This window comes from Lemur catta, chromosome 22, assembly GCF_020740605.2.
Source record: "Lemur catta isolate mLemCat1 chromosome 22, mLemCat1.pri, whole genome shotgun sequence".
NCBI classification, from domain to species: domain Eukaryota; kingdom Metazoa; phylum Chordata; class Mammalia; order Primates; family Lemuridae; genus Lemur; species Lemur catta.
The window spans coordinates 12,709,080-12,853,258 of NC_059149.1; the positions used below are offsets into that span (position 1 = coordinate 12,709,080).

The 144,179-nt window shown below is 39.0% G+C and overlaps 1 long non-coding RNA gene across 2 annotated transcripts; it reads right to left on the bottom strand.

Annotated features, from left to right (window-relative positions):
• Positions 1-24,003: 24,003 nt before the first annotated feature.
• On the bottom strand, positions 24,004-109,915 carry LOC123626482. Of its 2 annotated transcripts, none has more exons than XR_006730877.1 (5): positions 109,823-109,915; positions 99,739-99,909; positions 54,330-54,358; positions 36,177-36,348; positions 24,004-24,829 (listed from the first exon to the last, which is right to left on the bottom strand). It is a non-coding gene; the product is annotated as an uncharacterized LOC123626482 (long non-coding RNA). The 2 variants fall into 2 exon arrangements; XR_006730878.1 differs by lacking the exon at positions 24,004-24,829 and adding an exon at positions 35,915-36,104.
• Between the last annotated feature and the right edge of the window lie 34,264 nt (positions 109,916-144,179).

Below are 144,179 nucleotides of genomic sequence, written 5' to 3' on the forward strand. Positions count from 1 at the left end.
CCATAGGGCTAGACTTGCTGTTATAATAAAGACATTGGCTTATCCAAAAAAGGTGAATTTAGTCTCCCTCTCTGGTTTAAAGCAGAATTCCTAGTACCTTTTAAGGATTGCAGGAAAAGAGGTATTGCCATTGTTACTCATTCTTCCTGAAGTCATCTCTGAGTTTTTAAATCTCACATCTGTTTTCTCCATGTTTTCTTAACCAAAGTATGTCCTGCTAAGTCTGGGCACCAAGTCTCCTGGGTTAAGATTTTGATTTGTGTTTATCTTTTTCTTTTCTACTATATTTCTCTGATTGCCCCTTATGCAATTCCCATAGCTTCGAATGCCCATATAATGCAAAGAGCTCACCATGTTCCCTGATGGATTCATATCTATTGCATATGGTACATATCAAAACAGTCTTTAATTGCATATAGCTGTTCAGTCAGCTGCTGGTATCTACTGCTTCTAGAAACCTTGCCAGCACCATCTGCAGACCCTTTAATTATACTTTCTGACCAGAGGGCAAGTGGCAGGAATTAAATATGTTATGATTGTATTCGATAAAATTTCAGGATTTCAATGCTTCAGCTCAGAAACAGCACCAGCTGGCTTCAGAGGGGAACAAGACCTCCACTTCAACTGCAGCGACCCCTCTCGCAGTCAGCAAATACTGTTGACATGTAAGAGTAGCAGAACTTAGACCCTACACAGATATCAGTCATGGGCTGGTCAAAGTGACAGGACTGGGTGTGCAAATGACAGGAACAGAACATTTTTCTGGATGCTGGATGTACCATTTTTGGGATCAGGAGGAATTTATTGGGATGGGCTTTGGGTTCATAGCAAATTATAAGGTCAAGCTGACTAACTGCAGCTTTAAGGATTCTCCCCAAGAAGACAAGACTCACTAGGTTGAAGGAAATGAGCTTGTTTAGCTGACACTCTGTGGAGCACGGGACCCGGATGTGACTCAGGGTGGGCAGGACACCTGTGTTGTTGCCACGTAGACCAGGATTGATTCAGCTGATCTGCGAATTGCCCCCTCGTCTCGATCATCCACCCAAAAGAGGCATGGTTTACGTGTGACTCCAGATTAATACTTACATTCTTTCTGCAATTCTCCATTCTTGACCTTCTGAACATTTAGTTATCACACAAAACTACCTCATTTGCCTCCCTTTGTAGCCCTCCCCATAAAGGGCTGTTTTGGGAGGAAGGACACACATACACCACACACACGGTGTTGTTGTAGGAACACCTGGATACTTTGCATTATTCGAAAGGGACCTTCTGCCTGTATTTATCTTTTGAGTACACTGTCAAGTCGAGTAGACGGTGAGGGTACACACAAGAAAAAGGAAAGGAAAACTGAGTTGGGATGGTTCTCTCATTATGTGAGAGTGATGGAGGAATTGGTGTTATTTAGAAAGAAAATGAGTCCAAATTCCAGAGGTTAGCTTGTAAAGACAGAGCATTCTCCCACTCATACTTTTTTTAAAAAACTATTTCAAAATATTACGGGGGTACAAACATTTTGGTTACATAAGTTCCTTTTGTGTTGTTTGAGTCACAGTTACAAGTGTGCCCATCACCCAGATAGTGTGCTTGTTTTAAAATCAACTCTATTGAGGTGCTGTTTGTACAGTGTGCAGCATTCATTGCAAGTGTACAGCTCTGTGTACCCACCTGTGAAAGCTGCCACAGTCAAGATAGAGAATATTTCTGTCACCCTCTGAAATTTCTTCTTGCCTCTTTTCTCTTCTTTTCTCCCTCTGCCCTTGGCCCCAGTCACCTCTGATCTGCTTCGTTGTCATAGCTTTTTTTTTGCATTGTCTAGGATTTTATATAAATAGGGCCATACTCTTGTTTCTGGCTTCTTACACTCAACATGATGATTTTAGCATTAATTCATTTTGTTGTGCATATTGCTAGTTTTTTGATTGTAGAATAATATTCCATTGTATGAATGCACCAATTTTTGTTTATCACCTGTTGGTAAACATCTGGATTGTGTCCAGTTTTTACTTATTGTACAAAAAGCTGCTATACATTGTTTCCAATGTTTGGTTATGGTGCATAAAGCTTCTGTAAATATTTGTGTACAAGTCTTTGTGTGGACATATGTTTTCATTTTTTTATGTGTGAATACTTGGGAGTGGAATGTCTGGGTTGTATGTTTCACTTTTTAAGAAAATTACAAAACAGCTTTTTCAAAGTGATTGTACCATATTAGATTCCTATCAGTGATGTTGCTTGACATCCTGGCTAATATTCGATATCATTCATCTTTTTAGTTATAGTCATTCTAAAGGAGGCATAGTGACATATCATTATAATTTAATTTCCATTTCCCTGAAGAATGTGGTTCACATATTTTAATGCTGTTTTATATATCTTCATTAGTGAAGTATCTGTTCAAATTGTTCATTTTTTATTGAATTGTCTGCTTTTTTATTGAGCTATCTAGTCTAGATACAAGTTTTTTGTTGCTTATATACTTTGCAAACTTTTTCTTCCACTTTGTGGGTTGTCTTTTTATATGCCTAACAATGTCTTTCAAAGAGCAAAATTTTTCAATTTTGGTAAGTTTAATTTATTGATGTTTTGTTTTATAGTTCATGTTTTTTGTGCTATCTAAAACCATGTCTTTATAAAACCCAAGGTCATTTTTTTCCTTTGGGTAGATGCCCAGTAATGGGATTGCTGAATCAAATAGTAGTTCTACTTTTAGCTGTTTGAGGTATCTCAATATTACTTTCCACAGAGGTTGTACTAGTTTACAGTCCCACCAGCAGTGTATGAGTGTTCCTATCTCTCCGCATCCATGCCAACATTTATTGTTCTGGAACTTTTTGATAAAAGCCATTCTCACTAGAGTTAAGTGATATCTCATTGTGGTTTTCATTTGCATTTCCCTGATGATTATAAAAAAGACATCTGCACTGGAATGTTTATAGCAGCACAATTCACAATTGCAAAGATGTGGAACAACCCAAGTGTGCCCATCAATACATGAGTGGATTAATAAAATATGATATATGTATACCATGGAGTACTACTCAGCCACAAAAAACAATGGTGATCTAGCACCTCTTGTGTTATCCGGATAGAGCTGGAGCTCATTCTACTAAGTGAAGTATGACAAGAGTGGAAAAAACAAGTACCACATGTACTCAGCATCAAATTGGTATTAATTGAGCAACACTTATGTGCATATACAGTAGTAACATTCATCGGGTATTGGGCAGGTGGGAGGGAGAGGAGGGGATGGGTATATTCACACCTAATGGATGCAGTGTGCACTGTCGGGGGGATGGACATGCTTGAAGCTCTGGGGTGGGGCAAAGGTAATATATGTAGCCTAAACATTTGTACTCCCATAATATGCTGAAATTAAAAAAAAATCCAAGGTCAATAGAATTTCTCTATTGTTTCCTTATAGGAATTTTATTGCATTGGGCTTTAATTTAGGTCTGTGATAATTTTGAGTTAATGTTTGTATATAGTTTGAGGCTAAGGATTGAGATTCTTTTTTTTTAAATATGGATTTCCGATTGTTCCAGGACCATTGAATCTCCTTGCCACATTTATTAAATGTCACTTGGCCATATAAGAATGGATCCATTTCTGGACTCTCTTCTGTTTCATTGTTTCAGATGTCAAGCTTTATGTCAATACTGAACTACCTGATTACTGTAGATGGAGAAAGTTCTCCATCTTATTCTTTTTCAAAATTGTTTTGGCTATTCTAGATCTATGAAATTTCCACGTAAACTTTAGAATCAGCTTGCCAGCTTCATGGAAAATGCCTACTGAAATTTTGACTGGAATCACTCTGAACCCACAGATCAATTTGGGTAGAACTGATCCCTTAACAATTGCTTCTTCCAATGAACCTGTTAACTTCCAATGAACTGTGAATTGGAATCTTCCAACAAACCTATGAACATTTTATTTTTCCATTTGCGATTCTTCCTTAATTTCTTTCAGCAATGTTCTGTAGTTTTTAATGAGGCATTCTCACATGTCTTTCATTGAATATATTCCTAAGTATTTTTTAACTTCTAGATGCTCTTGCAAATAGAACTTTTAAAATTGTCTAATTGTTTACTGCTAGCGTATAAAATGCAATTAATTTTTTGGTATGAGCTTGTATTCTGCAACCTTGTAAAATTTCATATTAATTCTAGGAGTTACTGCATAGATACCTTGGGATTTTTCTATATAAAGACTCAAGCCATCTGCATATAGAGCCCAATTTTGGACTGATTGTTTTGCAGTCAGTTTTCACTGTTGGCTGCTGATAGGGGAGAACCCAACCCTGTGTTAAAAACCCTGTCGTAGAGGGGAAGGAGACGAGAGGACACAAACATAGCAGATGCACAGGAAGAGGTTGGGGTGACAGGACATTTTGCATAGAGTTGCATTAATATATTAGTTTTTTTGTTTGTTTTAAAATTTCCTAAGAAATTTAGCAGAGATCTCAAACTGTTGATCATTGAAGGGCAGGAAAATGGCTGATTGAATAAAGAAAATAAATAAATCTGCTGTGAAGATACATAGTTAGCTAGAAGCAAGGCTGAGTGTTAGTCTTGGTCTGCTGTTGCCCATGGGGTCGGTCACACTGACCACGAGGTCCTTCTGAGCTATTTGGAAGGAAGGAGAAAATGTGTCAGGGATGTGAAGGAACTGAATTAGCTTGTAGCTGGAAAACGCTTGTAGACTACGGGACTATTAGCAAATTTTCAAGTTGTTAGGTCAACATCAGCTGTAGGCAACACGCCGATCGGAGCCCACTTCTGCCTCCTGTGTGCCCACTGCAGGCTGGAGAAGCCGTCTCGGGCTCCCAGTCCCAGTTTCTGGGCCCTTCTGTCTTCTCCAACAGCATCATCCGCACTTCCCAAAGACGCTTTCCTTCTTCTCCCTAACAAAAACTCTTAAAGATCTGGATCCTTCTGTGTTTAAATTCTACCCTGTTCCCACCCCCTGGTCATTGTCATATTTTAACAAGATGTGTCTGAAGCACGTGCAAGCACAGTGCAGTAGCAGTCCACACGAGGGGAAGGGGCTAGCATTTACTGAGCATGTGCTGTATGAAGGCCAAGGCTTGTTATTAATCAAAATGAGATCCAAAATAGGATTTATATCCTCATTGTAGATGAAACGAATGAGTTCAAGAGGTCAAAATAAACATCTTATTCAAGACCCTATAAAAATGAATTTGAGAGTGAATTTGAACCTCAGTCTGAGATTTAAATAAAGGCTTTTTCCATCGCATTCCTCTGACTCTTCAGTATCACTTAATACTTCTGTTGTGGAATATATTTGCTGACTTGTCACTGACTTTGTAATACTAGATTGTACATTTCTTGTTTTCAGGGGCATGTTCACCATGATATTCCCAGCCCCCAGGATAGGGTGTGTCAAATAGTGTACTCAATGCCAGCTCATCTAGTCTAATTGATTTAAATATCAATAAAACCATGTTTTTTATTTGCTCTGTTTATTCATTCATTAAACAAATACTTTTTTTTTTAGTGGTTGAGCATATACATCTAGGGTGGGAGTCAGAGAGGTAAATAAACAATTCACTGTGCACTGTGATATAAGGTGTGGCAGAGGAAGGAATAAGGTGTTAAGGACACACACAGAAGCGTTACTTAGCCAGGCCCTGGGAGGTCAGTGAAGGCTCCCTGAGGAAGGGATATTTTGACACTAAAATGTGTAGAATGATGTGATGTGAAGAAAGGAGGACATTCCAGCCAGGGGCCAGGCGCATGCAAGATCGGAAGTAAGAGAGGATGACACATCGAAGAAAATATAAATAGCTCAGTATGGTTGGGGCATGGAATGTGAGACGTAGCATGATGAGGACAGAGAATGAAACAGGCACCCTCCATGGGAAGATCATGATGTTCTGTTAAGACTTTATCCTGAAGGAGGCACACAAGGTATATAATCAGCAGGTGGAAGGATCAGAGCTTTAATTCAGAAAGAACTTTCTGACTTTGTGGAAAGCGATTGAAGGCGGGGGGCGGGGAAGACATCATTTGGGACGTAATTGCTGATTCCAGGTGAAAGGATAGCAGTGATCTAATCTAAGGTAAAGAGATGGGATTGGAGACAGTGGGTAAATCTGAAAGATAATGAAATAAAATTAGTGGAATTTGGACATTGATTAATTTGGGGAGTAATGGAGGAAGAACCGATGAGGATGATCTTTGGGTTTGGGAAAAGGGTGGATGGTGGTGTTATTTAATGAGCTCTTGGATGCAGGTGAAGGATTTGTGTTCAGAAGAACTTCTCCAGTGAATATCTTCCCAGATGCTTTACTGAAATGTGAAATCTATCACATTTATTTCACTAAATTATTAGGTACCCCTATCTAATTTGCCACATCTCTTTATAAAACCATCATTTTCTGTGTCAGTAGGGCGACAAGTTCAAGTTCATTATAGGCTCCTTGTCTCCTCATCCTTCCCCCCACTTTCAACTAGTCATCAAGGCCTGTTAATCATTCCCTACTGATGTCTTGAGTTGGGCCACCCTTCCATCCTCACCATCACTTCATGCCTGAAGTATTTCCTAGCTAGTGTAGTTCCCAAACTCGTCTCCTTACCTTCCGTGGCTCCCCAGTGCTCTCCATTTGGCACCCCATGACCAGAGCGGTCTTCTCTAAACACTGCCTTCATCACCTCTCTCTCCAACGCATTCAGTGTACGCTCCTCCAGCCAGAGGAGTTACTCACAGTCGTCCCTGCGTGACTGATGCATTTCCAGCTAGGGAAGCTCTGCTCAGAATGCGGCTTTCTCCTAACATTCTCCTCTGCCTCCCTAAGCAGTCTTCATCCTGCTGGGCTCAGCCCCAGGCTCAGCCTCCATGAGCCTTTTGCAACCATCCACAACAATCTCTCCAGCACCTGAAATCCTCTGGCATATAACACCAATTCAGTCCACCTTCTTGTATAAGTCTTATCTCCCTGAGATTAGGCTCCTCAAAGTTGAGACAATTCACTCCTCTAGCCAGATTCTCATCAGTTCACAGTTGCTGCTATTTCTTGCTGCCAGTTGCCCTTGTAACTGAAGGAAGGTTATGCCATTTTGATAGGTATTTGTCCACTGCATCTGGGATTTCCTCAATGATCTAGGTTCCTGCCCAGTTAGTAGTACGATTTGTGTTAGATGCCAGGATCACAGCTCCTTCTGGTTCACATTCTTATACTCAGCTGCTGTTCCTCAAGCAAGTGGCTGGCTCTGCCCGACTAGATCTGGAGAACCTTGTACGGTGACCAGTCATGGTGCAAAATCAGCTCTGCTATGGAAACTTCCAGGAAGCCCTTATTTCTAGTCTTTGTCACCAGCCCAGGTCCCTTTCTGTCCTCTTAGCTACCTCCCCTTGGGGGAAGCCTTTTTGTAAATTATTATAGTACATTTCTCTTCCAGAAACCACAGTTTCATACCAAGGTTTATTTTAAATTCTGTATATTTCTGTTAGCCTCCCCTCCCCCAGCAAGGAACACCTTCCTACAGCAACACAGTTTTTAGGGCAAGCATGGGTCTCGGAGGGTGGACAGTGGATCACACAAGTGACCCTACCTGAACAGAAGTGATTTCCCTCAAGGTCACCCATGGTTATGACCTTATTCAAAGGTGAGGCTCATTTCCTTTTTAGGAGCCTGTGCCAAACATGATTTTGCTTGCCTCCTCCTCAACCCAAATCCATTCTCCACTCTTCTGTGCCTAAGGAGGCTGTCCTGTACCGACAGCATCCCCAGGGAACCTTCGCCCAGGGCTTCCCATGAGTTTGGGCTGAAGGTGGGGACACCTGCAGGAGCCACATCTGGGAAGAGAGGGAGCCCAAGTGTTTATTCCCCCGCTGCCTTCCTGCCTCACTGCAGCTCTGGCCATGGCTTGATCTCTGATGGCTGAAGGACTCACCAGGTGTTTCTCTGCCATCACTCCAGCTCTCCAGGCTCTGGTAACACCACTGTCTCTCTGTGTCCTTTCAGGCTCAGGGGTGGTGACAGGTTTCTACTGTTGCTAGTGCCTGAGCACCTCAACGACCCTCGATGGTTCTCCTAACCCCTATTTCTTCATTAAATTCCCTTTGGCTAAACTCTTTTCCACGTGTCACCTGCCTGCCGCATAGACCCTTATTCGTGCGATGCCCTCTTGAAGAGCACCCAGACTTCTCTTTGCTATTATAGGGATGGATCTGGGCACATCTGTCTCTCCCATGACACCAAGCATGGTGACTGACCACTACAAGACCACTTATTATCCTAGATTAAGAAAGATATGAATGAGCCGAACTCGGTTTTGCTGTGTGACTGCAGGGTATTGAAAAGCCAAGTTTCCAGACGTGAGCTCTGTTGCCATTGGTATTCTGATTATTACACTGTGGGCTTCATCCTTCACTCTGCAGGGCTCCTAACTAATGAGAGATTGAGACTATGGTATGGTATCCCCTGACAGTAGTGGTGCATTGAATAGACTCAACAGTCTCTCCACAACCCAGCAAAATATCTCCTCCATCTTCCAACTCTAAAATTCAAAGACATTGAGACTGATTATCATTACGAATATGGCAAGTTGGCCACTGTCCTAGAGGATGGCTCTGAAAGGAGTTATTCCAAGAGGGCTGATGCTTCAGTACCACCACCTTCAGGGTAATTTGGAGATGATTTGTTTGCTGTCCTTCTAGCTGTTTAACATGGAAAATGTTCATTCTCAGAACTGGAAGGGCCACTAGTCATCTACTGCCATCAAAGGGACAAACTCTAACCAGATGCCTCAGCAGTTTCCTACTTTGCTGCTTGTCGAAAGCCCCAGTGATTCTTGTTTCAATTATCTGGTCTCCATACAATCATGTTCCTGAAAGAAATTTCTAACAGATTCCCAAGGTATTTTAGCTGAGTACTTTCTCTGCCAATCTTATAAAATCAGCATTTCTACATTAAGAGACGAAGTTCCTACTCTTTGCTTCTTAACACTTCTTCACAGCTAAGTAAAAGGAAGAAGGGATCTCGGGATCCTTTGTCTCAGAATGTAGTGGAACAGTCTCTTGGGGAACGATTTTTTTCATCCAAATGTAAAGTTGGACAGTCCAGAAGGGCCAACACATGCAAATTTGAAGCAACGGTTTCCAAAGCAGAAGTCCAGCACCAGCCCTGTCACACATGCGTAAAACAAATTATCCAATGGGAGAAGCACATAAATCACTCGAGAGAGAGTGCCAAAAATTTCCACTGCATTCCTTCCAAAATGTGAAACCCAAACATGCAAGAGCTCCAAACTCTTACCTAAAAACTCTGAGGGGAAAATGAACTGTGAATAACTATGGAGAAAGCATGAGCAATTCATCCACTTGATGGGACCACCTGCTAATCAGCGTTCACACTGTATTTTGTGTCCAGCCATGAATCAAAATTCTTGAGCTTAAGTTTAAGGCTTAAACAGCCAAAGACTCCTGTCATCATCACCACTGTCATTTACCAGTGACTGGGCCAGAGCCTGTGTGAGTTGCTCTGTTTCTTAAAGGCTGTTGATCTACGTGGGTTATGTCTAATTTGGGGGAGGAACACACGCTGGTTCCAGACATGAAGGTTAATGGGTAAAGTGGTAAGTCAGTCATAGAAAAAGAAGGGCCTTTGAGGGTGAAGGCTTTAGTTTCTTAACCCACTATATGCTTATGGGAGAGAGAACTCTATTTGTGTTAGAAACATCTGAAGAAATGTACTTCCGCATATTCTTCGTAAGTGTGCTCTTGTATGAGACAGTATTTAGTGCAAAACTTTTCTAAAAATTTATTGGGGGTGGACAGGAAATAAAAAATTCATATTTCAAAAAAAATCTGCCCTCCCAGGTGTAGGAAGTGAGGTGAAATATGAGGAGCTCCTAAAAATTGAAGAAAGAGAAATGAATTTCCCTCAGAGTGTTGAGCTACAAAACCAACGCCCTGCAATATATTAGAGGTGCACAGAGCCTTGCACTAAAGCACAAGATTTGATCAATATATTTGTTTTAGTTTGCTAGGGCTGCCATAAAAAAGCACCACAAGCTAGTTGGCTTAAAAACTACAGAGATTTATTGTCTCATGGTTCTGGAGACAAGTATAAAATGAAGGTGATGGCAGTGAGAGAGGGAAGTGACGTCAGCAAGATGGCGGAGCAGGAAATACGGGGCTTCATATGCCCACAAAAAAGCACAACAAATAGGCAGCCATCCGTGAAAAAAATAGCTTTGGGAGGACTCCAGGGTCCAATCAAGAATCTGCAACCACACAGTGGAGCAAAAATTGGATAAGTGCACGGAAAGGATTGCTGGGGAGATCCTGAGATGTCCAGAAACAAGAACATGGAGGCTAACAGGATCAGCCGCACACACAGTAGGTTCCGTGGTGGGTCCCCGGTAGCCTCCTTTGCAGAGAACACTGACATTTTTCACCACTGAGGTTACGGAAGCCATCCCTGCTGTTGACTCCCCAATGAGGGAGATGCTTCTGCACCTCCTCCCCCAACCCCAGGCCACCACGAAGGAGCCACTGTTTTGTTGCCCTGGGATTGGGGCTATCATCTCTCCAAATGCTGATGTACTTCAGACCCCTGGACCTGCGGCCGTTCTGTGTGTGCCAGCACTCCAGACCCCAGCTACATGGCTGCTCTGTGAGTGCTTACGTTCCAGACTCTGGATCTGCAACCACACTGTGTGTACCCACTACTCTCGAACACTGGAGCTGCGACTGCTACAGGCTGTCCCTGTCCTGGGCCTGAGAGCCTCAGTTGCTTTGCGTGCATCTGGACACCAGTGCCACTACGGCTCTGTGAGGGCCTATGCCTCTGACTTCTGAGCCACCACAACAGCGAGCTGGCCCGCTCCTCAGATCCTGGAGACGTTTCAGCTTTCCGTGTGTCGGCATCCAAACCTGGCTACGTGGCTGCACTGCGCACACTGGTACCTCTAACACTAGCGCTGCTGCTGCAATAGAAGGGTCCACACCCTAGGACGTGGAGCTGTGGTACATGGGCATACCTGTACTATAGGCACTGGCTGTGCCGCCACAGCGAGTTAGCATGTGCCCTGGACTCTGGAGATGCCGTACCTCTGTGTGCACCTGCGTTCCACGTTCTACATCCCCAGCTGCTCCACAAACACTCGGACCTCACACACCATTATCAGTGAGGCCCCCAGTGCCATTGCTTCCCCGGACCTTGGAGCTATGGTCCCTCACACGTGCCAGTCATCCAAGCCCTGGCTCTGTGACCTTTCCTTGAGTGTCACGCATCAGACACCAGTGCCACCACAAGCACACCTGGAAGCTAGACCTGGAACCAAGGGGGATCACCTTAACCACAATTTCTATGGTGGAAGAAAAAAATCAGAAAGGGACCCAAGCAGCCTTCACCAACAAAGACCCCAACCACCCTCACGGCCCCGGCAGATGCCCACAGCCTTGGCTTGGGAGGACCACAGGACCACTGCGATCTTTGCCAATGCCAACCTCGGCTAATAGGCCTGCGTGGTGATCAGGCTGCTGCACCTTCACCGGAGCCAGAAGTGTCAAGTGACTTGTTAAAACCAGAAGCCAAGATGAGTCCCCCAGCTTCCCAGCCCTGGTCCCCTGGCTGTCCTGTTGCTTCAAGTGGCCTACGATCCACTTCTGTGGTTTGCTCATTTGGACTCTGCCGCTAAATATATTTGCCAAAGCCTGAGACCTGGGACTTGAGTCACAATGCAACGGTTACATGGTGTTGATGATGATGAGTTAGGAGATAGTTTGGCACAAGGGAGCTGAGAGCACCCACAGCCTCTTAGGAGCCCTTATCATAGTTTGTATAACATCTTTTAAAAATCTTTAGTGCCACTATGCATTTATTATCCATGTATTTATCTAAACCTGTCTCGAACCTGTTTATGCCTTGGCTTTTATAAGTAGTTCAGGTAATAAATTCCATATGTTTATTTCCTTTCTGGACAAGAAGCCCTACCCGTTGATTTAGAGCCTATTTTTATTAAAACTGATGGTGACATAACTGAGAGATGCCCAAGATTGTCCAAGAAAGCTCTTAAAGGAAAGTCTTTGAGTACCTTACGTAGTACATTACTCCAAAGTGGTACGATCGGACAGTGATTTTCTAACAGTGTTTGCCCAACCTTACTTAAAAAGAACTTGCATGGGGTCTTAGATAAAATTGCTACCAGATGCCCTAGTCTACTTATAGTATTTTCTGAAAAATGTAACAACGTACTTGTATCATATACTATCTTGTTTTTTTTTTCTTAATTTGTCTCCCTTCACTAGAATGAAAGCAACTCAAAGGCAAGGGCTTTGTTTATCCCCAGCCTCTAAAATAGTCCCTGATGCACAATGGGCATCCAATAAATATTGCTGAATAAATAAATTAATGTGTGAGGGCCTGAATGAGGCCAGGCCAGGCCTGAGCCAGAGGCTTCCCCCTTCCTGCCCTCAAGTGCTACACTTGAGAATTCTCTGTGGATCTCTTTCTGGTCTGCGGAATTAATTCTGATTGGTGTGGAGCTCTGGTATAAAGCTTATGTGTGTATTACCTCATTGGGGTCCTCTCAACCCCATGAAGTATGCAGGGCACCTATTATCCCAATTTGCAGATGAGCAAATGGAGACTCAGAGAAGATAATGGACTTGCTCATGGTCAAGTTGGTGGAAGACGGCAGGGCTGCAGAGCTGAGATTCAGCTCCAAATGCACTTGCCCCGTAATTTCCAACTGTTTTGCCTGCAACTTAGAGGAGGACGTGCATTTCCAACTATGACCCAGAACCCACACACGTGCATCCATCCACGTGCACAGGGAATGAAAGCAAAGGTTACAAGAGGATCCCCTCACTAATAGAATACACGCTAATATTTTCATGCTATTTAATATTTAAAAATTCTGATTGCAACTACAGATTGGAAAACATGTTCTGTACCATACATACTTTCCTGCATAATTTCCCCTCTCATAATTTTTTTAATTGCCTCATCCTCCTAGAGGGTCTCCCGGTCTCTCCTTGAAGTTGCTCGATCTGGGTGGCAAGCGGGGACAGTCCCTCTCTGCTGGAGTCAGAGAACATGCAACTGCCGGGACACAATCTGGGAGGAAATTGGAAGCTTTTATGAGGGCGAAGGGGGACACAGAAAATCCAATCTGAAAGCCTGGACGTTTCGGGCAGGAAACAGTTAAGAGACCACTAGATGCACCGAGCTGCCAAGACCACCACAACGTTTGTGCAAAGATTAGACGGAGAACAGATGTGAAGTAACCAGAGTCCTTCAGAGTAAGATAGCGACGACATAAATTAACCTTGTCGGGGGTCTGACAAAGCTTAAAAGTGAAGCTAATTTTTTTTTTTTTAATGGGCTCTCCAAGGTTATATACCTTTATCCAACAGAAAAAAAGTTTAATTAGAAGCAGTTGTTTACAGGGAAGGGAAGTGAGCCCAGTGGGGGCTATCAGGGTGACTGCATAGAAAATAAACAATCCCGCCTGCAAAACAGCCGAGCTTTCCTTGGTTTCTCTTCAGCTGATAACATTCCCTTCACCCTTCGAGATTACTTTTGTCTATTTTCCTGAAACTGGAGAAACAAAGAGGTGAAAACATTCCAGGCTCCCGATCCCTCCCCCTTTGGCATGAGTTTGGTCTTGGTCCCCTTCGAAGCTGCCCTTTCTGGGGGTGATGCCACGCCTGGCTGCAAGAGGACGAGCTTCGGTGACCACCTGCCTGTGTGGCGGTGATACGGGAACAACCACGGGGACGTGGGTGAGGTTTGGCTGTGCATATGTAACCCAAGGCTTTGAGGAGGGCCTGGAGCTAGGTCCCAAAAGATAAATTCTCTACTCGGGGGAGGCCCAGCTGGGGCAGGATCTGAGCCAGAGATGGCTTTGCCAGGGCTGTGTCGCCGAGGAAGGGATGCGATTTAGCATCGCGCTGGCCCAGGGGTCTGCGGATCCTAAGGCCTCCTGGGAAGTCCTGAACGAATGTAAGAATCAAAACACAGGGCAGGAGCTGAGCCTGGTGGCTGGGAGAGGAAAAATGCTAGAATCTGCACCGAAGTTTCCTGAACATCTATGGAATGCCTGGTTACCTGGGGGAAGGAACAAAGGAATTCAGCAGGGTGGGTGGAGAAGGATGAAAGGGAGATAGGAGGCTTCCCTGACTGGGGTCGCCAGCCCTCCCTGAGTCCTGGCTGAATGCACTGGGTTCCAGTGTTTGGAAAGACACGAGTACCGAAGCCACCTCTGCCTCCCTTGCTCTTGGGCAGCTCGCTCCAAGATCTCTCTCTAACAACCCTTGTGAGCCCTTCATGGATAGACAGATTAGCCCAGGGTGGCTTAGAGGTCACCATAAACCGGTGGTACAGATTCAAGAAAGAGAACAGCAGCCGCTGTCTCCTCCCTCGGGTAGGAGAGTGAGTTACAAAGCCCTAAGAATGATCGTCCTCTCTCTTTGTCCCCAGCGCCAGCTTCCATGTGGGTGGCAGTAGGCCATGCATACCCCTGTGTTCCTGTTGTAGACTACATGGACCACTGAAACAAGTCCCTACTCTACAGCATGCCCCTCAAACTGCCACAACTGCCACCTAGAAATGGAGCTCAACAGTGCTATTCAAAGAAAAAAAAAAAAGACTAGTTCCCAGGGAGATTTGAGAGAATTTTAATCATTCATACCTCACTAAGAACTACTTTGTTTATTTTTTTCTTAATATCAAGCTGAGGTCCCTGTCGTCAGAGGCATAAAAGACTTTTTTTGGGGGGGGTGGGAAGGGCACAGTTGTGGAGTAAAGTCGATTTCTGAGAAAAGTAATCTAAGGTCTAGTCAGCTGTAGGGTTTTCGAGTGTGGGAGGCACACAGAGTTGTAGGTGAGGCTGTGTGTGTGTGTGTGTGTGTGTGTGTGTGTGTGTGTGTGTGTCTGTCTGTCTGTCTGTCTGTCTGTCTGTCTGTCAGCCGGGCAGGGATGACAAGAAACGGATGGGAGGATAGAAGAGATTTAGGTGAATTCAGCAAAAGCCTGGGGGTCTTGAGCTGCCTTCTGCGTGGGTTGTTCTTCCCCGGGGTAGGAGCAGAATTGTCCCATGAGCGCAGGTGAGACGGTCGCCAGCAGCAGTGAGCAGCTGTCACGGTGAGCCCTTCTGGGCAGGGACCACATCTGATCGCTGTTCATATCACCCTCTCCCCACAGCTTGGGAACAAGGTGCCCCCTCCCTCATGCACTGCACGTCCTGATGTTTGCCCACAGACTGACTCACCCAGTGGATGGTGTGTGCACATTTCATACCTGTGTGTGGTCCAGGGACTTTGTTCCTGCTACTCCTCCTTCGTCCTGCAATGTGCTCCCTTCCCACCCCCGCAGTAGGTGAGTTCCTGGACTTCCAAGACTCAGCTCAAATGCCATGTGCTTCGTGCAGCCTTTCCTTGCTGCCTGCACGGATTTCTCCTTCTGTAAACACTTAGCAATACATGTGTCACAGTGTATTACCGTTGTTGATTTCTCACTTAATCTTACCCACTTGACCTTGACTTTCAGGAGGGTCATTTGTATCATATTGCCAGCACATAGCACGGTGTTTGGCACCTAGCATGTTCCTTGTAACCTTTTGGTGAATTTATTGGACTTTGTAAAGAATTATTTCCAAGGGACCTCGCCTACAGTCCCAGTGGTTTTCCAGCCTGCGTCTCAGCAGCACAGGGGGAAAAAAAATGCACCTGGGTTTGGAATATCAGTGGGTCTGTCTAGTCATTTCAGTTGTTCACAAAGAGCTGGCTACCCCTGCTTACCAAGTCAGATTCCCTTCATTCTGCTTCTAAACACCTTCTGAACTTGGCATCTGAAAATGCAGGTTGCTAATTTGGCATAGGAAAAGCTGACATGCATTTCTGGGCCTGCTGATATGGAGGGATTTTTAAGAAATGAAAAAGTCTGTGTAATGATGCTTGCGAACAGGGCCCATAAAACATGACTCCACCTGCTAGTCTGGGACGCAGCTGGTAGGCGGTCGCGCTGGGTTTGCCTTCCTGGTGGCAGGAAGATCTGCAGAGGACCGAGCATGTGGGGTGTTTCGATTTCACCTGGTAGATTTTCTGCTTTGGAGGTAAATCCAGACTCTTGTTGTTGCTGAACCTCTCAAAAGGGGCTCATTTTCCCAAGAAATGAGGCCACTGGTGGGACAACGTCAGCAAAAGAGCAAGATGCACATTGAAGGTAGGGTCAGAATGTGGGTCCTCGTTTACTGAGACACAGTGCAAGTGCAACGTCCTTTGTCGTAGCATCTTTACGCTTAATGGCAGGGGAAACTATTAATATCAGTATTTCTTTTCTGCAAGACTTGAGGCCTCTTATTTTCCTTTCCCTCCCTCCCTTCCTCTCTCCCTTCCTTCCTTCTCTTTTTCTTTCTTTCGTTTTCTTTTCTCTTTTTCTTATTTCTTTTTTTCTTTCTTTCTCTTTCTCTTTTTGTTTTGCTTTTCCTTTCCTCTTTCTTTCCTTCATTCTTTTCTCTTTCTCTTTCTTTCTTTTTATTATGAACAGTTTCAAGCACACATAAATCAGTTAGCATACTATAATAAAACCTCGATGTTTCTATCACATTCAGTAATTAGCAGCATTTTGTTCAGCCCCTGTATGACCTTGAGACCACAGACTTGATCATTTTTTTTTTAGGTCTCTTCCAGCTCTAAGAATGTAGGAGTGTTTCTTCATTTCGTTTGTTTTTTGCACTATTGTTTCTCTATTATAAACAAGATAACCAGGAAAACATGTGTATTCCAACTGCAGCAGCAAACCTAAAGGGTGTGTGTGTGTGTGTGTGTGTGTGTGTGTGTGTGTGTGTGTGTAAGGGGTGCTTTGGTCTTGCTCAGTTTTTATCAGTGTCCCAAGTCTACCCAAATAAATATGTAATCTGTGGTCATAGTAATGTGCTGGCAAATATAGCTTCAAGAAAAGCCCCTAACTGCCACCGCCAATAGGATTGTTCTACCTAAGTTGCTTCTATATAGAATTGTTGGTGTTGCCACCAATAGTGGACGGTATTAACGTCCATCTTGTGGAAGCCAGATACCACCATCACTACAGCTTCCACAACTAACCTGTTTTCTTCATTTTCCTTCTTATTAGCTGTCCCTTTCATTACCTCGGTGCATAAAGAGGGTCATTTAATCTTTTAAAAATTTTTTTCTTTGTCTTTTCCTTTCCTTTTCCTTTCCCCACCCTCTCATTTCTTTTGGTCAAAGCAACAATTATTGGGCATTTATAACTTTTAAAATGAGACTACACAATTAAAGTTCCCTAATGTATTCATGGTATTCAAAAAATAACTTTGTCTTTGGCCTCTGTTTGTCCAGCCATCTGTATTGTAAAGATGCTTCTGCCTAAGTAAAGCACTTTAATATCCTTTTGATAGCTTGTAGCTTTTGTAAATAATGTCAGTGTCCCTTAGAGAACTGAGCTATAGGGAAGGTGGGTGGGAGGAATATGCCATTTAAGTATTTTTCCATTTGTAACTTTTGATTAGTCCCTGGAAAAGCTCTACGTTAAAATATCACTGCCTGTGGCTCTTGTATGTGTAAAATGTTTTACAGTTACTCGTGAACTCTTTCTCTGATTGAGAATCTAAGCATAGAAGAAAAAAATGGCTTGACTAGCATTGCAACTGTCGAATTTTAAGAATCAAGTTCAGTGAAAACAGGCAGAATACAGGTATCTGATATATATGTGTGTGTGTGTGTGGGTGGGTGTGTGTCCCCAAGTTTTATGTCTCAGAATGAACTCTAATACATGAGGTAGAGATAGTCCCTTCATTCATTGAATTGAATGTTTCCAATTTCAAAATTGCTAGCTTGAGTTTGGAATCTCATTTTTAATATGTTAATGAGTAAACTGAAGTGCGTTTGCATTTCTATAATATATGCTCTACTTTGTCTCAGCTGTGGACTTAACAGAGCTTTGGGTAGTGATGTAACCTCTCTGGAACCTTGTTCTTGTGTGTGGGGGGGGGGAAGAAAGACTAACGTTTCTATAGTCCCTTTCACCTGACATACTATACTTTAAAACCAGGACAATGGGCTGGGCAATTTTTGCCACGTGCTCATAGTTCCTAACAAGGACATGTGCATTCAAATCAAATAATTAAGTTGCCTAGAAGGTAGAAGTGTAAAGAGAACCCCACATAAGAAAGACTCTTATCTTTTCTACTGTGGCTATTAGTTTAACCTCCAGGTATTAGTGTTTACACATTGCACACATAGATTTTGGACGTATGCACCTAATGAGAATTTTGCCTGCTATACAGAATAAAAAAGCAAAAGGACTTGGTATTCAACTATAAAACATGCTGGAACGTTTTTTCCTTCTTCTCCAATTAGTGTTACTCGAGGGAGGTGTATGACATCCCGATTAATATGTGCATAGACTTTTTCAGCAGTTCTGCCTTTCTGTCCCCTCAGAGCTCTGAAGCACAATGTCACGTCTTCTGCAGCTGGGCACTTCCCATAATTTTCCTGTTTATTCCAATGAGTGCTATAAACACTGTTCTTATAGCAAGTGCATAACAATATACCAGATGGCAGCCCCCTGTACCAACCCTGTCACCAACCCCTCCAGGAAATGAGGCACTGTATTGTTCTCAGGACACAAACAGACCACAGTCAGACAGAACTCTTGCTCGCTTCCAAATTTATGACTGCTCAACATCAAAGCATTTCACCAAAAAATTAAGAGGGGAGAGTTGGGGAATATTATTGAGCTTCACATGAGGAACAGAGGCCATCACTGAGTAATTTATTTTGCAAGTATTAACCAAGTCTTTGCTTTGTGCAAAGAACAGTTCTAGGTGAAAGGATGTAAAAGTAAAGAAAAAAACTAAAAAATTACAAAATGGAAAAGAAACAAGTCAAGAAATGATCAAGATACTTTTGATCGGGCTGGGCAAAGAACTGAAGTTAGGTGATGTGGCGGGAGGCTGAATGGCCATTTTAGGGAGTTGGTTGGGAATGACCTCCCGGAAGGAAGTCACACTGAAGTTGAAGATGAACTGCCAAGAAGAAAGTAGACGTGCAAAGATTGGGAGGTGGAGAATTCAAGTGCAGGGCTCAGCAAGTGTACAGTTGCCAAGGCAGGAAGGTACCTTATGTGTTTGAATAGAAGCAGGTCAGTGTGCCCGGAAGGAGTGAACGGAGTGTGTGAGTCAGAAGCCAGGTCATGGTGGTGGAGGGCTTCAGAAAGCCAGGGTGAGAAGTCTGGGTTTCAAAACTGATGGGACATTATGATATGAGTTATTGTTTATGATTACAGTTAGCTACAATGTGGGAAATGGACCATGGAATTGAAAAGTGGAAGTAAGGAGATGTATTAGGCTACTGTAATAAGCAGGCCAGATGGGAGAACAGGGTGAGTTGGGGAAATAAATTTAATAAGAGTTACTGATGGGCGAAATGTGGGTGCTAAAGGAAAGAGAGGAATCAAGGATAACTTCCAGGTTTGAGGCTTGGGCACTCGTTGAAGGAAAAAAATAAATAAAAACTGCAACCGAAACGCCACAACTAATTTGCTGTTGGGTGGGAAGTGGGAGTTTGGTTTTGGGACTGTCTTATGATTGAGTTGCTTTTTTTTAGACAATTAAGCAGAGACAGGAAGGCTGTTTTTGGATGTATAAATCTGAAGAGGCTAGAGATGTAGATCTGGGGTCATAAGCCATGGGTGGAGATGATGTCACCTAAGGTGAGCGCGTAGAAAAAGAAGGTGGCTTAGGATGGAATGCTGGGATGTCCTAACATGTAGAGATCTGCCAGTGGAGAAGGACGTAGCAAAGATTCAGAAACTGAGGTAAGAAGAAAGTCGGGTGCCTGTGGTCTCACCTAAGACAAGAGAAGGACAAAAAGTTTTTTTTAGAAAGGCGTCATTGGAAACTCGGAACATTTTGATGTCACTAGAGATGCCAAATTGCTCCTAAATTTCTTTACCATCTCTGGTTATTTTTCCATTAGCCAAATCTTTGGCTTGCATCTCAAACTGAGGGTAGATTTTTGTCCCTCTCTTGGCTTGTGACCCAGCCCTCAGTGACTGGGTTTTCATTTCTCCATTCTAGAAATGACAGTTCACTGTCTCTAGGCTTAGGGCCCTCTGGCTCTGTATCTGGCCCCCACCCACCCATGTCACAGGTGTGCCTTCTCTGCAGCACTTGGGCTTCCACCCAGGGAGTCTCGATGGCAGCTGAGAGCAAGAGCTCAAGGGACGTCCCAAAAGGAGACAAAGGAAGAACAAGCACACTCAGGGATAGCACCCTACTTTGGAGATGTACCTTTTTCCAAAGATCTATTTGAAGGCTGGAATCCCAAATAAAATTCTCTTTCTATTTCACAGAGACAGGTATTGCAATAACTCTAGTAAGGGCAAAGAGAAACTTACCATTTCTTTGGGAAAAATGAAAATATCCTAAGAAAACTGACTCTTCAATCCATAAGTAAGAAAAAGGAAGGAATCAAAATAATGTGAGCAGGCTAGTGGGCCCTTATGTGTCCCAAAGCCTACAGGAACACATCTACAACCCACCTCCATTGGTTGTCTTTCGCTGTATAACAAATTACCCCAACACTTGTGGCTTAATTCAACAAGTGTTCATTACCTCACAGTTTCTGTGGGTCAGAAATTTTAGGAGCCCCTTAGCTAGGTGATTTATCAGGGTCTCTCATGAGATAGAAAGAAAAGTGTCAGCCAGGAGTGTGGTCATCTGAAGGGTTGACTGGGGCTGGAGGGTGCCCTGCCAAGATGGCTGCCTCCCATGGCTGTTGGCAGGAAGCCTACATTCGTCGCCATGTGGGTCTCTCCATAAGGTTACTTGCATGTTCTCACAACATGGCACTGATTTTCCCCAAACTGGGTAATCCAAGAAAGAGGTCTCCGAAAAGGAGACCATAATGCCTTTTATGACCTAGTCTCGGAATTCTCACACTGTCATTTTTACCACATTCTACTCATTAGAAGTCAGTTCAGTCCACACTACAGGTGAGAGGGAACAGGCTCCACCTTTTGAAGAAAGGAGCATCAAAGTATTTGTGGACATCTTTTTAAACCACCACACTGGCTATAATTAGAAGTTGAAGAAACAGTGTGTTGTAACATCAGTCCAGTGAAAAAGAACTGGGACAGACCAGTTATTTGGAATGAAGTCTCAGGATGGGAAGTTGCTTTTTTTTTTTTTTTTTTTTTTGAGACAGAGTCTCTCTATGTTGCTCGGGCTAGAGTGAGTGCCGTGGCATCAGTCTCACTCACAGCAACCTCAAACTCCTGGGCTTAAGCGATTCTTCTGCCTCAGCCTCCTGAGTAGCTGGGACTACAGGCATGTGCCACCATGCCCGGCTAATTTTTTTCTCTATATGTATATTTTTAGCTGCCCAGATCATTTCTTTCTATTTTTTTTTTTTTTTTTTTTTAAGTAGAGACAGGGGTCTGGTTCTTGCTCGGTCTGGTCTCGAACTCCTGACCTCGAGCAATCCACCTGCCTCGGCCTCCCAGAGTGCTAGGATTACAGGCGTGAGCCACCGTGCCCGGCCAGAATGGGAAGTTTTAAATCCATACATTTTTGAGCAAATACTGAGAACAAGTGTTCGTAACCATCTCTGGAGAGAAACAAGACTAGGAAATGAGACTGAAAAGGGCTATAGTTTTGCAGCAGAGAAGACCAGTCCTCAAACTCTGCTCTGGCAGCAGCAGGAGAATCAAACCTACAAAGGGCCATTACTGACATGAAAAAGAACACTGTGCTTTCTACCAGGTGCTAGCCTATAAGAAAGAAGTCTCTGCCCTAGAGAATGAGCACACAGTGTCAGGCAATATGGGGTTATTAGTGGACTGACAAGCCTAAAATACAGTCAATTGTAATAAAAAGTTTGCCAGAAGAAGCCCAGAATTTGAACTCTGCAGGAAATAGGCGGTTCTAATCCTTCCCTTCCCCCTCTCTTTACGATTTAATACTTGGCAAGAGAAAGGTCACTTGACAATATTTATTAGCTCATTAACTGTAAGTGTCTTTGCTGCCATGGGGGATATTTTTTATCACAATTCTGTTCTACAAGCTACACTGCAGGTGTCTCTCCGTTGTGCAAGTGAAATGGTAAGCATTAGTTTTATTCTGGCATCCAAAATCCATATCAAATGTTACTTTTTTTCCAGTGGATGAAAAGGAACATGATCAGACTTGAGTCAGGCTTGGCGAACTTACATGACGCCAGTGAGGCAAATACCAGCGTTGCCTGCACGTGGGCAGTTCTTCCCAGATGATGAGCTTGGGCTGTCTCTTTCCCCTGCTCAGATGCCCAGCCCCAAGAAAAGCGAAGAAAGGAAAGAGAATTAACATGCACTAAGTGCCAGACTATATTAGCACCCATATAGACACCATTTAATTAAATTTTCCCGACAGCTCTAGTAGATAAAACAGAAAGCTTTGCCACTAGTAAACTAGATGAGAAAACTGACTCTCTGACAAGTTAATGTGCTCAGTCCCACAGCTTTTATATGGGGAACCTGGGGTCCAAACCTAAATTTGTGCTTTTTCAAACATACAATATTTGATGCAAAAAAAAAAAAAAAAACAAAAAACCAGTATTCTCAAACATACAGGTTCTCATTTGCTTTCTAGAAAAATCTGAGCTTGGTTTTAGATAAGTCAGTAGCAACAATAGAATAAAATGCTATGGCACCTCATAGAAAAAATTTATCTTCTTAGAATTAGGAATGCTGATATACAAAACTATTTTTAAATTTAATGTTTTCAACATAAATATGATCATAGTGTACTTATGATTTATGTTTTCTTGGCAGGGGGGTGCAGTCTATACGCCTGCCAGCTCTAGGTGGTAATGAGATGATGTTTCCTGACCAAAAAATACTAGGTAATTTTTCATTCATTCATTCATTCATTCATTTTTTGCATTCACACTCCACCCTTGGCCTTAACTTCTAATCATTCTTAAAAACTCAAGTGCCAACTTTCCTGAGAAAGTTATCTTCTCATTAGCACCATATTCATACAACCTTCTTCGTTTTTTTACTGATCACCGCATACTTTTTCTTTTTGCTAGTTTAACTGCAAAGAGTATCAATTCTTTGAGGGCAGAGATTTTGTCTCACTCACCTCTGTGTGCTCTGTGCCTACCCTGCTGGCCGCCATGTAGTAGATTCTCAAGTTGTTAAAAGAATGAATCAATCATTAGTTAACACGATGAGAGAGTTTTATTAGGTACCTATTGTAGTCTGTAATAATTTACAGCCCATCTAATGTTGAGTGCCACTGCTTTGGTGATATTTGAATCCAGAGCTCATGGCATGATGACACCAGTAGAACACTAGGACATGAACATATCAAAGACCAAATCAAGCTCCCTTTTCCTCCCTCCTTCCCTCTCTCCTCCCTCTCCTCCTTGTCCTCTCCCTTTCTCTCCTTCCCTCCCTCCCTCCCTCTCTCTCTCTCTCTCTCTCTCTCTCTCTCTCTCTCTCTCTCTCTCTCTCTCTCTCTCTCTCTAATACACACACGTCTTTTCTCAGATCAGGAAATCAATAAAACATCCCATTGCCTCGCTCTGGGATGAAGGACTTCTGAAGTTCACTTATGTAGGTCTGATTTGTAATGGACCCTGACTCTGCATGACTCCTACCCATGACTAGGGCCCTGGTAAACTTTTGAAGAAAATGCTGTCTGTCGGAAGAGAGATTTGCCAGCATTTGAGAACATCCCATAGGACACGGAACTGAGAGTTCATCATCTCGTGAGTCCAGCAGAAAGCGTGTGGCGCAAGAATATGATTAGCCATGACAGGCCAACTGGTTAAATTTTTCATCATTTCTCAGCATTAAAGTTAATGCCTATTTAGAATGGATCTAGCCATTCCAGAAGGTAAAGAATACACCGTATTTAAATGGAACCATCACAGAATGTTAAAACAGGAAATCCTTCCAGGGTTTCGAAATAAGTGGATTTTATAAGATAATTAACTGAATTCCCCACTTATCCTATTCCTTTTGATTGGAATGTTGCAGAATCACTTTTTTAAAAAAGAAAGCATTAAGGATTATTTATTTCACTTTTTTCCCCCACCCATGGGGGCTCAGAAAATGACCTTTCTGCTTTGCATTACTCCGTGTTTATGATCAAAGAGGATCTAACGAGCCCAGTTGCAAAGGGCTTGTTACTCCGAATCAGCCCTGAGGTTGGTGGGGACGGCAGAGAAGCGGAGACGAAATGGGGGTGCTAATGATATTAGGGAGAACAGCTCTTCGGGGGAAAGCATTTATTTGACAGGTTTCAGGAGAATTATGGAGATAATTAATATTGGCAGGCACGCACATTTGGTGCAGGGAGGGCTTCAAACTGCAACTGACGAGGTGCCAACAGATGTGAAAGTCATCGTCCTTTGGAGTTAAAATGCCGTCTACATTCGCACGAGGGAGCATCAGTTCTTGCTTGGGGGAGGTTCAGTACCAGCAGGCTATAGTTTTATAAATTACCAGCTGCATCTATATTTTTTTAATCCTTCAGAGAGTGTTCCTTAGGTTGCCTTTCAGAATTTTTCCTCCTTTCTGAAGCAAACGTGCCCCGTAGCCAGAACAACCATATGTCCCAGAATGTGGAGAACGGTTCTGATTTTAAGTAATGTACCCTGTCGCGTACCCCCCCCCCCATGTGTTAGATCGTGTGACCAATGTGGGGTGCACACGGTATGGTCACCACAGGTTCAGCCGTTCCAGATGAAGACGTGCATTCGAGCAGCTCTCAGACGGTTTGATCATCCAGCGCTTGCCGTAGCACCTCCTCCGGCTTGGCCTCCGTGCATGGTTGTTCTGGAGAAAAAGAGAAAGGCATTGCTCTCTTACGATATTTCAGGAAAACTGCTCTGTACAATTTCTAAAATGCAGACAAAACCAGTTTCTTTTTAATTAAGCAATGCATATTGCAGAAAAGTCAGAAAACATACATACCCAAGCAAACAAAAGAAAAACCCCTCGATCCTGCCAGTTACAGATAATTACTATTGACTATGTCAATGCACATATATAAACATAATTTTGATATTCCCTTTTTCCTTAACAAAAAATGTGGTCCTTTAATAGCCACGTACAGGTTTGTCACCATATTTTTCATTTAGCCACAAATCGTGAGCATCTTTCTACATCTTTAAATATTTATTTACCTCATTTTAATTGCTGCCTAGTACTCTGTAGTAAGAATATGTAGTAAGTTACTCAAAGTCCTTGGATGTTGTTGTTTTGATGCCTTATTATACGCCGTGCTGAGAAAAGGCACAGTTTTTTTTTTTTTTTACATAAAGCATGTGGGTGGTGATACAGGACTTTGTCCTGTAGAATTCTGCTGATTTTCCTGAAAGCTGCCAGGAATGATACTTGCTGTAACGTAGGATTGTCTAGTTAGTCCTTAATAGATTCAAACACATCAAGGACACAGTAATGAATCCCACTTTGATGTTTGCAATCATTTGCTATTGTCTTCCCTTTGGTTTCCTAAGGATTCTCTGGTGTCCAAACCAACTTTCTTGATAATCACGTTGCCATGATTATTATTATTATTATTATTTTGTCTGGCCGTGGCAAGCATTGCTCTGAGGTCAGTCTCTGCTTGTGTCTGTCTGGATTACATTTTCGGGTGGCGCATCACACACCATGTCTGCTCCCTGGCTCCGACTAACAAGACTTTAAAGAGATTTTTTTAAAGGCTCAGAAAGTTTCTTGGATATCAAACTGCTCTTATAAAAATAACATTTTTATGACTTAAAATGTAAATGAATCAGAAACATATGGATTAAATTTCCTTTGAAATGCCCAAGGGTTTAAATACTGAGAGAAGAGTCCTTGCAAAAATGAGTTAAACCGCGTTTTGCCAAAAATAAAACACTTGAAAAATTGTTTGGGATGTTTTGCGGATCCCTAGGTGCTCGTGGGTTCTCTAGTCTCTATTTGAAAAGTACTTAGATTTTCAAAATTTAGGTCACTCAATAAAATGCCCTTAGAACTCGTTCAATGGGCATTTGGATCTCTAGTTAAATGATATTAAAAAGTCAAATTTAGATCAAGTGTACTTGAAATACGCCCACTTACTCAGGGCATCATTATTTCCTCCTCTCCGATCATACCTTTCCTGCGTGAACACTGCATCAAGAGAACTCAGGCTATGTTGGGAAAAGATTGATCGCATCTATCAAACAAGTCCAAATTAACACCCCTATTTCACTTTTCCTTTTCTGTCAGTGGCTCCAGTATTTTCTTCTTCTGCTATCTTAGGTTAGTATCCACAGAAGCAAAGCCCAAGACAGATCTTTGCATAAGTGATTTATGGAGAAAATGCTCTCAGGAGAAATCTGGGAGGAAGTAATGGAAACAGATAAGGCAGAAGCTAAGCAAGATGTGCTTTCAGTGGAAGTCAAGCCTCAGCCTGATCCCACAGCACTCGGAAGCATGAATGGCTTCGTAGAGTTGTCTCACGTTGAGGCATGTTCCAAGACTTATCAGTCAGTCATTAGCTGTTAGCTGTTCCTGGAGGCAAGGCATAATTTCTCTGGTAGTGGGGCAGCTCCAGTCTCTCTCTACTGAGGACAATCTTTGAGGACATTTCTCCAGACAAGAGTATAGCTGTGGATCTTAGCAGACAAAACCCATTGCAGTTGGGAGATGATGCAGTGGGGACATAAATGGGATCTGGGCAGGGCACAAAACATCTACTACCTCCCTCCTTCTCACAGCCTTGAAGACATCCTTAACTACTCTCTCTCTCTCTCTCCCCCCCCCTCCCCCTCCCCCCACCCTCTCTCTCCCCCTCCCCCCCACCCTCTCTCTCTCCCCCTCCCCCACCCTCTCTTTCTCTCCCCCTCCCCCCCACCCTCTCTCTCTCCCCCCCCTCCCCCCCACCCTCTCTCTCTCCCCCTCCCCCCACCCTCTCTCTCTCTCTCTCTCTCTCTCTCTCTCTCTCTCTCTCTCTCTCTCATGCTTCCCTCTATTCAATCAGACATCAATTTTTTGCAGTTTTCTTGCATGTATCTTCTTCGCATATTTCCCACTGCACTCATGTGAGTCTACACTTTCTCCTCTAATACCTGGATTCCCCCACCCATTTCCCAGCCGAATTACCACTTTTAGAATATCCTGTAATTCAGGATATTCTACATTGCTATTCTACATTACTATTCTTCTCCAAACACCACTTTCAATTGCTTACGAATTAATTGTAATTCTTAAATATCTATGGGAACATTTCTCAAAATTTTTAAGATGAAGAATCCCTTGGAATCACAGTGTTCTCCTTGGAGCCCCATTAAATGCTAATATAGTAACCTTAGAACAATGACTGCTTTGCTATATCTTACAGTAACATAGATTACAATATGGAAAAGTAAAGCTTAAAAAACCTTGAAAAATATTGAGAATTTATCAATTAAACTAAATTTTAATTTAAATGAGATAATATATAAATATTGGCTACCATTATCATCACTATTGTTGCACAAGTCTCATAATTTGTCTCTCTGGTCAACAATACTGTCATCCTCCAGTAGTAGTTACACACAGAAGCCAGAGTGATCATGTTTAAACCCAATGTCCTGCTTTGCTTGTATCTCTTCCTAATTTATTGATATTTACAATGAAGCCCAGTCTATACCTTGGCCTATAACATAGCACAACCTGGCCCTGTTCACATCTCCAACTTCAGCTCCAGCTGCTGCTCAACACAGGCTCCCAGCTCATGGGCTTCCCTAGTTCCTTGTAGGTCTACCTCTTTCCTGCCTCAGGCCCTTTGCATGTACTGTTTGCTCCACCTGGAAAGGTCTCCTCCTCGTACTCCCCTTGAATGACTCGGCTCCATCTTTAAGTCTCAGCTTACATGTTTACTTCTCAGAAAACCTTTCCTGACTTGACTACCTAATTTATCGATTTAACAAGTATTTACTGAGCACCCACAGTGGTTTCCCTCCCCCCCTTATCTGCAGTTTCACCTTCTGTGATTTCAATTACCTGTAGTTAACTGTGGTCTGAAAAATACCAAATGGAAAATTCTAGAACTAAACAATTTATAATTTTTAAATCACACGTTGTTCTCAGTGGTGGGATGAAATCTCACATTATCCTACTCTATCCCCCCTGGGATGTGCATCATCCCTTTGTCCAGCATATCCGTGTTGCATGTGCTACCTGTACCTGTTTTGGTTATCGGATCAAAAAACTAGTACAGAGATGCTCGTCAACTTACTATAGGAGTATGTTCTGATAAGCCCATCATAAGTTAAAAATATCATAGGTCAAAAATACATTTAATACACCTGAGTTGTTGAACATCATAGGTGACAACAAGCCTACCTCAAACATGCTGAGAACGTTTACATTAGACTACAGTTGGCCAAAATCACCTACCACAAAGCCTATTTTATAATAGTGTTGGGTATCTCCTATATTAATAATTGGTTGAATACTGAAAGTGAAAAACAGTACTCAAGGTGTAGTTTCTACTGAATGCATATTTTACATCATGATAAAATAAAAAAACCCTAAGTCAAGCCATCATAGTCGGGGACTGTCTGAATATAGGGTTTGGTACTATCTGCAATTTTAAGCATCTCCTGGGGATCTTGGAACATATGCCCTGTGAATAAAGGGAGACCACTGTACTCTGTGCCAGATACCATTGTAGTCCCACAAAAAGAGTGAAACTCATTACGATAAAAAAGCAATAACCCCCATCCTTACAGTGCTTACATATAACTAGAGAGAAGAAAAAATAAGCCAATTATATGTGTTTGCACATGGGTACATGTGTAGAAGAGAAAATGAAAGTAAGGAGATAAGGAGTGCTAAAGTAGAATGACGGCAATTTCTAATACAGTGGTCAGAAAAGGCTTAAGAAAGTGATGTTTGAGCAAAGACCTGAAATAGAGCTACAAGTCCCATGTAGATACATACACAGAATCTACAGACATTCTGCATTTCAGGATCTTATATTTTCCCCCTTAAAGATACCTCTTAAAATTGCTAATTATTTAAAATTTTTTTTCTGTTTTCTTGGGGATCTGTTTTCCCCAATAGATTATAAATTTAATGAGGACAGAATCATGTCTCTCTTGTTTACTATTATATTCCCAGCATGTAACATTGTACCTGCTGCATAAAAATCACTCACTATATATTTATTCAGTGAATATTTATAGTTGTTTATTCTACTGAACCAAAAACTAGAAATCAGAAGAACGTTACTCTTGAATGCAACCTATTATATCAGAATGAAATGAAATGCTATTTGTGAAAGTACTTTTTGTGATGACAAAAGCTTAAAAAAGGGCAAATTTAAGTGAAATGGATTCTAATGCTGTCTCAAATACTTTTGAGAAAGACACATGGCATAAAAGGCGAATATCTTGGTGACCATCCTAGCAGTACAGTGTGTCCTATCATATGGCAACAGAGAGAAAAAACAAAGCCATATTCCACCACTGAATGGGTCTCCCTTTGTTCTTTCTCCAAGCATAAGAGAGAAAAGCAGCACCCACCCAATCTTCCAGATCTACCACTTTCCCTGTGAAAGCCTAAGATGCTGCGAAGACTGAATATGCACAGTAATTCATTAAGACTATTTTAAGTGGATGGATGGGAATGAAACCAATTAAATTGCTTGTTAATGGTCAATGGGAAAATTATAGAATTTTCCACTCTTGTGGAAAATTACCTTTAGATCTGGCAAGAAGTATCACTATTCTGAGCCTCGTGTTTCTGAAAAACCCACTCTGCCCTGTAGCAGAGCTCCTGTGACCAGGGCAGAGTCATGGGGCCAGAGACTTGTTCACTCAGAGACCATACCATGCCCTTATAGATCATGTTCTAGGTCCTGGAACCTCAGAATTCTTTGCCCAAACATCCCTGGTTTCACTTCCTGGGCCTATGCAGGCTCTTCACCAGGTCCTGCTTCCAAAGAGCAGAACCCAAAGCTAAAATGCCAAGGTCGGGTAGCCTGAGATGAGCTACTTGTGAGTGAGCACAGAGCCCAGTGGCTGGGGTGTCCACATGCATGTTTGGGAGGCACCTGCAGTACAGGGCAGAGCCCAGGGTGGAAGAGGAGGAAGGGCTGCTGGCTGCAGGGCAGGGCCTCGGTGGAAGGGAACTAGCTCTGTCAATGCCGCCATATTCTGGCTCAGCACTCAAGAAATTCTATGGGAATCTATGGAAATTTCTATAGGAATTCTGTTTGAATCTGTCCTTCTAACCTTGAAAAGGTGATGTACACAGAGGTGGGAGGTCTGCCCAAGTTGTGGGCAGGGGTTGCTTGGCTTGGATTGAGCCACCTCACTGCTCATGGTCTGTGAGCTGTATCCGCCCCATACCCTTGCCTGGGGCCTGTCAATGTCAGGCCCGGGCCTGTTCACTCCCCAATCTCAGACCAAAATTCTAATTCATTCTCCTTTTTCAAACTTGTCACGGAGTAAGAGGAGAAACTGTGCAGACCGGTAATACTTCAACCCAAAAGCGTGGAGTACATTCAAGAATTGGAAATCCAAGAGGTAGCCCTGTCTTTGTATACGTCAGCCCGTAGCTGGAGACTACCGCCCCCTCTAAAGGTCCCTGGGAGTGTGACACCCAGTGCTTGTGAGTTGGGTGCCAGGATGTGCCCATTAAGGTGTCATTTCTTAGAAACACCTACCACCTCTGAGGTTTATGTTGCAAGCCCTCTTCCTAGACTCCATTATTCCATCTAAGAAGAGAGACTTATTCTAAGAAGGCCAAGAAGGGAAATTAGGAAGCTGTAAGCAAGGGACACACAGTGTCTTGTCCATTATTCTGATGGATGTATTCAGAGAGAAGAGTTATGAATTCACTTAGATTATTGAGGAAAAATGACCTAGCAAATTAAATTCTAGGTGAAGTGGGAACTTTAAGTTTGCTCAGTGTTCTGCTAGAGACTTAAGATGTGTGCAATATCATTTCATGCTTCTTTGATAACTAAGGATATTAAACATCTTGTAATTTTTTTTACTGATCATACATATTTTCCCTTTGTAAACTGTCCATAAATTTGCTACTTGTATATTGCAGTTTTAGAGTGTTTCTTGTTCATTTGAATGAGTGTTTTATAATTTTTGTTCATCTTTTATTTTGTCATATACAAATGTTTTACTTTTTGTCAATTTATAATATACATTTTAGAGGATTGTGATCTCTGTTGTATAAAATCTACATAGTAATTAGGACAAAAATAATCCTTAGCAAAATTGTCTTTTACCCATGTGTGTGTGCTATGTAGTTACATTTATTTAGAGATCATTGTAGATGTACATTTAGTTGCAAGAAATTACACAGAAAGATCCTGTGTAACATTTACCCAGTTTTCCCTAATGATAACATCTTGCAAAATTATTGTGCTATAGCACAACCAGGATATTGACATTGATATTGTCAAGATACAGAATGTTTTCATCACAAGAATTTCTCAGGTTGCCTTTCTATATCCACAACTCCTGTCTCCCACTCATACCCCCTCATCCCCAACAAGTACTAATCTGTTCTCCATTTCTATAATTTTGTCAGTTCAAGCATGTGCTATAAATGCAATTACACAGTATGTGAGGTTCTGGGATTGGCTTTTTTTCATGCAGCATAATTCTCTGAATTCAGGTTGTTCTGTATACTATCAATAATAGTCTTTTTTTCTTTTTTTGAAATTTTCTAGGTTGACAAACATGCTTTGTCAACTAAGGACATTGTTACTTCTTTCTTCTATTTCCCTTTATTGCCTAATGGCACTTCATAGCACTTCTCGCACTATGTTGAATAAGTCATGAGAGCTGATGTCTTTGCCTTTCTCTCAAGCTCAGGAAGAAAACATCAAGTCGTTTAGCATTAAGGAAAATGTTAGCTGAAAGTTTTTGTTGGCGCTCTTTATCAAGTTGAGGAAGTTTGCCTCTGTTCCCATTTTTCTGAGTTTTTTTTTCATAAATGAGTGTTGAATTTTGTCAATGCTTTGTACTAATACAATTATATTTCTTCTTTAGCTGTTTATATTATGCAATACATTGACGGATTTTGAATATTGAACCAGTATTCGATCCTTGGAATAACTCTCTTTGGTAATGATGAATAATTCTTCTTATATATTGACTTCTATATGCTAATATATTGTTAAGGATTTTTGTGTCTATATTCATGAGAGATGTTGGTCTGTAGTGTTTTTTGTTATGCTGTTATTAATTCCAAGTATTTTTATAATTTTTATTTTAAAAATTTCTCTAATAAATAGGAGTTTTACATTTTATCAATTTATAATATAAATTTTGGTGTTGGGGTAATACTAACTCCACAAAATGAACTGGCAAATGTTCCTTTCCTATTTTCTCAAAGCAATTGTATAGAACTGCTGTTAAATACGTGTGTTTGCAAGCTATTTAGCCTGGAGGAATTCCTGTTTAGGAATTTTTAAATAATGTGTTCAATATTTCAGTGGTTATAAAACTATTCAAATAACCTATTTTATATTGCGTGAGTTGTAGTAGTTTGTTTTTTAAGGAAGTGGCCCATTTTGTCCAAATTGTCAAATTCATGTGTATCGAGTTCTTATTCATAGTATCTGCTTATTACCCTTTGGATGTCTTGCAGTAGTGATATCCCTGTTTCATTTCTGGGATAGGTGAGTTCTTTTTGCTTTGACAGTCTTGTTTGAGGCTTGTTAATTTTACTGATCTTTTCAAAGAAACCAGCTCTTGGTTTTATTCTCTGATGTTTTTCTGTTTCCAATTTTAGTGATTTCTTTTTATTATTTACTCCTGCTGCCTACTTTGGGTCTATTTTTTCTTCTTTTCTAGGCTCTTGAGTTGGGAATAGATTATTGACTGGAGACTTTTCTTCTACAGCATTTAGTGCTGTATATATATATATTTTTAATCAGCTCTGCTTTAGATGTGTCCCACAAATTTTGATAGGATGTGTTTTTATTTTCATTCAGTGTCCCATATTTTTAAAACTTCTTTTGAGACTTCCTCTGTGACCATGGGTTACATCAATGCTGTTGTTAAGTTTTCAAGTGTTTGGAGATATTCCTTGTTATTACTTTCTAGTTTGGGTCTTTTTGGTTGGAGAGCATACTCTGTTGAATTTAAATTATTTTAAATTTTTTGAGGTTTGTTTTTACGGCTCAGGGTCTATTTCAGTATATGTTCTGTGAGCACTGGAAAAGAACACATAGTCTGTTGTTGTAGAGTAGAATGTTCGAGCAATATCAATTAAATCTTGTTGTCTCATGTTATTGAGTTCTTCCATATTCTTATTGGTTGTTTTTTGTTTTTTTTTTTTTTGGTCCAATTGTTGAGTGAGGGGTGATGAAGTTTCCATCATTTTCACTTATTTTCCAGCTTTGTTGTTTGCTATGTCCCTTGGTGAGTTGACCCTTCTCTCTGTCTCTGGTAATTTTCTTTGTTCTGAAGCTCACTTTGATATTATTGAATAATGTTTGCATGATATATTTTTTCCCTTCCTTTTCCTTTCACCCTGACTATATAATTATCTTTGGAGGTTATTGTAAACAGCATATAGTATAGTGTGCCATGTTTTTAATTCACTATGCCAATCTTTGCCTTTTAAGTGGGTGCTTTATTTATTACATTACATGTACATAATTTATCATACTCTACTGGTGTGTCATTTTACTGGTTATCTCATGTTCCTTTACCCTCCCTCATTTATAACATAATTGTCTTAAATCTTTCCTCTACATATACTTAAAATCATATCAGATAATGTTATGATTGTTGCTTCAAACATTAGTCACAATTTAGAAAATCCAAGAGGAGAAATTAAATCTATTTATCCATATTTTGCTTACCATGTTCTTTCTTTCTTTACTGAAATACCAAGGTTTCTTCTTTTATAATTTTGTGGTTGGAGAACTTTATTTAGTTATTCTTTTAGGGAGGTATGCTGGCAACAAATTTAAACTTTATTTTATCTGTGAATGTCCTGATTTTCCATTAATTCCTAATGGTTATTTTCACTGAGTGTTGCATTTTGTATTAACAATTGATTTACATCAGCACTTAAAAAATATTTGCCACTTCCTGTGATGCTCACGGTGTCTGATGAAAAAATCTGCTGTTCAAATTGTTTTTCCCTTATAGATAAACTGTCATTTTCTTGCTGCTTTCTATATTTTTTTCCTTTAGTGATCAGAAGTTTAATTATTAAATTTCTTGGTGTAAGTTTCTTTGCTGTGTTCTGTTTGGGGTTCTCCAAAGCTTCTCAAATCTGTAGGTTTAAGTCTTTGCAAAATGTGGACAGTTTCAGCCATTATTTCTTCAAGTACTTTTTCATCCCCTGCTTTCTCTTTTCTTCCCAGGACTCCAGTGACACGCATATTGGATCTTTTATATAGTTTCACAAGTACAGGGCTTTGTTCATTTTATCCAGTCTGTTGTTCTGACTGGATAATTTCTATTGTTCTGTCTTCCTGTACGTAAATTCTTTCCTCTATCTTTTCTATTCTGCTGTTGAGCCCATCCACTGGGCTTTGCATTTCTGTTATTGTATTTTTCAGTTCTAAAACTGTAATTTGGTTCCTCTCTTTTTTCTTTTCTGAGATTTGTAGTATTTTTTCATTTGTCTCAAGCATGTCTATAATCAATTCTGGTAGTACTTTTACCAAGGCTGCTTTAAAATCTGTGTCAGACAATTCTAACAACTTTGTCATCTCAGTGTTGATATTTATTGATTGTCTTCATTTAGTTTGAGATCGTCTTTAGTCATTGTATGATAAGTAATTTTGGATTGAATCCTGGATATTTTGTATTGTGGGACTGTAGTTATTTAAACTTTTAGTTGGCTTTTTCTGACATTGCTCAGAAGGGAAAGGTGACACATCACTATTACTGCGGGGCAGGGTTCAAGTCTTTCTCACATGGTTTCCATTGGCACCATGGTGGGGGTGGCCTCACTGCTGAAGGAGAATGCTAAACATTTGGACTCTGCACTAGGCTCCTTCTGACACCAACAAGCAAGGAGGGAAGGAACACCTCATTAATGCCAAGTAGGTGTTGACGTCCAGGCTCTCCGTGGGGTCTCCCCTAACACTCCAGGTAGGGCCTTTGTGCTTGTCTGTGGCAATGAATGTCCCAGCTTCCTCCTTATTCTTCTTTGACACGACCTCTGCAGGGCTCTTGGCGGACCTTGTTGCGACCTCTTCACATGGACATCTAGACTTTCCGCTCTGTTTTTACTGATGTGGACAGGGTGGGTCACTTTTTATTTTTCTTTCTTTGCTTCCTTTTGTGGTAGTGTATGGCTGGAATAGATTGTCTAAAAGTTTTCTCTCTTGCTGGGCTGCCCTATCCTGGCCTTTGGCTAAAGAAAGCAGATTTTATTCGGGTTGGTGGTGTTTCTCCTTTTGTCTGTGCACATTGGCACGTCTACACACACATTTTTTCTAAATTGCCACCATCTTCAGCTTCAAGAGGGGGATAGAAGAGACAAAAACCAACCAAACAAAAAACCACCAATACAACTCACCACATTATTCCTTAGGTTTTAGGGTCCCTCATTCTCTTCATCCTGTTCCTCCTCCTAATTACAACTAAGAAGCCTGGACATTATATACAAAATAAACAGGAGACTCTGAAAGATGAAGTATAGCTACTTCATATTCCCTGAAGTACAAGTCCTTAAATCTTTTATTTCTCCCAGTTGGTTTGTAAGCATCTTATTTTTATTTTGTAGGTGCCACATGGTTCTTCTTATGTTCATTCTTAAGTTTATAAATAGTTATGTATATCGTCACTGTTTTTAAGTCTAGCCTGTGTAGGATCTAGAACACTTGAATCCTCTACCAGTTCTCAATTTCTCTCAAACTGCAGGGAGAGTCCAAAGAAACACATAAATGAAAAACATGCCAGAGAGAATCACATTTTATTTCTAAGTGGGGCTTTGATTCCACAACCTTGTACAACTTGCTGTTCTGGTGATTTGGGCCTGAACATATACGCATCTTAAAAGTAATGGTTGCCTCATTATGGCTTCCTTAAGCGCAGGGTGGAGAACACAGACTCTCGTATCACACAGCCTGGCTTCCACATTCCAGTCCGGGGACCTTGAGGAAGTTACAGAATGTTCTAACATCTCAGTTTATTCACCTATAAAATAGAGATAATAAGATAATTACCTGAAGAAAAATCTGCTGTCATACAAATTGTTTTTCTTCTGTAGGTAGAAAGGTAAGGTCATTTTTTCTGGTTGCTTTCCAGATTTTTTCTTTGTCTTTAGTTTTCAGAAGTTTCATTGTGGTGTGGATTTCTTTGGTTTATCTTCTTTAGGGTTCAGCCGACTTCTTGACCCTGTAGGTTTAAAATGAGGTAAGATTACCTGTGTTATATGCACATAGCATTTATAAGAGCTTTTGCCTCATGTGAACCATGTAAGTGTTACCTATTAGTATTACTAATGCTAATGTTCCTTCCCTCAAGGCAGCATAGAAGGCAGAAAAGCAGTACACTGTGATCCAAACCTACCCCTCCCATGGAAAGCTGCATCTTTTGATCTTTTAAGCCTGAAGATTCTTACTTATTGTCCTTTCTGCTTTGGTATTTGTACATTTTCCTTGAATATATGAGCAGTTCCCTAACACCATGGGTACTGGGATACTTTTCCACTATGTTTTCTAACTGGTTATTACTACTAAAGATCATAACTTCTTTGTGACTGTAGTAAAGTGTATATGTTACTATTCTTACTCATTCTAGGAGCTTTTTAGTTGTTTTTTTTCCTGCATTTTCCAGATAGCCAATTATTTCATAGGCAAACAACAATTCCAGTCACTGTATCTTTTACTTGAGTTACAAGATGTATTATACTACCAAGAACTTTCAAAAACTGCATTTTCTCTGCCCTTTTGATGTCCTATCTAGGTAAAACATCCATTCTCTAATTTCTAGATCAACAACTTCCTTCATAATTATCATCTTTCCTTCCTTTGCTCTGCATTCAGGAAAACATTTCACTAATGATGTTTTTCTTTTTTACTGCCTTCAACATGTTTATTAATAATTTTAGCTGGGCAAACATCTCAAGAATATTTTTAGACATTGAAGCTCCTTTATTGTAGAATTAGGTAGATATTTGGTTCATCTTCTATGATAATCCTATTTGCTTGTGGTGCATCTGCGTTTGGTCTGTGCATAGGTAAAGAAAACTCTAGGGTATTTCTCTGCCCAATTCTTTGGAGCTGCAATCAATAAAATTTCTATTCATTTTTTTCTCTTGTACTTACTTTCCAGTAGAGTTGCAATGTCTTGTTTTTTAATGTATCTTTAGGATCTCTTAAAAGAAATTTAAAGATAGTGTATCAAGTGTAACTGGTGTGCTACCATTTTAACACAGAAATCTTTGGATCAAATGACAGCAAGCCTGTGTTACTCATCATCTGTAGGAACTGGAGTATGCACCTCTCTGCTCTCAGTTTGCTCTTATCTAAACTGAGGAGGATGAGTATGCTAACATTATTTATAATATTTTTGCATTACTAATATAACTTTGGATCATATGCTTGTACTAACAGGGATGTTTAAATTGTGAGCTAGATATAATGCTATTTAATGAAGATTATTAAAAACATATATACAAATATATATGTATCTCAAACTCGGGCAACCCATGGTCTACAAAAAACTCTGCTCAAAAATAAATGGCTGTGTAAGGTGTAACAACTCTGATACCATTATATATCTATACTGGAATTGAAGAATTAAATAAATACATGGTAGGTGGCAAGATCTAGGTTTTCTCTTCCCCATCTTCAGGGCCAGAATTTACAGATAAGCAGGAGAGGAGTCTAGAATGATCCATGTGGCAATGGATTAGAGTTGAAAACATCATTATAAACTCATGTATAGCTTAATATGTAGATGGTTACACATAGAAATATTTATAGAAATGTGTGCTTATACAGTATACACACATTTATTTCCTTGCTCTGTCAACATTTAGGGGCCTGGAAGCAACAGCACCCCAGGAGTAATGGGCACATCTAGCACCCAGATTTGGTTTTTAATATCCTTCTACAGTAAGTAGAAACACAGCTGCTTGGAGAATTAGCTGATTATAAAACTGGGGCAGAAAATACCTATGATAATCCTAGAGCATCTTTTAGTACCAAAGAGTAAGGAAGTGCTCACATTAAAAAAAAAAAAATTCCACAAGGATGGGGGTATATCAGGGGAGCCCCAGAGCCAACTGAAAGCCCTCCCAAATAGCCAAAGCTGGAACAACAAAGTAGTATTGAATTATAACTCACAGTATAAAATAAATATCCATGATTCCATATTGACATAAATAAGTTATTGATATCAGTAACTTAGGGGAGAGTAGATCAATCTCCAATGCAGAAGAAATATAAATAATTTATGTAGGTGCTCTGTCCCCAAATAAGTGGAACATAACTTCTCCACTCCTTAGGTATGTGCTGGGGATAGTGACTTTTCCCCAGGGAGTACAGTAGAGAATGGAGGAAAAAAGAGTAACTTTACAGAGGAGAAATCTGGCAAGCACCACCTCAGCCAGATGATCAAGGTCAACGTGCAGCACGGGCAAGTCCCATTATTGGCACGTACCTTAAAGTGCTGTTCTCATCACAGCATATCACCTCTGTGATCCTCCTCCCCAAAACACATAACCACAGTCTAACTACGAGAAAGACATCAGCCAAATCCTGATAGAGGAAAATTCTACAAAATCCCCGTTCAGTACTCCTCAAAGCTTTCAAGATCATCAAATACAAGGGATATCTGTAAAACTGTCATAGCCCAAAGGACCCTAAGGCGATATTACAATTAAATGTAATGTGGGGTCCTGGAACTGAAAAAGGACATTTGGTAAAGTATGGACATTAGTTAATCATAGTGTATCAATATTAGTTCATTTATAACTAGTGTACCCTACTAATGTAAATTACCAACAATAAGAGAAAACCGGCTGTGGCGTATATGAGAACTCTCTCCCTTATCTTTGCAATCTTTTCCTGTAAATCTAAAACTGTTCTAAAACAAAAATGCCTACAGGATAAATAAACGAATGCAGGAATGACAAAGTGTACAAAACAAGGATTGAGGTTAAAAAAAATTGTGCAATGAAGAGAACTTTGTGGAAAATATTTGGTTAGTTTAAAAATATAGACTAGAATTGTTTGTTCTTTTTCCTTGCAAAAATAGATGCAAATAGTGTCCAATTTTTTTGTCTTCTGTGTAACTCAGCCAGCATGCAGCCAATAGCATTTAATTTCAGCAAATAGCTTATAATCACAATAATCAGGTTGGAGGCAGTGAGCCAAGCTATTGGAACTATTTTTCCAATAAAATAATTGCCTTAATTCGGACCAGGGAAATATTTGGGGGAGGAGGGTTAGAGTGGTAAATAGACCCACTGAAATTATTAATTAGTTTTACACAGCCCTGGCCAAAAACACAGAAGAAACCTGGCTCATATCAGAGAAATAAACAAACCAAAAGAGGATATGAACAATTTTGCACGATGTGTTGGTTTGAGTACTGAAAGCTATCTTTTGAATTCCCATTTGATACAGAATCATCACCAAATAATGCATTTGTCATGTAATTGTTAATTGCTGCTCATAATGTAGATAAATGATACAACAACTTTTTAACATTTGCAAATATTTCCCAGTAATCCGATGATACGCTATTTTTCATTGTGTTTTTTTTAATGTTCCAGGAATTTTTGATGATTCATTTTTGCCAACTGAAATTTGCTTTCTTTCATTACAATATGTTATCAAAATATATGTATATAGAAAAAAGCTACCCATAATCCCATGATAACTTTTAAAAATGTATTTCCTATTGGGCTTCCTTATGTTTTATTTGTGAGCTATAATTGTGCCTATACATATATTCAATGTGTATTCTGCTTTTTCCACAAGTGTTTTCTCATCTGATTTTAATAATCACTAAGTGCTGAAAAATATTCCATCAGTTGTTACATCATGATTTACTAATTAATTAACCTATTGGATATTTAGAGATTGTCCCAGGGATATTTGATTCACCTCTATATGTTCTAATTCCAGAAGAAAAATCGAAACCCACTAATTTTTTTTATCTCTGGGTGATGGGACTGTAGCATTCTTGTATTTGAAACTCACAAAGGAAACAACTGGGGTCCCAGCAGCTAAAATGTCGTTCTAAAATATGAAGGTATTTTTTTAGACTGCCACATTCATTCTGAAGCCCATTCATCTCTAGTGCCCCAAAGATTGAGCCCACATTCTGGTTAGCTGTAAGGTGAAGGGACAAACATTGCATCCTGCAGTAGAGGACAATCGTCCATAAAACTAGGCTTCTGACTTCAGCCTCATTCTCTTATTCTCACCAGGAGACCAGTTGTCTGAGCGACCTCTGAGTTTGTCACTTACTGAGGTGGTTCCGTGACAGCCCCTGGTAGGGGAAGAGCAAACATGGCAACAAACTCCAAGCAGGATCACCAGTTAGTCTCCTAGCAAGCCAGCGAAAAGGCCTTTCAAAGTTGTAGTGACTTCGGGCAGAAATGTCCTAGGACTAAAAATTTTTCTTTTTGGATTTTGCCTTAATTCTCTGGCCCTTAATTTCTCTTATGTTGCCACACAATACTGCGGGGATGTTTTCACATATTCCCATCTGACCTCTTTGCCAGTTAGGCACATACTTGTCAAACAATGTAATAGCAACCTGGGATTGGCTAGAGTAGCCATTTGTTAGGCCACAAAAATGTATGTCCAATACATTGAATTTGAAAAGTCTACAGTTGGTATAAAACACAGGTGATGTATCTCAATAACCAAAGTGACTACATGCATCTCAAATTCACCAAATGACTAGTTTTACCAGTACTGCTATCACCAACCAATACATGTGGAGGTAGAACTTAGGGTTCTCTTTGGGTAGCCATTATGATGTTTCTTCTGCAAGTATGTCTGTTCCTCACATAACTGAGCCCAAGTGCATTTTAAAGAAATAATCTCAGTTTGTGATGAAAATGTGAACACTTACAATGCTTAAAATGTCAAATATAGCAGCCTACAAATGTCTTCAGATGTTTTCATGATAAAGCTTAAAAATAATAAAATTTCTCCAACTCATAAATGGAATATCTAAGAATTATATTCATTAATGTAATATTTATTGAGAACCTATATGCCAGGTGCTATTCTAACTGTTGTGAACACAGCAGATAAAAATTCCTGCATTCATGGAGTGTGTCTTTTTCACAGCCCAACATTGATGAACCGCTGGCTTCAGAAAGAAGTTGGTAATTCCAGGAAGATTGCCGCTGCTCAAAAAGGAATCTTGACCAGACACTGAAAACCCCTTACATTCTATTCTGAGTTCACGTCTGTGTACTCAGAGGGAGAAGATACTGAAATACCAGAAGAGGAAATCAAGAGCTTCTAAAACGATGGAGGAAAGGTATGGAATGGAGGACTGACTCTATGATCAGTGAGCAAGTTCCCAATTTTGTGTATGTTGGGGGTGAGTTCGCTTGTTGACCCGAGGGAGGGATGGAGAGAGGAAAAGAAAGAAATTGGCAACACTGAGTTGGGTATTTTCTATAAAACCCCCTACATCATGTAAAAAAGAGAAAAGTAAGGCTTAATTTACACCAAACTATGGATGCAAGTAGAGTTTCAAATCAGAGCAAGAGCCCAGTAGACGCCAAAATCAGAATGCTGGGTTTTATAGAACCATGAAGGTGCCGAGGATTTTTGAATTTTGTGAGGTGTTTTGGTGGTGGTGGATGGACAGTAAGCAATACTTCAGAAGCTACAAGGGGCTGCTGGGAGGGAGGTAGGTTTGTGGCAAGCTAAAAGTCAATACTGTGGAATTGGATCTTTTAATCCAGCAAGAGCAGTCACTATGTTTCACACTGCACTTCAAGGATTAGAAAGAGACCAGAACCACAGCTTTGGAATTATTCTATATCTTCATTGGATGAGAATAGGAAAAGTCATTTGGGAGCCTGCCAAACATTGCATGGGGAATACAAAAGAGACCCCCGAAGAAAACAGATCAGTGTTGCTCAAGGAAGATAGACAAGAGGAAGAAAAAAAAGAACTAGGATGTATGATAGAGAGAGAACATATTAACTTGTATCCCTTAAAGAGTTAGTCTTCTCATCACAATCCTTAGAGACATTACTTAGACAATTTACCACGCTTGTGTTGAAAGAAGACAGACAAAAGGACAGATTGTAAAAGAGGGCTTGGGAGAAGTTAGAGAAATGTGGACCTTCATATGTTTTCCTGTCATTAAATACTAAAGTTTGGTGGGATGAAGCACAATGAATTGTGAACTTCAAGGGTGGCTTGCTGTTTGGTTGCAAGGTGCCTGGTGGATTTCGGCCAAACCACAAATGTTGCAATAGGAAAATAATGTCCCTGTACCAGAACCTCCATGGATCTTTGTGGAATTCTGCTCACTGTACATGGTTGACTCCCTCCCCCCACCATTTTTTATATTTTAACAAACCAAGAGCTGTTTTGGTCATATATTAAAGGATCTTCCCTCTTACCTGAGGGTAATTCCAATTTCTCTTAAAATTAGAAGTGAAAAACTGTGAGACATGAATTAATAACTTCTTCTGAGTTGTTATCAAGGATCAGGCTTGATCTAAATATGCATCCTGAAAAAAGGTCTACACCTGATAAACAAAAATCTCTGTGATTTCCCCCACAAGTGGGCTAGTTTTTGACGGTGATTTCAGACTGAGAAAGTCAGGAATGGTTGCCTGGATCGTCAGTGTCACAAGGCTCCAAATATTAGCTAGTCATGAAGAGTGATATAGGCACTAGATAAGATCAGAAAGAAGGGTATTAGTCTAGATCCTTAAATTACATGCACACACACACAGTTTCCAATGACATCAGTCAAAACTTCCTGTGAGCAACAGGAAAGGGACTGGGCTCAGAATTCCAAGAAACCTAACCTGAGGTTTTAAACCACGCTCATTTCCCATGATTTGCAATTGATTCAATTTCCAATGAAAATTATCACTGTCCCTGGTTCCAATAGCAAAGTGAAGGGAGAATTGAATTAGGAAGGAGAAACACTTTGTTGGAAAAAATGACTCTGTGGGAATATTTCTGAGGGGCCCCAAAGAGATGGAATCCAAAGGTGCGATTCCCATGATCTGTCAGGTTACCTGGAAACACATGTTCCCCGTAGCTACAGTAGTGGCTGGGAGCAAGCAGGGATGGGAAGATGAGGAAGAAAAAACTTTAACACCTCCTCTTTCTCTCCCTGAAACCAGAGCTCAATTGCTATTTGGCTCAAGGAGAAGAGGAGGACAGAGGAAGTCACAGTGCATTTCCATTTCTTGTGCAGTTTCCAGCCCCATGGCAGTAGAGCTGAACTTCTGATGGGCTTAGCAACATCCCTGAGGAAGCCTGTTTGGCAGAGAGAGAGAAGGAGCTTGTGTTAGAGGACAGCCTGCTGCAGCTCTCAGTCCACGAGCTGTCCATCCCCTGTCAGTACTCCAGTGGTTACGGCAAGGTAAGACTCCCCTTCTCATCAAAAATACAACAATTTTATGTAGAACAGGCACCAGATAGTCCCGCTGTGGCCAAGACGCAGGCTGGCTAGAGGACATTGTCTGCAGCAAAGCAAATAGACCACCCACTGTTGGAGCCACAGGTCAATTAAGTCCACATACATGGCAGCTTCTCCATGACTGACAAATGTCACAGTTAGTGGATTATTGGTGTGATTCTATGAAAATATCCTTTAAAGATAACATGGGTTACAAGTCACCACCACTGACAGACACACCACAATGCTTGTCTTTCCTAGACTTTGGGTTACATTATAATATGAAATAATGATTGCCAACATTAAGCTGCTTTTTGAAAACGGGGTTCTGAATCATAGGGTGCTAAAGAGAACTCCCTGTGGTATAGTCACCTGTTTTTTTTTAAGAGTAGCCAAGCAGAGAATTTAGGTCTCCCGCTGGCTGTTCCAGGCTTCAGGATGCACCTTTGGTGGACAGAGTGCTTGCATTGGATTGCACAGAAGTAAAGCTTTCAAGAGATTGTCCCTAGGCCATCTATGTCCTCACTTAAGAATTCAACTAAATGTCTTTTGCTAAGAAGAGATATATGAAAGGGCAGCAAAGCTCTCAAGAAATCTCTGGATCTACCCAGGCCTGCCACCACATTGCAAACAGTCTTGTCGGAAGGCTCCATTTCTAACGGGGGTAGCCCCAAAAGTCTTATCTGGGACAACACATAAGAAAACTCACCATCTCTGGTGGTTTTCAAAGAATATCCACAGCAGTGTGGATGTTCTACTTCCCATCTCAAATCCTGTGAAACTTCCTGAAGCTGTGAGCCTTATTTTTAAATTTAAAATTATTTTTGGTCGACACATAATAATTGTACATATTTATGAGAATCCAGGGTGATTAATGTATCTATCACCTCAAACATTTATCATTTGTGCTGAGAACATTAAAAGTCCTCTCTTAGAGCTATTGGAAAATATTATTAGCTATAGTCACCCTACAGTGTTATAGAACACAAGCACTCATTCCTCCTATTTAGCTATAATTTTGTATCCTCCACCCAAATGTTTTTTGTTCTCCCCGCCCTCATCCTTCCTAGCTTCTAAGAACCACAATTCTACTGAATTTCTGTGAGCTCAACATTTTTTAGCTCTCACATATGGGTGAGAACACACAATACTTACCTTTGTGTGTTTGACATAAATTCATTTAACATAATATACACCAGGATCATCCATGTTGCCACAAATGACAGGATTTCATTCTTTCTTATATCTGAAATAGTAATGCCATTCTGTATATATACTATCTTTTCTTTATCCATTCATCTATTGATGTATATTTAGGTTGATTCCATATCTTCAATATTATGAATAGTGTTGCAGTAAACATGGGGTGCAAATATCGCTTTAGTATATTGATTTTTTTCCTTTTGGATAAATACCCAATACTAGGATTGCTGGATGATGTGGTAGTTCTATTTTTAGTTCTATGAGGAAACTTCGTACTGTTTTTCCTAATAGCTGTACTTACTAACTTACATTTCCACCAACAATGTATGAGTTCCCTTTCCTCTGCATCCTTACAAACATTTATTTTTATTTTTTTGCCTTTTTTGTAATAGCCACTCTAAGGGGGTGAGATATCATCTCACTGTGGTTTTGATTTTCATTTCTCTGATGATTAGTGCTATTGCGCATTTTTTTCATACACTTGCTGGCCATTGGTACATCTTCTTCAGGAAAAGTTTATTCAGATCTTCTGTCCATTTTTAAGTCATATTATTTGTTTTTTTGCTGTTGAGTTGATGGGTTCCTTCCATTTTCTGGATGTTAGTCCCTTGCTGGATGAACAGTTTGTAAATATTTTCTCCCATTCTACAGTTGTCTCTTTACTCTGTTGATTATTTTCTTTGCTGTGCAAAAGATTTTTAGTTTGCTATGGTTCCAATTGCCCATCCTTCTGAAGTCTTAGACATAAAAATCTTGGCCTAGCCCAATGTCCTGAACCATTTACCCTGTTTTCTTCTAGTAGTTTTATGATTTTGGGTGTTACAATTAAATCTTTAATCTATTTTAAGTTTTTTTTTATATATGGTGAAAGATAGAGGTCAAACTTTCATTCTGCTGCATGTGTAGATCTTATTTTCCCAGCACCATTTAAAAGAGTGTGCTTTCCCCAATGTATGTTCCAAGCACCTGTTTATAAAATCAGTTTTATGTAATTATGTGGATTAATTGCTGGGTTCTCTAATATGTTCCATTGGTCTATATGTCTGTTTTTATATAATACCAATACCATGCTGTTTTGGTTACTATAGCTTTGTAGTGTATTTTGAAGTTAGGTTAGTGTAATGCCTCCAGCTTTATTCTTTTGCTGAGTATTACTATATGGGGTCTTTTATGGTTCCATAAAAATTTTAGGATTGTTTGTTTCTATTTCTGTGAAAAATATTAATGTTTTGATAGGTATTTCATTAAATCTGTACATTTCTATGGGTGGTAGGATCATTTTAACAATATTATTCTAATCCATGAGAACATGGGCTATCTTTACATTTTTTTGTGTGTCCCCTTCAATTGTGGAATTGTCAATGTAGACATCTTTTACCTCTTTGGTTAAATTTACTCCTAGGTAGGTTTTTGTTTGTTTTCCCAGCTACTTTAAATGAGATTGCTTTCTTCCTGTGATATCTTCTTTGTGGTTTTCTATAGTCATGTTTGATTCCTCATTCTCATTTGCGGATCTGCTCTACCAGTGAATTGTATAGTTTTGGTTTCATAATGGTTAATATGGTCCTTTTGCTTCCAGATGTACGACTCCCTTAAGCTTTCTTGTAAGGCTGGTCTATTAGTGATGATTTCCCTCATTTTTTTGCTCACATGGGACAAACTTTATTTCTTATTTATTTCTGAATGATAGCTTTGCTGGTATAGTTTTCTTTCCTTCTTTTAATTTTAGAATATACCGGGAGTGCAAATGCTTTGGTTATATATATTGCCTTTGCACCACCCAAGTCAGAGCTATAAGCATGCCCATCCTCTAGACAGTGTGCACCATACCCGTTAAGTATGAATTTACCCATCCTTTCTTCTCCCCCACCCACCTGCCTGACACCTAATGAATGTTACATCTATATGTACACACATGTGTTAATTGATTAGTACCAATTTGATGTTGAGTACATGTAATGTTTGTTTTTCCATTCTTGTGATACTTCACTTAGAAGAATGGGCTCCAGCTCCATCCAGTATACTACAAGAGGTAGTTTGCCACTTTTTTATGGCTGACCATTACTCCATGGTATGCCTATACCACATTTTATTAATCCACTCATGCATTCATGGGCATTTGGGTTGCTTCCACATCTTTGCAATTGTGCTGCTAAAAATATTCTAGTGCAGATGTTTTTTTACTATAGAATGTCTTTTATTTTCCTTTGGGTAGACTGCTGGATCAAATGGTAGTTCTACTTTTAGTCATTTCCATATTACTTTCCATAGAGGTTGTACTAATTTGCAATCCCATCACCATAGCTAAAGGTTGCTTTAACTTTGCAGGGTCTTCTCTGATTCCCTATGAAGCATAGGATTATTTTTTCTAGATCTGTGAAAAAATGATGTTTTAATAGGGATTGCATGGAATCGACAGATCACTGTGGGTAGAATAGACATTTTAACAATATTGACTCTGCAAATCCGTAAGCATGGTATGGTTTCTGTTTACATCCTCTGCATTTTTTTTTTCAGTGTTCTCCCTATATAGGGCTCTCACTTTAGTTAAATATTTTATTTTATGCTATTGTGAAAGGTATTGTCTTTGATTTGATTCTCAGCTTGAGGGTTATTGGCAGATGTGAAAGCTACTGAAGTGTGTAGAGGAAATAGTCAAATTCCCGGAAACATATAACCTCCCAAGACTCAAACAGCAAGAAATAAAAACCTTGAACAGACCAATAACGAGGAGTGAGATTGAAGCAGCAATAAAAAAAACTCTCTCCTCCCCACAGAAAAGCCCTGGACAAGATAGATTCACAGCCAAATTCTAAAAGAAATACAGAGAAAAACTGGTACTCATTCTACAAAGCCAGTATTGCCTTGATACCAACACTATGAATGGACACAGCCAAAAAACTATAGAGCAACATCCCTCATGAATATAGATGCAAAAATCATCCACAAAATACTAGCAAACTGAATTCAACAGCCAATCAAGAAAATAATTTACCAATCCCAGGGAAGCAAGGATGGTTCAACATATGTAAATCAATAAATGTGATTCGCCATATTAACAGAAGCAAATTAATAGATGCAGAAAGTCCAGCACCCTTTTCTGATTAAAAAAAAAAACAAAACACAACAAACTAGGTACAGGAGGAACATGTAGTAGTTGTGAGAGCATTCTCCCTAAGAACTGGAAAAATCAAGGCTGCCCACTGTCAACACTTCTGTTCAACAGAGCACTGGAAGTCCTAGCCAGAGTAATCAGGCAAGAGAAAGAAGAGACCAAAATATCACTTGTCACCAATGATATGATCTTGTATCTAGAAAAATCCCAAAGACTCCCCTAAAAAAATCCTAGATGTAATAGATAAATTCAGCAAAGTCTCAGATTACAAAATTATTGTACACAAATCAGTAGTACTCTATACACTAACAACCAAAAGCTGAGAGTCAAATCAAAGACTCAACATCATTCATAAGAGCTACAAAAAAAATAAAATACTTACAAATATATTTAACCAAGGAGGTGAGGTATCTGTACAAGGAAAACTATGGAACACTGATGAACAAAACTACAGAGGACACAAATGGAAGAAATCTCATGCTCATGCATTGGTAGAATCAACATTATTAAATTGTATATGCCGTACAAAGCAATTTATAGATATAATGCAATCCCTATCAAAATACCAACATTGTATTCACAGATCTAGAAAAAATAATTCTAGGCTTCATTTGGAGCTAAAACAATATTAAGCAACATAAGCAAATCTGGAGGCATCACAATACCAGACTTCAAATTACACTATATGGCCATAGTAACCAAGGTACTGGTATAAAAGTAGATATGTAGACCAATGGAACAGAACAGAGAACCTGGTTATAAAACCATCTACCTACAACCAACTCATCTTTGACAAAGCAGAAAACAACACACACTGGGAAAAGGCAGCCCTATTCAAAAAATGGTGCTGGGAAAACTGGATAGCCATGCAGAAGAACGAAACGGGACCCCCTAGCTCTTGCTGTACATAAAAATTAATTCAAAATGCACGAAACCATAAAATTTCTAGAAAAAATAGGAAAAATTCTAGATATTGATCTGAGGAAAGAATTTGACTCAGACCTCAAGACAAATACAGCAGGAACAAAAATAAATAAACAAACGAAACTTGATTAAATTAAAAAGCCTCTGCACAGCCAAGTAAATCAATAAACAGAATGGGAGAAAATATTCACAAACTATGCATCCAACCAAGGGCTAATATCCAGAATCTCCAAAGAACTCAAACAAATCAGCAAGAAAAGAACAAACAACCCCATCAAAGAATGCTCAAAAGACATGAACAGAAGTTTTTCAAATGACCAAAAAACATATGAAAAAATCTTCAAAATGACTAATCATCAGTGAAATGCAAATTAAAACCACACTGTGATGTAAGAATGGACAGTATTAAAAAGGCAAAAAAGAATAGATTCTGGCATGGATGTAGAGGGAAAGAAACACTTATACACTCTTGGTGGGACTGCAAACTAGTACCACCTCTGTAGAAAACAGTTGGGCGATTCCTCAAAGAAATAAATGTAGACTTACCATTCAACCTAGCAATCTCACTACTGGGTATCTACCCCAAGGAAAAGAAGTCATTTTATCAAAAAGACATCTGAACTGGAAAATTTATTGCATCACAAAGATATAGGATCAACCTATGTGCTCACCAATTGATGAGTGGATTGAGTCCTATTCACCCATAAAAAGGAGTGAAATAATGAGACCATTATCTTAAGTGAAGTATCTCAAGAATGAAAAACACCACATCTACTCTCTAAAAACTTGGAACTAATTGATGGGCACACATGAGCACACAGAGAAGACAAAAATACCTTATGTACATACCTAAATATTTGTGACTTTCTGAACTCTTCAACTCTCTGTATGGATCTAATTTTCCTGCAGCATGAAGAACTTTACCATTTGTTGTAGTGCAGTATCCTAGGAGAAACTCCTAACAAACTGGGAATAGAAGTAAGCATCCTTGATGGTGAAAAACTGAATGCTTTATCAATAAGGTTGGGTGCAAAATGTTTACTTTTTCCACTGCTGTTCAACATTATACTAGAAGTTCTAACAAACAATTAGGCAAGAAAAAATAAATAAAAATCATTCTGATTGGAAACGAATAAGTAAAACTGTCGTGATTGGCAGACAACATGATTATGTAAAATTGCCTAAGGAAACTACATAAAAGATATAAGAAATGAATTTAGCAACTTTAAAAGGTACCATAGGCATATACAAAATCAACATTATTTCTGGGCTGGGCGCAGTGGCTCACACCTGTAATCCTAGCACTCTGGGAGGCGGAGGTGGGTGGGTCGCTCGAGGTCAGGAGTTCGAGACCAGCCTGAGCAAGAGTGAGACCCCGTCTCTACTAAAAATAGAAACAAATTATCTGGCCAACTAAAAATATATATAGAAAAAATTAGCCGGACATGGTGGCACATGCCTGTAGTCCCAGCTACTCCGGAGGCTGAGGCAGGAGGATCGCTTAAGCCCAGGAGTTTGAGGTTGCTGTGAGCTAGGCAGACGCCATGGCACTCACTCTAGCCCAGGCAACAGAGTGAGACTCTGTCTCAAAAAAAAAAAGTATTTCTGTGTACTAGCAATAAAAAATTAAAACTGTACCATTTATAATAGCCTTAAAAACAGGAAATACTTACAGATAACTATTGAAAGATTTGTATGTTGCAAGTTGGAAAATATTGAAGAAAACAACTAACGACCCAAACATATTGAAAGCTGTACTGGTAGATGGTCAAGGATCACAAATTGCAATATTCTTAAGATGACAATTGTCCCCAAATTCACTTATAGTATTAATTTAATCCCAATCAAAGACAAGGCTTTTTTTCTAGAAACTGACAAGCTGATTTTACAGTTTTTATAAAAATTCAATGATTCAAGGATAAGCAAAATATTTTGCAAGAGAAAAGCATAGTAGAAGAATATTTTCAATTCTAGGAAGATGGACAATACATAATTTTCTTATTTGGTCCAACTTCAAACTCTGCACATTATATATACCATAAATCTCAAAATATTCTAAGAGGTGAAGACAGAAGACTGGCCAGGGATTTTGGGACATGAGGAATGATCAGTAGTATATTCCCGTGGATTTTCTTTTTATTTTACATATTGCACACTTAAAGATTGAAGAAACTGGAAACTCAGAAATGCCAGAGCCACAAGAATAAAACAGTAACAACAAAAGCTAACATACCAGACCAAGGAACAGCTAGCAAGACAGAAACTTTTAGAAACTAACTACTCTATTATAAAACCCTGTGGCCACATCCCACCCATTCCAGCAAAGGCTGAGCAGAAAGCCCCGTGAGGCTTTAGCAAGGTGTGCCATAGGCACTGTGAGAGTAGTATCAGAGACGATCAAGTCGGGATCTGGAACTTTCATGGCTGTTTCAGGCCTAATCCCACGGTGACAGTGGAGACCATGCAAGAGGCCTGGACCTCCACCTCCACCCAGCAGTAATAAAGCACCACTCCCCCTTCCCCCTGGGGTAGTATTTGAGGAGACATTGTAAAGGGTCAGGGCTCTCACCTTTGGCCAACAGCAATGAGTCCACAACCCACAGCATTATCAACGAAGGCCCTGTGGACTTCAGACCTTCCCCTTAGCCCCACAGCAATGAGAAACCCCTTCATCATGAGTGTCAATAGAGTTTGAGTAGGGAACCTGGATTTCTACACCCACCTATGAGTAAGGAGTCAGTGCCTCACCTTTCTCAAATAAGAACCAGAGTCTCATTGCCTAAGACAAAAATGTCCAGGTTTCAATTGAAAATCATTCATCATAAAAGGAATCAGGAAAATTTCAAAGTAAATGAAAGCTGAGTGACAAATGTCAACACCAAAATGTTAGAGATGTTAGAATTATCTGACAGAAACTGTAAGGCAGCCATGATAAAAATGCTTCAGCGAGTAATTATAAGTATGCATGAGACACATGGGAAAAAAATAGAAAATCTCAGTGAAGAAATAGCCTCATCAAAGACATAGAGAATATAGAGAAGAACTGAAGGGAAATTTTAGAACTAAAAACACAATAACTGTGTTTTTAAAAAGGTCTGTGGACTTGCTCAACAGCAGAATGGAGGGAACAGAGAAAAGAGTCAGTGTATTGTCATATGGAACAATAGATATTGCCCAATCTGAGCAACAGAGGGAAACAATAAACAGAGACTCAAAGACATGTGAAACTATAACAAAATACCCACAATTTGTGCCACTAGATTTCCAGAAGGGAGAGGAGAAGGAAGGCAAGGTTGAAAAAAGTACTAATACATGTAATGGCTAAAAACATACCACATTTGGCAAGAGATGTAAACTTAGAGATTCAAGAAGCCAAGCAAATACCAAACAGGGAAAAACAAAAAAAATCTACTTCAAGATAAATAAAAATTAAGCTTCTCAAAAATGAAGATTAAATAAACATTTTGACAGCACTCAGAAAGAAATGGTATCTTATCTACAAGGGGAAAACAATGTGAATGCCAGCAGATTTCTCATTAGTATGGAGGCCAGAGGATGAGGCACAATGTTTTTCAAGTGCTGAAGTAAAACAGTTTCCAACTCAGAACCCTATACCTAGTGAAAATATTCCTCCAGAGTGAAGGGGAAATCAAGACATTCTCCGATGATGGAAAATAAGAGAATTGTTACATTAAGCTATCTAATCAGAAAGGAAAATATAAAAAAAGAAATCTAATGTGTCAGAAAGAAAGGAAGATTATGGTGAGCAATTATGGGTAAATGAGTAGACTCTCCTCTTGAATTTTTTAGCTTTTGATTGTTGAAGCAAAAATTATAAAAATTGTCTGATGTGGTTTTGAAAGTATGTGGAGGACTTATCTAAAATAATTATAAATGGATGAGGATAAAGGGATATAGAAGGAGATGATGTTTCTATACTGCCTGTACTCATAATAATTCTTAGACTGATAAATTATATATATGTAAAGCAACCACTAAACAAACTATACAAAGAAATATACTAAAAAGTCAACTCTTAAGAAAATGTTTAACCCAGAGCAAGTCAGAAAAAAGAAAATGGAGAGAGAAAAGAACAAAAAGTGAGAATAAAATAGCAGATTTCAGTCTTAATATAACAGTAATTAGAGTAAATGTAAATGGTATAAATGTGCCAGTTAAAAAACAGGAATTGGAAAGCAGAGTGAAAAATATGGTCCAACTATATGCTGTTTACAAGAAATGAGTTTCAAAATACAATGATATAGGCAGGTTGAATGTAAAAAGAAGGAAAATATATGTCATGCAAACAATTAAAAGAAACCATGAATGGCCATATTATTATCAGATAGACTTCAGAGCCACAAAAATTACCAGGAACAGAGCCAGACATTATATGATGATAAAAGGATTAATCCACTAAGGAGAGAGCAATTTCAAGTATGTATGCAACATGCAATGGAACTACTAAATATGTGAAGCCAAAAATGATAGATAAATCCACATGTATAGTTGGAGATTCACATACTGCTTTCTCAACAATTGGTAGAACTAGACAGAAAATCATCAATGATATGGAAGAAGGAAACAACACTATCATCCAAGAAATTCTAGTCAGCATTTATAGACCTCTGCACCCAACAAGAGCAGAATAAATGGTCTTTTCAAGTATGCATAGAATATATACTAAGATAGATGTCCTGGGCCACAAAACAAACCTCAAGAAATTTTTAAAAATTGAAATTACATAGAATATGTTCTCAAGTCACAAAATTAGAAATCAATAACAAAAAGGGAAAATCTCCAAACACTTGAAAATTAAATAGACATTTATATAATCCATCAATAGAAGTGTGAATCCAGAAAGACATTAAAAACTACATTGAATTTAATGAAATAAAAATACAAGGTAAAATTTGTGGAACATACCTAACAGAGCTGAGAAATTTGTAGCACCAAATACATGTATTAGAAAAGAGAAAAAAATCTCAAGCTCTCCTTTCAAGAATCTAGGAAAAAAAAAAACAAAACCTCAAACCAGTATAAACAATGAAATGATAGAAGCAGAAATCATTGAAATTAGATAATGAAATAAAGAGCTATTTTCTTGAAAAGGACAATAAAATTGACAAATGTTTATCAATACTAACAGAAAGAGAAGATACAACTTAACAATATCAGAAATAATACAGTAGCTGTCACGATCCGTGGGGATTTTAAGAGCATAATACAAGAAAACAATGAACAATTCTATACACATAAATTTAACAATGTAGATGAAATGCATTACTTCCTTGAAAATCATCAGCTACCCCAACTCACCCAATGTGTATAATAGTTCATCTGAATAGCTATTAAAGAAATTAAGTTTATCACTTAAAAATTATTCCCTTCAACATAAGAAATCATTACACTGTAATGGTTCCAGTGAGAATTCTACCGATATATAAAAATTAACACTAATTCTACACAAACTCTTCCATAAAATAGAAGGGGAAGCACTTACCAATTCCTTGTATGAAGCTAGTCCAAAACCTGAAAAAATACAAAAAAGTACAGACCAATATCACTCATGAATACAGATGAAAAAGTCATTTGTGAAATATTAGCAAATAGAATCAAACATTATATTAAATGGATTATACACCATAACCAAATAGGATTTATTATAGAGATGTATTACTTAATATTTCAAAAAAATCAATGTAACCCACCATATTAACAGGCCAAAAGACAAAAATTATGATATCAATTAAGGCAGAAAAACATTTGACAAAATTTAACACCTTAGCCAGGTGTAGTGGCATATGCCTGTAGTCCCAGTTACTTGGGAGACTAAGGCCACTCAATCAATTAATTTCTGACCAAAATGCCAAGGAAATTTAATGGAGCAAGGGTAGTCTTTTCAACATATGGTTCAGGAAAAATTTATTACCCACATGCAAAAAAAGGAAAAAAAAAGGAATCTTTACCCACACCTTGTGCCATATATAAAGTTGTCTCAAAAGCAATCATAAACCTAAACTTAGAGATTTATAAATGTAAATAACTTGTTTATATTACATCTTGATAATGGTATTTATATGGAACTATAAAGGTCCTAGAATGATTTAAACAATTTTGAAAAAAAACAATATTTGAGGACTCACATTACCATATTTTGTGATTTAATAATAAGCTACTATGACAGTGTGATTCTGGTTTAAGTACACATAAGTAGACCAAAGGAACCTAATAGCAAGTCAAGTATTAATAATATATCCATAAAGCTAAAAATATAAATCAGTATCTGTGGTACATCAAAGTAGGCAGATTAAACACAAGCAATAATATTAATATAAAAAAGTTTTACACAATAACAAAAGATAAGCAACTCATTAAAAATGGGGAAAATAATTATGTAGATCCATCACAAAAAGCATTTACAAATGGTCACTAAACATAACAAATATCATTTGTCATTATGGAAATGCAAATTAAAACCATAGTGAGTTACCACTACCTACCAGTAAGAATTTCTAAATTTAAATCTAGTACAAATTCCAAATGTTGAAGAGGCAACAAAACTTGTGCTTTCACATAACATGGGTGAGAATATAAAATAGTACAATCACTAGAGAAATTACTGACAATTTGTATTTATAGAGTTAAACACATATCTGTCCTATGAGCCAGCAATTCCACATCTAGTGATTTTTCCCCAAAGAAATAAAAATGTGCCCATCCAAGAACTTGTACAAAAATATTTATTGCATTTTTATGACAGCAGAAACAATCCAAATACCCATCAACAGGAGAATGAATAAATTATAGTATATGCACATAGTGAACCAGTATTCAGCAATAAAAAGACTACTGATATCTGCAACAGCATAGCAAGACACAGCAGAGTATATATGGTATTATTTCAATTTTGTGAATGGCATGTATAGGTATAGAAATGAAAATAATGGCTGCTTTGGGCTGGGGAGGCGGGGAAGACAGATTGGAAAGAGTCATGAGGGAACTTCCCAGGGTGTTGGCAATGTTGCGTATCTTGATTGGGGTGTTGGTTACACGGGTATGTACAATTGCTTAAATCTATCATACTGTTCACTAAAAGCCTGTACATTTAAAAATCTGCATGTCAGTTTACCTTAATAAAATGTTTTAAAAGAAAGAAAATGGAAACCGTTTTCAATCAAACAAAAATAAGGCAATTCATTACTTGTAAACAGGCGCTACTCAAAATACCAAAGGTTATTTTTTCAAGCAGAAATAACAAGTGTTGAAGAGGATGTAATTGGAAGTGCATGGGGAAATATAAATTGATATAATGCTTAAAACTCTTTGGCCTTATTTGCAAAACGTATGACCCATCCATTCCACATCTCTTTACCTAGGACTATGCCTTTCTAAATGAGATTTTGCAATAGAGAGTATGCCATGTGTATCCGCAGTTTTCCTAAAATAGGGGAAATTAAAGATCAAGCATAAAATACAAGAAGAAGTGGAATCTCTATTTAGATGGTGAGCCTGACAGACATTAAGCTGTATGGAACCTGGGCTCCCAAGTTCAGCTGAGACTCAAAGACAGTCAATACAGGACAGTGTAAAGAGAAAAATGCAGACTCAGACTCAGACCAGCAGTACATGACCTTGCATGCTACACCCTAGATACCTCTGCAGCTCCGCTAACATCTGCACAGTCACAACCCTGGGCTTTCCCAGTGGCCTAATGCCTGCAAATATAAGGCTATAAAAATGCCTCTTGATAGTGTCATTATTTTAATTAAAACTAAATCTGTTCCCCGATTTAAAAAAAATCACAATGGTACTTTTTCCACCTAAATCTTTGTCTTTTATTTCAAAAGCATTCAGTTAGCATTTACTATGTTCCTAACACTTTCCTGATGTAGGAACTTGCACAGAAGCCTACAATAGAAGGGCATTTCAAGCAAAGAAAGCAGCAAAGACCAATGAGACAACAATGTCACATTTGGGGAAATGAAAGTAGTTCTGTCTCACTGAACTTTAGGCAGCAAAGGGAGACAGGGTAAGAGATCAAGCTAGAAAGGTAGGGAGACCCAGTTTTGACGGATTTTGCAGATACACTTGGATTTTCAACTTCGTGCTAAAGGATCATCTTGCGCTTTTGCCATTTCACTCACTGCTTTAAAGATTGAAGGCTCCAATCACTTTATCTACCCAAGATTTTTCTGAAAGGCAAATGCTCTCCAGAAGTTTAAGGATTGTCTCTCCATAAATATATGCACAGGAGGAACATAAAACTCAATTTTGGAAAACAACGTGGGATTTTTTTCTGTATTTAATCTGCGCTTGACACAGAGTAGTGAGAAAGGATCCAGTTTCCTCCCATCGGTCCTGCTTTCCATACCATTCGCACTGACCTACTTGCTATCAAGACCTCTCTCCACAGACTTCATTATCTACTTCCTTTGCAGGTTTGTGTTGGCACCTTTTAAAAACTCTATTCAGGGATGCTTTAGCGAAAGGGGGGATTAAATGTATGTGAAAAGTGAAAAAAGAAAGCACTTCATTTATTTCCTCTCCTGTCTGCCTCATAGACAGCTTTACCAGTTCTTTGACTTCAAGATCTCTGTTACGTGGACATTTCCCTGTTATTCCAATCTGTCATGACCTTGCATTTCCATTTCTTCTGCTATCTACCATAAAACCTCCGGATCATCACTTCAAACCCTCTTTTGGTGTATCCTTTAGTTTTTTAATCCCATGTATTTCTAACCCAGTAAAACCCAAATGAACAACTTCAAGTCCAGAAGAAGAGAAGAAGGAGACGGGGAATATGAAAAAGCACTGAGATGGGGGAAGACTGGAAGTGGGAAGTCCACCACGATGCTCTACCTGTAATCGAGGGAAGAAATGAGGAGAGCCTGAGCTATGGCAGTGGATGTAGATCACAGAGATCAGATTCTAGGGACATCAAAGAGGTAGAATCATAATACTTTGTTTCTGGCTTTTGCAGCTAGAGAGTGGCCAGCCATTCCCTAAGACAGGTGAAAGAGTGAGAATAGACTTTGGTAAAGAGGACAGAACCCACTGTAGCTAAGACCTTGAGCCCTCCAAATAGCTTTTTAGGAGCTCAGGAGAGAATTCCAGGATGCATCTGTGACTTGGGAGTCATCTACATGTAAGCAGTAATTAGAGCCATGGGATTTAATTAACCTACAAAAGAAAAAGATGTTGAGAAAGGAAAGGAGAGACTTAAGCACTAGAGAAGGATCCAGGAAGGAAAATGTGTCAAGAAGCCAAGGGAAAAGAGAGAATCAAAAAAACTAAGTAATGAGCAGAATCCAATGCTACAGAGAGTTCAAAAAAGATAAGCATAGAAAATGTGCTTTACATTGAACAACAGAGTTAATTACTGGCTCACTGAGAATATTTCATCATAGGGAAGGGTGGAAACTAGATTTGCAATTGTTTGAGAAGTGAGCGTAAGGGGGTAAAGGAAGAGGACCATGCCTGGGTGAGACAGGGTTTTTACAGGTGGCAACCATTTGAGCATGTTCATATGTTGATGGGAGAGAACTTTAAGCTAAGGAGAGATGGGAGATTTAGAAGATGGGGAAATAGAGGGAATGAGGACACTGAGAATGGGTGGGGATGGGAACAAGAGTGTACGCAGGGAGATTAAGACTGAAGATTTCGGAATTGCTTTGATTTGAAAGGTAAAGACTAGACCTGGAACAGATACCGGAGAGTAGGCTACTGCAGCCTGGACTGGGAGCAGGGAGCAGCTGAAATTTCTTTCAGTGACATCTACTTCTGATGTCAGTTTTTTAAAGAAGTGAAGGGAGAATGTCAAGGTCAGCAGCTAAAAGAGACTAGAGCAGAGGAGGAAAATGAAGATAAGGACCCAGCTAAGACTGGCAACCACAGATGTGCAATTTTAGATTCTCAATCCTGCCTTCCTAAGAAAATCACCTGGGAGAACGTTAAAAAAATACTTATTCCTAGTTTCCAACCCCAAAGATGCCAGTTTAATTGTTCTGGGCAGAAATAATTTTTGAAAGCTCCCAGGTTAATGCTAACATACAGCCAGAATTTAGAAAGCACTGCTCTGATGCCTTCGACTTTGTGAATTTTCACCACCAGTGTTAAGCAGTTTAGGCAGATAAGTCAGAAAAGGCAGACGGTTGAATGGATCCAGAGTTGCAGTTTGCTGCACAGGTTTAGGGAAAAGCAAGGGAAAGACATGAAAGGGGATGGTGCTCAGGGTCTAGGCTGAGATGAGAAAATCGAAACGAGGTAGCAAAAAGACTCGTGCAAAATGGAGTAGCCAAAGAATGGCCAAGACATGGAAAAAAAATAGGAGTGGATTGATCTGGACACCATGGATACAGTGTCATTCCCTTCAACTTTCCTGATGACCTGAGTCCACTCCTCCAGTAACATACCCTTGAAAACAGTTGTTTACACATTTCAGCACAAACCTAGAAAAGAAACTAGATAATAGAATTTATGGAAAAGAACTAGTGAGTAGGTTGGTGCTTAAAGTGTGAGAAAGCAGAAAACATAGATAGTGACTAGAGCCTTCACATCTGACCATCTCAAATTACATCCAATTGAGAGGAAGAATTCCTCATTGAAATATGCATATATATAGTCTTTTGCTATTCATGTATCACTCTAAGTTTATCAGAGGACAAGTCTAGTCACTAAGAATATTTAGCAACCAAGGAAGTGATAAGAATCTTCAATTTTAGTGGTTATAGGAGGGGAGTATGGTTTTGGAACAATTCCTGCTCTGGAAAGAGATAGGAATAATGCTTTTCTCTAAAGAAAAGATGTGATTAATGGAATTTAGGGATCTTGGCTAAATTATTAAGTTATGAGAATGATTTAAGTTATCTGCATATAATATATGGCTGTACATAGCACAAGCTCAGAATGAGATGAATGAAAACCAAGGCACAAAGAGATCTCAAGACAAAACCCATGCGGCTTTGTATTTCTGTAAGGCTCTAGGAAAAAATGTGAAGGATGACGAACAGATGATGTGACGAGAGAGGGAAAGGCAGCCCTCGGATCCTGTGGTGATACAAAATGAAGTCTTGATAACTGCCACAGAGAAGGAAAAATGACTTCTAAGATTTCTTCCATTATTTCACAAGGAGTCTACGCAACAAGAATGAGGATTGTTCATTGGGATTTTTTTCCTGTTGTTTTCACTTATTAAAACTAGCCCTGTTTTGTCTTCCTCTGAGACTGTTTGAATAGTAATTCCGACATCCTCTGAACTTTGTTCTTTGATAAAAGCTGGGTAGAAAAACACATGCCAAATACAACTGTGAATCTGAGATTTGAGACTTGTGATAGCTCTGGGGATAACTTCCTGACCGGTGCTTCCAAAGACAACTGTTCAAACTTACCAGGAGGTAAAATATTTCTGTAGTTAGTCATTAACATTTACAAAGACACATCCATTTACTACAAGCTTCTTAAAGGAATTTTGTTTAAAAACAAAAACAAAAAAACACTTCCTATTTGCCACCCCCATCAAGCTGACAAGAACAGAAACAAACATCTTCCAGGATTGGTCTCCATCAGACATTGCCACCAATATGGTTTCTGCAAAAAGCAGTGTTTCTGTATGTTCTTCCTCTAGAGATGGTGCCTTTTAAATAGCCTAATAGCACACATCTGACACATTAGGGAGAATTAGAGGAGACTCACTTTCAATTGCTTTTCCACCCTAAATTTCCTTCTATGATTTTTGTCTTCCTCCTTGCAAATGGCTGTAAATGTGGGCATTTATGATTTAGAGTTCTCTGATTTAAACACTTTTATAAAGGTGATAGTTTAAAACAACTGAGGTCTGTATTTCTTTTTCCTTCCCAACAGGCTGTTTCTCTGTGTCTTAGTAGATTTGTGGAACCACTCCATTCCAATGGTTGGCTTGTGTTGCGTTCATGTTAGCCACCTCACTCTTCCTCATAATTGAAATACATAAAAGCTAAAATATGGCTCAAGGGACTTCAGTTGGACCTCATATATTCAAAGGCAATTTTTGAGCGCAGAATTCAAAGTCTATCATGTTTTCAGGAGGCTGATATGCCAGAAAACCAGAACCAAGACGAATAAAGCTTCTCACCTCAAATGCTAGACAACCAGGGGAGCTGACCCTCTGAGTTCCATTTGGGAAGAGGACAGATGTTGGGATCCAAGTTAATGCACCTCACTCCACCTCATTTCCCCAACTCAGGAAATGAGGTTGTCATAACAACTGGAAGTCAGGGAGTGTCATCTGTATAACTAGTTCTCCATAGGAAGTAGACAAAACCTTCCACTCTACACTTTAGTGTCCTCAAAACACACTGAGAATAGGTAGATTGGATTGATCTATATTAGCACACTCGAAGCAAACACACAAAAGGATAGAATGTTTAATTTCTGTATAACCCCCAGAAACATTTTTCAATATAATCACCTAACTCAACACAATCAATCTAGTATTAACAATTAGCAAGACTTTTGGCTTTGCCAGAGAAAAATGGATTTAATAAGAAAGCCAATCAGCCCAGTCAAAATTTGCTGCATTAGAAATGTCTGCATCATTCTTGGACTTTTATCCTCATGGGATTTAGCTGGGTTATTGAATCACATGAAAATCAGGACATGAACCATGAGCCAGTACTTGTATGTAGTGTCCGTAGAGTTAATCATATTTTTCTAACGGTGCAGCTCTATTTGACGGCAAAAAGCAAATGATATTTTATGTTACTCAAATGTGGGGAAAGGTGAATAGACACCTGTGAAAGCAGGTAAAATGAAAAACAGTGACAATACCAAATGTTGGCAAGGATGCAGTAAAAGTGGATCTCACCTCTCTGGGAACGTAAAGTGGTGGTACTATAAAATTGTACAACTATTCTGCAAAACAGTTTGGCAGTTTCTGAAAAACAATTAGACATACACAAACTATATAATCCAGCAATCATAATCCTTGGTATTCATCTCAGAAAAATGAAAACTTATATCCAGACACAGTCCTATTCACAAATGTTCCTAGAAACTTTATTTGTAATAGCCAAAAACTGGGGGAAAAAACCAGATGTTCTTCAATGGAAGAATTGTTAAACTGCTGTATGTCCATACCATGGAATACTAGTCAGCAACAAAAAGGTAAAAACTATTATATACAAGATACAATTTGAATAGATCTCAAGGGAATTATGCTAAGTAAAAAAAACCCAATCTCAAAACTATATGATTCCACTTATGTAATATCCTCAAAATGACAGAATTATAGAAATTGAGAACAGATTAGTGATTGCTAGGAGTGAGGGTTGGGGAGAAGGCAAATGTGACTAAAGGGTAACATGAGAGAGATCTTTTGTTACGATGGAATAGGTCTCATCTTGATTGTGGTGGTGGCTTTATGAATCTACACATGACAAAACTGCATAGAACTACACACACACACACACACACTGAGAAATGAGTACAGGTAAAAATGGTGAGATCTCAATGTGGTATATGAATTGTACCAATGTCAATTTCCTGATTTTGATATTGTCCTTGTAACATAATTTCTGTAAGATGTTGGGTGAAAGGTACATGAGACCTCTCTAGTATTTTTGTAACTTCCTGTATATCTATAATCCTTTTAAGATAAAAAGTACAAAAAATGGGATATGACATGAAAATGGGGCCACCTTTTGAAAAAATATTTTTAAAATATGACCAAATTTATTTTGTGGAAATAACAAAGCCAGAGTGACAATTTGTAAATATATTATGGCTCTAAAAATGGGAGTTATTCACAAACGTGAACTTATTCCTATGTATGAAGAGCTATTTTTATGTTTCTGAAAGCTCAATAACCTAACTGAATGAGTTGACATTTTCTTCTGATTGTTAAATGTCTCTTTATCCTAATAAAGAAATGTTCCAGAAAACCTAGCAACATGTATTGCTGTTGTACAATGGCAAGATGCTATTTTATTGTTTGCTTCACACGCTTGCCACATCTAGTTTCTGAAGACATGCAGCAGTTGGTAACAGCCACTGGGTCTACATGGCACCTACTAAATTTTGACTTCATATCCAGTGCAACACTAGAAGCCCAGACTCAGAGATTAATAGAACTCAAACCTTCTTTTCTACTTATGAGAGTTCACCAAAGCAGACAAATATTTGTGTTCACATTAATTACCCAGCTCAGAGCAGAAACATATCCAGGAATCAATGAAGAGATACCAGTGTAGTTTTATATAAGTTCTGGTTAAACACATCATTGTTAATGAGAAATTCAGGGCTAGTGTTTTCTCTAACCTCTGAATGAAATATAATTTTCCTTCCTAGCTCTATGTCCCTGCAATCTGGGCAAGAGGAGCCCCTCCCCTGGGCCCCTCACTATAGAAGACCTATCCAGCTGTGTTCTTTACCTTGGGACAAGGATTCCAATTCTCTTACAACTATCTGAAAAAATCCTAGATTTCTTCCCAATAGTCAGATACCACAGTGTGCAGTTCTGACCACGGATGAGCAGAAGACAGCTCTGAAAATAGCACAAAGACAAGATATTCACCTACTAGGGCTATTGTCAATGGAGTACATTTTACAAGGGGGACTAATTATGAATCACAGAAGATAAAACAGAAAGAGAGAACCAAACCAGGATTGGTATTACCAGATTCCAGAAGTTGGTTTTGAACTCTTCCCGTCTGAACAACATATTGCTGAATATAATTGGAAGAGCATGACACAAAAACACCAATAGCTAAGCTTCTGTACTGCAATATGATGACGACAAGGAGCAGGGCTCAAACACAACACTATGCACATGGATCCAGAAAATGCTGATACTCGTTGCCTACAGTTGGTTCTGTGAAGGAGGGGGTGGGTGAGTCGCAATGAGACCTCTTGTGTTGCTGCTTTTATAGAACTAATTATTCAAAGCCCTTCATAAGGGAGAAGAGACTGTATCTGCCCAGGGACCAGAGAAAGGATTCCCAAGTGTTTAACTTCATAGATCAAGAATTACTTGGGCCAGGAGCTTCAATGATCACATCTCCTCTTCATTTGTAAATGGTGTTCAGAATCTGGGCCATACATGTAACTTAAATGATTCAAGAGTACATTGAAAGTGTAATTTAATTTGTATCAAGGGATTTCCAACATCCCTAGTATCTCCTTTGCCTACTTTCCTATTCTTGCTTTGCAAGGTGAGTTGTGATATCATCACTTAGGATTCAAGAACACTAAGCTAACAGCCCAGCATAGATTAAAAGAATTTTCCTGAGAGCATTGCCTTGGAAACAAAAGTGGTAGGATACACGGCTTGCATCAAATGTCAATAAATATGGTCGTGCTCTAAGAGAAGCAATAACAATTAAACCCATCAACTTTCACTGAGGTTAAAAAAACAAAAGACATTCCAGTTTACAGTGGCCTCATGCCCGGAGACTGCTGAGACTGGAGAACAATCAGACTGCAGACCAAAGAATGCTATCTTCTAAGAAGAATGTGCTAATGAAAATTTTCAGGAACAGTAATTTCCTCAAGGTTACTACCAGAATGTTAATCAGCTAAGACCTCCAAGTATTACTGGTCAGGTAAATATTCTCTGGCAGGTGCAAGGAAGAGGAACACAAAACATCTCTCCTGAGAAAATTTAGAGGGAATAAGGACCTGAGGCTACATGCTGGCTATTAAATTTTTTCAGTAACTGTAAATCAGCTTATTATTGATGAAAGATTGAAACATGACCTAGACCTTTGAGGATATAAGTATTCCTTACAGAAGAGGTAGGGACATAAAGGAAAAAAAAATGCTGCCCTAGATCTGTGAAATATGACATTGGTATTTTGATGGGGATTACATTGAATCTGTAAATCACTTTGGGTGGTATGGAGATTTTAACAATCTTGATTCTACAGATCCATGAGCATGATGTTTTTCCATTTGTGTCATCTGTAATTTCTTTCCTCAGTGTTTTATAGTTCTCTCTGCAGACATCTTTCACCTCCTTGGTTAAGTATATTCCTACATATTTTATTTTCTTTGTGGCTATTGTGAACGGTATTGAGTCTTTGACTGTCAGCTTGACTGTTATTTGTGTATAGGAATGCTACTGATTTGTGTACAATGATTTTGCAACCTGAGACTTTGCTGAATCGATTTATCAATTTCAGGACTTTCTTGGTGGAATCTGTGGGGTTTTCTAGATTTAAGATCATATCATCAGCAAAAAGCAACAGTTTGACCTCCTCTTTCCTGATGTGAATACCCGTTATTTCTTTCTCTTGCCTGATTGCTCTGGCTGGGACTTCCAGCACTATGTTGAATAGAACTAGTGACAGTGGGCATCCTTGTCTTGTTCCATTTCTTAGGAGGAATGCTTTCAGCTTTTGCCAATTCAGTATGATGTTGACTGTGGGTTTGTTAATATGGCTTTTATAATTTTGAGGTATGCTTTGTTTGGAACCTAAAGAGAGCCTGAATACACAAAGCAATCTTAAGCAAAAAGAACAAATCCGGAAACATCCTATTGTCAGACTTCAAACTATACTGTAAGGCTAACGTAACCAAAACAGCATGGTATTGGTACAAAAATTGAGATATAGACCAATGGAACAGAACACAGAACCCAAATGTAAAACCATCTACATGTAGCCAATGATCTTTGACAACGCAAACAATAACACACACTGGTGAAAAGAAACCCTATTCAAATGGTGCTAGGAGAATTGGATAGCCACGTGCAGAAGAATGAAACAGGATCCATATCTCTCACCAATTACAAAAATTAATTCAAGATAGATAAAACAAATGTAAGGCATGAAAGCATAAGATTGTTAGAAGAAAATTTAGGAAAATCTCTTCTAGATATCTGCAGCAAAGAATTTATGAAGATGACCCCAATGGCAATCACAGCAACAACAAAAATAAATAAATGGGACTTGACTAAATTAAAAGGCTTCTGCATGGCTAAGGAAATAATCAACAGAGCAAATAGACAACCTATCGAATGGGAGAAAATTTTCACAAGCCATACAGCTGATAAAGGGCTAATAACAAGAATCTACAAAGAACTCAAGAAAAAAACAAACAACCCCATTAAAAAGTGGGCAAAAGACATGAAAAGAAACTTTACAAAAGTAGATAGACAAATGGCCAATAAATATATGAAAAACTGCTCAATGTCACTAATCATCAGGGAAATGCAAATTAAAACCACAATGAGATCTCACCTTACTCCAGTTAGAATGACCTTCATTAAAAAGCCCTAAAACAATAGATGCTGGCATGGATGCAGACTGAACGGAACACTTATACATTCTTGGTGGGACTGCAAATTAGTACAACCTCTATGGAAAACAGTATGGATATTTCCCAAAGAACTAAAAGTAGACCTACTATTCAATCCAGCAATCCCCCTACTTCATTTTATCAAAAAGACACCTGTACTCAAATGTTTATTGCAGCACAATTCACAATTGCAAAAATCTGAAATCAACCCAAGTGCCCATCAATTTATAAGAGAGTTAACAAAATGTGTATATGTACACCATGGAATACTACTCAGCCACGAAGAGGACGAATTAAGGCCTTCTGCAACAATTTAGATGAAACTGGAGACCATTCTCCTAAGTGAAGTATTAATATCTAAAGAATGGAAAGACAAACACCACATGCACTCGATATTAAACTGGAAGGAACTATTGAGCACACGTGTGCACAGAGGGAAGTAAAACTCAGTGGAAATCAAGCAGGAGGGGAGGAGGAGGAGAGGATGGGCAAAAACCTACCTAGTGGGTGCAATGAACACTATCTGGGTGATGGGCACACTTATAACCCTCACTCAAGCATTAGAAAAGTGATCCATGTAACCAAAAACATTTGTACCCCTGTAATATTTTGAAATAATAATAAAAAAAGAAAAATGCTGCCCTGAAAAACGAACTTGAGGTTTTCTGGCCTACTATAAGATTACGTAATTTTTTCTTGCCTTTGACAAAATAGTTAAAGTCTCAGCTTCCATAAGGTAGTATCAACGTCCTCTTAAGTCACTTCTTTTGATCAAAGTTCCAGCTCTGAATTTCTTTCGATAGATCAAATATTTCAATTCTCAATAACATATTTATCCAGCTATGACTTCTGACAGTTCTGAGAGGCATAAACAAGTATGATTGAGTCAAACTCACATAGAGCCATAAGAGCAAGAAGCTACTTTGTTGAAACCTAACGTATCTGAAGTGAAACACTGAGTTATACAGTAGAAATCTCATTTTTATATTCGCCTATATTAAGGGGGGAACACCTCAATTTCTGAGACAAAGTCTCCTATCACTTTTTGAGTATCATTGAGATAGCCAGAGATCTGCCACAATCCCACAACAACCCAAATGTTCTTCCTGCTGCTGCCACCTGATGTCATACACAGGCCATTCAACCTTTCTGACACTCAGTTCCATATTTGTAAATGAAAAGAATTACACCTCTCTCATAGAGTTGTTATGAGAATTAGAAAAAACATAAGCTGTTGCATGCAGTAGGTGTTCTATAGATGGTAGCTATTATCCTCTGAGCATACTGAATGAACACACCTGAAAAATGATCAAGTTTGAACACTTATTCTGGGAAATTATGCTGGGAAATGTCTCAAGTCACAAACCGAATTTTTTAGCTCCCCCCTAAGAAGCATTCCCCCAAGTTCAGAAGTCCATCTTTTTTTGACAGGGACTCTCTAACCTGGGAGCATGGGTTTCCTTCTAAGAAGTACCCTTTCTCTCAGTGCAGTGGCTAATTCAGAAGCATCAGAAAGCAGGCAGTATAGTAAGTGGAAGCTAAAATTGAAGTCACTGGAGGTTTTTTGATGTTAAGGGCTTCAATATTCATTTATTTTTAAAACTATACACACATGCTTATATCCACTATGTTTGGTGGTGTTATTTGCTGTTTCTCAGCATGAGTCTTTTCTTCCCCCCCCTCCTTCTTACCAAAATGGAAACTAATGTGACCCTGAAACATTTTTGTGCCATTTTTCTTCTGGTTTGATGTCACACAGTCTTTGTGGAGAATTGGAGGTTGCTTCAATTCATCTTTCATTCCTTCCTTTTTGCCCTCCAAACTTGATAACTGTTTCCTTCCGTAGAAAGATAAAATTCCAGCGTCTCTCCTCTCACCATACCCCATTCTCCTTTCACTTCTGAGCAGTGAACTACCTCCTAATTATTATTCTCCACATGAAACTCTTCCATTAGACTTCCTGTTCTTTTATTTGTTCTTGTGGATAAGAAGATAAAATGTGAGCTAGAAGATAATGTTATAAAGCCCATTTTATCTGAATGAGCAAGGCAGCAAAAGAGCTCCAATTAAGGCTTCAGGGTCAGCCTGGAAAAGAGAAAGAGGGAGATAGAGGGTGGGTGTCGTTAGTAGGAGGCCACAGGGCTCTGGCCTTAATTTTGTCTTGTCTCTTGAATGAACACAGAAAACACATCAAATTTACTGATGAACCAAAATGTGGAAAGATAATTAAAATAAAAACAGAGAAGAGCTAAATTATTTTAGCATATTAGAGTAATGAACTTTACTCTAGAGAAGAGAGTAAAGAGAACAGAAATGAATGCAAAAATCTACATTTAGAATTAAAAAGTAGTTGACTTAGTATGAGAAAGTAACAAAATGTTTTCAAAAATCAAACGCATTAATAGAGATATGTCAATAGAACACTGGAGCTAATTGGAAGAGCTCCCTGTGGCCAAAGGTGGAACAATTTGAACAATAAAATCAATAAATATTGGATTATAACCTAATGTATAAAATATTTATGAGTCCATATTGATATAAATAAATCCTTGAATAAATTAGTAACTGGAAAGAATAGAAATAGCCTGTGTAGAAATATTCCAAATCATTTATCTAAATAAAACTGTATGTATCTCTCACTCCATAAAATAAAATATAAAATGTCAGGAAATGGGCTGGGATGGCAGACCCCAAGCTTTACCAACCCAAATCAGATTGAGAACTGGGCAGCCTCCAAGAAAGACATACTCCCCATGGTCATGTTAGATGTAGTTGTGAAAGACAAATGGTTATGGGTAAACCTCCTAAAGGGCAAAGGTAAAGGTTAAAGAGAAAAGTGTCTGGCAGAGGGCAGAACCAGGATCTAATCAAGGGATTTTCTGTACCCCACGGAGTGACAGGCGTTACCCATGTCTGTCTAGCAGGATTTTAGAACTGCTATTGACTAGGGACTACTGTGTCCATCCTAGTCTTCTCTTTTCAGAATAGGAATTTTTATTCAGGATACCCTGGGTCCTGCTCCATTTTTGTGTACTGGGCATGTGTATACGACACACATAGCTGTCTGGTTAGTTTAAGACACAAAAAACACAAGGTCACATCCTCATGCACCAAGGATCTCTGATTTTGAGCTTAAAACAAAAAGTGTTGGGTCTACCAGAGACTGGTTATTTATTCACTGTATACATTTCTTCCTCTTCATGGACATACAGCTCAACTCCATTTCACATCCTTTCTTGCTGGTCTAGTCAACGGACTGTGAAGGAAAGTGATATGCACCACCTCCAGGCCTGGATCATAAAACCTGCTACACATGATCCTCCATCCTCTTTCACCTTCTGCCAGTTTGATGGGCATGAGCATGGTAAGTTCAGAAGCCAACCGTTGAAGACAGTGGAGCAACAAGCTGGAAGGAGCCTGGATCCCTAAATCACCACATGGATACAAGCTAGCCTTTTGTCTAGGGCTACATCTTAGACTTTAAGCGAGCTAGATATAACCTGTTTGAGCTACTATACATTTCCTAGTTTTGTTACAGTAGCTAGCATTAGCTACTGCAACGAACCCAAAAAGTGTAAATTCCATGTGAGGAGGGATTATTTATATTTTCATCTTTCCTCAGCACACAATATTCTCTTTTATAGTTTATATAGTTATCTAAAATTATTCCCGATATTTACAATAAAAATAATACTGTTTGCTTAAATATTTCTCTAAAGTACCCCCCAGCTTCATTATCCATTCATCCCTATCTCATTTATGACATATGCTAGTTTTTGCCTTACGTTTTTCTTTCCCCCAAAACTTCCATCCCACTATGTAGGAAGAACATTGATTGTTCTTGCACCAATGTCCACGGTCCACTTATAACAGAACTCTTTTTAGCTAGATATATGCCTGACCAAAATAATTATTTCACTTCCCAGCATACCTTGTAGCTAGATACAGACATTTGGCTAGCTTCTCACCAAATGGATATAAACATTAGATTGTATAACTTCTAGAAGTGTCCTCTTTCTTAATTGCTAGAATGTAGATGTGATTGCTAGAGTTCCAACAGACATCTTGGATCTTATGGCAACATTGGGGATAGAGGTTATGCATGGCAGAAATACAAGATAAAGAGAGGCTAAGTTCAGCTAGAAGCAGAAGATTTTTTTTTTTTTTTTTTTTTGAGACAGGGTCTTGTTCTGTTGCCCAGGCTAGAGTGCAGCGGCATCAACACAGCTTGACTGCAATCCCAAACTCCTGAGCTAAAGCACTCCTCCTGCCTTATCCTCCCAGGTAGCTAGGACTACAGGCACACACCTCCACACCTGGCCAATTTTTCTATTTTATGTAGAGATGAGGTCTCACTCTCGCTCAGGCTGGTCTTGAACTTCTGATCTCAAGTGATCCTCCTGCCTTGGCCTCCCAGAGTGCTAGGATTATAGGCATGAGCCTCCTCACCCAGCCTTATAGTCTTTTTAAATGTGAGAGAAATCAGTTTCTCTCCTGGATAACTACTCTTCTTTTGGGTTTTTCCCATAAAACTCAGACAAAAACAATTCTAATAATGTATTTACCTAAAGTAAATATTCCAACTAAACATGCTTGCTAGATTTTAGTTAGATGTACGTGGTTCTAAATAATTATTCAGGAACCAATACATTTGATGAAAATATTTTCCCCAATTGAAAGGAAATAGCCCATTGTGCATTTCTTATGATGCAATAAAGATATGTAATATTCAGCCACTGAGGAAATAGATTTTATTTGAGGATTAATTTACGAAGGATCATCTCCTCTCCCAGAGCTGTAAATGGGCTCTTTAGTTAATAGGTTTAATTCATGGACTAGTTCTTAGATGTTCATGTTAACTTTCAAACTATAGCTGTACACACACACACAGAGTGAAAAAACAGATTCATTTCTCCAACTGATTGAAAACTTTCTGAGCACATAAACACAGAAAGCATGCACATTACTCAAGCTATCTGGTTCTACCATTTTGCTCTAAATTCCATCTGTACCTTTCCGCAGGCTTCTTCAGTCTGTATCATTTCTCATTTTCACATTTTTTACTCAGTATAGTCCAAGCTTCAAAGATAATATAATAAAAATAGCACTGAAATCAGACAGACCTGAATTTACCGCATGGTCATTGAACATCATCACTTAGCTTCACTCGCCATTCATCACTTAGTCTTAGTTTATTTCGTCTATAAAATGGAATAATTCCTACATCACAGAGCTGTTGAAAGAACTAAGTGAGATAATTTGGTACATGCAAAAGCATGCATTAAAGTGTTTTGGAGAATATACGTGCTAAATAAATGTTGACTGATTTCCTTCTTTTCAATTCAACATTTTTTTCTGTTTGACCCACTTTTTAAAAGAAAGCTATTCTAATAAAATATTCAAAATGAAAAAATATTAATGAGAATCATCTGAATACTTGAAGGGGCTACAAAATGAGGTGTTATCTATAAGGATTCTCTACATAAATTTTTATACTATCCACCATTGATTCCAAATATCATAGCTCACAGATAAAATGGTCTGTAGGAAATGCCAACTTAGGGAGAACTATAACCTCTGAAATAACTATGCCAATTTCCAAGAAGTCAGTTTAGAAAACTCTATCCAGTACTAATATGGGCTTGCATTTAATGCAGGGAGTAATGGGAGGTCATTTGAGTTATTTCTTTAAGGAGCCGAAAACTTTTATGGCTGTCCTCAGAGTAAAGCCAAGGACTTTAATCCTCATCTGTAAAATGAAGACATTTGATGAGATAAATTCCAGCTGTAAAAATTGTATGATTAGCTAATTATTCATTATAAATGTCTAGCCCTTTAAATTTATCTCACATGAATCAATTTATGTCATTTCAAGCCTAGTGGGACCAAGATATACAGAAAAAAGATTATTTTCATTTCATCCTGACCTTACACAGAATACCACATACACACACACACACAAATAAAAACAAAAATTGATAAGGAAATTTTATCCTGAAGATAATTTTAAGATTTGTAGAACAGCCAATAGTTTTTCCTTTATCGACTGTAGTTATAAGAGGTGGAGATGGCATGGGGAAGGAAGAAAAAGAGAGAAGGCTCAGAACTGACTCCCATGATTATATAACACCACTTTTTTCCTACTGGCAATGACAAATGTAATACCTTTTTATTTTTTTATTTTGTCATGATAACCCTTTCATCAGACAAGAAAAAAACCCTCATCTTTGGGTTGAATTTTTTCACAACACTGAGTATTTCTATCCAATGTGTTCCATGATGGAAAGGAGGAAGGAAGGACAGATAGGAAATCTCTCTTCCAACATCCTAACACCATTTTCAGCATTTCTTTAAGACATAACCGGACAAGGCTTTGTCTTGAATACCTCCTTAATCTTCAGCACCAATTACAAAAACTACTTTCCACCATGGGCTTCTGAAAAAGTAGGAAGAAAATGTCTCTTTGGCAGCTATTATCTTTAGTAGTGCTATTTTTTATAGCACTCTAGGCAAGTTTCAGCACCTGGTATCACTATAGCCATGCTACACTGGACAGCCACCAGCATTCAGTCTGGTGTTTACAAACTCTTAGAATGCAAGTGGAAAGATGACCCTGATTGAAAATCTGCATAATCATTTCCTATGGGGAAAGGCCCTCACAGTTTTATCTAAATATATAAAGACCACATCATCATAATCAATGTAATTATAGTCACAGAAGGTAACACACATTGTGTCTTTATCTCACTATGACCGTTTCCTCATTAAATAATATACTTTTTAATGATATAGAAAAAGTCCTTTAAGAAGAAAATTGGACAAGTCCAAGTATTTCTCAAATATTTTAGGTATGCAATTGAATGCAATCATCTAACATGAAAATTAATTTTTATATTTAAAGCTATTACTTTGTAGAAAATTTTATGACAACACATTTGTTTCTTGACATTCACAGTTAATCCATAGCTTTTATTTTACCTTAAAGCAAAGGAGGACTCTAAATAAAACTATAGAATGCTGTCACTGCCATCGGGGTCTTAGTGATAATTTTTTTGCCTAGGCCAATATCTAGAAGTTTTTGGGTTTTTGTTTTTTTTTTTAACATTTTCTTCTAGGATTCTGATAGTTTCATGCCTCACATTTAAGTGTTTTATCCATCTTGAGTTAATCTTTGTAAGTGGTGAGAGGCAGGGGTCATGTTTTATCCTTCTGCATGTGGCTACCCAATTCTCCCAGCACCATTTATTGAATAGGGCTGCTTTTGCCCATTGTGCATTGTTGTCTGCTTTGTCAATGATCAGTTGGCTGTATGTGGATGGCTTTATATCCGAGTTCTCTATTCTGTTCCATTGGTCTATGTCTCTATTTTTGTACCAATACCATGATGTTTTGGTTACTATAGCCTTATAGTATAGTTTGGTATAATTTGAAGTCTGGTAATGTGATACCTCCAGATTTGTTGTTGTTTGTTTGTTTATTTGTTTGTTTTTGCTTGAGATTGCCTTGTCTATTCATGCTCTTTTTCTGGTTCCAAACAAAGCATAGAATTATTATTTTTTTGTAGATCTGTGAAATATGATGTTGGTATTTTGATGGGAATTACACTGAATATTTAAATCACTTTGGCTAGTATGAACATTTTAACAATGTTGATTCTACAGATCCATGAGCATGATATGTTTTTCCATCTGTATCAGCTGTGATTTTCTTCCTTCAGTGTTTCATAATTCTCTTTGTAGAGATCTTTCACCTCCTTAGTTAAGTATATTCCTAGGTATTTTATTTTCTTTGTAGCTCTTGTGGATAGTATTGAGTCTTTGATTTGACTCTTAGCTTGACTGTTACTGGTTTATAGAAATGCTACTGATTTATATACATTGATGTTATAACTTGAGACTTTGCTGAATTCATTTATCAATTCCAGGAGTCTCTTGGTAGAGTCATTGGGGTTTTCTAGATATAAGATCATATCACCAGTGAAGAGCAATAGTTTGACCTCCTCTTTCCTGAAACTTGCATTTATGTCTCATAGATCTAAACTAGATCACAAAGGGGTTGGAAAGTTTTAATTTTTTAAACTGACTATAGTGCCACTATGAAAAATTAGATTTATGTTAAAAGGAAGAAGAGGAGAAACAACATTGGGTGGGTGCCTGACAGTTTCTATCTTACTGGTCAAAGTTTTATTTATGAGGATTTGAACCTAAAGTTGAAGATAGCATTGGATTAGACATGTGGGGAGAAGGCAGGAATTTTAAGTTTATGGGAATCCTGAGATGGAGAGCCTTACTCTCTATAAAATGAGAAAACACGATATGAATATTGACAAGAACTAGCCCAGCTGTCTGAATGCAAGCGTCATATATAGGAGCAAGGAAATCACAGGAAAGGTGGGTTGAGATTATTCAGTGAGAGGTTTTAGATACCAAACTAGGGTCCTTGGATTTTATTCTCAAAGTCTAATTAAATTATGGAAAGTTTTAAAATAAGGAATGAATATGAGGATCCTGTTACTTCAGGGAAATCATTAAATATTAATAGCTAGGCAGTAAGCAGAGTGGATTGAAAAAGGAAGAGAGTGCAGATGGGGAGAAAAGTCAGAATGTTATAGTTTATCTTGGTGTCAGGCTGTAATTCCTGAATTCAAAATGGGTAAAGCACTTGGGAAGCAGGAGAACTGATCCGTTGGCCACAAAATATATATCCCATGTTCAGCTATCCTAATTCCTTCTTTGCACTGCAGAGTCTAAATCTCCAGATGTGGTCCTGCACAATTTAAACATTCCCAAAATCTCAACAGAAAAGCTTTCACGTTCAGCAACAGTAAACCCAAATGTCTGCCCACAGAGTGAACCGATGTCCAGGCCTTTAACGACTACAATGGAAAATCAAAATCTATGGAAACATTCAAAACTGAAAACTACCTTGACACACCTAACATTCCAACTTCCATACTTTGCATTCTAATTTTGTTCCAGACTGCACTGTGCAAAGAACAAAGTTAACAACCCACATATTTGCAACAGGGAGACTGTACTTAACGTGAAGCTTAGAGAAGTTACTGAATGGTTAAAAGTCAAATTTCACTGTGAGACTTTCTGATTTTGATTTGACTGCTACAAAAAAAAAAAAGTGTGTTGAAATCCAGAACAGGCGTGCATGCTATTTATGAAAAATTTCATATCTTAAAGAAGCAAAAAACCTGATTCTATGGAAATGATTCAGTGAATACATCATTTGACCTCTAATCTCCTCCCACCCACCCCAAACACTATTCCAGCAATTTTTATCTCCTAAACTGTGATACCCGATGCTGAAGCAATGTAGCCTATGATTCAAACAAGAGCCATAGGACACAGGTATTGAGTTTATTGCAATTTTTATGTATTTAGTGCCATTTTCCTTCTAATGCATGTTTATTGTTCCTTCTTTCACAGCTCCTCACTTTAATTTTGAGAGAACCTGCATCTTCTTTTCTCCCTTTCAAGCTTACCAGCAAGAGCAGTATCTATTTTAAAGTTCCAGGCAGACTCCTGAATGACTGTGACATGATATTTGCTGAAATGACGAGGTACAGTTCTTAGAAGTGATTAGAACCTGCTTTTATCAGGCTCCCTGAACTCCTAAGTTCATTCCTTTAATTCCAAGTAATTAAACAGCAAAATTGCTGTGAGAAGGTAGAAAACTATTCAGATAATTTCCGTAGAGAGAAAAATCCTTTTACCTCCTAACAGAGTTCTCTCCAAAATGCATGCTTTTCTTAGCACGCCCAGAATTGATGTAGCCTCAAGACATTTTAACCATGTGATGATTTTCAAATCATCAGAAGCTCCTTAGAATTTAAATTTACCCTTAATAGTTAACAAGATTATACCGAGGACTTATGTGCCTCCAACAGTGTTGGCCGCTGTTAGAACACCAAGCTACAAAAAACATCTCCCTTTTATTAAGGGGATGATGGCCTAGCTCAAGATTGCTGCCTGAAAATAATTAGAGGACATTTTCAGATGATTTGTAATGTGGTAACAAGGAATCGTGGTAATAGCTACCATTTATTAACTGCTTGTTATGTGCCTGTCCCCTACGTAAGCACTTTAATGTCCTATATGAGGTTCCAATTATAGGGGCTGGAGGCATTCAGAGAGGGAAAAGTCAAAATGGGTAGGAATGGTTTGAAAAAGGATGAAGGAGCTGAGCTGCAGGTCTAGAAAGGCACAGAAAATGGGGACACAGTCTAGACGTGGAGGGCACCCCAATCACAGGTGTGGTCTGTGGAATTTTCCTGATAGAGCCTGGGGCTTCAGGAGAAAAATTGGTGTTGAGACTGACTGCAAAACATACCCCCCAACTTTTCACCCCTCTCTATACGCATGATCTTTTCAATGTGACTGGCAGTTTATCACATCAAAAGGTCGAGTCTACTTCCTACACCTTGAATACAGGCTGACCTTGTGGCTTGCTTGGGCCAATATAAAGTGGCAGTAGTGACGGTGTTCCAATTCCAAGCCTATGACTCTAGATGCCTGTGCATTTCTTCTCTTTCTCTTGTTCTCTCTCCTGGACTCCTGCCTCTCGCTATGAGTATAATAAGCCTGGACTAGCTCCCTGGAGCATGAGAGACCCCATGGAGCAGAGCTGAATCCGCCAAGCCGAGGTCATCCTAGACCAACCAGTCCCCAGCTCACCTGCCAGCTGCCTGCAGGTGCATGAGTGGGCTCAGCCACAAAAGCAGCAGTCGCTGTCTCACAACAAATGACAAGCAAGTCAGTGGCAAAAGGCAGGCCTATGTACTAGGGGAAAAAATTCTCCTTTGAGAGATGTTCTTTACTTGCCTTGCAGAACATCAGACTCTCATGTATTTTCTCTTTCTTGCCTCACCTGTTTGTTCCTTCTGTTCCCTTTGCTGGTTCTTCCTGTCCGCGTCAGACGGCCCAGAGCTGGTCCTTAGGCCCTCCCTTCTCTCCAGCTATATCCACTGGGTTATTAATCTCATCCAGCCACATGGCTTTCAATTCCATGTGTGTGCTGGGAACTTGCAATTCTATACCCTTAGCCTCGATCTCTCGACCGAAGTCCTATCAGATGTCTACTCAACACTGCCACGGAGAAGTCTGATAAGCATCCTGAGCTCACCGTATCCAAACCTGAGTTCCAGATCTTCCCTCTCGGGAACTGGTCACTTCTACCCTTGTCCCTCCACAGCCTATTCACAATTCCACAGTCAAACTGATCCTTTTAAGAAACGAGTCAAACACATAAAATGTAACCAAAATGTTTGTACCCTTGTAACATCCTGAAATAAATAAATAAACACATAAGAAACAAGTCAGATCATGTCATTTTTGAGATCAAAGCCCTGCAATGGCTCCCATTTTACTCAGAGTGAAAACCAGCACGCTTACTCTTGTCTCGGGGGCTTATGTGGTCCAGCCTGTGACCACCTCCACGTTCTACTTCTCTGCTCCAGCTCTCTGTCCTCCTTGCTTCCCTCAAACATGCCCAGTGTGATCCTACCCTACGCCTTTGCTCAAGCTCTCCCTTCCACCTGGAATTTTCTCTCTGAAACACACACTTCTGTCTTAGAACTTTGATTTGGTTGTCTCATCACCTGATCATTCTTTTTGAGGATGAGGATTTCTATGTGATGCACTCCCCCCTGCCACACTGCATTCATGGCTTTGCTCAGACAAGGAATGGCAACTCCCGAAGAGCACAGGACACTCAGTCTTGGTCACTGAGGTTTTCCAGCACCTAGAGCAGTGTCTGACCACACTGGCCCTCAGCAAATATCAGTTAAATAAATGAATGAAGATGCATTAAATTTCAATGTTTTGGAAAAAGAAAAAAAAAAGGCACCACTGGCATATTCTGGTCCTCCTAAAGTCCTGGCTCTTCTAGTTGGTAGCAAGATACTTTGGACAAATTATTTAACATCCCTGTGCTTTTTCTCCTCTTCTATAAAATGAAGACAATGCTAGTACCTACTTCTCAGGGCCATGATGTGGGCTGAAAGAGTGCATTGATACAAAGTAATGCCAAGCAGATTATCAATATTAAATAAACATTGCATTTCATTGATAGTACCTATCTCATAGATTTGGTGTAAAGACTGGGTAAAATCATTTATGTAAAGTTCTTAACATAGTAAATGCTCAGTAGATATTAGCTGATTATCTAGTTTCTGTATTTCCAGGATATTTACTACTTCCCCAGGAAGCAGTTGAAAATACCATTTAGCATTCCGATCTTAGTGCGTAATTTTTTTCTTTAATTAGAGATGGGGTCTGTCTATGCTACCCAGACTGGCCTTGAACTGACCTGGGCTCAAGCGATCCTCCTGTCTCAGCTTCCTGAGTCACTGGACAATATGTCTTTAAAATAGTCTTTCCTTTATGGAAAACCCAAAATACACCCTCCACATTATTTATCGATTCAGCTAAGGTCTCTTTCCCAGGAATCTTCCTAATGGTTAGTGGCCAGTTTTCTTCTTTCCCTAATGGAACGACTCATGACTATCAGTTTTCTCCTAAGAAGCCACCATTTGCCTCTTTCACAAAGGGGTTGTGTGTGTTTCAGCTGTAAAAACTGAACACTGACCAAAAGAAACCTTGCACTTAGTAAGTTCTTTAAAAACAGATTGTTAGTGTCCTTTCATTATTACTATCATACTATTACTATTAGTCTTTTGAATCCTGGAAACCAGCTTCAATTGATAAAAGCCGAAGAATTGTCATTGCCTTAATGACTTTTACTTGTACTCTTCAGTGAGCACATCGCCTTAGAATACATATTTGCTATCAGATTTTCTCCTGAGGGACAAGGGGGGACCCTATGGACCCTATTATGCTGCTAACATTCATTGTTTTAGACATTATGCTGAGACACAGCAGAGAAGGCATTTGATGGTAGGAGAGGGATTGCTTTCCTATAGGTCATTGGATCATCTGATTATTGCTCTGTTTTATTGATCCATATGGGCTCTATCTTTGCAGATATGAACAATTACTAAATTCAATGAAAATAAAATTAAAAGCCCTACCAAGAACGAAAAAGATGATAATAGTAGATTTCATTTTGCTGGTCCTGGGAAGTGTCCCACTAACTAACCTGCTATTTCATTCCCCTCCCCCTCCCCTCGTGTGCTGCGTGTTCTTTCTTCCCAGAAGAACCAAGCCTCTGATATTTCAATTCCTGGAAACAATTCATCATGCCAGCATGACATTTACTACCCATGCATGATATTTAAGACACTCATTTTCCCAATTCCCTCGTCAGGATGCACAGTGCTGACAGCCTTTCTAGAAGGCTCATGTCACCATACATTGAACTGAACCATACACTGAAAGGATCCCAATTTTTAAGTCAAAGCAAAAGAAATCCATTATATGGATAAGAATACTGGTGTTTTGAGTATATTGTCACATGGATTGACTAGAATTCATAAAATCACACAGCTGAAGGGAGTCTGAGAGTTTTCTTTCCATCTTTGCCATCACCTTTGTTAATGTCTCTGCTGAAACCACCACTTCAACCAGATGGTATCATGTATATATATTTTTTGCTGGATATGCCAGAAAAAGTTGCAAGCTTCTACATATATATAACAATGCATTTGGAGATTCCTGAATCCTCCAAAGGTTCATGTATAAATGTATACTTTAACCATTTTTCTTTTTCAAGGAGTAAAAATTCAATTCTATGAAAAAACAGATACATAAGCTATGTGTGATGAAAAGAGCATTGAGCTAATGATCAGAAGACACAGGTTTAAGATCTTGGCTTTCTGCTTACCTTGTGTGTGACCGTAGGCAAGTCACAGTGTCTCTGTGGGGTTTGTGTTTCAATAATCACTAAGAATCCTTCTCAACTAAAAATTCCTTGACACTATGATTTCTATACATGACTCAGACATTTTGGTTCATGGACTCCTTCCAATGACCACCATAGACAACCTACTTACCTCTGCAAGAAAATACTTTGGGAAACTTTTTGCTAGATAGAGAAGTTTAATATGTTGATATTAGGTTATGTGTTTAAATTAGGCTGCCAAGTTTAGATTAGCCAGAATTATATGCATTATAATGCTGAAATATCCAAATTTTTTCCTGCATTCAGCTTTTAGTAGAAAGATAAATATGGCAAGACAATTCAGATCAATGCTCTTTTCCTAAAATAGCCATGACTCAGAGTCAGTATTAGACCGGACACAATCTGCCTCCAATTGCCTTCTCTATTATTCTTTCTGCACAGTGACCATAAATGTTCAGAATGATGACTTCATGTTACTGCAAGATCTTCCGGCATCAAAAAAATAAACTATGCTAAACACACCTATTAAGGGAGGAAAGTCATTCAAAATCTTAAACACATTCATATGCGTATTTTTAAGGAAAAAAAATCATTTGGGGAACCAATGTATAAATATGTATTGAGCATGAACTATTCTAGGTATTACAAGGCACTCAGAAATTTGCAAGATGATCTTATCCTCAAGGCATTTTTGGTGTTAACAAATGTGAGAGTAGGAAATAAAAACAGTAATTAATAACGTGTGTGTCCATAGTTGCTATGGTCAATTAACACCCATCATCTATCCCAAACTCCTTCCAGTCTGCTTTTCTGGGCTACATAATGTACAAGGCTAAAAACTACATTTCCCAGAATCCTTTAGAACTAGAGTTCTTCACGCAAATAAGATTTTTCCAACTGGATGCATGGTATGAGATTTGGAAGAACTTCATTGTATTAGATTTGACAGAAGTGAGATAGGAGCCTTCTGATTGCTGCTACCCATGTTTTTGCCAGCAAGCCAGGTAGATTGTAGAGATGATTTTTTCTGCAGCTACATTGCAGAATCCTATCACTAACTTTGTGGTTACGGAGAGGTAGTTGCAGAGATGGTAGCAATGGCTTCCAAAAATCTGAACTCCAACTCTATAGACAAGTATTGAGCCTAGCATTTCCCCCTGCTGTTCTGTTTTAAATGTGGTAGGGGTAGGTTTTTCTTCTGATGGGCTGGTTAGGTGGTCTTATTGGTGATACTCCAAGATGCTCAGCCTAAGGCCCATTTTGGTAACTCTTCCAACAATTCTGTGAGCATCCATATCTCTGTATTAAATCCCGTTTGGCTTAAAATAGCTAGAGTCATTCCTATTCCAGCAGCAAATATTTGCTGACAATATTTGTAGAACAGTGTTCAGACTGCCAGAGTTCAGAGAGGAAAATAAACAGTGAGGACAAGAGTTATAAAGAGAGGTTTTACGGACTAAGCATGAAAAAGTTGCACCTTAAAGAATTAGGTAAGTGCACATTGGATACTTAATTTGAAAAGTTTGGGTAAGATTTGAGTCCAGATTCACACTTGTACTTTATCTATGTATTAATAGTTTGGATTCTGCACCTGTCTGAAGATTATAAGACCACAGAAAATCCTGAGTGCCACTGCTTTTGGATGCTTTGTTTTACAAACTTCAATCTAAAGGGAACCTTAATTTTTCAGGCTCCACTGTATGAAATGATTCCCCCAAGAGCAGTTTCTGTTGGTTTAGCCCCAGAACTTTAGAGTAAATCATGAATGATCAAAAATGTGTTCCAGGTATTTTATGGATAATGCCTAAGCCAGCAAAAGCCGGCAAATGTAGGCTTAAGGATAAAAACCCTCCTGAGTCTGCCCTTTTGTGCCAAAGTATTACAGGGATTGCCGTTTGGTTTTGTGGCTTTAAGGCCTCAAATCACGAAAGGTCAAATTAGGAAGCAAGTGCCGGGGGATTCCAGGAATGCTGCTCAAATTCACAGAAACCTCAGTCATGGTGAGAAGCACCGATGTGCTGCTTTCTTCTTTCCTTGGACTGCTGTAGCATTTCCTTGCTCCCTGAGGTTAACCACTCCAAAGCAACCTGGTCTTTTATGGGGCCTAGTTCTCTTAATTATAGAAAGCAATCATCCATGGCCTCTTCCCCTAAGGTATAAAGCGATAAGCATTTTTTTCTTTCTACTTATTCCTCTAAATGACTGACCACCCCAGGTGAGACCTCTTTAGTGAAAGTCTCTTGTTGACATAAAGCCACAGAGGACCCTGTTGGTTACCTGCACGTGAGAGCAGGGTTTATGAGACAGCTCTGCCTCTAAACCTCTCATCAGTTACACGTCAGTAACCACAGGGCACAGCAAATTCGTTAAGACCAGGGCTAAAAAAGACTGGATCTTTCCATTTGCTTGGGGCTTGACAGTTGAGGTAAAGAAAATAACATCCTCCAGGAATCACCAAAGAATCAAAAGATTTTCTTGCTCTGTTTTTCTAGAAAACATAGCAAGTTTCCATCCTTTGTCACTTGTTGGCCGTGTGCACACTCTCATCATATTCCTCAATTAGTAGGACCATTAGGCAATTATAAATGCAGCACTAAGGGAAAGAGAGCAGAGAATAACAGTTGGTAACCCCATGAAATTGCTAATGTGAGTCCTGGCATTCAGGATTAATCACCCCAGGGGCTTCCAGCTCCAAGTGAACAGAAATGTGAGAAGCAGATGGTAGTGAGGCCATCTCTTTCTTCAGAAATTAATTTTAGGGTAGATTTTGCAGACCATGACAGGATCACACCAAAGAAAGTCAGAAGGCACTCTATTGGATGGTGGCTCATGATCTAAACTAGGTGTCTTTAATGCACTTTCCAGAAAGTTCCTTGAATCTTGTTAGACCAACAGGGCCTCTCCCTGTGTGCTCAAGGCTCTCTTTCTCAATGTCTCACCTCGATGAAATCAATGCAACAGACCTTGAGCCTGTCTCTGTGGTGAAAAGAACCTGGATGCACAGGGGTAAGGTAGCTTTTCTGGTAGTAGAGAGAGAGAGACAAGACGCTTCAATCCTCTGACAAATCACCCCCACCCATGACTACACTAAATATTCTCAGAAAAAGCCATTCCTTTCACACACAGTTTTCCCCATTAAATACAAAGAGCCTTCGTCTTAGTTCATTTGTGCTGCTATAAGAGAGCACAGACTGGGCAATTTATAGACAACAGAAATCTTTTTCTCATAGTTCTGGACACTGGGAAGTCCAAACCAAGGTGCCAGTTGCTCTGGTGTCTGAGGGCTGCTCTTGCTGCTTCAGGATGGCGCCTCACTGCTGCATCCTCTGGTGGGGAACGTGGTGTCCTCACATGGTGGAAAGCAGAGGGCACAGAGGGACCAACACTGAGCGAAGCCTCTTTTATAAGAGTGTTAATCTCATTCGTCAAGGAGCCCTCATGACCGAATCACCTCCAAAAGGCCCCACTTTTTCATGCTATTGTTTTGGAGATTACATCTCAACATGCTTTCTGGAGGGACACATACATTCAACCCATAGCGGCCTTCCAACCGTGAATGTTTTGTGTTATTGTCATTTTTACCCCAGGGTTGAATCCAAAATGTAATTTTAGCTTTTTATTGAGGCTTAAGAGAGAGCAGGAGGGCACTGGGTGCTTACAGATTGAGAGACCCAAGGGAGACTTGGAGGGTGACTGAGCAGACTAGAGAGGCTGGGGCTTGTATTGAAAACAAAACCAAACTCTCTAAGTCTGTGGAACTTAGATTGGCTCCGGGGTACCATGTTTGAGTGTTTTGTTTGTTTTGCTTTTGTTTGGATGAGCTATAAAAGGAGTCTTCCCATATCGAAGAACAGCCCAGTGTTTAATCCTTCTAGGAATGTGCAAAGCATTCTCTTTGTATCCTCCTTGCTGAAGACCAATCTTCAATGAATGACATTTCTCACGTTTTCTAATGATAAAAAGAGAGTCTATGTAGGAAGAGAAGATGCAAGTAAAAACGTCTTCACTGTCACCCACAAGAATGATTTAAGAAATGGAAGAGGCTGGGCACGGTGGCTCACGCCTGTAATCCTAGCACTCTGGGAGGCTGAGGCAGGAGGATAGCTCAAGGTCAGGAATTCGAGACCAGTCTGAGCAAGAGTGAGACCCCATTTCTACTAAAAATAGAAAGAAATTTTCTGTACAGCTAAAAATATATATAGAAAAAAATTAGCCAGACATGGTAGTACATGCCTGTAGTCCCAACTACTAGGGAGGCTGAGGGAGGAGGATCACTTGAGCCCAGGAGTCTGAGGTTGCTGTGAGCTAGGCTGATGCCATGGCACTCTAGCCCGGGTGACAAAGCGAGAGTCTGTCTCAGAAAAAAAAAAAGGAAATGGAAGAGAAGAAAAACCATGACCATCTTAAAGATGAACATACCCCAGTGAGGCTATGCCACTAGATTTTTCAAAAAGGGATTTAGAACTCTATAGTCTTTTCTAAACTTAAAATACCTATGGGAGCACACTTGTTTCTGGTTAATTTTTTTTAGTTTTCCCACAAGATTTGTGCTAATAAACTTATTGCAAATGACAAACAGTATGTTTGCTTTTTAGTGATTTACAAGTCATTCCCCGCTACTCCAAGGATGAATGAATCTGTTGGAAGAAATTTAGATTTCTAAAGCTATTTGCCGAGAGAAGCCTGATCATATTGGAAATACTAAAGGTAATACTGATTTTTATGGGAGGTGTGGGAATTCTTTGAAGTGAAATGTAAGTACCAGGAAATCCCAGAGATCACCACGGCAGGGGAGAAACATTTCATGTTTGTTAAATTAAGAAATGGCGTTTGACATTGAGTTCTCCCTCCTTAACTCACAAGCTGCTGGCTTAACTCAAATCTGTACTAATTGAGGGTTTGTTGGCTCAGAAATAGGCTTTTTTTTTAAAAAAAGAAGGAACAAATGTCCATATATTACACGCCATTCCTAATTATAAAATATAAATGGCAGTGCTGAATTGGCTCAATTTCCCTTTCCAGATATCACATATGGTATTAAGTTCAATAAAGACACACTATACTGAAAGTACTAGAAATATAAAACTTGCATTCAAACATGCTTTATCATAGGTTTTAATGATATGAAATGAAGTCAATTTCATACTTATCCCATGTGACAAGAATATAACCACTTCTGAACCTAGAGTGCTTCTGGGATTTTGTAACATTGAAAATCATGGCATAGCAAAAGTGTTTTTTCTTTGCATACTGTACAGCTCCTTTTTCAGGAGGTTATTAAACTTGATGAACATGCCCCTGCTAGAACTATGGACTCAGAACTTAACTTACAGGTAGTCCTTTCCTCTTCGAAGAAAAGTATGAAAAGTACTTTCTCTGAAGGAGGATTTGATCATCTACACCTAACACCAGGTATCCTGGCCCTATCTACCTGGTATTAGCAATTCTCTGCTACTGTGTTATTAAAATGGACAGTTAAGACATGAGAACAGAATATCAAGAATAACAGGAGAGTGACTTATTTTCAGGAAGCCACGTCCTAATCTATTGTGTGGTCTACAATAATGAAGGAAAGAATTTCATTAACTTACAGTTACTCATTTATCTGTCTATCCCTCATCCCTCTCCAGAAATGATTAGGTTGTTGTCAAGCATCCTTGTGAGCAGGAGTGATATCCCATCTCTACAAAAAGTACAAAAATTAGTTGGGCATGGTGACGCATGCCTGTAGTCCCAGCTACTTGGGAGGCTGAGGCAGGAAGAGCGCTGGAGCCCAGAAGTTTGAGGCTGGAGTGAGCTATGATCACATCACTGCACTGTAGCCTAGGCAACAGAGCAAGACTCTGTCTCAAAAAAAAAAAAAAAAAATACAAAGTAAGAGAGAATACAAAATGATAGGACTGATTCCTTTTTGTTTGGAAAAATCAAAATAAAAAAAACTCAAAGTTTTAAGTTGTCGTCACATCACCCCTTTTTTTAGGGAAAAAAAATCCATCACCTTGATTATCATTATCTCTTCCTAATACCCTTTCTGGTTGAGGTCTATTCTCACAAACTATTAATACTGAATTTCCCTTCACGACATGGCTCTGTAGCTAATTTTCCTCCCTCCCCTTGGTAAGAGTCTGAGAGTGGAAAAGGGTGTTTGAACACATCTAGCTCACTCTCCTCATTTTACACAGGATGAGAAAACCTAGACTTGGGTATTCAAATAACCAGTCCGAGATCACTCAGCCACCTCTTACCAAAGACAAAACCAGAGCCCATACAACCCTTCTCCCATCTCCACTGCGGTTTTTATCCACCCTGTCTTGTCCCTTAAAATTCTCTAAATTCTCCATATATCCAGCTTACTCCTTCTGGAAATTGGTCTGCATGAGTGGATACTACCACAATATAAATCCCAAACCCTAATAGATTCAACTCAAGCTTTGTGGGTGAATCCAGACATAATGTTAGGGACCTCACTCAGTTCAACTTTTTTTTTTCTATATCATTTTAGACCAACAGGCATTTGTCCTCTACTTGAATTACCACAATGTCAGAGAATGCTTGAATTTCCAAGACAAGCCATTGCATTACTGAGCAGCACTTATGTGGCGAAGTCTATTCCTTTGGGCAAAATGCCAGCCTACGACTTCCACCCACCAGCCAAAGTTTGTTTCCCAAAAAGAAGAAAATGGCAGTTCCCTACTCCAGTACGACAGAAGGGCAAACCTCCTCCCTTGAGTCTCAGGACTTGAATCTTTGAAATTTAATAAGGGCCTTTCCATCCCAGAGGGCATTCGTAGAGAAATTGCAAACCCAAGGCATCTCTTCTGTTCCTGTGAGATGGACGGTTACCATGGGGACGGGGAGGGGGGGGGGTGCTGTCCTCAGGCACTCCCATGATTTCATCCCAGCAGAGCTCCTGCTGGGACCTAAGTGCCTGCTAGGATTTTTATAGAGGTCAATCAGCTGGGCCTTGCACAGGAAGTGCTGGGTCCCTCCGCCCCAGAGCAAGAGAATATGATTTATTTAGTGCTTATGGAGTAGCTCTAACATCCCTGCCTTTCTTCCCTCCCAGAAAACCATAGAAATTACAATTTTATTATAACTCCAGGCTCCTATTTTTGTCATAATGCTTGGGTGGATTTTGATGGTTTATGATTAAAAGAAGAGGACACTCCAATAAACCCCCAGCTCATCAAGTACCCATAGCTCCCCTAGATGCAACTAAATGCAGATCAGACTCCAAATGTGAAGCTCTTGATTCTTCTGTGTCTGGGAACACGAGAAAGCAGGGCAGGCTGGCTAGTCCAGGACCTGCAGCATGACTCACCAGCGTTGGGAATTTCAGCTGAGAATACAGGCAGTCTGGCAGGCAGGTGATTTCACAAACTAATGAGAAACTGGACTCTGTTCTTGGAGGGAAACACCACCCAGAAGACAACAGGGCTGTGCTGCACAGAAGGGGCAGATTGGCAGCCTGAAACTCGCAGCCAGGAGCCACCTCGTGCAAACCACAAGGCTGAAGCTTGCATTGATTTCGTATGGGAGTGGAGCAGGAAAGAGCATCTCTCGATAATGAAAGCCCCATCTCTAGAGACTCTGAAGAACCTTAGGGAAGCCTCAGTCCCATCCATCGTCATTATTTTGTCAGGAAATAGAAAAATTAGACCTACGCTAAGTCCTTAAAGAGATCTAGCAATATCTTTGCCAGTTCACGGGCAGAGCATCAACTTGCATTATCAAAGTCAATATCTTGCTCTTGTATTCTTGATCATACAGATGTGGTCAAGAAGTAGATAATTTCTAAGACATTTCCCAAATATAATCTTAAATTTAAAAAGCATCACTATATGTCACGGCAGCAGTTCCTGGTAGTTCTACTAAATCTTTGGAAATTTCGAGATGTCCAGTAAAAAGCCACTTTCTCTGAATAAGGAGATTTATCATGAAGGGCAGAAATTTCCTGAAAAAGTGGGTGACCAGCCATCTTCTTGCCATTAGACTATTGTAGCAGGTCCGTGATATGCATGTCAAATTATGAGTGACATTTAGAAAAATTATTAGAAATTATTAAAGATATATAGAAAGATACAAAGAATACTATGATAAACTCTCATAAACCCTAGCATAGAAAATAAAGAATGTCCCGGAAATTTGAAGCTACTCTATACTACCCCCACCACTCTCATCACCCCAGGCTCCTGGACTTAATGTCTATTCTAAATCGCATGTTTTTATCCTCAAGCATTTCTTTGTAAAATTAGGGCATAGTATTGACTTGATGATTGTACACTTTATATAAAAGATATTTTGTATGTATTTTTCTGTAATTTGCTTTTTCACTTATTATGTTTGAAAGATCCATCCATGTTGATAAATATAGGTCCAGTCCATTCATTTTTATTACTGATCAGTTTTTTGGGTTTTTTTTTTTTCATATATTTTCCTGTTGATAGATACATACATGGTTTTTATTCTGGTTAAAGAACGTATATTTTCAACTAGGTATTTGTTAGATGGGTAATGATTAGGGTAGCTATTGTTTCATACTCTTGCTAATACCTGCTACTGTCAACCCATTACAATTTCTGCCAACTTAATGGTATCTTATTATGCTTTTAATATTCATTTCTCTGATATCTAGTTATTTAAGCATGTCATCTTTGTTTCCCTATTTTCTCTTTCATTTCTTAAATATTGTGTCCCCTTCTCTGTCTTTCACACACACACACACACACACACACACACACACACACCCCTCAAAACTTTCCCCTGCTAGGTATGTTCTAGAAGGCAGGAACACAGAGGCATTCTCAATTCTTAACATCAGTTCTGACCCAAAGAAGGTACCTAACACACATTTTCTGAATAAATGAAGTTGTACTATGTTAACTCTGAATGCACTGCAAATTTTGGTGACAGAACTGCTCAGCCAACTGGCATCTCTGCCTACCGTGACTTCCTGCTGCATATCCACCCTGCACACCATTGCTAGTTATTCCGCCGCTTCCATGTTCTCAAATCTCCCATGGCTTCCTGTGGAGCAGGACGGGTTTAAACTTCTCATGTAGACAGTTAAGGACCTTCCTCAAATGGAGCCCCTTTGTGCCCCATTGCAGCTCCAATAGGAGCCTCCTGCTCCACCTAAGCTGGTTCCCTTCCTCCTCCCCTCATGAGATAGCTTACTAACCAGGAAAGCTATCCTTAGAACCTCCAGAATTCTGTGCATGTAGGAAACTCTGCATATTTTTCACTAGCCTGTAAGAACATTGAAGAACAGAGTCATCTCTTCATACCTGGAACACAATAAGGATAATTGTTGGGTTTTGGATGAACGGATTGTGGGTTTTTTGGTTTCTTCAGGTAAATCTTACATACAATATCTAACCAAAAACTCATCTTTAGTACAAAACTGATGAAGTGAGTGTCAAAACCTACCTAGGGATTAAAATCACAGTTTTTATGATGGAAACATGCTATTAAGTACATACCAGGCACTGTCCCATATAAGAGAGAAGCACTGTCCTGAAAGGGTTTAGAATATTATATAAATAAAAGAAAAAAAACATTTTAATTTATCTATATCTTCCTCTACAGCTACATTGTATCATGTTCTCCAAGCACAGTTGTAGAAAAAAATTTACTATGTCTGGGGTTAGACACCAACTAATGACCAGAAAATGTGATCTTCAAAATGGTACCTGGAAGTCATTCTTCCAAGCTGACAAGGGGCAGCTACTTCCTTTCAGAAAATGATAGGTTCCCTGAGAAATGAGACTCAGAAAGCAATAAACTCAAATAGCTAAAATCTTTCCTTTGTTAGGGGTGAATAAATAAGTACCCAGAATGAAGGCAATAAAGGTCATTCATATAAGAAGATTCATAAGCGTTGAAAGTCAACTAGAGGCCAGGCATGGTGGCTCACACCTGTAATCCTAGCACTCTGGGAGGCCAAGGCGGGCGGATCATTTGAGCCTGGGAATTCGAGACCAGCCTGAGCAAGAGTGAGACCCCGTCTCTACTAAAAATAGAAAGAAATTAACTGGATAACTAAAAACATATAGGAAAAATTAGCCAGGCATGGTGCCACATGCCTGTAGTCCCACCTACTCGAGAGGCTGAGGCAGAAGGATTGTTTGAGCTCAGGAGTTCGAGACCAGCCTGAGCAAGAGTGAGATCCCATCTCTACTAAAAATAGAAAGAAATTATATGGACAGCTAAAAATATATATAGAAAAAAAAATTAGCTGGGCATGGTGGTGCATGCCTATAGTCCCAGCTACTCGGGAGGCTGAGGCAGAAGGATTGCTTGAGCCCAGGAGTTTGAGGTTGCTGTGAGCTAGGCTGATGCCACAGCACTCTAGCCCAGGCAACAAAGTGAGACTCTGTCTCAAAAAAAAAACCCAAACAAACAAACAAACAAAAAAAAGTCAACTAGAGATCTACAGTCCAACTTTTTCCTTTTACTATATTTTACATTGGTGCATACTCAACGTATCTTTCTTACACTTAAAAGGAGATGCTGTATGCTGATGGAAGGAACAATGAAGTTAGCAGAAAACTGAGGTTCTAGTTTATTCTACCCATGAACACAAAGGAAAAATGAAGTTGTACCACCACAATTTCCAAAGCACATCTATCAGCAGAAGTCTATGTCCCAGTGATTCTAACGTCAGAAGTGTCCTTGCTGCAGGTTATGTTTATTGACAGCTCCAATGTCTTTAAGAGTTTCTGTATGTGTATTTCAAGTTTTGAAAACACAAGTACAAGTTATTCTCAAAATTTAGATAGTGGTTAAAAACACAAAATGAAATCACTTTTAATAATCACCCTGAACACTTGGTAGAATTTCAAAGTGTCTAACAATTTCAGTGTGAAGCACTGGGGTTTTCCTGGAGCCTATACTTTAAAACCAAGACTTTTCAGTAGATAATTGTCTACCAAGTGAAATCCAAGAGAAAATAAACATTTCCCCACTGTAAAAAATGTCTCTCCAGTTAACCTACATTCTGTTGGAAGTTCTGAACACTATTAAATGGGCTGGTTATAAATCAAAACACTCAATGTCCTTGACAAATGCTATATGGAAGAGGAAATATTAATTGTCAGTCATTACTGGGAATATTATTAAGTTATCTTGAAAGATCTGAGACTCTGAGGGAAGGAGAAAGAGACATAATTTTTATTTATAATGGGCATAAGGGAAAAAAAAAAAAACCAGTTGTTTTCTGGAAAGCACGAGCATAAATAAACCATAAGGTATGTGTGGAGATCATAAATGGCTTAAACACACAGGGATTTACTCTCCTGATACTTGATATCAAGGACACAACCAGCAGTCTCTGCATTAACAACCAAAGGAAGAAATAAGCAGGTTGAGCATTAGGAAGGAAGAAGCGGTACATGAAGTTGGACAATCACTTTTCTCACATCACAAGTTTGTGTGGTATAAATACTACTGCTGGTGGGTCATGGAGGCCTCTACACCCATCTACAGTGCTATGTTGAGCAGCAAAATGGTAACAAAAAGTCATTATCCCCTTTCTTGGCCTCAATTTTTTTTACCTAAAAAATAAAGGAATCTATTTTATCAGTAGTTTTCAAAGTTTTTCTTAGCAGCAGGCCTCTTTCTTCAAACAAAATTTATGTAGCTTCCCTGATAAGACTGACAAAAGAAAGAACTTAGCCCACTGAAATGGGGGTCTTGGGCTGGTAGCTCCATACTATGATCTTCCCTTTTTTCTCCAATATGGCCTCTGAGGTACCCTAGAGCTCTAAGGAAGAAAATGTGAAATCTACTGGTCTTGAGGCTTCTTAGACTTGAACATTTTAGAGTTTGATGATTCAGACCCCAAAATAGGACCCTACAGGCCTTTAATCCATAAGCCTTTGTCTTTCTCTTTCCCTTCCAACACCTACTAAACAAAGGATTTGGGGGAGAAAACTTTTATGAGGATCTTTCTAATATCTAGCCCCTTTTGGATAAAATAAAACATAAAATCTGGCCCACCACAGGGTTTCTCTCAAATTCTTTACAAGTACACATGTGTACATCTTACGTATCTTGACAGTTGCTACAATTAGATAAACAGCTGAATTTGATGTGTGTGTTATTAGGGTTCTCCCCCAATAATATGTTTCCCTCCCTCCATGACATGTTACTTCTAAAGACCACAAAAGCATAGTCAAGATAATCTGCATCTGATCACACCTGATTTTCTACACATTTCTTAGTTAATGCTTGGATTCTACCCAAAGGGGAATATTGGAAGGAGAAGTTTGACTCTATTCCATGTAGTCAATTTAATATGGTCGTGGAGAGGGGCGAGATGTTGTCCTACAGGAATTTTAGTGAAAGTGTTGGAGTTTAAATTTCATGTGTGGCTTTTCCTTTATGAGGATTAGCTGCTGTGCAGGTCTAAAAAAAAAAATGCTAGGGAGAAGTAAAATTATAGATAGAGATGGTATAAAACCAAGGGTGGCTTTCGAGTCACACTTAATAGGAATATAGAACTCTTTACACTTTCCAAGTTTTCCCCATTCTATGGGGACTCTTAAACTGAAATAATAATCTCTTTTCCCCTTTAAATAACTCTTGTCCTACTTTTAAGAGTACTAGGGGAATAAAATAAAACATATGCAAAATTTAACATCAGCATTACTAAAACATATGTAACACCATGCAGAAACTCCACAGACCTTGTAAAAATCCATTTAATACCACAGAGAAAATCACCTAACGTACAGACCAAGATGTATTTGACTGGAGAGTGTGGGTTTAGGGGGCAAGAAACTCGTGATTTACTCCTGGTTTTGTCATTGCCTGAATCTGTGTATTTTGCACCATCATTCTCATCTACCTGAAACTTAGTCTCACCCTTTATATAACTGAGTGATAGTTCCCTCTTGTCTTCCGGAGATATTGGGAATATTTTGGTCATTATCTCAGTATTCTTAGGCCCAGTGGAAGAAGGTGGCTAAATAACTCACAGGTATTACTCCTGGGACAAACACTAAAGAAAAACAAGATGGTCTGGCTCTCATACAGTCATTGAACTGGCATTAGATCTGAGGTCATTTGCAGAGTACACAAGTTCATTATTATCTACTCTTCTCCTTGGATCCATAGCTCTTTGGCAAGATTCTCATTAGTCAGTCTGAATCATCTAATCCTCACTTCCCCATGACTTCCAGGCTTTCTTTCATATTTAACCAGAGGTTTAAAAACATCAACTTCTACACACAGTGAATTTCTTTGCATCCTAAAATCTACTGGAGTCCCGTGATGAGAGCTCTAAGTGGTAAAAGATGAAGTGCTATATATCAATGGACTTTCAGATTTCTCTCTCGAATGCTGAGGTCACGGGACCCTTTCTTTCTCCATTCTAATAGTTTCAAAAAGCCAAACAGTCCCTAGTCCTTGACCTTGAAATTTGGGCTTGGGTCCACAATCTTGAGAACTGGGAGTCAGCCCAAGTATAGCTCTTGCCTGGCTGCAGCCCAAAAGTTTGCTAAAAACTCCTAGAAACAAAATATCTATAAACAAACAAAATTAACTAATGCGTGACTTTTATGCCATTTGAATTTAAATCAAAGTAATTACTTTTAAAAAGTCACAGTATCTAAAGAAGTTATTTGTTAAAGATGTTTTTTAGCAACATGGTGATTTTTAGGAGCATAGTGAGTTAGTTTTAGGGGGGCCATTGGCTTATATTCAGTGGATGTCTGGACAGTAGGCAAACTCAAAATGAAATGAAATCCAGATTGCCCACCAATGTTACACTGCAGAGCGCTGCTATAGAAGCCACTAGAAAAAGTAGTAGAAATATATTTATATTACACATGCAGCTCAGACCATAGCTTTGGTGGAGGCTACATGTCTTCATGACCTATCTAATAGTTTTTGCTGTGCAGAGAACCCTATGACAATTCACACTTAAAGCCTAGTAGCATGGGGAGAGTTCATTATTTGAAATAAAATGGATATATCTCAATTATAGATCAAATAACACATGCAAGTTAATATTACATATTTCAACTATGTGTACTAAAAATATTTTAAAATAAACATTATGAGGTAAAGAACTCTAGTCATGAGTTTTAGAAGCTCTTATTTAGATATTTTCCTATTTGGAATGTCCATGTATCTGCTAACCCATTCATTTCTTCATTAATGTATTCAGCAAAGAATGGTTGAACATATTTTATGTACTAGCAAAATGCCATACATGATGGTAACACAAGCATGTATACTATACAATGAAATCTTATGTGGTGTTTTTAAAATAAGCCCATAAATTATTTTATACTCCTTTCTTCAAAAGGTAGAGCTTAAAGCCCTGCCTCACAGATGGGGGATGGATTTAGTGACTCATGTCTAACAATAGAATAGTACAGAAGAAACAGCATGTTACTTCTAAGACTAGGTCATAAAAGGCACTCTGGTTTTCTCCTTCCTTTCTCTCTTCTATTACACGCACTTGGGGAAGTTACCTGCCATGTTGCAATGACACTCAAGCAGCATCATGGAGATATCTTATGGTGAGGAACCGAGATTTCCAGCCAGTATCCATGGGAGTGAGCCATCTTGGACTAGCCTCCTCCAATAAGTTTAAGGTAAGGTTTCAGATAATGAAGCCCCAGCCAATGTCTTGAGTGTAGCAACATGGGACACCCTGAGCTAGAATCACCCAGCTAAGCTGCTCCCAGATTCATGACCCTCACAATTCTGAGATAATAAATATTTGTTGCTTTAAAGATACTGTGTTTTGGCGTAGTTTGTCATGTAGTGTTCAGAGGTCTTATAAAGTACCTTACAGAATAATGCTTACCTCCTAAAGATCTATTCTGCCTCCCTTCATTGTTTAGAGAATAATATCTACAGTAAAGCCGCAGTATGCCCCAAGTAAGAATTGACTCTTCTTGCTATGAGAATAAAGGGATTATTCATCAAGCTTCAGGACTTGACTGGTATCTTGTACTGGCAGGAACTAGAACGTGTCTGGGACTGGAGCTTAAGGGTAGTATAGACCAAGAAAGACGGAACATAAGGATGGACAGGGGAGAGTTTACCAGAATGGAATACTCTTCCTTGATTCATGATTTAGCATTTTGGCAAGAGTGCCTGGAGCTCATCCTCACATGTTGCTAGAATGACTCCTTGAAGTTTGGAAACACTGAAGGCTTATAGAAAATGAGGTGGAAATTTCAGAACTGCCTTGGCAGAGTATTAGGGAAGGAGTCAAATAGTTCTGAGAGGTAGATATATCAGAATGGATTTATTATTTAAGATCCCCCATTATTAAGAAAATCTGCCAGGTGATTCTATTCCCAATACTCCTTTTATTAAAGTAATAGGGAATGTGCCAGTGAGAGTAGTGTCATCATCATTGAGAAGCTAGGGGGTAGGTGTCCTCTAAATCCAAGGTTAATGACAGGAGATGCTGCTATGAATCTAGAATCCCTAATGGGAGTAGTAATGTAAGATTCTGGAATTTCTGGGACCATGTGGCAGTACTTAACTGTTTAGCTGAGGTAGACGTTACTATGTAATGGAGAGCAATGGGGATCTTGGCTCACTTGAGATCTATGGCAAAGGCCACAGATCATAGTTTTCCCAGGGGTAAGATAAATGCACAACCAATGAGACTATTGTTTGACTTATAAAACCAAAAAAAATGTCACGAGTAGATGAGAAGCCTGAGCTTAGCCACTACAATTGTAAATTACAATCCTTTGCCCAGTTTCCATACCTAAGCTAGTTCTTAGAACTAGAGCCTATTTACTAAAAGGAAGTTTAGGTCTTTTTGAAGAAAGTCCTTGTAATGCAAATATATGTAGTAGCAACTCCGCTAATTCTTCCCTGAAAGAGCTTATACCAATTTCCCAAAGAAGCTATATAGTAGGGAAAAGAGAGAGCCCAGATCCTTCAAGAGCTGTTGGATGATGGGTCTGAACTAACACAATTTCAGGAACATAAAATGCCATCATGACCCCTCTGATAGAGTGTGGGCATACGAAAAGATGATAATAAAGTGGTTGTGGTCCATTCCACAGTAACAGTAGGTCCATGAACACACCTGTGGTTTTTCCTCAGCTCCTTGAAACAGAATTGTTTACTTCCGAAACTTTGGAGAAAGACCCATTGTAATAAAATAGAAAAGACCAAATGTAAGATACTGAAATTCCCTCCAACTCCATCAAGATAGTGAATCAGGAGTAATACTATGTCCTAGATAAAATGGCAGAGATTAGTGTTATTCCCAAAGACTTAAGGAAAACAGAGGTGGTAGTCCTCATCACATCCCCATTTAATTCCCCAGTCTGGGAAAAAAATGATCTTCCAGATAGATCATGGAAGATGATGCTACACTATACAAACTTAACCAACTGGCAGGCACAATCACTATGTGCTGGAAGTGGAACCTTTACTAGAACGGATAAAATTCCTCTGGAATTTGGCATACGGTATATGCCTTTTTTCAGTACCCATCAAGGAGGATCAAAAGCTGTTTTAATTCACCTAGAATATACTGCAAAACATAGTCTTGTCCTAGGCTTTTTATACCCTTCTTTTCTCAGTCACAATAGAATCATAAGGGACCCTGATAATCCTGACATTCTGCAGAACATCATGCTGATCTTCTATGATGGTGACATCATGCAAATTAAATCCGGTGAGTAGGAAGTGATAAGTACTCTGGGTGACCCGGTAAGATGCAGGCATGACAGAAGATGAGAAATATTCTCCACACAATTCAGGGACCTTCAAATTTTTTTTTTTTTTCTTTTTTGGAAACCAATAATCTGGGGCATTTGGGGATATTCCTTCCAACATAAATGACAAGTTATTACACCCTGTTCCTCTTACTACTAAGAAAAAAGTACAATACTTGGTAAACCTTTTTATGTTTTGGAGAGAGCATATGCCACACTAGGGAATACTGCTCAACTCATTTTTTGGGTGATGTGAAAGACTGATGATTTTGAGTGGTGACCAGAACAAGGGAGACTTCTGCAATGTGTTTAGGCTCTGAAGCAACTGGCCCTGCCACTAGTGTCATATGATTTGGCATATCCAGTGTTGCCAGAAGTCTCCATAATAGATCAGGATAAATTGTAGAATCTCTCCCAAGCATCAATAGTTGATTTGCAATGCAGCTCTATAGGGTTCTAGAGCAAGCCATGCCATTTGAAGCAGAGAATTATTCATTGTTAAAAAAAAAAAAAAAAAGCAATATCAGCCTTTGGAAGAATAGAATCAGACCTCACTCTCCTTCGGAGACACTGACTTAAAAGTAATATACCATCCAAAAAACCTTAATGAGAAATTCAGAAACCAGCTAAAGGGTCACAGTACCCTATACAAACACAAAACTATGAACAACTGCATTGAAATGGGTAATAAAAGCCATTGCATTTCACCAACTATAGCCCTTCCCCCAAGACAGCACAGCTTGGTGCAACCACAAAAAATTGCCCAAACTCACAGCTTCTCCCTTAGGAGGAGAAGAGAAGAGTGGAACCTATGTCTAACAGTCTAGTTTCTCAAGGGGCTACTGAGAGATTGGGGAGTGTCTCTTGCTTGACTTGGAGCACTGACAGGAGACTGGTATACCTTGGATGCCTGGGATCACTGAGAACAAAGGACAGCTCAGAGGCCTCTTGCAGCACCAGAGACCCTGTAGCACCACAACCAACTTTAAGACAGATCATTTGATATTATTGACTCAAATTAACAAAAAGAAAAAAATTGTTTAAAAAAGCAGGGAGAAAACCTAAGGAACTTGTAGCATATCATCAAGTAGAATATATACGTATGGGAATCTGCAAAGGAGATGAGAGGAACAAAGATGTAGGCAGCTTATTTGAAGACATTATTATTGATTTCTTCCCAAATCAGTAGAAAGAAATGGCCATCCAAATTCAAGAAGTTCAAAGGACTTCAACTAGGATTAACTCCAAAAAACCACAGTGAAACTTACTACAATCTAACTGTCAAAAGTCAAAGGCAACAGAGGGGGGAATCTTCCAGAGTGAAAGGACTTTGAACAATATACCGGCTCCTCAAATTTGTGCAAAGAGAGAAGCATCTGAGATAAGAATATACATGGACTCCTGGACAGGGAAGAAACGCTTGAGTTAGCCAAGGGTCTGGAAAAAGAAAGAGGAAGATCAGAGATAAGAAATCCTGGAGGGACCCAAGAAAGTGGATACAAAGTACACAGAACTTTGTATCTCCTCTCAACACCCTTCATAGAGCATCAACCCCAGAGGAGACGCTAAACAGAGGAGTTAGAATAGTTCACCTAGCAGGTGTCATCTAGCCACTACCCCCAGCTACAAGACGGGGTCCAGTATTTCACGAAGGCAAGGGCTTAGAAGAAGGGGCTTCCTCGGCTCCGGGATGAACTAGCCACGCTGCTAACAAAGACAGTGGTGACTAACTCTGAATCTTAATGCCATATCATCGCCCAAGGAGACAAACCAGTCACTTGGTAGCAAGTTGATTTTATCAGAGATTTTTATCTTGGAGGAGGCACAAATTCATGTTTACAGAGTAAGGATTTATCCTTTCTCCCCAGATTGCTTCAGCAGGCACAACTATCCAAAGGCTCACAAAACATTTGCTTTACCAAAATAGCATTGCCTCAATCTCAAAGTGTCCCCATTGTGGCATAGGAAGTGTGGATCAGGGGATCCACTGATTCTACCATAAACAGTAGCACTTAGAAGCTGGCACCCTGATAAAACATTGAAATGTTTTTTTTTATAGGTACAAGTACTCCAACTTGGGTATGACCGCATGCGTGGTTAGAGTGCTGTCCTCTGAGATACAGAATGTACCTTGAATCAACAGGCACTATATGGTCTTTTGTCCCTTATAGATAGAAAACATGGGATCATGAACCAAAGGAGTAGGGAGGAGTGCCTATTCTTACCACCACTCTCAGTGACCCACTTGAGAAGTTTGTGCTCTGTATCTCTACATCAGGCTCTGTTGGATTATAGGTTCTCTTCCTGGAAAGGAAGTTTTATACCAAGGGACAGAGTATGGGTTTCAGTTGACATCACCTACTCAGTTGGGGCTTCTCATGCCAGTAGACCAACAGGTACAGAAAGGAATACCTATACTGATCGGAGTATTTGACCATCATGAGGAGATATAGTTGCTGCTATATAGTGAGGGCAAGGAAAAATATGTCTGGAATTAGATGACTTAATAGGGAAGTATCCTGGTACTCAATGCCCAGTGGTAGCAATGAGTAGGCAGTTGCAGTAACTAAACCTGACAACAATTAGAACAGAAGCATCTAAGAGGTGAGAGTCTAGGTTATCTTACTGGCAAAGGACCTATAGCAGCTGAAGGTGAGAGAAATCTAGAAAGCAGTAGAGGAAGATGATAAATGTAAATAATGACCTTGGAAACAGCTGCAGGAACAGGGACTACAGCTGATCACATTCACCATTTTGCTGAGTTGTTTTTTCTTTTTTTAAAATTTTACCTGGCCATGACTTTGAAGAATCTCTAACAGGACAAATTTAACTCAGCATGGGTCATGAGTGGATCTGAGTGGTACAAGAGGTGAATTATAGCTGATGCCTTTGCTGACCACCTATGTCCTCAGTGTTGACTGTTCCCACACACACCTGCATGTTCACACATCAACCACAACCTCTTACCTGCAAGTCACTCTCACTGAGAGCTACTTCTGGCCACTGGAACAGCATTAAGCCCACATAGGACAAGGTGAGAGGAGGAGGTAGAAGCTCTGTGAACAGGTAGCTTCAACAAATGACGACCAGAAAGTAGTAGAGACATAAACCCAGCTTTCTTACCTTTGGGTGGGGCAGCTTTGAGCCATGGTTGTAATCCAGAGGTTATCAGTGGGCCCGAGAACTAACTTTTACAGCCATAGGCTGATTATTAACACCTCCTGTTGGCTTAATTCCCTTCTCTCTGGAATCACCTCTCAAACAAAGCATTCAAATCCAACTGATGGTCTGCTCCTGAGAAAACCCAAGACAAAATATTTTTAATCCAGGTCCACCTGAAACCAAAGCGTGAACTCTAACCACTGTGCTATCCTGCAACATCTCCCAAAATAGGGTCTGCAGACTAACTCCCTCACAATGACCTGGCAATAACTGTTAAAAATGAAGATTCCCCAGCAGATGGGTCTTACACACACTGGAGCCTAAAGATCATTTCAGTATTTTGGATCTCAGTTAAGATTTCCAAGGCTAAGGGAGATTCTCTCTCCCCATATAATAATTACATCCAACTTCAAGTCACTTAAGCATTCTACATTCTTATTTCTGTATGTATGTCTGTATAACGTTTCTGCTTTAAATATCTCTCGGTAGTAGGTCAAGAGTACTCAACCAGCTAAAATAAGAAAATTTTCTAATCATAGAAAAACCAAAATCCAAGGAACAGAGAAAATGGCTTGAAGCTTAAAATTTTTGATCTGTTATTCTCTACCTCCCAACAATTTCCCACAAAGCCCTCCAAAGACCAGTTAGCTTCTTGGTGTCTGCTTTCTTAGGTGTTAAATGGAACTCATAACCCTTATGATGTAAGTGTGGTAAGTAGATGGATTATTTAATGTTAGATGAACTATAATTTGCCACACGACGTTATTTTGAAGATTCCCCTACATTATTCATTGCCGATTACACTTTTCTCACATTATTACCGTATGCAATCTCTCACAATTTTCAGATATTACACCCATCTTTAATAGGTGGCACCAAGATGCATGCTGTGGGGTATTTAACTAAAAGGCGTTAATTTGAGGTCAGCTAGAAATGGTTTAGGGCTCTATAAAAATGATGAACTCGGCCATCATGGTGATGATAAATATTACTGCATTTATTTATAGTTCAGTAGACTTTTAGCATTCAGGGATGTAATATCACACTTTGTGTTCTTTGGAATTAACCTCAAAGGTTCATGCCACAGAGTAATCAGTAGTCTTGTGGTGGCATGGATTTGAATTGTACGCACTAATAGCCTGATGCGTGAGGCCTGTCATAACAACACTAGGGTATCCTAGCTGGCTAATTCTCCTCCTACCATATGCAGCTCACCTTAGCTCCATTACTCTCCTCCTCTCTCCTGTGCAGTAGCTGTTTTTAAGGGATAAAAACAATATATTTGTGAAAAATGGCTCTAGTGGGAGAAATAAACCATTGCTAGGGCTGGTGATGAAAACGAAGAAGTGTAAGAAGTGTTTATTCTTACCCAGAAAAAAAAAAGAGAGAGAGAGACTTTTAACAAATTAAAGAGTGGAATGTTGAACTTGGCAGGCTTAAATCCATGATACAATGGAGTCCACCAAACAGGTATATTAAAAAATCAGAAAAATCATTTCAGGAAATTATTTTAATAAGAGTCCTCACCAAATCCAAATTTTATTAATTTTTGCTTTTTCCTCTGTTAAAAAAAAAAATGTTAGTCTTAGGATCAGAAAAGGAGTTTTAAGTTTTAAATTTTATTTTGTAACCTTTTATAGGAGAGTTCATGTTATAGTAAGGTTCTTTTATATTCTGTTTATCAATTTTAATAGTGTTTTAGTTACTTCTTTTGCATTTGTAGGAGAAAATCACAATCTTCAAATGAAAATATTACTTTTTAAACATCTAACATTAAACTCCTTATTTGGTTATATTGTATGATCACTTCAGAAATAATATTTAAAAACAGATACCTGACATGCTTCTATTGTTCTTAATAGAAGAATTGGAATATTTCTAGGTTTTCCCATAGTACATTTTACTGAACAGTTGCACTGCTTGAAGAAAAAATTTTATGACAAATCAAGCTTTAGAAATCTGTCATACTCTATTCACACCTTAGAGAGTCAAAGAACATATTCACTTATTAAATGTACTCAGTAGCCCTATAATTTAAACTATTATGGTTTAATTTTCTTTAATCCTGGGTTCACAATCTTCCAGAGATTAGGAAACAGGTCCCAACTGTCTCATGAAGCCAGATAACTTTGATACCACATTAAAGGAGAAACAAATTATATCAGTTATTAATCTCATCCTCCAGCAAGTTGGCAGACATATCATTGTTCATTGTGAGAGCAACAGTATGAAGCAAAACTGCCACGATGTCCACTGTGGCCACTGCAGAAGGGACACCAAGGTCTCTAACTATTGAAAAGAAGTCACAGATGAAAACTTCCCAAAGTGAGCAATCAGCATATAAAGACAGAGATTAAGAGAGATCGTTGGCCACTAAGTTTTGTTAAGTATTGAGACACACTATGCCTATGCTTCCCTTTGCAGACTTCTGGATCAGTTTAACCTAAGAATTATAAGGAAAATTGTGAAAAACTTTGATCCATGGACAACTATTTTTTCTGAGTCAAGATTTTTTTCAATTCTCCACTATGTGACTGCAATTGTGATCCACAATCCTAGGCTTCAGATTGTCTTATTCACTAAAGCAACCTCATTTTCCATAAAATTGACTACATAATAACTTTATAAAGTTAAATTTATAAAATGCATGTATACACATAAACACACACTCTTACTTCTATAACTTGGGTGTCCATATAAAAGTTAGTTTAAAATGTTTAAAACTTTTGCCTTTAAATGTAAAAAAAAAAAATGTTTAAAACTTTTGCATTGCTGTTTGCTTTGATCAGTTGCATTTATGTTCTTCAGTGAGATTCGCCTAAAGCTTTCTTTTGTGTGTTACTTGGTCAAGTTTTAATATCATACTTCTGTTTGTCCTTATATTTTGGTAATATATATATATATATATAACATATATATATATATAATCTTGTTAATTATATATCCCCACAAAAGATTTAAAGACTTTACCTGTAAGTCTACACAGAAGTAATTCTGGAGGTTTTTCAAAAATTTTCTGTGTCGATCATATTTATTGGTATATTTAGGTTTTCTATATATTCTCCTTAGTCAACATTGGTAATGTTAATTTTCCTAAAAAGTGTCATTTTTCCAGATTTAAAAAATCCAAGAAATATTTTATTATTTATGGCTATAGCATAATGTACTCTATACCACTTTCTTTCTAACCTTTTCCTCCAGTAGGGAAAGAAAAAGAAAAAATAGAAGAGAAAGATGATGACAGAAGAGGCAGAGGGAATTGAAAGAGCCCCAGGATAAGAGAATGGAATATAAAAAGTTTCTTTATTAAATATTCCTTTCTACACAACTCTCTTCCTAAAAGAGGAATTATCGCATGACAAAGGAGGGTGACAGCAGATAAACAAGGTAAAGGATGGGCTTTCAAAGGTCTAGGCAAGCCACTATTAATCATGTTTTCTCGGCTATTAAACAATGCTTAATACCAACTACATCCAGTTTTTGGTGTTAAGACAAGATACTCTATAGTTCTCTAAAATACAATGCTACAGAAATATAAACTGTTAGAATGACTTCATGTATTGCTAACATTCGACTTTTAACTAGCTCTCCTCTAGGAAACTTCCATTTTATAAATTATCTCCTTTTTTTTATTTCAGACTATTATGGGGGTACAAACGTTTTGGTCACATAAATTGCTTTTATGCCATTTGAATCAAAGTTATAAGTGTGCCTGCCACCTACATAGTGTGCACTATACCTGTCAGGTGTGAATTTACTCATCCCCTCCTCCCCCTCCCACCTGCTTGATTTCCGATGAATGTTATTTCCACATGTGCATATAAGTGTGGATCAATTAGTTCCAAATTAATAATTATGTTCTTTAAACTGTGTTGGGGAAGATGACCAGAAACTAAAAAAGTTATTGATGGCAGTTTCTGGCTGATCACAGGACTGTACAAGAAAAATAAAGTCTTATAAGATCGGTTGGTATTCCTTATTACTAATATAATACTAATTATAAGATCAGTTGGTATATTCCTTATTACTAATATAATATTAATACTAATTATAAGATCAGTGGGTACATTTATTAGTACTACTAAGGAATTATAATCATAAATATGGTCTTTTAGACTAATTTTTAAAGAAAACTTTGGCAAGTAATTATAACTTTGTCACTACTAGTGCCCTTCTTAAAAGAATCAGTACTAAGTCAGAAAAGATAAAACAATATCAAAAAACTGTAAAACCTTGCCAAGAACTTGTTCAAAAGAGAGAGAGATCTTGGCATGTCACCCATCTACCTATCTTCTGTTTATTAATCTCTCTTTCTGTATACCCTTCTACCTTCTATTTAATCTTCTGTCCTTGACCTTGGCAATTTGTGGTTGGTTCTAGGGTAATCATTGCTGGAGAAGTAATTTGATTTTTCCTTATCTATTTTTAACATCCTTTCTCGACTGTCTAAGTCACGTACACGACACTAGAGGCCACATCCCGCTGATACAAAAGAGTTTGTACTTCCTGAAAGGCATCATTTTAGGTTCCACAAATGTCCCTATCTTTTTTCCTGCTAATACAATCGCTCCTGTAGGTGGCAAATAGTATTTTGATCATTAACGACATGAACTGAGAACTGAAAGAGAAAATAAAAAAGGTGTATATAATTGAAGCCCAAGGTGTTAAACCCATGGAAGTATTCCACTGCTCGTTAAAACATCTACACAAGTGCACTTCTCTTGAGGAAAATAACCAAATCAAATGCTCATTCTTGGTGCTATCCTGAGGCCTCCATTTGCATAGCTAGAGGAGTATGGAGGAGGGGGAGGTTCATTGGTGGTTCTGGTCACACTTTGTGGATTAATCTTCATATCAGATGCCAAAAACTAGAGACATTACATTAAAAATGAACCTTAGGAATTTCACGAGTTTATTTTGGGGCACATGAGACAGGGAGGACCATCTCATGAATGTAAAACATGTAGATAAGCAGAGGTAACCGGAGCACCACGGCTGCAGTAGAGGTACAAATCTAATTTTCTCATAGCCTCCTTCCTCTCCTAACCCAATTTCTTAAGATAAAATGACTAAGATTATTCAGCAATGACCAAGAAAATCAGGTGAGCAACTGTCAATAATTGACTTAAACTGTGAGCCACAGAGTGATGTGAAACTTGGGAAATTAGTGTTTGTAGAACATGCAATTTATAAATCACCATCAACACCATCTTTACATTCATCCTGTGTTGAAGGTATGATTTTGATTACTTTCTCACTTTGCAAACGGAATTAAGAAACTGAGACTCAGAGATGTTAAATCACTGGCCCTTATAGTTAATGATGGGATTCAGGACATGCTACCCCAAAATATGGCATCTTGGCATTCCAGAAAACAAAGGAAGAAAGATGGCCACTCTCACCTCCTCTTCACCCTACTCCCCTGATGCAGGTCATCAAAATTTTCTTCCAGAGATGCCCACCCTATACCTGGAAGGCAGGAATGTCCTTATCTCTGAAGACACAGGGACACAGAGAAGAATTTGAACAAACAAGCCTAGCTAAGTTTCCCCCAATTTATTACCATTAGATCATACCCCTTTATCCAATCATACTTCTCCAAGACTATCCCCTTCATCATCAAACTTAGAATAAAACTACACAGGCTCACCCATTTTCTTTAGGTCTTCATTTCCTTATGAAAGATTCTCGTGTCATGTAAAACTGGTATGCTTTTCTCTTACTAATCTGGCTTTTGTTATAGGGGCCTCGGCCATAGACCAAGTGACCAGTAAGATTTCTTCTCCCCTATGCTACAAAGCACAAAGCCAGGACCCAAACTCTGATGGCCTATCTCCAAATCCCATGCTTTCCCACTGTCTTCAAGCAATTACCCATGTTGTAAGGAGGTATAATACACACATATGGAATAAAAAAAGAATTAAACAGAACCCATAAAGGGAATCCTGGGTGAGTCTCCTCACTCTGATGACAAAGTGCAGCTGGCGGGCCCAGATGGCATATTTCACTATTAGTAGCTGGCTCTGAAGCAACCCTGAGACAAGCCTGAAGATTCTCATAGACCTTATATAGTGGCATACCCATATGAAAAATACTGTAACATCTCTGTGTAAAACACATATTGATTCTATCTGCAAGCAATGCTTGGATTCCCATTCCACTTGTTTCTGATACACGCACCCCAGCGTGGGTAAAGATTCTTCCAGTTCCTTTGGTCCTGGCTCTTCTCCACCTCAAAAGGCACGTAAGACCTTGCAAATCTCTTCTCCACAGTCACCTCATGTGTTTTTTATAATCGTTATTAAAATGCTTGAAAGAACATTCACAGGTATCCCTCTGTGTTTGAAGAACTTCAGCAAGTGCTCTCTGAACTTGGGATTTCAACTTTTGGAGACTCCATACCCTTGTATTATAACCATCATTGTTCTTCCCTGATTTTTCCTGAAAGATGTAGAAACTGGTCCTCGAAAGATAATTTAAAAGGATGAAGAGGTTTTCTAGGTGACTCCTTCCCGCCTGTTGCAAATTACTTTTGGGAGGAGGATGTGAGATTCTTCTCCCCCTTATAATAAATCACAGCTATTGAATCATTGTTTGTAAACCATGATCTGGGCTGTCTGAGCACCTCATGCCAGGTTCGTTTGATTTTCTACATTACATGGTTTTTATGCTCCAAGAAAAGGTCCTGAGACAACTCCACTGTCAAAAATGTGTTTTCCCCTAAGTTGGAGGTCAACGGCATCTCCGTATCCCCATCTGGGAAGAAGAAATGAGATGCCAAGTGTGACACCCACTAATCATCTACCTTTCAGGGCTTGATTTGGTAATTTTCTCCCAGGATGAAGAAGCTGACAAAAATGCTTTCAAGATGGAAAGGGGGCTTGTAAACCTGCCTGACTTATTATTTTCTGCCTGAAAGCAATAAACATCTGTTTCCTTGATAAAGTAACCAGGTTCATATTTGAGGGAAACAAAGCTCTTTAGCCGGCCTCCAATTATTGATTCTTCTTGAGAACATTACCCCGAGGGCTCTGTGCAGTGAAATGCTGAACATTAGCCCAGCCCCCCCGGACTCCCCCATCCATCCTGTCAATAGCCCAAATTCCATGCTCAGAGACTTTTTAAAAATAGTATAAAACATTGGCCAATGCTCTTGAGCACAGAAAATAGGAAATAGCTGTTCACTTCGACTGAGATAGCAGATGAGGCCAAAGCTTAGGGAAGATCTTTCTCACATATCAATGAAACCCACTCCTGAGTGACTTCTGGCTAGAAGTCATTTCTTTGGGCCTAGATAAACAAAGAAGTCTGGAAAGAAATGGGACTTTTGTCTTTATTTTTTGTGTGTTTTGTCTGAGTCTCATTACCATACTTAGGATATTCACAGCCTCGGTTCTTGAAGAAGTAGTTTATTCTATTATCTGCCATCTTAAAATTATAAAAAAAAACCTGTTCTTTTATTCATTCTTTTTTTTTTCAGCAAAACTTTTTGAGTATCACTATGTGCCAGATACTTTTTTAGGTAATAAAAAAAAAAAAGTTAGGAAGCAACAGGCAATAATCCTTGCCTTCCTAAAAACTTATACTCCAGGCAATAGATATTAAGCATAATAAGTAAGAAGAGTGTATATTGTAAAAAAAAAAAAAAAAAAAAAAAAAAAAAACACCAAAACTGAGCAGAATAAGAGAAATCAGAGAAGCCACAGAGAGGCAGTAGGTGGGGAAATGCTCCAGTGTTAAATAGGGTGATCAGCATAGGACTCACTGAGAGGGTGACAAGTGAACAAAGTCTGGAAGGAGGTGAAAGAGCCATCCACACAGATAATCAAGGTAGAACATTCTAGGGACAAGGGAAAGCTAGTGCAAAGTCAAGAGCATGCCTAGGAAAGTTCAGGCAACAAGGAAGCCAATACACCTGCAGAGAAATGATTGCTCAGGAAAGTAGCAGCACATAAAAAGTCATAAGACTAGGGAAGGTAAGAAGGGAGTTGGGTTACATAGACCCTTTTGATGGTTGTAAGAACTCTGGCTTGTACTCTGAGTGAAATGAACAATCTTTTACAGGATACCAAGCCATGGAACCACGTGATCTTAGATTTTAAAAGGATCCTCCATCTGCTTTGTTGAAAGAGACTGGATATTGGGTAGCAAGTGTAGAATCAAAGAGTTGTTTTGGAGGCTACTGAAGTAAATTCAAGCAAGGAGCTCGGAAAAGGACGGTAGCAGTAGAAGTGTGGATTCTGGATATATTCTGAAGAGTCAGTAGGATTGCATATTAGCTTGCATGTGAGGTATACAAGAAAGAGCCAGGTCAAGGATCACTTCCAGATATTTGTCCTGAGCAACTGGAAGGATGGAAGTGCATCAACTGAGATGGAGAAAACTGTGGTTGAAATAAGGAAGAATATCACAAGCTCAGTTTTGAACATGTTATGTTTGACATGCCTATTAGATATCCCAGTGGAGATGTCACATAGGCAGCTTAATTTACGAGTCTGGCTTTCAGGCAAAAGATCTGAGCTGGAGGTAGAAGTTTAGCATGTGCATGGTGTTTAAAGCCATGCTGCTGGAGGGCATAATCAAAAGAGTAAATGTAGATAGAGAAGAGAACCAAAGATTGAGCCCTGGAACACACCAAAGAGGTCAGAGATAAGGGGAGTAGTTAGTGAGGTGGAAGAAAAACCAATAGAATGTGGTATTCTAATGACCAAGGTGAAGAAACTACATTAAGGGAGAAGGAATTAATAAATGTATCAAACGCTGATGAAAAGTCAGGTGGAGACTGGAACTAACCAATAGATTTAGCAACATGGATCTTATTAATGACCTTGATGAGAGCTGATTAAGGGGGAGTGGGCCTAAGAATGGGAAGAATAGAATAGGAAACAAAAAATATGGAAAATTTGGGCAATTTCTTTGCAAATAAGTACAAACATTGGGATGGAAGTTGGTGGAGGCAATGGAATCAAAGTAAGTTTTTTTGATTTTTTTTTTTTTTAGATAAAAAACTAATGTTGTTTGTATGCTATGCTGATGGAAACAATCCAGGATGGTGGGGAGGGGGGAATGATGAGGAACAGAGAAGAGTATGCATGAAGAAATGCCCTTGGGTGAGCAAGGGCAGGTGGGACCTGGTGCGCTGGGTGGAATGGTTTTAATGAGAGCACAAATGCTCCTTCGGTGGTTACTGGTGGGAAGACAGAGTGTGTGGGTGCAGACGCAGTTAAGTGGGTACACGTGACAGTGGAGTCTGTGGACTCCTTTTTTTCAGTGAGCTAAGCAGTAAGGTCATCAGGTGAAAATGATGAAGACACGGGAGGTATTTTGAAGGTGTGACAAAAAGAGAGGGTGGGCAATAGTTGTTTATGCTGTTGATACTTAAAGTGAGGTAATTGGGCCGGCAGCATTGGCATCACCTGGGAGGCTGTTGGAACTGCAAGAATCCCGGGCCTCACAACGACTGAATCAAAACCTGCCCTTAAACAGGAGCCCCAGGTGTTTTACATGCACATTAAAGTTTGAGAAGACCTCATCTCGGCCGTGTATCACAGCAGAAAGAGCAGAAAGAACATGAGCTTTCTGAAGCAAAAACATTGAACTCTAAACTTAGAACTATCACTTGATTTTCAAAAAAATTCTTAAACTCTATGTGAAAGTTCCCTCATCTTTACACTGGGGAGAAAAAATAATATTAGCACAGTGGAAATAAAGGTGGTGGTGGGAAAAACAACAGGTAATATTCACTGAGCACTGTGTCCAGTGGTTTCAATAAGTGGTTCTCAACCGTGGCTGCATTACCTGCGGAGCCTTAGACACTACCCACGCCCCACCCCAGCCTGTTACACCAATCTGGGGACACCGGCCCAGGCATTGGTAGTTCTCAAAAGCTCCCTTGGCGATGATAATGTGTTGCAAGGCTTGAGAACCACTGATTTAAGTGAATTCGATTTAATGAAGGAATTACCTACAGAGATTCAGAAAACAAAAAATGGAAAGTTGAAGCAAGCACTCAGGGACCAGCTGCAGAGGGAAGGCATTAACTTACCTGGGGCTGGAAGAACAGAGGAAGGAAAGATGTCCCTGCAGCAGTGAAGGGGCTGGGTTACTGCCAGAGAAGGAAGCAGAGGAGAGGGCAGGAAGGAAGTTCTCTTTCCTCTTTCTCCACCCACCTTCTGGTCACCTGACACTTCCTCCCATTGGCTGGCCCCAAACAGGAGCTGGCTGGCAAGGGAACCTGGGTAATGTAGTCCTGCATAGAGGTCTCCTCTCCTGGGAAGAGAGCTGGCCAGAGAAGGTGGGAGAATGAACAGCGGGGGGCTGGAGGGAGGGTTGCTGAGGGGTCAAATGGAGAATGCTAAGCACAGGCACTTAGGACGGCCAGGCTCTCTGCCAAGTGCTTTATGTGGATTAACATTTTAGTAAATGGCTTCATTCTTTTTCATTAAAACCCAGTACTTTTTTTTTTTTTAATAAGGATATGTTCCAGGTCAATTTGTTATTGGAGGCAGTTAAATATTTCTAAGTTTTCAGATGTACCATCACCATAAGCATGTTTCACCTTCTTCCTCCGTGGTGAGGCTGAGAGGCCAGGATTTGGCATACATATCTCTAGGCCAATGGGGCACATCTACTAGATTCTTGAGAATGGATTGGTTGTAGGAGAATAATCAGGGTGTACAAAAACTTGTGTTGGTCCTAATGACCCAGCTTTCTAATTTGTCTTAGGAAAACATGATACAGAAAGGCACAGTGGGCCCATGAGTTGTGGCTCCTGCTAGAATTCTATGACCCATTACATGAACGATATATGAAGAAGTCTCCAGGATCAATTATACTTATAAGTTCTTTTGTTCCCTGTTGTAAGCCATATTTTATAGAATTAACAACAGTTCTGGGAAAGTACACAGGGAATGTGAGATTGTTGGAAGGCAGGAGAGGAGCACTGGCTGGAAGGGGCAGAGGAAGAGTCCCATCCAGCAAAGACAGAACCCAGAAGGTAATCAGGTTACATCTTAGTGCTACATAAAAGTTAACCCATGGCATTTAAAAGGAATCCCTACCCAGGAGGGGGAGTTTTACTCATCTTAACCCAGAGAGGAGCTCAAAACAAAGCTTTGGTGGATTGTAAGGTGACCCTACTAGAACATAACGGATGAGAAAATACACAAGACTGGGGCAGGCCATGTGGCCAGCAAAGCTTATCTCTGGCACCAACCACTTTCCTCTGCAGTGATCCTGTTCTGCTTGTGGATCAAAAAGCCGTAGCCCAGGAAAGCAAGGGCTGAGATTGAGAACTCAGGATGGGGGCAGAGCCGAGCCACTGGGTAGGGAAGCACAAGTACAGTTCACCAACGGCATTTCTCAAGGTCCTGCTACCCAGTATTTCATTTCCTGTGACTCCATTCATCATAGTCTCACCAATGGTTATATCCACCCATTGCCTGCAAAATTTATGGCACAGTAATTTTTGGAGAACACACTCTGAGGAAGGGCTAATACTTCCTCAAATCAACCTAGCTGTACGTCTGTTTGTCTAACACGGGATTCCAAGATGCCTAATTAGAGTTTCCTTCCAACAAGACCCCATTTGCAGGCCACGTTGAGCAAATCCTCTTAACAATGTCAGTTGGCATATCATTTTGTTAGAAGTCTCTAGAGGAAAGATCAGTCTTGTACTCACAGGCATTCTTTCCTAATGTCGGAGTTCAGGCACTGTAACAAGCCTATGGGAGAGAGAAACTGTCCTCAAATCCTACTATGCCCCAAACTGCTCAGACGGCTTTCACACGCACATACTCTACTAAAGAGTTAATGAAGACTGTGTCCAAGCATGGGAAATATTTATATAACATGCATTATAATCCCGGATGACACTTCCTAATGAGTTTATTGCCACTCTAGAGTTAAAGTTCCCCCACTCAATAAGCATAAACTCTAGTGTCAAAAATGAAACATAGGTATTCCAGATGCTTAAATGGGCTCGATCGATTCTCTGGCAGTCTAACTGCTGGAGTCTGGTGCCAGTCCTCTAATTTGTGCTCTGAAGTGTACAGCTCACTTGATTTAGATGTTAGAATTAAGGCAGCCCAGCAGTTTGAAAAATCAACTGAAATATTCTAGAGAATTGCTTTGAATATCTTCACCTTGCATTATAAAAATCATTGCTCTCACATAAACAAGGGGCTTAAATAATATTGTTCCCATTGACTTTTTCTGAGTGTGTTTTATCAAAGGAAATGTCCTCAGAGTCAAAGCTTGCTGTGTTTTCTGCTTTATCTGTACAGCAAATTCCATTTAGAGAAATTTAATGCCAAAGCTGAAATATCTGCATTCCTAGGGAATGACTACTTAGGGCATTGTCTTTGAATATGAAGTTGACACGCATGCAGAGTGTTTGTGCAAAGCTCGTCCAGTGGTCACGATATATTCACTATACCTAAGAGTCAAAGGGACTTAAAGACACTTTGAAAATGCTACAAAACGCCACTCCATTCACAGCTATATTCTCTGCTTCAGAGAAATCATCTACCATTTCCAAGGGTGTCAAACACGGTGATTGAAGAACTAGCAGCGTGCAGATTAGCCAAATTTCTACTTAATGCTGGCAAAACCCAAGAAAAGCTAATTATCCCTTTCAAACTTAGAGTGAAAAATTGAAATACTTAGAATTATAATCATACTTGGGACACTTTTAAGAGCTAGAAAGGACTTCAAAGCTCAACTACTCTTAACAAAGGACACGAAAATTCAAAAAAAAAAAAAAAAGTACAGTGACTTTTCTAAGTCGTAGAGCTTATTAGGAGGTACAGGAAAACTAAAAATCAAGCCTCATTCCCCAAAACCATCTCTCTGGTAGGTCAATGTTTTACTAAAATGGCACAGGTTTAATTTTTCTATTTCTTAGAGAAAGGGGCTTAACTTCCTTTCTGCTGAAGTTTGTTATTATAATAGAGACAATCTCCATGCTCTGAAAAAGTTGTTAGCAAATAGTTCTTTAGATTTTCTACCCTTAGGAAGTATCCTTCCTCAAGTTTCTTAGTCTATGGATTTCCTTCAGATTTTCTTGGGGCATATGCTATTTTGATGACTGGTCTCTACGCTAAAATATTTGGTCATATACAGTGCCGTATAAATGCATAGTGTTGGTTTTAATCCACACCTGAGTGGTGGTCAGCAGGTGTGTAATCAGAAAACCAGAGGCTGCTACAACTGACTGCTCTGGTGACCAACAACAGAGGCTTTTCAAGACGGAACAATGAGTGTTAGAAAGGGGGTTGGTTCCTTCGGTTAAAGTCATGGCTAACCAACTAGCACATAGGTGCCAAAATGAGTTCTCCATGGTGACATGAGTGATTTTCAAGATTTATGGATTAGCTAAAATATTTTAGAGATGCTCTCCTCTTGCATGAATGGGATACAGGAGTCTAGCAGCTCCGTCCAATTTACTCTTCACAATGGCACTTAGGCTGCAGCCCTTGAGTGTTTCTGTGCCATCTCATAGTGCAGAGGGCTGTACCCACAATACGTCAACTATAAACTTGACTACATCTTGCTTCAGAATTTTTTCATCTCTCCCATGGAAAGCTGTCATTCCAAGTGTGATTAGGCGGCCTAAGGCATCTGAAAGGAGAGACTGTATATAGAATGAGCAAAGATCCCGGTTTGCTCAAGGCTAAGGTATTTCCTGGACTTGAGACTTCAGTGCAAAATTGGGACAGTCTTAGGTAACCTGGACAGTTGGTCACCATATTTACTACACAGTTCTATGAATTGTTATGTGTTTGCTTGCTAATAAATGATGGTCTGTGTGGCAGAATTTCATCTGATACTTGCTTTAATTTTACAAATTACCTGATCACAAGTTTGTTACATAAAAACCTATAGCACTCATCTAACTGTTGCTGCAGCCAGTATCTATTTTCTTTAAACCTATTGGTTTGGTGGCCAAACGTATTTGGGTACATATATAACAAAGGGAGAGGGGTAGGAAATACATTTTTCCTGTCACAGCGGTCTGGGTATTGTTGCACCTATATAGTTATACATGTATAAATCTATACAACCAAACACAAACAAAAACCAAGTGCAAAAAATCCCCACCATAAATAAAGAATATAAGCAGATAATACACAAAAACTAACCATGCATTAGCTTATGCCCTTGTGGTTATGGCAAAAATCTTAACTCTTTATGTTATAAAAATTTGCAAAGGGAGGAAAGCCTCAAGGATTCCTTCCAAGCAAAGTTTTGAGATTTGTTCAACTGACTCTCAACAAAGAATAGCTATAATCACAGCTTGATTTCTTGTATCACAAAGGATTGTCCTCTTGTACTTAATGTAATGAAAAGAGAAATTTGCCTTACTTCTTTCCTTGAGCAATGATTGTTTGCCTGATGTATATTATTCCCACAAGAATTATGGAGAAAGGTTAGCAAGCATTAAAAGTGAGTGAGTTTTCAAAAAAGAATGCTCCTATTATCATTGGCTGAACCTTGGAGAACTTATCACTTTACACCCTGGACAATTTATGTCCTAATGACACAGCATCACTTACTAGCAACCTAACCAAGTGTCCACATTCTAATGCAACGTGCCCCAAGATTACCACCTTGGATGGATTGAAGCTATTTACGGTGGTCTAGACAGTCCTTTTGTCGCCCTGAATCCTTTACTATTTTACTAGCACAGCTTTGAATGGAGAACACTTAGCCTCACTGAAGTTGCAGGAATTTTGCTTCAGCTCAATGCCATTAAGGTTATTACAGACAAGATCTCATGCTAAAGGCTTAACATACATTGAAAGGCAGGACAGCTGCACCCACTCTACTTGTAAATTAAAATCCTAGCTGTGAATTCCAACAAATTAGATGAATTTAGCTAATTATCTCTACAGTTCATTACTGATGAGTCACAAACTTTGGCAGATTTCTGGTATTTTCAGACCCAACCGTATCTTATTAACAGTTATCTGCTGGGGACAGACTATGTTTTCAGACTCTTTTGCTAAGTGAGTCATGACAAGTCCTGGATGACCTACTGTCTCCATCGTGGAGCTTTTCGTCCAGGTACACTCTGAAGAGCAGAGTGAGCACCTGAGTCCACCTGATCCAATCTTTTTTTGGGATCGTGTGATACATCCCATGCCACCATGCCCAGCCTCACCACAAGAGCACAGTCTGGATTAAGCACATGATCTCATTCCTTCAATTCATTTAGGCTTTTGAGAATGAAGGAAGAAAGCATTCTATGTGAGTTTCAAACTCAGTCTCCTAGGGAATTAAAGCTTGGAAAAAACAAACGGGATAAAAGGTAAAATCAAGGATTATCAGTTAGTAATTGAGTTGGAAAACGTCAAGAGAGGGAAATTGTTACCCTAGAACATGTGTTTAGCCATGCTCTTGGTATGGGTTTTCAATGGCAAATCAGAGAAATAACCCTGGCTTCTGTGGTACTATCAGGTGACCACTCAATGTGATTTTTTGGAGCACCTCATCCCAGAAATGCCTCTGTTGAGACCTTGGAATTCATAAGAAAAACATGAGCCACCCAGCACACATTTCAGAAAGATTACCTTGTTCTCTGTGTTTCCAATTCACTAACACAGAGCAGGCAGGAAAATAACCAAATAACTCAACCAACCAAATAACTGCTTTCCATTAACTGGGTCACTCTCTAAATCTGGAGAGCTTAGCTAAACTCAGAACTAAATATACATACACTCTCAGGTGGAAGTTCTGAGATCTTATTTAATAACACTCAAATATATTTTTAAATGAGCAGAACTAAATAGTTCAGGAGTTACTCCAATTTCAAGAATGCATCCTTTTTTGAGTTTTGCAAGGAGTGCTTTCTCGGTGGTGATATCTAAAATATTAACAACCCTCCAGGCTCAACCACACATCAGCAAGGCTGCCAGCTTCAAACACTCAGTGCCCTGAATAGCATGTTGGCCTATAAATCAGCCCTGCTGCCTCTCTGGTGGCCCCACAAGGCTTGGGATGCAGGTCACCTGACTCAGTTTCTATTCCATGATCTGACTTGTCCTAACGTGTTTGCTTTTCCCACACAGGAACTAGCCTCCCATGGCCATCCTGGAGGCCAGGTGGGGCCAGCTCCCACATGTGATGTCCCTTGTACTGGGCTTCATCTGGAAACTGCTGTGAGTGGTCTGGCTTCTTTCAGAGAGCCTGGGACAGACGAGGTGCACTGCCTTTTTTCAAAGGTTACTAGGTCTCTTTTGCAGACTCTCCAAAAGATGGACAGACATGATGATATAGCAATTGTTGATTCACATTTTGAAGAGTTATGAAATACATAAGCCCCCAACCACTCCAAACCCTATACCAGCTTCAAATAGAAAAATGTCTTCTTTCTCAGAAACGGCCTTTCTCAGCTGGAGGTGAGGTACAGAGAACCGGGTGCCTGCTTGGACTACATCAAGACATAAACAACGTCTACCGTGCGATTGGTAGTTTTTCTTCACACAGCCCGTGGAAGGTAACCCTCCATCCTTGATTCCGTGAAATAAAGTAAAATCTTCAGCGCTGCCCCCAGCTGACTGGATGGGCTCCCTCTTGGCCAAGGGGACCCCAGAAATACCCTAAAGCTGAGTTAGTTGCTGGCCATGAGAAGGGAGGTCACACATACCTTGGAGATATCCTTTGTAACTCATTAATAGGCCTAAGGCTAAGTAAGACAAAGCTTAAACAACACCTGCAGGTCGTCAATTTACTTAACAGATCTCTTGAGTGTGGCTATATGTTGGTATGTGTCCAGTAGCTCGTCTCTGATTAGCAGACTTCCTTATCTTAACTTAAAGCATTCCAAGCCTTTAGACAAAGATTCATTTCTTTCACCAATCACAAATCAAAGAATCTTTAAACCCACCTATAACCTGTAAGCCCCTGTTTCAAGATCCCCTGACTTTCCAGGCCAAGCCAATGTACACTTTCCATGTATTAATTCATGACTTATTACATGTAATTCCTGTCTCCCTGAAATGTATAAAACCAAACTGTAACCTAACCATGTTGAGACCACTTGCTCAAGGCTTCTTGGGCGTGGCTTTTTGGGACATGGTCACACATATTCAGCTCAGAATGAACCTCTTTAAATTACGGAGTTTGGGTTCTTTTCTGGTGACAATTCTTAAAAATCCCACTTGTTGATATAACTTGATACTCAGCTCTGTGTCTGGATTTTCTTTTTCTTTGCATGTATGAGAAGTGAAAGGAGTGTCTTCCAGACTCCCATCACATTTAAAGAAAATTCAATATGCAAAATTTGACAGATTAGTTAGGGAGTTGTTATTCATCATTTAAAAGGGGTTTCTTAGCCTGAGCAACATAGGGAGACAACATCTCTACAAGAAATTAAAAAATTAGCCAGGTGTGGTGGCATGTACCTGTAGTCCCAACTACTCAGGAGGCTGAAACAGGAGGATCTCTTGAGCCCAAGAGTTGGAGGTTGCAGTGAGCTATGATGACGCCACTGCACTCCAGCGTTGGCAACAGAACAAGACCCTGTCTCAAAAAAAGGGGGTGGGGTTTACTTTTCAAGAAAGTCTCTATATAAGATTGTTTTATGTGTCCAGCTCTTTTATTATGTTTTTTAAGAGTCCTACTTTTTTCTAAAAAAAAATAATCAATTTCTATAAAGTGTTTAAGGAAGAGGTTTATTACTTATGCTATGCATCACTGGAATAAAATTTCTCTGAATTTATTGGCTCAACCAGAACAAAGCAGAAGTAAAGTATTTCTTCATATCTGAATGCTATCTTAGGTTAAATGTGACTTTCCGATAGCAGGGGAGAATACTGATGAACACTAAGGAATTAATGGGCAGACAATGCAACAAAGGTGGATGGAATGGTGACCAAACATGGCAAAGGGAAAAATCTCTTTTTAAGTGTCTTTGATAAGTTTGCTTTGGAATCCTGAATTCAAGCCTGGGCACACTGATGCCAGAACAATATAGATCAACTCAAGGGAGTTAAAAGAACAGTAACACAAATGATTAGAAAGTAAGAAAGTGATTTATGGGCAAAGACCCACACAACTAAATCCTGTCCACGTAGGTTACTCAAGCAGGAGGCCAGGCTTGGAAGTGACAGCTCAGTAATTGAAGAACACAAGGGAGAAGAATCTTTTAAGGGGGTAGAAAAAAAAGGTTAAGTAGGGGCAATGGAATGGAATAAAATTCCTTTGTTTATGTATTTAAAAGATCCTCAGAGACAACCTTCTGAATTCCAAATTAGCTGAATCATCACAGTGGTCCCACAAACTTAAAAAAAAAATCAAAATGCCTAGCCATAAACCCTTGAAATGATTGTGTTTGCAGCTCAGAGAGGAAAAAGTAAGGAATAAAAATTCTGATTAGATGTCAGGAAAATCTTTCCACTTCCAGATGGTGAAAAATATTAGATCACAAAGGAGGTCCCTGAGGGAATGGACAGAAATCACTGCAAAGCTCTTAAAAATGAGACTCTCCAAAGCAATAGAAAATGCAGCAGGAAGAGAATGCCTGTATTAACAAGGACAGGAAAACAGACAAAGTAATAGCCATCATCTCCCTCCTTCTCCAAATCACTAGTCCTCTCTGTTAATGTCAGTGGCACCTACATTTTCCCAGACACCAGGTTCTGTGATATTCTTGTGACAGTTGACAGCTCAAGTTCATGTGCCACATTTTCTGTCAATTTCCTCCTTTCCATTACTACCTTTCTCAGGTCATTCATTAACTCCCAGAGACAACTTGTAGGAATGGTAAATTATAACTTTATACCCAGTATCTCACCTTCCTACCCATTCTTCATATCAATATCAGATTTATTCTCTCAAAGCACAACTTAGATTATGTCATTTCCTTGTTCAAAAAAAAAACTCCTTTTTTTAATAGAAGCATTCTATCTAATAAATCACGAAGCTATGATAGAATATCATCACTTTGCAATCCCTAATGAAATGATTGATCTAGGCATTGATCATCAACCTAACATCATTAGGTAAAGAGCTGAGAGGGAGGTTAGTAATGAAAATTGCAGGCTGGCAACACCTGAACCTAACGATAATTTTAGCATCACAAAAAAGAGACAGACAGTCCATCCTCCTGAGGGAAGTATACAATAGTACTTATGAAGAATTCTTGCCAGAAAATCAAAACTGAATCGAATAAAATATATAGATGTATCCACTGGTTTACAGAAAATACAGGGGACAGAGAACTATGTTAAAATCATGGTGATTGCAATCTATGAAATCCAGAATATGGAAACTTTTAAGAGATCAGTGACCCAGTTTGTTGAACAAATAAAAGGTGAGATTTTTTTTTAAAGTACAAGATGAATTCACAGCTTCAGTACATTAAACAAATGCAATGTGTGGAACTAATTTGAATTCTGATTTAAGCAATCTATAGGGGGAAGTGGGTGTGAGTTTAGATGAAAGAAAATTGGCACAAATGACAATGGTCAAACTCAGTGATGAGAACATGGATTTTATTATACTGCCCTATTTTATGTGTGCTTGAAAAAGTCCATAATAAAAAGTTTTTTAATAGCCAATTGGCAAAGAAATATAGCATATCAATTTTGTTGCACCAAGATTACCAAAAGGACTCACTTGACAAAGCCAAATAAAATGTATTACTTGAGAAGTTACCTGTTTAAGCACAGTAACTGATTTTTGTTGTTGTTTTCACTGCTGTTCTTTTATTTTGTCTTCTGGCTCCTTCCAGGTGGCAACAAATGTTTAAATTTGCTGACTCTCTAGGCTTTCCTCCCATTTTCTATTAATTTTGTTTTTTTTTTTTTTTCCTCCATCACCCACAGCTGATAAGTTATTCACTATCTGATGGCAGCAATAGTTAGAAATTTGATTTCATGGTCTGGGCATTCAGAGATTTCTGCCATATGGATGATGTAGATCTCTTCTCTGTTAGATGAGAAACAACATAGAGTCCAATCTGTTAGTCTTTAGTTTGTTTGTTTTGTCTACTTGTGAGCTCAAACCAATTAAGAATTAATTTTGTGCCTACTGTGCAAGAGAACAACTATTTAAGATCTGGACGGTGAAGTTTTGTGCTTCTGTGTTTACTTTGATGTGTAGCTAAAACTTTAAGCTCTCTCAACATCTGTATGTCTATAATTCAGAAAGGCCTTTAACTTTTGCTGAGAATGAACTGTATTCCTCTTTCCAAAGAGTTTAGTAAATTAGGTTATAATATATCTTAAAGGAACTTTGTTCTCATAGATCAATAGAGAAAATGTTTCCAAAATTCATAGAAAAATAGGATATTAAACTTTTGAAAACTTAAAAATGTGCTAGACTTTTAAGAAAAAAAATCTTCTTATGGAAACCACCAGCTCAAAAATATTTCTATATAAGAATACATGTTTATATAATTAAGTTTCAATAATCTTTAGTTTAATAATTTGGGTTGAAGAAAGAAAACAAATATAACTTTACATCTATTCACAAATTTTATCAGCATGGAATATAATACAAGAGTACATTTTATGTTTATAAGATTAGGGTTTATTTTCTCATAAAGAAACTAGTTACTCAGAACTTCCTAAATATTTTACAGTAGATTATTTATCAAGAAAAAGCTAATGTTACTCTTATGTAATACTTAACATTATGAAAATGTTAATTTGTGTTCAATTACTTTGAAACATTTTTATGAAAATCTTTTTGTATCATCGGTAATTGCATTTTATAGTGTATCAGGTTGAACATAATATTAAGATCCCTAGGTAACTTAAAACCTTGGACTAAAATGGAATTAATTAATAAATAACTATTGGCTATCTAGATAATTTGTAAGTATGACTACATTTTGAAGCACAGACTATCAGGCATAATTTTATGTTTACAAGCTGTAGAGTACCTATGTCTTTGATTTACATTGACAAACATGTTTAGTTTCTCCACTGTAAGAAAGCATAGAAGTTAGTGAATGACTACAGAAAGATGTACTGTATATATCCATGAGATTAGCTAGCCTGCTAAAATGATTATATATGCAAGACAGGTCTCAGTTATCTACCTCCCAGTTTCCTCTGTGAAACAGAAGTTAGTAACTTTAATAAAGTTATAATCAATAGAGACGTTGAGACTAGTATACTAAGAACAATGTAGTGGCAGAGAAGTATGACTATGTAGGCAAAGGACATTAATAGAATATGTTTTTGTTTAACATAAAAAGATAGAGTTTTGTCTTAAAGGGTCTGCTTGTTCTAGAATGGGAAACCCGTAGGGGACAGGGAAAGACAAACACTAAAGGGCTACAGGAAAGTCCTCCTTTGTAAAAAGGAGAGAGAATTTTATATTTCTATTGCTTTACAATACTCAAGTCTGAAAAGAAGCAATACGTGTTAACATTTTATCTAAGTCGGCTTGATTTTGATGGGTTTATCCATAAGAAAAAGTTTCTGTGTATTCTTTACTGCCAAATATTATGTCTGTAAAAACCTAATATTCTATTTTCTATCTGTTAAAATGATCAATTAATTTTAGAACTCTTAACAAGAGATTATTCTTTATTTTCTATGATATCTGCCCAGACAGTATAGATTCTGTATCTTACCAGATAAAGCTTCCTTTGAACATATTTCAATAGAAATTATCAGTAGGTAAGCTTTACCTAAGTGTTCTACTCTTGTCTAGCTTTTGTATTTGCATATCTTTGAATAGCCACCCAGGACCACTAAACTCATTAAATAGAAAATAAAAAATAAAATCAAGAGAAAATGACAAATTAGGAAATATAAGGAAAAAAAAAAACAATAGAAGTAGAAAGAGTAATTTGTTTCTTTCCCTCATTTAGGTGTGTAGCTGTAATTAATAGCTTTGGGAAAGATCTATTTTAAAGAAAAATACTTATTACATATAAAGAGAACCTACCTGCATTTTGAAGGATGGTTTCAAGTCAATAATAGACAATAATACTATTTATCCTTTATTTCTTAGTAAATACATATTTTTTCGGCCGGGCAAGGTGGCTCACGTCTGTAATCCTAGCACTCTGGGAGGCCGAGGAGGGAGGATCTCTCGAGGTCAGGAGTTCGAGACCAGCCTGAGCAAGAGTGAGACCCTGTCTCTACTAAAAATAGAAAGAAATTATCTGGCCAACTAAAAATATATGTAGAAAAAATTAACCGGGCATGGTGGCGCATGCCTGTAGTCCCAGCTACTAGGGAGGCTGAGGCAGAAGGATTGCTTAAACCCAGGAGTTTGAGGTTGCTGTGAGCTAGGCTGACACCACGGCACTCTAGCTCGGGCAACCGAGCAAGACTCTGTCTCAAAAAATATATATATATATATATATATATTTTTTCAAATCTTTATCCATGGTGTAATACTTTATGGAGGGTCAAGAGAAGACCCTTTGCAGTGCTTTGAGGGACTGAAACATAACTACTCAGAAGTATTATCACTGGCATTACACAGAGTAACAATGTACATCATCAGGTTCTGCATAGCAGTCTGGTGCACTGAGTTTCCCAATGCATGTTAAAAGCAAAGTTCTTTATAGAAACAGAAAAATAAATTTAAAAAGATCCCAGTATTTTCATGATGATTAATTCAAAATTATATCAAATTTCTTAAACAAATACATTCAGACTAATTACATGGAGTAGCGTATGTCAATGTCATGGCCACTAACAGAAACATTTGTTTTGATAAATATAAGCTTTTCCACAATAATTTATTACCATTTACTATACTAGGCCCCTGCAGTGATATAGTAAAAAAAAAAAAACAAATCAGTTTTCTTCAAGAGCTGGAAAGATTTTGAAGAAATCTCTTTAATCATTCATTTTGTAGAAAATAAAAATGAGACACTCTCTAACGCTGACTTAGGTGGCTATCTTAAGTGATTATCTGAGGCTACCTGGCTGGTTTTTAATAAACTGCAGTGCACTCCTCATTTTATCTAGTCAACTACAAGAGTGGAAGCTATGTAACTATTTGGAGACTGTTTAGTCCAACTGTTTTTTTTAAGAAATTGAAAAGATATAACAAATATTATAAAAATCGTCTCTACTCTCATAATTCAGAATTAGCAGCTGTCAACATTTTCATTGTTTTTGCTTCTAAGTCCATTTTTCTTTAATACAATTAAACGTTACTAAAATAACTAACAACCCGGTTAAATATCATCCCAAGTGCTATTTCCTTCCCCATTTCCTAAGAGTACCCAGTGAGCTGGATTTGGGGTATAAACTTCTAGTCCAGCACGGCCCACCAGAAATATAATGTGAGCCACACATGTAATTTTAAATGTCTAGTAGCCACATTTGAAAGAAGCCAGGAATAGAAAGTTAAACACTGCATGTTCTCACTCATATGTGGAAGCTAAAAAAAAGTCGATCTCATAGAAGTAAAAAGTAGAACAGAGGATACTAGAGGCTGGGAAGAGTAGGGGGAAGGGGGAATAGGGAGAGATTTGTTAAAGGATACAAAATTACAGTTAGTTAGAAGGAATAAATTCTGGTGTTCTATACCACTGTAGCATGACTATAGTTAACAATAATATATAGTTTCAAATAGCTAGAAGGAGGATATTTAATATTCCCAGCACAAGGAAATGATAAATTTTTGAGACAATGGATATGCTAATTACCCCGATCTGATCACGATACATTGTATGTATCGAAATATCACTATGTACCCCATCAATATGTACAATTATTATGTACCAATTAAAAAATGATTCTGTGTAATAATGTAGAAAAAAAAATTTGGTTTACTACTTGTGACGAATGCACCATACTAATGTAAGTATAAGTAACAAGGAAACGGGATATAGGGTATACGGGAACCCTCGGGACTGTCTTTGCAATTTTTCTATAAACCTAGAACTATTCTGAAATTAAAAGTTGATTATAAAATTTTTGCAAAGTAAAAAGAAACAGGTAGAATTAATTTTCATAATATATTTTATAGAACCCAACATATCCAAAATGTTATTTCAACAATCAACATTTAAAAAGTGTTAACGAGCTATTTTTACTTATTTTTTTATACTGTCTCCACAATCGCTGTGTAATTTATACTCACAACACATCTCAGTTCAGATTAGCTGCGTTCCAAGTGGTCAACAGCCACATGTGGCTTGGATTGGACCAGCCCAACTCGCATCCATTTTTAAAATGCTTTCATGTATATACGTACTCACTACACATAGTACTGTTTCTATATTGCGAGCTTAAATTTACATAAATGACACACTGGTGTTATCATTCTCTATTTTTCTTTCTTAACATCGTACATTTATGATTTATTTGTGATCATGTACAAAAAATAAATTAAACTGCCATCATGTAGCCCATTGTGTGAATATAAAATATTTTATTTATTCGTTCCCCCATAGACATTCATTTAGGTTGTTTTCAACCTTTCGGTTTTATAAACATAAATATGTCACAAACATTATTGTATCTGTCTGCAACCTCCTAATTTTGCTGAGCAGGAGAGGGATGTGGAGAGAAATTCAATAGCATCCCCAACATCACAAAGGGACATGACTATATGATTACTGACCTTAAGGAACTTAAGGACTAGACAAGATAGATTTTCACTTGGGAGGTTGCATAATCAAACTCACTTTAATAACTTTGCCAAGTTATACAGATCTGTCTCTTTACACCCACCTCAACCTCTGACCCCCAGTACCAGTGGAGATCTACTAGAAGGTGAGGGGGTGAGAATTTGGAACTTTGAGCCTTGAGGTTTGACATTTAAGTAATCTCCTAAACCCTCTATTTCCTGGGAACTGACTCACCACAAAGGACTACACGACCTTCACAGATTCAAAGATAAAAACGTCCTCCCTGGTGAATCTCATAAGATCTACTGTCCATCCTTCCTCATGACTCCTTGTTTCCTTGTTTCTGTAAAAGCCCCAATTTTCAAGCTGGGCACAGTGGCTTGTGCTCCTATAGTCCCAGCTACTGAGGGGACCAATACAAGAGGATCACTTGAGTCCAGGAGTTTGAAACCAACCTGGGCAACATAGTGAGACCCTATCTCTAAAAAAGTGGGAAAAAAATTATCCAGGCAGGGCGGAATGCGCTTGTAGTCCCAACTGAGGTGGGACAATCTCCTGACCCTAGGAATTCAAAGTTGCAGTGAGCTGTGATGGCACCACTGCACTGCAGCCTGGGCAACAGAGCAACACCTTGTCTCAAAACGAAAAGAAAAACCAAACAGATTTTTTCCCTCTTCTTTGGGATGTTCTGCATCAATGAGTGTTCTCCCTATTGCAGTAGCCTGAATGAACAGATTTGTCTTTCACAGCCTTGGTGCCGTGACTTGGACAGGGTCGCAGCTTGCTCTCAGGTCCCCATTTGCACAACCCAGGCAAAGGGGCCTCTTGGAGCCCTCTGTGCTCCATCCCTGGCTGCTGCTCTGGGGCCCTGGCTGTGACCCTGACTCCTCTGCTCTGGACCCTGGTCCATGGGTAGCGTGGCAAGGACTTGACTTTGAGTACTCACTCCAGTTCTGGTTCTGGCTTCTTGGGGTTTAGTGGTCTTACCATGTGATGATCGCTGCAGATGGATTAATGATTTGTAAAGATTGTGTCTCTCTTGGGCAAGAGGTGATAGGCAATCTGGTTTGTTAGTCTCTTTTGTTTTTCTACTTGGCTGTATTGAACTCAAACAAATTCGGGGTTCATACCCACTGTGAAGAGAACAGTTCTTTGATAGGAACCAATGAGTTTTGCAATAATGTGTTTACACTTGACCCCCGGCCAAGATTTCAGAACTGCAGCTATAAGCTTTCTGTATTTCTGCGTGTTTACATATCTGTGATTCAGAAAGGTCTTTAATATCTCACTGTGTGAATGCGTAATATTTCTCTACCTCAAGATGCTATTATTAAATTAGATTATAAACTCTCCTAAAGGAGCTCTATTCTTATTGTTTTACATAAATACTTACATAAATTGAATATTCCTAATATTCCTGGAAATTAAGAAAATTGACTCTCAAATACTTTCATTGTGCTTGATTTACAATTTATTTTTGCAGAAATTAACTTGGCTGTGATTTAGGAATTCAACTGCACATAATTTAGATAAAGCTTTGGCAAACAAGACTATTAAACAATAGTTTAATATTTTTAGTTTAATCAAAATAACTATGTCTTCTCTGATTTATCAGGGCTAAACTATAATATATACATAGATTTTTATTCTCCTTGGGAATGTTCTGCACAAACTTATACAGATTTACTGATTGATTAAGGTTATATTACTAATGTTTAAGATTGCTAATGTTTAAAATTATGAAAAGCATAAATTTATATTCAACCCAATAAATCATCATGACAACCTTTATTTCAACGGTAATTATGTTTTATAGTACATCAGCTTGAAGACGATATCCAAGGTCTTTAGGCAACTTAAAACTTTAGATTTACACTAAATTTAATTGATAGATATTCACTGGAAACCTAGATCACTTCCAAGTAAGACGGAGTACTAAAACATTAATAATTAAGCATAATTTTAAGTTTATATACTTTTGGCTTTGTATGTTACGTGGAGACTATATCTGGGTCTGTTAATGAACATGTTCAACTTTACCACTTTGAAAAGTTGTACTCTAAGAAATAGGCATGGCTATTGGAAATTATGAGATGTCTATTTAGGGCCTCAGCTCATCTGCTTGGAAGGAAGGGTGTGTGGCAGTTCACAATTATCTGCCTCTTAATTTTCCTGCTGACACAGAAGTGACTGTCATTGAATTATATGTATGAATGAGACCCTACTGGAAGCAATAGTTGCAAAGAGATACAACTTCGTATGCAAAGTTTGAAGGATGTTTTCTGTTCTAGAAAAATAGAAGGGTTTTGTCCTAAGGTAAAACAACCGGTTACTGTGTAGGACAAACCTGAATGGATGTAGCAAGCTGACAAAAAGGGAATTTTATTTACCATGATCAAAGTTAGCTAAGGTTTGATGGATTTATTTACAAGATTTTCAAAAAGAGCTCGTGTTTATATTTGTCTGCTTTACTAAGAGATTGTAAAAGGCTTTTTGCTGGTTTTTTTTTCTTTAAATTTCTGGGTAATCATCAGATTACAGAAGAAGAATGACCTTCTTGAACAAAAACGGGATGGATGAACTTGAACTTCAGTCCCGTAGCCCTCTGTGTTCTGGGAAACGGCTAACCACAAAGCATCACCTTGTCTCACAGATTCCACAAGAACTCCCTCCACTCTAGTCCCCAAGTCTGTAAGTCTCACTGTATTCCTCCTCCTGGCTCCTTGTTTACCGGCCTCTTGAAACCCCAGGTGTTCTGGCTCCTCATTAATGGATGGTCTCCCTAGTACGACAGCCGGAATAAAATCATCTCCTTAATCACCCACTGCATTTTGTCTTTTGCGGCAGTGCAATTCTTAGATTAAGTGACCTTGACAAATTAATAAATGTAGCAAGCAATGCTTGTTTAAAAAAAAAGAAAGAAAAGAAGAGAAAGTGCTCTATTTTGTGATGACTTTTATGGAGACAAGCCTTGCAATGAAATATGGACGGTGAGGAGGGAAATTTTAGCATACTGAAAGCCCCCGAGAAAACCAAAACTATCTTCTATAGGCGCTGCCCCCAGGGGAGTTCAGAAACACCCAGGAAGAAAGACATTAGTAAGGAACTTCCAGCACCAAATCAGACATTGTTGAAAACAGCAGAAATAAGAGCCTTAAATGCAAGTCTTGCTACAGTAGGAGCTGGAATTTTTTATTAAGCTCCCAAGGGCTGACAGCCATGGAGGACTCATAGCAGAGTGTTTATGCCCTGAATCAGAGAGAAGGGAATTATGAGTAATGCTCCAAGAGAAGCTTCCTGACCTCAAGAGACAAAAGTGCAACCAGAGAGTAGGAAGGAAGAATTGGGGAGTCAGGAATAACTGGTTGGTACCTTAGAATAATCCCAAGTTGAGGATGGATTATGTAAGTACTGATAGAAACCTAGGTCCTAGAGGAGAAGGCATATATCTGACCTACCAGAGCGTAGTCTGGGAAGCTGAAGGCCTCAGAGAAGAGCACCAAGTACTTGGGAAGCAGAACATGCCTGTGAACATGTGGCAAAAGCTACCAAGAATTCCCCAGCCCCCAAGGAAGAGCACAGAAGAAACCAACTGGCTTTGTTTGTTGAACCAAGGTGTTGCAGAATGTTCTCTGGGATCTGGGCAAGAGTCTCAGATAACCAAAGTAGATGTAGCAGAACCAGAAATGGATGTCCAAGACCAGATGGGACAAACTCTATCCCAGTGATGGTCAAAGAGGACACGGTTGGCAGGTAGACCAGACAGCCCTCACCTGATCCCAGCACAGTAAGTCACAATTAAGTCAGCCACCTTGGAACTTACATCACTTCCAGGAAGAAAGACAGCAAAGTGGAGAAACGTCTGGGTTCATTCAGTAGACATAGGAAGAAAGTTTTTTAACTGGAATTGAATTAATTATTCTGGATTGGTATGATTGCATTTTTGCCTACCTGGTGAGAATGGGTACTTAACGAGCTACATTAAGTTCAGTTTTACAAAAATCACATCTTTGCACATCTATGTACATTTGTGAATGTGAAATGTTATGCCTACTGTGAATTCTAGGTAGAGTGAAACTAACAAAGTATTAAGAAGGGACCACGGGATAAAAATGATCATTAAGGCTGTCTGGACCATGGTTCTAAATAAAGATCAGGAACAAAGGAATTTGATTTTAAGAGACCAGCATGGTGCAAGATTCATAGAACTCTTCTCTAGGGGAGGAAGCAAAAAGGAAAATGATGATGGATCAGTTGAACTATATCCTAGCAGAGAGAGAGTTTTTTTTTTAATCTCTGACTCTAGAATCACTAGACAAACCTTTGAAAATGGTATGTCTTTCTGAGTAGATAAGCTCCCTAAAAGGGCTGTCCTAAGTATAGGGTTGACATTTTTCAGCTATTCTAGAGCAACAATCTGGACGTGTAGTTCCATGGATATGATGTACTGGGCTGGAAATGTGACAGAAGGTGTGAAATGTACAACACCAGCTCTCCAAAATTCAGGGTGTCTGATTACTGGGTCCAGGCAGGCAACAGCCTCCAGTTCTCTAGCCAAATACTCCTCCCTCTAAAGATAAAATATTAAATAAAAGAGCAATACACATTATAGACTGTCTCTTTTACCTTCAGTTAACGTGAATCAATCTGTGGAAATGAATCATCCTTGGATTTCTGCGTAAATTGAAAACTGGGTTCGTTTGTTTGTTTAGGATCTCTGAACGCCCACACGTGTACACATGAAAGGTCCTGTATGGAGTGACAGCTTCTTCCTTTATCTCAAGCACTCTCATGTTCTCTGGATCTTGACCTGTCACACCTGCTCTCAGGAACATCCTTCATGCTCAAGTGTCAATTGCTAACAGTTCGAAATGAACGTCTCTTAGGGAGGGAGCACCGTGCACAAGATCAAAATCTGTAACTAATGGAAGAAATGCTAATAATGAAACAGCAGGCTGCATCTGAGCGGATGAGGGAAATACCTGGGGATCGCCACTCTCATGGAGTCCCCTGAGATGACACCATCTTACTGGTGACCTCATCAGTGCATACATTGGCCCTGATGGGACCAACAAACACTTCCTGGTTAGAGATCAGAGTTAAGCTAGTTGAGAATATAGAGCAGCATATTTGTTGGAAGCTTGGAATAAATATAAACCGTAGGGGTTTATATTTAAGAGTCAACTGGTATTCATGATAGATTCCTAAACAGAAACAAGACTTTAAGAAAACAGTTCTTTATGCAAAAAGCAAAATATATTGGAAGGCACAAGGATGTTGGCAGGGTGTGTGTACTAGGATAGTGTGGACGTTGGGCAGACTATGTGATTATTACACATTCTTTATGGTGCATCCATAAAAATCTGTTAATAGACTTTCTATGTAGTTGACTGGGTTAAATTCCTTACTGTAGCCAAGGCAGACTTTTCCTAACATAAAATGCCATGCCTTTGTTCTTTTGCCTAATGGTGGCTTGACTCAAATACAAATATGGAAACTTCTGTGAGAATCCTGACATGGACTTCAATTTTACTGAAAGAGGAAAAAGATTACACCACTTCAGCAAAACCCCTGGTGGCATAAGGCAATACAGCCACAACTCCGGGTCCTCCCCAGGAAGACAAAAACAAGCAAATGAAGTTCATTACACAGTGTCTTGGCGGAAGCGCTCATGGGTTAGGGAGAAGGTCCCGTCCCATCATCAGAACACGGTGCAAGCACCTACGTCACTTTTGCTCCAAGCCTTCGTCTCTTCTTTCTCTTTCTGAATTACCCCTGGAGCCCATTCCATTAAAATACAGTCAGTCTGAGCAGCTGCTGACAAAGACGTATTGGCTCTTCATGCAGCCCAATAATTGAACACCCCAAGCGGACTAATAATACACTGTCGCCCCTTCCAATGTGTATTCTTGGATCGTTTTTTCAGATGCATTTGGAGGAGAGATTTAGAGTTGCCTGGGGGAAGGACAGAGAAGGACCCTGGCAGCAGCAGCTGTATTCTCTCTATTCCTTGTCCTGAACAACCAGTTCTGGCTGCAGAAGGTACATACCCTCAGCCAAGCAAAACCCCTACCACTCTGGGCTTACCCTCCTTAGTAAGGAGCTAAATGAACATCTCCTGTTTCTCAAACATAATCCAGGGTGGTGGGGGGTAGGGGAGAAGAAATCTCGGGTATTTTTCCAAGAGGCTTTTGAAATAACTTTCCTAACACCTATAGTATTCTTCATATGGGATATGGTACTTCCTAGCTGTGTGACTTTGGATGAGTTACTTACCTCTCTGTGCCTCGGTTTCCTCTTCTGTAAAATGAAACTACTAATAGTTTCCACATCATAGAGTTGTTGTGAGACTTAAAGAAGTTAATATAGTTCATGCCTTTATCTCAGTGCCTGGTAGAGATTGGATGATGTGTAAGCATTGACCATTTATTAGTAGAGTAGGAAGAGGAATTGGGGTAGCTGCCATTTTCTCAATCTTTCATTTTCAGAAATGTTCAGTCACGGCCGGGCGTGGTGGCTCACGCCTGTAATCCTAGCACTCTGGGAGGCCGAGGCGGGTGGATCACTCGAGGTCAGCAGTTCGAGACCAGCCTGAGCAAGAGCGAGACCCCGTCTCTACTAAAAAAAAAAAAAAAATAGAAAGAAATTATCTGGCCAACTAAAATATATATAGAAAAAATTAGCCGGGCATGGTGGCACATGCCTGTAGTCCCAGCTACTCGGGAGGCTGAGGCAGGAGGATTGCTTGAGCCCAGGAGTTTGAGGTTGCTGTGAGCTAGGCTGATGCCATGGCACTCACTCTAGCCCGGGCAACAAAGCGGGACTCTGTCTCAAAAAAAAAAAAAAAAAAAAAAGAAATGTTCAGTCACACCCGTAATGTTTGGTGGCCCACAAAGATTGTTGTCCTAGACATCTGATTGGCTGGCACATTTCTTTGTCGGGGTTTGTATCCATAATAGACAGCAACCTAAAGTATGATGGAAGAAGAAAGTATTTAACTAAGTCAGACAGGGGGTGTACTGTGTTCTCAGAGCATGGACCACTAAAGTGGATACACAAAATCCTTTTATGGGTACAGGAAGAATTGGGACAAAATCATTAGTGGTGGTGGAGAAAGTGAAGTGGCAATGGGGTCGAGGGATTATTAAGAGAAAATATACCCAAACCTACATATTCAAATAATGATTTACCGTATACATCTCTTAAGAGGCTATTTTTCAGTAAGACTGCAACATTTGAAAACATTTCAGGCAGGGGGGAAATTTTCAAAACAGCCAACTTAGAATGTACACATGACTAGAAATCAGGTTTTGTTTTTCCCAACCTCTTTTGTGCAATGAGTTCTTCCACTGCATTTGCCGGCCTGAGTTCTGGACATTGTTTGGCTATTTCGAAAAAGCCAAAGGATGAATGAAGAAGCATTTCCACCACTGAAGCTGCAAAGCAAAGTTCTGAAAATGGCAGCAACATTTGAATAAGGATATTTAATTTGTATTTTAGACTATGATATTGAATTTCTAGAATGTCCATTAAGAAAATGAACTGCATTACTTTGCTGTCATTTTATCAGTCTCGTATATTATTAAATCACCATATTTTCTAGGTAAATTAAACTAGTCAATGGCTCATGATGCTGCCTAGAAAAATGAACAAAATACAATTAACCATGTACTTATTTCACAACGGCAGTGTAAGTTTTAATGGAAATATTTGGAAAGTAATTCTGAGTCCTTGCTACGCGAATGCAAATCATCAGTGTTAAAATCAGCAGCTGTCTGTGATGGAGACAGTTGTGCTGCGGGTTTTAAGCAACCACTTAAAGAAAATGTTGAAGGAGCTATTTCCGTTCCCTCCCTTGCGGGAGCTCATTTATCCTTTGCAGTGACAGGAGTGGAAATGCTTTACTCTGGGAATGCTAACCGCGTTACGGTGAAGCCATTGTGACTGCTAAATGCTTTGCATCCTAGTTGGATGGGTAGGAATCAGAAATGCATCCACCCACGTGTGTCCATCACAGAGACTCTGCTTGATGGAATGACGTATTTATCATTCCAGTTAGTGCCTCTGATGGGGAACTTAGCCAGGGTTTGCCTTCACATGCCAACTGGTGGGAGTCTATGGAAACACACAAAAAAACAGAACGCATGTTGAGATGGCGGGCCTCAGAAAAACTACAAGGAAAATCCTCTCTCCGCTTGTCATGCCTGATGCCCGGCCTAACTTTGGAAAGTGTCAAGAGCACAGGTGAACCCACAGGCCACTGCACAAGCATCTGGTCGACCCCTGGAATGGCTAAACACCAGCCAGGAGGTAGCAGAGACTACATAAAGCGAAAGTTGGGCAAATTGAAGTGAGACATGCTATCACACAGTTTCACCAGCAAATATCATTTTAGCTCTTTCTTTTATTTTATTTAGCAAAGTAAAATTTTTCAATCCCCAAATCCTTAAACATAAAGCCTCATATTTGGTACGATCAATAGTCTCAATAAAGCTTCCCCTTACTCTTTGCTTTGCCAGAAAATTGGAAGGACCATAATAGAGTATAGGAGAATGTTTGCCTTATTCACTCAACAACTTTTACCAAGCCCTTGCTATGTGCCAGACACCAGGATAGCACTAAAGAGACAGAAGCACATAAAACATAGACACAGCCCATGAAAGGCTTACTGTTTCCAAAGAGACTATGAATTAGACCCTCCCACTTAAGGAGGGCTACAACATCAGGAAGAGTGTCCTATGGGTTTGGAGTTGGTAGCCAACTGCATGGGAGATTTGAGAAGTCTTCACAAAAGGATTTACTTTTGAGATGGCCTTAAATGTTGAATAGAAATTCACTATAAAGAAATAGGGGAAGAACAGCCTAAAACAGCATCCTCAGAAGTGCCCAGTATATTGGGAGGTGTTATAATTTGAATTGTGTCCTCCCAATAGTCACATGTTGAAGCCCTGTATCCCCCAGTGCCGCAGAATGTGACCTTAGTTGGAAATAGGGTCATTGCAGATGGAATCAGTTGTTAGGATGAGGGTGGGCCCCTCATCCAATAGGACCAGTGTCCTAATAAAACAGGGAAATTTGGACAAACTCATGTGCCCAGGAAGAATGTCAGGTGAAGGTAAAGGCAGAGATTGGAGTGATAGAAGCCAAGGAAAGCCAAAGACTGCCAGTGAACCCCCAGAAGCTATAATAGAAGAGAGGCATGAACAGATTCCTCCCTCATGGCTCTCAGAAAGAACCAACCCTGCTGACATTTCAACTCAGATCTCTGACCTCCAGAACGTCAAGATAATAAATTTCTGTTGTTTAATGCACCCAGTCTTTGGTCTTTTGTTATTTCAGCCCTAGGAAATGAATACAGGGAGAAGAGCAAGAAGTTCTGTTTGGTCGAATTGAAAGTTATGCAGGGTAGGAAGTAGAGAAGAAAGACTGTAAGAGAATGAAGCTGGAAAGGACACTAAACCTCATCCAGGGTCCTTTTATGTCAAACTAAACAAATACATCTCACCTTTGTCAACAAAAGGGAACAATGGTGACTTTTAATCAAGGGATTAAACTCTGGGGAAGGTGACAGCTGAGGCCTACATTGGTGGCAGGAACCATAGCAAAAGTGTTCCTGGCCGAGTCCATGGGCTCAGACACAAGATTGGAAGGTTGTGCATCCCCTGAAACTTTAGGTAAAATTTTGTATAATCATGCATCATTGTGGCCTACTAGTAAGTACATAAAAACTGAAGTCAGATGGAATCAGTTCTAAATCCCCATTCTATAATAACACATATAATAACCACAAGGCCATGGACAATTATTTATCTTCCGTAAATCTCACAGCTGAAAATGAGATGATCTTGCTTTATATGCTGGCTATAAGAATGTTATGGTATATTGTGTATAAAGTATTTAGGATAATGATGTAGAATAAGTCCTCTTTTAAAAACATCTACTATTGTTTCATTATTTTTGTTGTCCCCAAAATTGAGTTCAACACAACTTCACCAAGATAATTTTCACATTTAGTTTGTAATGCCCTCAAAGTCTATCTCTTAAAGATCAGTATGACAAACTTAAGCCTTTAAATTCTAGATCCAAGTTAAAATTTGCTTAAGTAGAGTAAAATAAATTTTTTTATTATGAACACACTGCCAATCTTGGTGAATGGACCATTTTAAAACTCAGGATTAATAATAATTCTGTTTCCAATGGGGATAAGTGACCAATATATTAATAATTAAGTTCTGGCTGATTTGGGCCAACTTCTTTGATTCTTTGGAGCTAAAGTGGCCCACATAAACTGAGAATCATACATACATTAAATAAATAAGTAGATTAGTGTGTGTGTGTGTGTGTGTGTGTGTGTGTGTGTGTGTGTGTGTGTGGTTTGCATACACAGTGTGGATTTGACTGGTCCGGTGTTATCAAGTATACTTGATTATTCAGATACAAGTATTTGACAAATTCATTTCCAAAGACTGACCTATTGAGGCTAAGATTCAAATTCGTACTAACAGATTGCAATGGATTTGTGTTCTAATACTTTACAGACTCCCCACAACCTTAAAGTAATTGAGCTTTACTCTCTGTGATACTCTAAAGTATCACATTGTCATTCTAACTATGTATTAGTATACCTACTTGATGAGTGCATTGCACACTGTCTGGGGAATGGAGACGCTTGAAGTTCTGACTTGGGGGGATGGGCGGGACATGGGCAATATATATAACCTGGACTTTTGTACTCCCATAATAAGCTGAAATAAATTTAAAAAAACATAGAAATATGAACAAAGATAAAAGAATATTTCTTGAGTGCCTACTATGTGTTAGACACTTTGGCATAGATTATCTCATTTGATTATCATTTGTTACCTTCATTTTTATAAGGTAGGATATTGGGATTCAAAGAGGCCCATTTTCCAAGTTTACTCATCTAATATGTGATAGCATCAGGATTCCAATTCAAGTTTCGGGACTCCAAATTCACTGCTCTTTCTGCTTCACGATAGGAGACTGTCCTCTCACCCCCCAGAATATTCAAGTTTAGCTTTCTCCCTCCACACACAATTTTGTAACTTGTGCATTACTGTCTCAGATTGGATTCTCCCAGAGGTAGATCTCAAATCAAGGATTTTAGGGCATGTAATATGAGAAGTAATTCTAGACAGTATCCTTAGGGGAGTGGAGAAGTGAAACAGAGAAGGAAAAGTAACTGATACAAAACAAACAAACAAACAAACCCCAGAGAAATGAAGAGGTCTTGCCCTCAGTTACTCAGGGATTATGAACATACCAATCATGGGCTCTGCTACATAATGTCACTTATCCCAAAGGAATGTGTCTTTAATGGTGGGACTGGATGACTACATTGACTTCCCTAGGGTATTTGCCTATTAATGTGTTTTGCACCTCTCAGGGAGGAGCTAAATTATTTTCACCACCTCATTCTACTTTCCTTGCAGTTATCAGCTCTCAGCTCATCAGCTTCCCCCAACTGTTAAACTGTCAACGTGCCCTTCAAAGCGCATCCTCCCCACCTTCTCCCGGCATCCCTTCCTGCCCCCTCCTTTTAACTTAATCACCCCTGTAAAGACCCTGTCTCCAAATAAGGGCACACTCTGAAGCAATGAGGGTCAAGATGTCAACATACGAATCTGGGAGTTGAGGAGGGGACACAATTCAACCCATGACAATACATATATGAAAAAGCAAATCAGAGCCATAGAACTGATCATTTATGTTGGATTTAGGAATAATCTGGGTCATTTTGGCATTTAAAATGATTGTCAAATTTAAAAGAATTTGACATTTTGAAAGACTAGCATTATGAGTAAACATAAAACCTGTGGCCAAGACATTCATTTTAGAATTGGAATTTTAAGTTGAAAAGTATGAGAATTTGGCTAAGTTGTAAATGATGTTAGACTATTTTAAAGAACTTGAGATTATTTTTTTTTAAATATAATTTACTAGATTTACTTGCAATGGCGAAGTATCTGGGAAAGTTTTGCTTGTTAAACAGATACTTAAAATACATAAAAATAGAATCTCTTATAGTAAATTTATAAATACAATTTAAAATGTTTTAAGACAGTTTCACTACATTTGTAAATGAGACAGAATATTTAGAAGAGTGTAAAAATATTAATCAGCATTCCCTTGGAAGTGATTGTTAAATGTAATAAGACTTAGAACTATAATAATGTTATTTTTAGGTTAAACTTAAAAGCTTAATGGAAAACTATGGTTTTCAATTTGTCACTTTAATAAATTGAATATTAAGTTTTAAAAAGCAGCAACCAATAGCCTTTCCTATACATCCATCATCTCTCAAAAACACAAACATCTCATGTAAGTATTAAGAACATCATGTGAGAAAGAGCTGCCTTTTTAACTTAAAATTATATTTTTCTCTTATTACAGAAGCAGCACATACATATTATAGAAATACTTGAAAATATTTTTAAAGGTTTGAAAACCTTAAGAAAAAGAAAATAAAATAAAAATTATGTAGTCAAAGAGATAATTACAACAATAAATGTTCTTGTAGTAAATGTTTGCATTAGGTCGATGTTTCTCAAAGTGAGGTTCCCGGATCAGTGGAGACAGCAACATCTAAGAACTAGTTAGAAAGGCAAACCGTCCTACTTTCCCTCCCATTGGACATACTGGATAAGAATTCTGGAAGTGGGGCCCAGAAATCTGATATATTAGTAACCGTCCCTGGAGTCGATTCTGTTGTATGCTAAAGTTTGAGAACTACTGACTCACATCATAATTGTTTCCACAGGATAAATACCTAGGAGTGACACTGCTTGATCGAAGGGTACTCTTTTTTTAAACTAAACTGTACATAGCCTTTATTAAGATTTCACCAATTTTTCCACTAATGGTCTTCTATGTCCCAGGAGCCAATCCAGCATCTCATGTTACATCTAGTCATCATGTCTCCTTTGTCTCCTAAAATCTGTGACAATGTCTTAGGCATCCATTGCATTACAAGACCATGATGTTTTTGATGGGTACTTAAAAGGTATTTTGTTGAATGTCCCTTGTTTTGGGTTTGACTACTGTTTTCTCACTACTAGACTAGGATTATAAGCATTCAGGAAAAGACAATTGAGGTGCCCTTCTTATTGCATCATGTCAGAGACTGATGATGTCACCATGACCTAATACTGATGGTGTTAGTATTTACTACTTGATCCAATGGTGTCTGTCAGATTTCTCCATAGTAAAGCTAGAATTTTTCCTTTTCCATACTTTATTCTTCAGAAGCAAATCACTAAGTCCGGTTAACACTCAAGAGGAGGGGAGCTAAGCTCCACCTGCTGAAGGGGGTAGTATCTTCATATATTACTTGAAATTATTCTGTAAGAGATTTCCTCTTTCCCTTTAAATGACTGATTACTTGCTTGCTTGATTATCTGTATGGATTCATGACATTTACTTGTTCTTCAGGTTCTAATGTAATGCAATCTTTATTTGCTCCTCATATTGTTCTACCTTAGACCAACTCTTTCACTTTGACTCCTACAATTTTTGTTTCTCCTTTCTTACTTGCTGGCACTACAGGGAGCTCTAGTCTTATATTTTCCCTGCCCAGGCTTTAACCAACCATTTCTCCAAGAAGCCTTGATTTCTTCAACTAGAGGAAGGTATTTAGTAAGCAAAATCTGGGCACTGTCTGAACTCACTGCCACTAGAGCAATACTAATCCTGGGCCTTCTCTGTGGGCAGAGCTGGGAAATAGGTGTACTTTTAAAGATTTCAATATATATTAAACAAAGTGCCTTCTAACTTTTAGTTAACATTATACCACTAATGTATGAGAGACAATTTTCCCATATCTTTTCCTAAAAGGATTGCTATGACTTATTTTAAGTTTACCAAACTGATAAGTTTTTTTACCCATGTAATTTTTATTACTATGCCAATTAAATATTTTCCACACATGTGCTGGCCATTTTACTTTCTTCCTTCATAAATTTTCTGTTTGTGGCATTCACTCATTCAATTTTCTACTACTGGTCATTTTCTAATTACGGTAAAGAAAACCATTTAAACTTACACTATTTAGATATTAAGATGACAACAAACGAACATACTAATAGACATGTCTAGTAAGCCTCCTGGCTTAATTATATTTAGGGAATGGAAGAACAGCCATTCAGTTATCTTTTTGACCTTAAGCTCACCTGCAAAGACAATTGTTAGAACAAACTCCAAAGTGGAATGAAATATTTGAGACATCTCAGGTTGACCTCCCAGTGCACTGGTAGCTGACAGCAATCACTAACATCCTATGTGTCTGTATGAAGTATGGGGTGATTTTAAGTTTTTCTCCCCTCTTGTAGAAAAAGTCATGATTTAGTTGTGCCTATAACCTGATTTATAAGGAATGGCGAGCTGTACAGACTCTTTCCTCTGAAACCACATGGGCACAGAATTTTTCTATACCTGCAAAGGAAAGTTAAGATGCAGTATGAAGTTGAAAAGTGTGGTACAGAAAATTATAACAAGGATAGTTCATTTATATTATAGTTATACTAGTATAAGATATTCAAATGCAGTTATAGGATTTAGCATGGGCTTCGAAGAAAAGACCGTATGAGCACATGAGGTACAAGACTAGGTCCAGTGCCTACAACAGTATTATAAGGCCCTCAAGCCCTGAGAAGTCTGGCAATGTCTTTTCTTCTCATTCATTTTATCTACTACTCTTTGATCCAATCACACTGACCTAATTGTTCTCCTTGACCATGCGAGGCATGCTTCTGTCTTAAGATCTTTGGACGCACTATTCCATTTGCCTAGACCATTTTTTCTCTGCATGCTTACCTGGCCCCCTCCCCCTGCTCCTACAAGTCTGCTGAAATGTCACCTTCTCAACGAGAACTTCCTGACCATGATGTCAAAAATTGTAATCCTTCACTCTCAAATCTCTTTTCTAGATAATGCTAGCAGCCGTAGCAGTTAAAACCCAAACTCTCGATGGCATGCCACAATGAAAGTTTTATTCCTCAACTAAGTAAAGTCCAAATAGTAGATTGATGGGAAAGGATGGCAGGCTCAGCTCCACACAGTCATTCAGGAAGTTGGACTGATGGAGGCTCTGCTATCATCACCATGTTGATTCTCACTATGCCCTGGAAATCAATAGATAAGGAAAGAAAGAAAGTGGGAGTCAAAGCAGGAGAATTTTCCATGCCAAGAGAGAACCCATTCAAAATCACTCTGCCCACATTCCATTGGCTGGAAGTTGGTCACAAGATTATACTGTATGTAACTATAAGAGAGACTAAGAAACGTGGTCTACTTGTACGGTTAGGAGGAAAAGGAAAAAGGTTTGATTGACAACTAGCCAGTCTCTTTCATATACATGATAGGTACTCATCAAATACCTGTTGATAGATGCAATGAATAAATGAATCAAGGCTGTGCATAATCCATTTCATTCAAGTGAAGAGGTGTTTTGAGGGATTCAGAGTGAATGATAGGCATGGTTTCAGATGGTTTCAAGGGATTTGCATTTAGGTGAGGAAATAACATATGCTTCCTTGGAAAATTAGCTTACAAAGCAATAGGTAAGGAACAAATAAGCACAGATAATCAGAACTTCAGGAACTTAGAGAAAGTATCCATCTCTGAGTCCAAAGATGATCAGAGAAGGCCTTGGAGGAGGTGGGACTCTCTCAAGCTAGGTCTTTAAAGAAGGGTTAAGATTTCAGTGAGTAAAGAGGAAGGAAAGGACAAATCAGGTAGGAAAAACACAAAGAATAAGGACAAGGACATGGGAAAATTTGAGGCACGTCAACTTATATATTCCAGGTGGAAAAGTGTATCCATCAAGATTGGCGACATTATCTTATAGTAAAACAACACCAAAATCACAGAACTTTAGAACAGCAATGGTTTATTTCAGGCTTATACATGTCATTGAGGTTCAGCTAGGACTTCCATCTACCTGTATCAGGGGCCCAAGTTCACTGTTGGGAGCGCAGTTGCTAACTATGGCTAAAAGAAACACAGAACTCTGACCTTAACAATGAACTGTTCTGCTTAAAAATGACATATGTCAACTTCTGCTTAAACTCATGTGCTAAAACCAGCCACATGGCCTATCTCCAAATGGGAAGAAGTTGAATATTTGGCAAACAACTCCAAAGACCACCATAAAAGTTAGTGGAGAATTAAGTTAGATTGGAGATACCAGCCTTATCTTCCATCTGCCCAAACACTGCACTTGAACAGAATTAATCTAAACTTCAAAATCCTAATAGACTCCAAAACTTAGCTCTTCACCCAGATCACTTTTAAATACTGCATTGTTTATTCAATTCCCCACTACAAATTTTCACTTGGATATTTGAGGTTATCTCATGTATTGATTTATTATTCAACAAATTTTTGAGGAGCCATCAGGCTAGGTGCTAAGGACACGGTGGTGAATGGCGCAGTGATATTCCCTGGCTCACAGAGCAGTAAGCTAGGTCAAGGGTCAGCAAACGTTATTCTAGAAAGGGACAGGTAGTAGACATCTTAGCTTCTGCTGGTGCACAATCTGTCACAAATACACAGTTCTGCTGTTGTCACATGAAAGCAGCCATAGGCTGATACATACACAAAACAACACACAACTCTTTGAGTGTGACTGTGTTCTAGTACAGCTACAAAAAGCCATCAGTGGGCCAGATTTGACCCATAGGCCCTTGTTTGCCAACCCCGATCTATGGGAAGAATCAAATATGTATTTGCAATAAAAAAGAATAATTTTTACTGCACAATTTCTGGCTCTTTCACACTCTGTGAGAAAGCTTATTAAAAGGAAGTCAATGTCTTTGGTTCTAATAAGCAATGCTAACAATTCTGTGTCCTTGGAGCTTCCCATCCCTGAGCCTCAGTTTCTCTGTCTATATATAACATAAGGTTGGGAGTAGGGGTGGTTCTAAGATCTCTTCCCACTTGTAATGTTGTATATTCCTATTTGTGCACTTGAGTGGCTCAGTATGCTAAGCTGCAGGAGACTGGGGTGCAGGGAAGGCACCGATAAAGACAAGAATCATTAGAGGCACAGCCTCCACCTCTTACCTGTGTTTGGTGGCTACAGAAGACGAACATGCCATCCAGCAGGCAGGGAAGCATCTTGTTTTCTTACTTGCATGCTCCCTAAGCTCTGAGCAGGGTGCTAGGCACACAGTAGGTGCTATTCTTCTGACAGTTCCCTCTTTCACCCTTTATTCTTCTCCTTTCTTTCCTCCCCTTCTTCTCTACCTCTCTTATTCTATTTACTTATAGCGATGCACCATCTCAAATTAAATTCTCTCTTGTAAAAAGGACTAACTGTGTTCATAAAAGTAAAAAGCTGGCAAAGAATGTGGTTTCAGCCTTTTCATTTCCTAAGTGAGCAGGGGTGGTGAATTCACTTAGAAAAGGAAGTGCCAGAGATAGATTTCACGGGCAATAAAAGTTCTTAACAGAGGCAGGTGGATGGATGTGAGTTCTGCCAAACAGAGCTCTCCCACCAACCTGCCCTGGTTTCACCATTCAGTGCAGAGTGAGTCATTTATCCAGTGTGTGAAAAGTGTCTTACAAAAAAAAATTATGAACTGGAGTTTAGAAAACAAGCTTAGATGGAGAGAAAAAGAACTTGAGCCTCATCTCCTTAATGTTTTTTTAAAAGCCAGAACTTGTTCTTTTTAAAATATAGTGAGACTGTTGGACATGGCACACAATGGGCAATCAATGTTATTTGTTGATATGAGTTTATTTATGTTTTTGTTTATTTTCTTCCCTTAAGGAATACTCTGACCTACTCCCTAATAATACCTACAAACATACACACACACACACACACACACACACACACACACACACACACATACACACATCGCATTTTCACATGGCTTTTTGGAATATTTAAAAAGGACCAAAGATGTCCTTTTCAAACATACACTCCCCCAATAATTGATAAAGTACTATATCACAATAAAGTCTTTTGAAGTCTAATCTTATAAAATTTACATTATTTTATTTGAGCCCAAGAGGTTTAGAAAATTACAAACTGAACTCTTTGCAATTTTCCAAGATTAAAATTCATTTTTATTATAAGTAATGCTATGAGTCAGCAACTTTAAGCCTGTCAGGTTAGATTAGTAGAATATATATGTATGCATTAGTATTAATACTGCTTTAATATTAGCTCCACTATAATGAGCTAAACAAAAGAAAACAGTAATTCTAAGAAAGATAAAAATGCATAACTCTCTAAATGTAATCAGTTCTGTGTAGCTTACTTTACATAGCCACATTTAAAGAATAAATTAGAAAAAAAGCAAATAGAAAAGCATAAATCAACCCTTTGGCTTAGGTTTCAGCAAGAAACATGAACTCGGGTTGTGTAGGGGATTTATATACATCCCTGAAAAGCCTGTGGCAAGATCATCCTTAATACCCTCCCTCTTAAGCAGAGATTTTTGGTTTTTCTTGTTCAACCTCTTTATCTCAGCTGGTTTTTTTTTTTTTTCTTATTTTCATCCAAGTTTTCTGAACACTGAGGACTGAAGGTTGGATTTATGCAAGAGCTGGCATTTTGAGAAGTAGGTACAATGGAAGAAAGATGAACAAGGCAAGATGACAAGGTAAGGTGGTGAAATCTAGGCTGAACACAGAGACAAACACAGAAGGAGCTCAGAGATGGGTAGTGATAGGGAAAGGGGACTAGAGAGGATGGAATGAAGTCCAAGTGCTGTGGAAGGGAAGGCACTTCAGAAAGTTCGGAGGAAGGGCAGGAGTTGTGTTAGGGAGTATTAATTAACAAGTTAAGAGGTGATAGGGCTCCTGGGGATGGTGTGGGCTGGAGCGTGGTTGTGAGTGTGGCATTAGCAGAAGAGATCATCAAAGATGAGGAGGTAGAAGAAATGGGAGGATGGGATGTTTTGTCTGTGTCATTTTCGTGATTGTAAAAATCATCTCAGATCCTCAGGAGATGCTACAGAGTGCAAAACTGAACCTGTGGAATAGGCATGGAATTACACAATGGACAAAGAGGATGTGTTTGAGCAGTGAAAGCAATGAGGATGGGCTGTGGACACCGTTTTGAGCACAGAGATTGCTTGAGTGGCAGTGTGTTTACTGGTTCAGCAATTCTGAGCACACTCGCCTCACCGTGTGGTATCTGCAGCCCATAAAGAGAGGAATGAGGAAGGTGAGTAGGATTCCCCGAGCTGTAATATGCTCCAGCCTAAACTAGTTCCGCCCATTGAAGCAGATCATACTTACTGCTCTGGGTTATTCTTCAATGACTAGAAAAACTGCTGAGACATTTAAAGTATAAGAGAAAACCTTAGAAAGATCGTACATAGGAACTCTGTAACTACAGTAGTACTTCATCCCTGATCAATAGACTCACTTGGGAAAATCTCTTTTTTGCTTTTGAGTTCAAAAATAAAAGAAAATTTCAGTCAGTAGCCATGATCCCTCATGTTTTTTATATCCAGTTGAAGCAAAGTGGATAGCTGGGATCTAGCCCGATAGGAGCCCAAGGGAAGGAGATTCAGACACTCTACTTCAACCCTATTCTCTTTACCAAACCAAGTGTCAACTCCCAACCAAGGGGCAGGATGGTGGGGTCTGACAGCATGACTGGAGGCACAGGGGACATGGGGAAAGCTGACACTGCCATACCCAAGAGATGCCCAAAAGTCGTAAAAACTGTCAGTATCCATAAAGAGCCTGGTAACAGAAGGTCTATGAGAAGGTCTGGACCAGCATAAGTCAGGTCAAAAGTTGGAGGTGAGTAGGGATGTGGGGAACAGGTTCTAGAAGCCAGGACGTGTTATCTGGGAACAGGAGG